General features: G+C 40.2%; 2 protein-coding genes across 9 annotated transcripts; one reads left to right on the forward strand and one right to left on the reverse strand.

Annotated features, from left to right (window-relative positions):
• The first annotated feature begins 6,144 nt into the window (after nt 1-6,144).
• On the forward strand, nt 6,145-34,159 carry atl2 (atlastin GTPase 2). 5 transcript variants are annotated; one of them, XM_036125880.1, is made up of 16 exons: nt 6,186-6,274; nt 7,981-8,102; nt 16,626-16,768; nt 17,014-17,226; nt 19,729-19,863; nt 19,947-20,051; nt 20,140-20,190; nt 20,280-20,336; nt 22,800-22,892; nt 25,002-25,140; nt 25,234-25,361; nt 25,595-25,651; nt 26,821-26,892; nt 28,051-28,482; nt 31,547-31,561; nt 31,783-32,406. In XM_036125880.1, the coding sequence occupies exons 3-16, from the start codon at nt 16,637-16,639 to the stop codon at nt 31,918-31,920; spliced, it is 1,767 nt and encodes a 588-aa protein (XP_035981773.1). In that variant the 5' UTR covers nt 6,186-6,274; nt 7,981-8,102; nt 16,626-16,636; the 3' UTR covers nt 31,921-32,406. The 5 variants fall into 5 exon arrangements, with proteins under 5 accessions (XP_021173410.2, XP_021173411.2, XP_012720441.2 ...); XM_021317735.2 differs by lacking the exon at nt 7,981-8,102 and having other exon boundaries at nt 6,145-6,274; XM_021317736.2 differs by lacking the exon at nt 7,981-8,102 and having other exon boundaries at nt 6,145-6,274; nt 19,732-19,863.
• Nucleotides 34,160-35,770: 1,611 nt separating this feature from the next.
• Nucleotides 35,771-101,609, reverse strand: LOC105927950 (equilibrative nucleoside transporter 1). 4 transcript variants are annotated; one of them, XM_036126827.1, is made up of 13 exons: nt 101,473-101,609; nt 52,663-52,743; nt 52,407-52,488; nt 51,103-51,257; nt 50,323-50,462; nt 48,704-48,838; nt 47,729-47,826; nt 47,530-47,611; nt 45,456-45,541; nt 45,123-45,231; nt 42,489-42,574; nt 37,476-37,675; nt 35,771-37,174 (listed from the first exon to the last, which is right to left on the reverse strand). In XM_036126827.1, the coding sequence occupies exons 2-13, from the start codon at nt 52,689-52,691 to the stop codon at nt 37,063-37,065; spliced, it is 1,314 nt and encodes a 437-aa protein (XP_035982720.1). In that variant the 5' UTR covers nt 52,692-52,743; nt 101,473-101,609; the 3' UTR covers nt 35,771-37,062. The 4 variants fall into 4 exon arrangements, with proteins under 4 accessions (XP_035982720.1, XP_035982721.1, XP_035982718.1 ...); XM_036126828.1 differs by lacking the exon at nt 101,473-101,609 and adding an exon at nt 95,113-95,167; XM_036126825.1 differs by lacking the exon at nt 101,473-101,609 and adding an exon at nt 67,071-67,230.
• Nucleotides 101,610-109,710: the final 8,101 nt, after the last annotated feature.

Genomic DNA, 109,710 nt, shown 5'->3' on the forward strand with positions numbered 1-109,710 from the left:
TCAGTCTTACAACCTGCTCTCACTTTCGTGCAAATGGGACGCTTCCATTTTAGTTTCAATTCATTTCAAAAACACTTAAATAATCCTAAAGGAAAAAAAAAAGCTGTAACTCAGATTGTGCAAATCACATCATATTTATCAGACCACAGGACATAAGGTCTGGACATAAGCCAAGGCAAGTTTATTTGTAAAGCACATTTCAGTAACAAGACAATTCAAAGAGCTCCGCATGAACATAAGAATAGAAAAAATCACAGAGCATCGGTATTATCCTTAAAGATGCGTTTTCTTATAATTTCCCTTTGACTAACTGAGTCAATGGAAATTAGGCTTTCAAAGACAACAGAAAAGTGATCAGATAGGGCAACATCAGGTACATTGACCGTGGAAATGTTTAGACCCTTAGTGATGATTAAGTCTAAAATATGTCCTTGTTTGTGAGTGGGCTGTTTAACATGTTGAGTTAAACCAAAGTTTCTAAGTGTATCACACAGTTCTTTTATACCTCTGTCTTCAGGGTTGTCAACGTCAATTTTAAAAATCTCCCACAATAATTAAACAGTTGCAATCAACACACATCACAGTTAGGAGGTCATTAAAATCACTTAAAATGTTTGATGTGGACTTAGAAGGCCTCTAAACATCCAAGAACATAGTTTGTACCGGGCCCTTTACCTGGACATCCAAATAAACAGAAGAGTCACGTTTTTCCACAAACACCTTTTTACACTTTAGTGAATCATTAAACAACGTTGCCACTCCTCCACCTTTCCTTTGCTGTCTGCTCTCACTCAGAAAATTGGGGTTTGGAGGCATTGACTCTATCAGAATAGGTGCCTCATTGGATTCATGTAACCATGTTTCTGTTAAAAACATCACATCAAGATTATTGTCAGTAATGAAGTCACTGATTAACAGTGATTTTCCTGAGAGAAATCTAATGTTTATTAAAGCCAGTTTATATGATTTAGTGGTTGTTATTGTCTCTGTTGCTGGTTGTAGCTGACATTTTATGGCTTTTAAGTATGATTGTTTATTGCTGTTTGTTATCCTTTTAGCTTTGTTCTTTCTGCCTCATATCATCAGATATATTTTACAGCTTTCTCCCATCAAGGGTCCAAGCTTGTTCTGGAAACCATCACATCTGACAAAGTTACCACTGGGGTCCAGTGTATATCAAAGTGAGGTGATTATAGGGTCATAGGGTCTTTGTCCTTGAGTGCATGGGCATTTTCAAACTGCAGTTTGTTTTTTATGTTGCTTTTAGAGCAATGGCTCCCTCCTCTCTGTGTGAGCTGTCATCCCATCAGTCAGTACACTACATGTTTCTCTGGGGGTAATGACCCTCTCTGACCATTTTAAGCCACCATCTTCACAGGGTCTTCTGATTTTGTTATGGGATTCATATGTATATGTTGCACCAAATACATTGATCTATCAATCTCCTTCCTGAAAAGCATGATGGTTTTACATTCTCCTGTTGTTTATACTTACACATCATTGTTTCACAGATGAATGTGACCCCTTCAGGCATTTAGAAATGGTACCAAAGGATGAACCAGACTCACAGGATTCCATAAGTCTCTTCAATGCACCTTGCTTCATTTCTTTAGTTTTTTTTTTTTTTCATAATGTCATACAAGGAAGCAGTCTTTGAGGTGTGTTTTAAAGTGTTGGTTTGGATTTTCTGACATGTGGTTAGGGAATTTGTTGTTGGTAATTGTTTCCTTGTCTGTAGTAGAAACATCTCATATCCCTATTGTAAGTAAATAAGCCATGTGAGTGGTGGAAAGGTAATGAGCCAACCAGGCATACTTGTATTAATCAGCTGATTGGCCCATCAGGCGATTGAGACAATCTAAAAATTAAAAATAAACCTATGAGATGAGGAAAGCACATGACAATACCATCTTTAATTCTGTTGTACATGCATTTAATGCTAAATCTAAAAGTTTGCTAAATTTTTGTTGAAGCAAATAAAGCCAGAAGATTCAACTAACGTTAACCCAACATAGGAAAACAGCTTGACAAAATGGCACTAAATGTTACAGCTGTATCCTGTGAAATGATTATCTTGTGAGACAGTTAATATCCTCTAGCACAGCATTCTGTACCACTGATATGACTGTTTTCATGCTAAGTTGTTGTTTTTAAATGAAATTTACCTAAACCATCCAGCATACATCTGACTAGCTTTTTAACCCTTCATTGCTCCAAGGATCTATTTACTTTACACTTTTAAGTCATCCATGTCTATAAGAACATGTTTTTCAGTGCTTTGAACACTTTTTACCCATAATGACTTGTACGAGTGCAAAAGGGAGTAAGTAGGAGCTTATTCAGGAAAAAATAAAATAAAAGTCAACTTGTGAACAAAATAACTTAATGCAACAAATTAAATAGACAAGGAACAGCGTGCCTTTTACCAGAGTTCTGAACTCTTGCAAAAGCATTTTGATCTCAAAACAGTGCTCTAAATCTACACTTCACGATCACTAACTAACTGCAACATGATTAATGGCTTTCTAAATGAACTTAACGTTCCCTATATTTCACCAGAACTGATAAGGTAAGATGAACCAATCTCTCTGTCAGAGATCTCCTTAGCTAAAGCTTCAAAACGCAATCTGGCAAGTGCCCAGGTCTGGATGGTCTCCCCAAAGAAAAGTTCAAACATTTTTCTACCTTACTCTCTGCGCAACCTGCTACAACCCTTCCTGAATCAGTAAATAAGATGCATCTCCAAGAACCCAAAATAAAAAGGGGTATGCCCTTCTCATTTTTGAATTTTATTATTGGCCATGTAACCAACGATGTGTTGTGTCCTGGTGTTTTTACCACCCCCTGATTGACTGCCCTGAATGGGTTACAGTGAATCATACTTAAACAATTATATATCTATATCTGTGTTAGTTCCCTACTTTCATTCTCCTCATTTAACTCTCTTTCAAAGCATATAGAGAAACACTGATTCAAAATATGGGGCCAGTTTACTTTAAGCTCCATGATTTTATTTCCTCTAAGCCTCATTGCATCCAGTCGTTTCTCTAAACCATCTATCCAGTATAGTGTGTTTATGTGGCGGCACAAAGGTGAATTTACTCACTTTCACTGCCCTTTTCATAGGCAATAAATTTGCATCATTTGAACAATTTAGCAATAAATAAAGTCTACCACCTTCCCATTTTTTCAGATATTTGCAAGCCACAAATGTCATCCCATTTTTCAGGTTCAGTTTCTCTACCAAATTCTATACTGTAAGAAACCATCCTACTGAATCCTACACATAGAGAGATGATTTCACTGAGTCACAATAAAAAAGTAATAGGTAATTAATTGGTGGAGGAATAATCTGTAAATAATAAAAGTTTGGATGTAGATGTGCTAAAGCATATGTGAATGTATATATGTATGGTTAAATGCACAGTATATTGATTTGTTTGTTTACTTAATTGACTTTGGAGTAATACGAACTCCAAATTAAAGTAGGTTTCAGGAAGATTATTGGTGTTAACTATAGGAGTGAGAAGGGGTATTATTAAATACGTCTCACTTCTTCTTACCCCTTTTCAGACATAATCACTAAATTATACATATAATTAAGCTATGTATTGTTGTTATTATTATTATTGTAGATAATGTTTGTATGTGTTAAATTTCATCTTTTTGCTGTATTGTGTGAAATCAATTATTCATTCATCCATTTAAATTGTTAAACCTGACACAGACACCTCTTCCAAGCTTAAGACATTCTGGAAGGAGATGTTGAACTTGACCATCTCAGATAAAAAAACTCTATTAATAAACTTACCCAAAAAATAAAATAATAAAATGAAAAATCATTGTGTGCCTATCACTGTCTAATTCAGTTTAATTTAGTACAAACCACTTCTTCAAAACCAAATTGCGTCATATTTATTCGGAAATGACGCCATACTGTGACAAATGCCAAACTGCTGAGGCCTCACCCATTCATATGTACTGGTTTTGTCTCAACCCTTGTGAATTTTGCACTGAGGTCTTTTTTTTTTACACCATATCCAAGAAAAGTCTACATATTTATGGTTGTGATAGTAGGATATAAATACTTTTTAATGCCATCTATACATCTTAATGTGGAAAGTCTTGCACTGCTCAATCAGTGTACTCAAATTAAATGCAGGATTTTTTCAAACTATGGTCCTATGGCACTGCAATAAAAGATCAAACAATTTTAAGACAGAGTGGCAAAGAAAACTGAGGCTAGTGCTACAACTACATCATTCAAGCAAATAAGAAAGTGACCTGCTGTAACAGAAAGGTTCAGTCTACAGTCTTGAATAGATACCTAGACTGACGACTTTTTTTTGTTTCACATCATGATCAACAGTCAAGTATGGAAGCATGCAAGCAAAAAAGGAACTAAAAGAGAACGGACTGGCTGCCAGGACCCACTGAGGAAATGGTGTTTGTTTCCTTAGTGGTAACAGCTCAGTTATCTCAGTGGAATGTTGTTGGAGATAAAAAGAACTGGATGGGATCCTGTGAAGACAAACATGAACATGACCAAAGCTTAGTTAAAAGCAGTGAAATGAAATTATGAAATGTTAACATCAAATAAAATAAAGAAAGACATTACTTTTTTTATATAGTTAATAGAACATCATTAGCTTTCTGCTGTTTTATTTTTGGTCCACATCAAACACACCGACAGCCCTACAGATATCCTATCTCTGGTCAAACTGTGATGTAATCCATTAATCAATGTTGGGTTCTCATACAGTTCATGACTTGAAGGATATACTTTTACTACCTGAATTGTAAACAGTAAGTCACTCATGGCAACAATGTTCTGTAGCTCAATTCTGACAAGACTGAAGACCAGTTTGGTAAATGACGCCAACCTTCAGAGAGGAAATCTTACCATGAAACCCTGAACACTGGCAATGAACACTTCAGATAAAGTTAGAAATCTAGTCGTAGCCAACTTAAATTTTAGTTTTAGTGTATTGCACAGACATTGATACAGTATTGACTTTTATCATTAATTAATGCAAATAGTATGCATGTTATTTTTTTTATGTTATTAATGTCAATGGTATAATTGGTGGTTACAGAATTTTACTTTTTTTTTTACTGTTTTAAAAGTTTCCAACATTTTCTCACTTCATTTACTATCATATTTCCTTAAATCTTTAACATCAGCACTTATTTTGATTTGTTTGTCTGATAATAATTGATTTTTCTTTTGATTTATTTGAAATATATTTAGATTTTCAATAATACGTTCCAGTATATTAGCAAAATAATATATACCATGTGAAACTAAATAGTCTAGTGTACTCCCAAGGCATTTTAAGTATGCTTTAAGCAAGTGTACACTCTTTTATTTAGAATATAATAATGGAAAATATACTATAACTGAGATCTATACTAGTAACTTTCTATAACATATATCTGTAATGATTAAAAATCTGTTGCAGTAACTACTGATTTAACCACTTACTAAAAGTCAATTTATGAAATATAGAAATGTGCTAAAGTTTCAGTAGATTCTATATGTAACTTAAGGTCTTCTTTATTTAAGCATTGTGTTTATATCTGTTTTGTGACTGATTATATATATTTAATTCTTAAAACGAATAAGTAATTTTGATAGTTCAGAACATATGGACAACCTTAACAAACATCATAATCTGGTATTCATACTCTTGTACATAAAGAACAACAAGGATCCTCTGTCTCAGTGCCAGATCCTGCTCTGTCCAAGCCCTGATGTGTAAACATGTAGGGCGGCAGAAGGAGCAGCTAAATGTAGGAGGCTCTATTCCTGCATCGTGCATCGTGCAAGTCTTTCCAACCAGAATTTATGTTTTTGCTTCCTGTAGACAGGAACATCTATAGTGACAATAGCACATTTATTTTTCTGGGTGCAATACATAACTCAGATTTTACTTTCGTTTAAGAAACATTCTTTCAAGTAAATAAAAAAAAAAAAAAAATATATATATATATATATATATATATATATATATATATATATATATATATATATATATATATATATATATAAATAATTTTTTTTTTATTATTATCATCTTATTTATTTTTTTCATGCATGCAGACAGACGAAGCAGCCTGGGGGCGGAGCGTCCTCCGGCAGGCAGCGCGAGAAGACTAAAAAGTGTTTGACGTCAGCGACGTCACACTTCAGTTAGCAAGATGGCGAAAGAGAGCGGGCCGAGGAATAGAAATCACTTCGGTTCCAGCTCCAAAAGCCGACTCGAAGACGAAGGTAAGTAGTCGCTGCGTTGCTTAGTCGAAAACGTCGGAAAAAAATCGGTACAAAGTTGACACGGGACTGTAAGAGAACGCGCCTCGTTCCTGTGCTCTTTGTTTCTCTCGCTTTTCCGTTAAGTCGGACGGTGCTGTTTTCAGTTGGGGACCCGCGGTGTTGTGCTTAATGTTAGCTCCCCCCACGGCTAGAATACGTCCTCTGTCACTGAGTGGCAAGCAATAGCGTCAGGCTGATGGGGGGGAGAGGGGCTCCGGTGTGACATTCTAAGTGTTCCCGTGTTTCGGGCTGAGCATGTGTTGTTTGAATCTGAAACTGACCCGGATACAAAATTCAAGCCGCGACACCTGTCGCCTGATTGAACCTGGCCGCTCCCCGATAACCGCCGGCTTTAGCCTGGTTTTGCTCTCTGAATTAGCCTGTTGTCCCCCTGGGGCGCCCAAATATGCTTAAGTCATTTGCATTCCGTGGGGTGTATGTGCTAATCTTATCCCAGTAATTACTCGGGTATTTTTAAATACGCTATAAGCGGGCTGGTCAGTTCGCCAGCAAGTTTATCCCCTTAACTGTGAAGGTGCTCGGCACCGTCTTTACTGTCATCAGGAAGAAAATAAGTCAGATAAATGGATAAATAACTACCCAGGCTTGTTTTATATTCATCTGGTGCGGGGATCTGGACTATCAAAATCACAGATATCCCCTATTTTCTGCCTAAGTGGGTGTGAGAGTACAGCTGAGTCTCGCCTCAGAGGACGATCGGCTCATCAGTCCAGTCAGTCCAGTTCATTTTGTGGCACTCCTGTCATTTCTGAATACACTTTGACTATTTCATGTCGACTCTTTCCCTTGGCCACGTTATGTTTTACCTGATGTTACTGTCAAGTGAATCCATTATGTCTCTGCTCCAACACACTAGGTCCAGCCAGCTGAATTGCCTCCTCAGCATGTCATATTCTGCTGTCGCTTGATTGAGTTTTGCTGAACTGAGAGAGCACTATAAAACCTTTGGGATATCGGCTTCCGAAGGCCGACGTTGGACACCGCTGTTTTTTTGTTTTTTTTTTGTCCTGATAGTCGCTGAATCTGACTTCATTGCACTGTCACAGAATTAAAACGTCTTTATTGTCCCACAATGGGGAAGTCCGGGCGTGACAGTGGCAAAAAAAAAAAAGCATAGTTACACCCTAGATTATTAAAATGAATAACGCGAAATAGAATGAACTTATCAGAAAGCAGGGGGGAAAAAATACTTCACAATTATTGATAGGATGGCATATTCAGTTAAAAAAAGCAATGTTCAAGTTAAATAGAGGAAAGACGGCAGCCGATTTACAGCACCATGTGAGAAAAACGATGCCATATGTAGCTGAAGCGTATGCAAGTGGACATTAGCATCTAAGAGGCAGTGTAAATGATTCTTGATCAGATCAAGAACAAGTGCAAACGCTTATTGAGTCTGTTGTGAGCAGCAGAGATTATAGAATCTAACAGCAGCTGGGATCAAGGACTCGTGGAAACGCTCCCTTAAGCATCTAGGAGCTCTCCTGCTCCGCAGCAGCTCCATTCATGGGGTGGGAGACGTTGTCCATCAATGATGTTGTTTTTCTTACAGTCCTTCTGTCTCCCACCACCTGCACTGGGTCCAGGGGGGCATCCTAGGACAGGGGTGGCCCTCCTAAAGAGTTTATCCAACCCTTTCTTCTCAGCTACAGATAAGCTGCTGCTCCAACAAACCACACCATAGAAGATTGGCTGATGCCACCCCAGAGTTAAAGAAGGTCTTCAGGAGCGCCCCTTGCACTCCAAAAGACCTCAACCTCCTCAGCAGGTAGAGTCTGTTCTGACCCTTCCTGTAAAGAGCATCGGTGTTATGAGTCCAGTTTATTGTTAACGTGAACATCCAGGTACTTATAAGAGTCCATGATCTCCACATGAGTTCCCTGGATGTTAACCGGGACCTATTGGTCCTATTGGTCTGAATTAGAATCTGATCCGACTGGAATAAATCAGTTCAACTGACTCAGTTGTGTGTGTGTGTATGTGCAGGACAATTAAAAAAATGACTGAAAGTTAAATCTATTTCAGTAAAAGGTAAACAAAGTGAATAGATCCACTACACACAGTAATACATTTCAAGTATTCTATTTATTTTTTTGTTTGTGGTTTGTGTATAGTGAAACCGAAAATGTATTTTTTTTCCCAACAAATTAAAGCATAACAATAAAAATGGATTTTTATACAGAAATATTGTTGCACCAAATTATATGACACTATACTACAAAATGCATGAAATTCTTGGCCGGAAGTACATTTTACATAATTTTAGTGTTTATACCAGGAAAGTCTTTTGGTTTGCTTGTTCGTTATGGACCAAGAGTGTTTTTTTAGGAGGAGCACGGCTCCACGGTTGGGCGCCATAGTGTTAGCATTAGCTTATGTTGACTGGGACGTTTTCTCTCAGACGAGAGCTTTAAAGCGCAGTTCCACCGGCATTCCTCGTTTTCTCCTCCCTGCTCGGATTATCTTCGCCTGTTTTGTGATTCGACCGGCCTAGAAAGGCCCGGAAGAGGGGAACGCCTCCTGGGTCTTGCTTTAGCTCCCTGTCCCCCCCGCCTCACTTCCGGTTTGTCGCATTGACACTTTAAAGAAATCTGTGAGAAATTATAAACAATGAAAAAATACACCATTATAAATAAAACAAATACAAGAAAAAAATTACAAATAATGTTTCTATAACCGTATGTGCAAGATCGTCTTGGGTTTTATTAAGGAGTAGCTGGATAAATATCTGGATCACACATCTAGTAATAAAATGAGGCAGAGCTCCACTCCTCGATCTGCTTTGAAAGTGTATTTGAGAATGAGAGAAGGAACCAGCGAGGTGGCACCCTTTAGCCTACAAGCTTCAGACCCCTCAGCGGACTGCCAGGCTGTATCAGCGGTGAGAGAGTCAGGCATTGGTCGAACTCCTTCATTGCTGCCAGGGGCAGGCAGCTACATAGCTCTGCTTATTTCAGTCAGAGTTTAAATTAGCACCTTTAGATCAGATCTTTTGCCTCAGCCATGGCGGGAGCGCTAATACACAATATTTTAACCGCTGTGAAATTATTTTTATCGGTTTGATTTCGAGCTGATTCTCTGGTTGTCCCAGGGGAGCGAGGTTCAGACCTTGACCAGTTCGAGCTCCGCTAGAGAGGCCAGCGGAGCCGAAGGAAACCGCTGCCTCGCCCGGGGGATTTCAGACACAGAGGTCAAGTTTAAACCTTCATATTAGATCTTTAACCTCAGCCATGGTGGGAGTGAGGAGAACACGTTAATAGCTAAAAAGATTTTTAACTGCAGTGGAATCATTTTTATTAATCGCTCTGAGTCTTACTACATAAAAACGGCCCGGCTTTATACGTTAGAACTTTAAATTCTGTTCTTGATTTAACTGGGCGCCAATGAAGGGAAGCTGAAAAGGGAGAAATATGATTTTCATCAGAAATTGTGCTGCAGTGTAGGGCTGGACGATATAGGAAAAAAAAAAAGCATATCGATAAAATATTAATCATATTGATCGATATCGATAATTATCAACAAATTCAAAACATATATTTTGAGGGCAGCCATGGCCATTTTATGCTGTTGCTTATTGACGTATTTATAGACACAGAACACACAAACGCTGAATTAAAACTAAACCTTTTATTCAACCTTTTACCAAAACTGCAAGTATTTAAAAGAGAAAAAGAACATGTGTTCTCTGAACTCTTTGAAGAGGGCGGAGCGTTCCTGGGTCTACATTTATGATTGGTTGGGAGGATGTAGTGACTGTAATATTAACTAAGATGGCTAGAATGCAAAAGGAAGGAAAACTGTTATTCTATTGAACTTTTTATTGACCCATCTGTCGATCGATATATATTGTTATTGAATTATTGTCCAGCCCAACTGCTGTAAACTAGTTTTTAAGCTTCATTCCTGGAGAGGATATTTCTCATTTTGGCAATGTTGTGGAGGTGAAAGAATGAAATCTTAGAAACCTGTTTTTAATATGCCCTTTAAATTATATGTCCTGGTCCAAAAGAAACACCCCAATGTTTTTTTTACTGTATTATTGGAGGCCAGTTTTAATTTTTTTTTTTTTTTTTTTTTTTTTTTTTCTTTTCCCCAGTGTCCTGTCTAGCAATATGGCAATAGGAATTGATGTCTCAATGCCAGATAGAGCTCGACAGATTTTGCTTTTACAAGTGGAGCGAACAGCTTTCGCCATAGTGCTCCACTTGATTTATGCTTGTAAATAGCTTTATTATGATTCCTGCAAGGAGAATTTCAAATTATATGGACATGACAATGGGAGAGTAAAGGAAGAACAAAAAGTGAAAGAAAAGAAAAAAAAGAGTAGAGGTGAAAGAAAGAGGAGATAAAAGGGAGAGAATGATAAAACCTTCTTTGTCTGCTCCATCACCTGGAAAGAGACACAAAAAGAACAGCACAACCAACAGACATAAAGCAACAGATACACTCGAATAACACCTAGATGTCATTGCTAAATCATATATATTATTATGTAAGCTGACATGTGTAATGTGATATTTGAAAAAAGAAAGTGAAAGAACATAAATAAATAAATTATAAGATTAGAAGATAAATATAATTATAAGAGAGGCCAGTTTTAATTTAATGAAAAGTTCTGGTTTGTCTTAATTGAAAAGTTGCCTAGGTTTTTATCTTTTCAGGACAAGTATCTAGCAGGACAAGTACAAACATTAATCTATTATCTGAGGCCATGAACATACTTTTTTTTCAATTATAATATAGTATCATTTGTATTTGGATATTAAATGGACATGTCTGTCTTGTTGGCAACCTTGAGTTGGCATTTACTCAAGGTTGGCATGGTACAAAAAAATTAAATTTTATTTGAAACATGTTTTAATAGGCTCTTATTTGAAGATTTGTATATGCACTGCTCTTTAGTTGAAAACATCTTATGTAGAGAGGGGATATTAATTTAAATTGAGAGGTTTTCAGAAGCTCATCTCTGGCATACAGTATGCTTAGGAATCTGTTATCTCCTTGACCTTTATGTCTGCTTTTATACAGGCTGGCTCCCTCTTAATCTGCACTTTGTCCTTGTTGGTTTGCCTGCAGCAACTGAATGTTTGTCCTTCCTTTGGTTAAGTGAGGATACAACCTGGTTTCAGTAGTGGAATTTAAACATTTGAAACTATATCAGATTTATTTCTCCCCCTGCATCATCATGCCACTCTCAGTTGATGTTTTACAGTAGTTAAAAATAGTTTTTGATTACTCAGATGTATGATCTGAGTAATCAAGTTTAGCTGTAAATATCACTCTATTACCTAATATTTGCCTCTAAGCTGTTTTTTAGAATTTTTATTGTTAGATGCAATTTTGTAGGCACAATATATCTACAAAATACATTTAGCATCAGTACTGGCCAATGTCAGTATTGGTACCAAAAGTAAACCTTGGCTGATATAATAAGCAATATTTATTTTCCATTTTGGTGTTTGTGGTATTTTGTCTGGACATGTGATGGTAATGCAGCTCAACATTGTGGGATGACTAACTGAAGCAAAGAAGCAATGTCAGCAGTGTGGTGTGTTTTTCCAGTGTCAAGTGTAAGGAACTTCAACACTTCATCTGCCATACCAACAATATTGATTTCTGATCAAAACTTTCTTAGCTGTACTTCCCCGTTATTCTGCATGTCTCTATGTAGTGCCATTAATGGGCCAAGTAAAACAAACATGGTGGCTCACCAGGCCTACAATGCAGTGGAGAAAACCTTGCACTTGTTCTTCATTAGAGCTGCACAATTAGTGTTGAACCAATACCAGCATTTTGGTACCGGTACCAGCATGTATGTTGATACTTTTGATACATTTTCAATTAAAAAGAAGACAGAAAAAATATCATTACTGACTTTGTTTGTAAAAAATCTTAGAACAATAACATATCAATCAGTTAATAAAATAAAATGCCACAAAGACGAGCTTTTCTAATGCACACAATTTTAAAATGAATAAAATAAACAATTCAGAACACTAACATTTTCTTATTGCACTCAACACTTTTAGAACAATGAGAACAGTTATTTGCAATTAAGCTAGCAACTGTAGCAGCAAGATCTTTTTTTTTTTCCCCAAATCCAAGCAAAATAAATTCTTGTTGTGCCGACCAAAAGTGCCTGAATCAGGCTATACTTAGACAATTTTTAATTAAGAGATCAAAGTCATATTGCCAGAATAAAGCGGTTATGATATGAGAATAAAGTTGTGATATTACCAGAAGAAAAAGCTTCTATAATGAGAAGAAAGCGTCGATCGTCCTGGCGCCTACGGCAGGCAGCAGCAGGACGAAGCGCTGACTTCAGGGCTTGGAAGGTGGGAGGGGCGGGGCACGCAGACGCACTTGCTGCTCGCTAAAAACAGTAAACTGCACACCGATCAATGCTTTTACGTGTTGTTGCCAACAATACAGAGAAAAGTCGCTGGATTTGTTGCTAGTCGCTCTTCTGAAGAAAACAAAAACATCCCTAAAGGGGTCTGAAAACTCGCTAAAACTAGCAACAACGTCACTGTTTTGGCAACAGTGTCTCTCTTTCCCCGACTAGCTCCTATTTCCTCTCATGGATGCCACTGCGCTGTCTGCAGCGCTGCAAGTATCAGTCCCATTCAAATTAGGGCTGCACAATTAATCGCATTTGCAATATAATCACAATTTAAAAAAAACGTAATTTCCAAATCGCAGAGGTCTGCAATTCTTGGCTATGTAACAATTGGTGAATCAGACGCATCCTTTAGTTGTCGGTAACATGTTTAAAGTGGGTTTGCCTCCAGAACAGTTTCAGTAGTGAGATAATCTAATTTTATAACTTGTTTTAGAGTTTATATAATCATACTGTTTTACCAGAAACTTTTAGGAATCTCACCATAGCATTAAGTTCTGCTCAATCAGTTTAATACATAGACTTGTTTGTTGGTTGCTCTTTATGATCAACAAGGTTTGATGTCCAAATCAATTAAAAGCTGTTCCCTTTAATAATATTCTGTTTAATAAAAACATTAAAAGTTCTTGTTTTAAATAGTCCTTTTGGTGAGGTGTTTACAAACATCTTTATCTAGAGGCCTTTTTGTTGCTTGTAGTTAATGCAGAGAAAACTCTAAATCAAATCGCAATTATGGTTGAAATATATCGTAGTCAGAACGCAATCATTTCTGCTCCGAGTTGAGACGCTGCAGCTCTTTTAGCACCTAGTCTGCACAGCAACGACACAGATTGATTTGTTCAAGTATATGTTTAAAAAGACATGACAAATTAAACTGAAAAAAAAAAACAATAATCGCATTAAATCGCAATATATATAAAAAAATCACCGTTGGATTATTTTCCAAAATCATTCAGCCCTAATCCAAATGCAGTATAGGACTGTTTTAAATGCCGCAGTACCGTGGTACCAGATCAGTACCTGTGTACCGAACAACCCTACGCACAATAATAGGAAAAGTGGCGATATGCCGTAATGTTAGTAAATGTTGCGATAAATACAGAAAAAAAATAGTGTCGATGTCTTTTTGCTTTAGGATCATGGCAAACATTGACCCCAGATAATTAGTAGTACTAAAAAGTTCAACATTTCCATCTAAGAACACGAGGTTTTAATAGAAAGGTTGCCTTTGTTTGATGTGTGGTGTTTTGGTAATGAAACAACTTAGCTGTAGTTTCTCATCAACTTTACCTTCTCATCCTTTTTATGTTGCATTAAACAGATGAGAGCCTGAATGCAGGGTGCATAAATAATTGGCTGACGATTACACTCCAGGCGATTCCTTGTGACATGCATATTTAGATATGTGATGTTGCGATCACAATATATTTGTAGTTATATTGTGCAGCCCTAATCAAATCTCTATCTTCATTGCAGCTGGTAACAGCTAGCGCGTTAGCTTATTTTGACCAGGAGGTTTTCTCCCAGACGGGAACTTTACTCACCTTTTTATGTCGCACTCCAACATGGAGGTATTTAAAATAAACAAACAACGCTTAGCCTGGTGGGGGGGAATAAAACCTGGCCTGGCTTATTATACAGTGGGGGAGACCCTGGCAGTATTACAGCTAGTTTGGGTAGGCTTTATGTCCACAAGGGTTATAGCTCTGTGATTGAAACGGCAAACCTCAGGGAGAAACTGAGTCATAGACAAAATGCAGGTTAAGTACATTTGATGTCAATATTTAACATGAATATTGCAATTTCTTGTTTTACTGTTATTGCACAACCATGTTTTAATTAAGAATACTAATTGCTGGATAATAAAGTGAGTTTGCAGACTTGGTTGTTGACTGGTTGGTTTGAGACCAGGCTGTCGGACCATAAGCTAAATGTAAAAATATCATTGAATAAATTAAATGCACATTCAGATTTCACTTTGCTATAATTAGAAAACGGTTCAGAATCATGTTTAACATTTTTCAATTAATTTATTACTACTTTTGATATGCAACTTATTACATATCAAAAGTTGTAATATATTGCACCTATATAGTCATTGCAGCATCAGTGTGTGCAACATTAATATGACAAAGGACTGCGTGGTGTGCAATAATTGTTTAATATATTCCAAGTGTTAGAAACTTGTATTTTTCATGCTAATGTGACGTTTAGCCATTTGGACAGAGTCAAACCGGAGCAGATGCTCACACCGGGCACAGAGGACAAAATGACATTGCTCAACATGCTAAAGGTCATAAAGTGCAGGAAGCACGGACAAGAAATGGAGAACAGAAGATAGACACACATTGCTGCTGATATCATTATTCAATGTTTATGTAGACTATTGCTGTGGCAAGATGTTCTAATATGGAGCAGCCCTTTAGTCTGAAATTATCAGATATTTTTTCATGCAGTCTATACAAGCCAGTTATGCTACACAGTCCCTTTAAGTGCTTTCAATTATGGTGGCTGATTTTAGGTTAGTTTGTGCTTTCTGACGAGCAGGACCGTACTTTGACCACTTTACCAGGAAGTTTCATACATGTATTTACCCAAGCTGTTATTGCCTGGGTACGTTGCCCCCCCCCCCTCTCCTTCATAGACTCTGCTGCAAAGCAACGTGGACTCCTGCGGTCCAAGCAGAATGCCGTCTTTGTGTCAGTCCGCTTCCCTCCATGGCTCCAGTCTGCTCCACTTTATTTAGCTAAGTGCTGCTCTAGGCTGGATAAGAACCTGCAGTGCCACAAACGGAGGAAGTGTTCAGGGCTCATTTGTGTGCAGAACAGATTACACTAACTGACTTGTGCTATGCGCTTGCAGCAGGTGGATCATCGATGTGCTCTTTACTTTTGTTCTCCTGAACAAGAGTTTTGCTTAATATTTTTTCAAATATGCCCCTCAACCAGCTTTCAGATTGGACAAAGTGGATATTTTTAGTACAGGATTAATTATCTTCTGGTCTTCCACAATATCAGCGAATGGTGAGATCAATCAAAATTAAACTTTCAAATTCTTCTTTTTTTTTTCTAAATCAGCAGCTTTCACTTTGAGGAAGCTTGTCCCTTGTAAACAGAATTTTTATTTGACACACTTAATAGCTCGGGTAACCTGGAGCACCGAGCCAATCGTATGAGTAACGTTGAGAACTTGTCGTTTAACCTGTTTGATGTTTTTGAGTCCGTCGGTTCAGGAAATGTACTTAAAATGCCTAATCTGGAAAAGAGGAATGCTTTGTTTTTCTCCCAAGGCTTAACTTGGGGAATAGCATCAACTGCCCACAGATTTACAGAAAGAAACGCGCTCAACTTCTTCAATATGTACATTTAGGTTACACTTTAGTAAAAAGATGACCTTGTTACAGTGCGTGAATAACTGCCACCAAGATGAATTGAATGACAGTAAAAAGTTTTTACCTTTTTTTCCACTTTAGAGATTGACACATTAGAGGAAATCAGAAACGGTTTTAACAGAAACCTGATTCACATTTAGTGGGAATGTTATCCCTGAAAACTCGGTGTGATAGACAGAGAACGTGTAAAAATACAGCCCTGGTGACATACTTAACTCATGTCCTTTTTTTTCCAGCCCTTTGTGTATTTCACCACCGGGCTATTTTCAGTTTGACCTAGTTGGGAAGTCCAGAGTGAAACATGGTATTCGGTCTAGCACAGAAAGTGGGAAGAAAGATTCCCATCTTCAGTTTAATCTAGGACATTTTTTTCCCATCGTCACAGAACAGCAGAGCTTCTTAAAAAGTGGCGTCTCAGTTCAGTTCTGCTTGTTTGACTCCCACTTTGACCTGATGCAAGGTGGTTTATGTTTGTAACCTGTGCTTTATCCTTCCTAAAGGTTTTAAAGACATGGACGATGGCTCCATTTCCCGGCCTAAAAAACTGATTAATAACAGTTCAGATATCAAAGACATTTCTTTTGGGACCTATCCGGATGACGGCGTCAGTCCTTCACCAGATGAAGGCATTGAGGAGGAAAAGGTACATTTATTTAGTTTAAACCATGCACACTCTTTAAAGTCACTTAGGTTTTTTTCTCTTGTTGAATACACACTTCTTGAAGGTAGAAACAGCTTTTGAAACAGAAAAACATGATTATTAAAAAATTTATGTGAGACAGTTATTCTAATTTTCGCCTTCTTTCTTGAGTCGGCTCCATCAGCAGTGCCGTCACGTGAACTTGTCCGGGTGTCGGTAAAACCTCTCACTGGAACTTGTGTCTTCAGGCTCCTTTCGAGGAGGAGAGGCCGGGGCCCGTCCAGATCGTCCGAGCCAGGGAGAGTGATTGCATCTTTGACCTCGACATCGCTGCGCTGGAGAAGATCCTGCTGCAGGATCATTTGAAGGACTTGAATGTGGTGGTTGTGTCTGTGGCGGGGGCTTTTCGAAAGGGCAAGTCCTTCATCCTGGACTTCATGCTGCGCTACATGTACAACCAGGTACAGTGGAAGGTGTTCTCGAGTCAGTAATATGCATGCAAGCTTAATTTTATACATGCAACCGCACCAATATTTGGTAAAACGTTCCTAACAACATAGAAGCCCTTTCTCCAAAATACTTTTAAGCATGATTGAAATCTGCAGTGGTCCACAAAAATAACATGAGTGCCATGTGTGGAAAGCTTTAAAGTCAGACGTGACAAAGGTTGAGCTGATGACCCATAAAGACGCATGTCTGGAGAAATCAAAGCAATGCTTTCAGACCTGAGAACACCAGCTATAGAGTATGAGTGATGTGAATATCATGCTGAGCGAGTGTTCAGGTATTAAAGGTGCTGCTGAGGGGCACAAAGTCGATGAAACGATGAAGATGGACAACTTCCACAAATTCTTTAACTTCAATTACAATGAGTTGTGCCTTTATTTAAAATTCAAGGCCAACACCAAGCTTTCCAAGATGTCTGTAGTAGTAGGTCAAAATCCAGGTCAGCGAAAGTACATCAAATGGTTTAAATTAACTACCAGTTCTGATGAGAAAAAGAGAACTGAGTTTCGTCAAATTAAAACGGGCCGGCAATAATTCACTTTGTTCTGATGAACTTAATGATGGGGAACTTGATTTATTCAGAAACCTGAGTATTTTCTGAGGCTGTGCTTTTCTCCGCATCATTTCCTCTGCGTCTTTTTCATTTTACCACCCTGGCAGTAGGAAACGTTGCCTGGTTTACACAAATGGCTCTGTGTCAGACCCCGTGCTGGACATGTGCGCATCAAAAGGCCAAATTAAATTAAAAGGTTCTGGGGGGAACATTTCCCATTTAATAGAAGAAATGTGTCTTAGATACACAACACTGCTTCTTCTTTGACCGATGAAAGAAAATAAGAAACGTTGCAGCTTTTGAATGGAAAGTTTTCAGTTTGTCAGAATGCAAACAGTGTAATTTAGCAGCTGACAGTGAGGTTATGGATGAGATGTGCCTTTACTCTGCTGCATGGGACTGACTGGCTTTAGTATGATGGTATTCCTTTGCATATGTTGAGCTAATTTCAGATTTCTATTTTTTTCAGTGCAAAGAATAACAAATCTTTTTTTTTTTTTAAGTTGCTGACAGTCTTCTTAAAACTGCCTTTTGTGTAATACTTTTATCGCACGTTTTGCAGATACCCTTGTCATCCACAGAAAATTCAAACCACAGATTTCTGAATAGCGTCTCTTCTTTTAGAACGTTCTACTTTTTAACGTTCTTCTACTTTGTTCTTTCTGCGTTCTCCATGCACTGGTTCTGTTGTGCAGCTGTCAAAACATGCATCTGCTGTAGGTGGAGAATTAGAAGATTGATTTTAAACTGAACATGCAAACTCCACCATAACAATAGATACAGGGGTTTGTGAGATTTGCATTTGAGACGTCTTCACACTGAAGGGCTGAGGATGCATTAAATCAAAACAGTAACCAGGGTAGTTTTTTTGGGGACAAACGAATCAAAACAATTCCAGCTTCTCAGAAATCTGTCGCTACAAATTTTTAATTAGAAAATAAAAAGCAGACATGCTCTTACTGCGTGTGTGGTTTATGTCCCTGTGGGACACGTCACATAGGGTTTAATTCCATAAAATCTATGCTTTATTTCAGATTTTATTAAAAAAAAATCCGAGTGGGAAATGATTTTATTTTCGGTTTCACAGCGTTGTCTGTATGAAACAATCACATGTTGCGGCTTTAGAGCAGCGGGTTGTAATCTTGACAGAAGCACCTTCTCTCCCTTCCTCTTGCTCGAAAAGTCAGGAAATGGAAGTCGGTCAGCAAAATTCCCCAATAGTTTGTTACAGTTGTGCTTTTCTGTGAGGCCTGCAGTGACTCTGCACAAGTTATAAAGTGTAACCAATGTGAGAGAATCATCAGATGTAGTATTTCCTGAATTCAAAGCTTTTCTATTAGTGTGACAGGAACTCCTTTCCTCACTTCCCCTCAGGATCAGCACAGGTAATTTAAAAATGCGCTTGGAGCGATTTTTACTTCTTTTCAACCATAGCTGGTATAAAACGATGGGATTCTAAAGGGTTAATGGTGTGACGTCACTCTTTGTAATCACACCGTGGACTCTTGTGGATGACTATCTGACCCCAGGTTACTGAAAGTTAAGCAGCAGCATTCCTACAGGAGGAGGACGCTCCCGCATTCAGCAGATGTAATTTAAGTAAATGCCTTTTCAACCCCACAGTGGAAACCTACACAAGTGAAGACCAGGGTAAAATAAGAGTCTGTGGAGGGAGAAACATTCTGGGTTGTTCTTTATCTCTAGAATTTAGTGAAAAGGTTGTTTTGCTGTAGCTTTACCTGGGTGCATGCAGAGGGAGGGATGATAAAGCTCTACAACTTAGAGGATTTAAAAAAAAAATGGTGCACGTCAGTGCCAAGTTCTGTTGGGTTTGGGTCCTTTAAGTATTTCCTTTTTTGTCTCTTTTTGCCCCCATGTTTTTTTTCCACCCCTTGCTCTGCAGCAGAGCGACTCGTGGATAGGAGGAGAAGATGAGCCCCTGACAGGGTTCAAATGGAGGGGAGGCTGTGAGAGGGAGACCACAGGAATTCAGGTGTGGAGCGACGTGTTTGTGGTTGAAAAGCCAGATGGCAGCAAGGTAGGTTTTTTTCTTTTTCCAGATGCACTTACTTGCAAAGTCACTTCCTTATTTAGTAGGAATTTTATCTCGCTGCTTTGTAGGTCGCCGTGCTCCTCGTTGACACTCAGGGGGCATTTGACAGCCAGTCCACCATAAAAGACTCAGCTACTGTATTCGCTCTCAGCACCATGACCAGCTCTGTCCAGGTAACGTGGAAAACAAACGTTGTTGACATTTACTTTTTGTTTTCATAAAAGCATCAATGTGTAAATTTACACACTTGCCTGTTTTTAGGTGTACAACCTCTCTCATAACATCCAGGAGGATGATCTGCAGCATCTGCAGGTTTGTTTTGCTGCTTCACCTCAAAACTAAACGTAGCATCTGTTATACTGTCTCTTTATTATTATATTCTTCTTTCATCTTTCGTTAAGCTCTTCACTGAATACGGACGGCTGGCGATGGAAGAAACTGATTCCAAACCTTTCCAGGTGCTGACTGATGTCTGAATGCATAAGTATTTAAAACTGACCCTAGCCCACTGGTTCTCATTAGTTCATAATCCTCAATAAACACAAATACAAACCACAAATTTAGACCTTCACAGTAAATCATATGAACACATAACCAAAGTTATACTGGATTTAAATCAGACATTGTCACCATAAGTGGTTTGTCTTGAATAGTATATAACACATCAGTTTCAAACCATACTGTTAAACAAAGCTAGCAGAGTGCCAACTAGGTGCGAATGTGCAGAGTAACAATGACACCACAGAACATTTTGCAAAACCAACATGTTTCTAAGCTGTTAAAAATGTTCAAAATCAACTCGCCATGTTGGGCAATGTATCAGATGTTAGAAGTAATTTGATAGATTTAGTTGGATTTGTATGGGGATGGGTATTGTTAAGGATTTACCAATAATGGGCTACTTTTAATGATACTCCTTATCGATCCGGTATTTTATCGATACCATTATCAATACATTTTTAATCAAACCAAAGGGTAGAAAAACAAACCATGATCACTGACTGGTTTATTTTTTGACTCATTTGCAACAAAAACAAACTAATAAAAGTACAAAATGTTTTTTATATATAGAAATAGAGCAACAAAAAACATTATATAAATAACTACATATAAAGGCATTTTGTAGGCGAGAAATATCTACATTGACAACACAAAAAATAATTAAAAACACTAATTATGCTCAAAACAAACTATAAAATAATTTCCAAGTATTAAACAATATTTTCACTTGAATACAAACTACATTTATACAATTTTTAAAATATCAATTTCAACCAAAAGATAGCTGAGGCACCCATTAATAAATGAGGCTGTGTGTGAATCAGTTACAGGAGGGACAGTTTCAGAGAAAAAAAACACCATTACTCATTAAATATTTATATATTTACATCCCACTTTGTAATCTAGTGGATGCTTTGCTCATGCGTGACTCATTTTCAATGGGAAACAGACTTCAGCTGAGTTTGCTGCAGCCGCACGTCGACGCTCACTGACTGACTGACTGACTGACCGCCTGTCAGAGCTCTCAAAGCGGGAGGGGCTCACAGCTGATGGTTTGCTGAAGAGATGGTAAACTCTGGCAACAAGTAAAAGCACCGACTGCTCTAAGTGTCAACCAACACAGGAAGAATAGCTAGATCCCTTGTTTGTCACTTTTGAATAAAAAAAGCGGTCTGCGAGCGGTCTGAAAAGTTGCTGAACAGTTGACAACAGTCAGTGTAAGCGAGTTGAACATGTGAGAGCAGAACCTTAGCCCCTCCCATCAGTCCCCTTGCCGTGTTTAAGTTGGAAAAGATTGGCAACAATCTTCCCCCCCCCCCCCCCCCCTCTGTCATTCCTTCTGTGTGGGCCCCTCTATTTGAGAACTACTGCTCTAGCCCACCTAGTGACTGTCATAAAACCTACCCACATTATCCTTAGCAAAAACAAAATGATACCTCATAGTAAAATGTTTTTCCCACCACGTGAAAATGTTGGCCCCAAAGCCACTTCCTCACTGGTAATTGTTAAGAAAGATTTTTATGAAGCACTTTGGCTTATTTTGGTTCACAAAGTATTTGCGTCACATTTATAGCGTAGCAGAGTGGTGTATAGAAACATCATGTGGGGGACCATTGCTGCTAGGCATTGGCTAGTATGAAAGAAAATGTCAAACGTAATCTCATAATTTTTATTGAAACAGAAAAACAAATGATTTCATCTTACTGTGGTAGTGGCTATTATACAAATGTCTCTGCTATATCAAAGGTGGATCTCAGTAAATGAAATGATCAGTAAAAGGTTTATTTCAGTTGTTAAATTGGGGGGGGGGGGGGGGGGGTTAGGGGACAAAAAACTGAATACAGAAAATGTTTAACCATGTTGTTGCCTGTACACTCATGGGCGAAGCTACTGACTGGACAGTTGTCCAGCAGATGGTCAGGGAAGGAGACTAAAGCTCTTTTTCAATGACCTTTTGTGACTTCAAATACATCATGCTGTCCTCTGCTGACCAGGTTTATAGAGATACTGATTTCATTTTCCAGCAGAACTTAAGCACCTTCCTAACTTAACTTTTTGATCTTCTTATCTGTTAAGATCCACCTGTATGTATTTTATTACATTGGTTTCGATAAAAGGCAATTGAGCTTATTAACTTATTAAACTGTAGCTTACATACTACTGACTAAAACTCAGCGCACCAAATGACTGGAGAGGATGGCAGTCGCTCCAGAACTAAACTTTTATTAACAATTGTTTGTTGTGGTTATACCAGAAACCAACTTATGCTTAATTTCAACTCTTCAAGCCATATTCATAATCAAAATTGTTTCAGCACACCACCATAGATGAACAAATATATAAATCTGACTTGTTTTTTATTTTATGATGAACTAAAGAGGTTTTTTCTCAATAGTGCCTTTATATCTTGTCTATTTTAGACCTTAATGTTCCTGATCCGGGATTGGAGTTCTCCTTATGAATACAACTATGGACTGGAGGGCGGACGTGCTTTTCTACTAAAAAGGCTGGAGGTGAGAATCCTTTCAAATCTGATTGAAAATGCTTAATGTTCCTTTAATTCTCTGGGTCTGTATAAGAGACTTGCTTCCAGACCTTCATCCCCAGTTTCCTTTAGAAAAAGAATTGGTGAAGAAAGGTTTGTGCTGTGTATAAACGACGATCATGGTCACCATGCTTCCACATTTGGAGCCACAGGCCACGTCAGGATCAGTTGTAACTCACCTGCTATCTTTGTTTTTGTGTAGCGGACACTGAACCGTCACACAGGCAGGTGTCTTGGCATACTTGTGAAAACTGGTTACAACTAATGTCCAAGTTTGTAATTCAGTCCACAGCCTCTCTACCTGTTGTCTTTGCACAGACGGTATACCAGCACCATGTGGCCCCTAGCAGAACCCTTTCTGTGTTGATGTTTACACCTGGTAGTGAAATCTGCCCCAAGGGATCAGATTTTCTCTGCCTACTCCACGTGCAAATTGTTGTCATCACATCAGACACATCAGCCGTCTTAACACTAAAATCCCACGTTGTGATTTCTCCCCACATGGTGTTGGCACAAAGACACCGTAAGCGCTGCATAAAACTTTATATCATATATAATGGACGGTTAAGATTCAAACTGGTTCTGTTTGGGTTGAGTTTTTATTTATTTAGTTTTTTAGTCAGTGAGGACAGTAGGGTACAGTCAATTCGAGCAACCCTCAAAACAAATCTTACATAATTTGGATAACAATCCTCATCAATAACAGGCTTTAATTGGAGGCAACTGGACTCACCTCAGTTTTCCTGAAAACGTTTCGACACCTATCCAGAAGTCTTACTCAGTTCTGGCTCGCACATGAGCAACCTGCAGTTGGAGCGCTGCTGTTTTTAGGCACATGGAGGCCCATCCTCCTGAGTGCATTCCTAGTCAGACTGACGTAGCACGATCATGTTGGGATCTTAATGCAGAGCGTGATTTCATCAGAAGTTGACGTTACGCATGGCTGTAATAAACAGGAAGTAGAGGTTGCAAACTAGCATGGACTTAAAGTCTGAGATAAATGGATGGAGGTTTTCAGAAATGTGTTGCTATCGAGCAAATTGTGATGGTCCTGTCATGTCAACTAGTATTGGTGATGTTACTCACAGTGCAGAGATGTTGAGAAAGAAAGGCAACTGTGTGCATTACGGGAATATCCGGGAGGAGTCCGACAGTGGAAACAGCTGATCAGTCATGTGAGTCTTCTGTCTCTGTTGGCAGATTAGCAGTTAAATGACTTGAAGGCCACAGGCCAGGATGAGGTTTGTCAGGAAATAAAGTTGTTGCCTTTATATTTTAGGCATTCCTGGAGTCTTCACTTTACCAGATATTCAATCCTCTTATGCAGATTGGGATTCAGTGAAGATGTGTCAGTAACTTTTGATACATTTTTTTTACTTTACAGAACCTAATAAAATCTCCATACCATACAGGATTGCTGCGCAGGCCATAGTACCTGGGTAATCGCTGTTTTAGCTGAGGTTCTTTGAAAAGAGATTAGCATCTAACGTTGTTTTTTTTTTTTACCAGCAGAGGAATATAAAGCCACTAAGAGATCAATAATTAGTTTAACATTGATAGAAACAATTAGAAATGTCTTACTTTTATGCCCTTATTGTCTTTACCTTCCGTCTTATTCTCTCATAGTTTTGTAAAGAGAAAACATTTAACTGCCACCTAGTGGTACTTTCTGGCTAATGACTGATATTCTCCAGCTACTAATGTTGGTACAGAGGGTACATGGTAATGTAGGAGATGATTAATTATCTTTAAGGATATTTAATTTGTTGACCATGTGAGAGCAGAACGTTAGCTCCTCCCACCAGTCCCCCTCGACGTGTTTCATAAGGAGGAGATCAGCAAAGCAATGTAGTTTGGAGTCTCCCTGAAAAAATGAACGCGACCCTAAAAATACGGTTAAGGGAACCGATGAGGCTGAAGCTTGTCAGTCCGTGAGGACCGACAAATGTGTTTTGAGACCGGGTTTTTGTCCATCCCTATTGGCAATTTGGCCTTCCAAAATTGCCTTGAAAGCTAGTAGTAAATCTGTAAAAATGTTCAATGTTTACCTGCAGTAACTATTGTTTAACAATTACAGGTTAAAAACAACCAACATGCAGAATTGCAGAATGTAAGGAAGCACATCGACTCCTGCTTCAGCAACACCAGCTGCTTCCTGCTGCCACATCCAGGCCTCAAGGTGTCCACAAACAAAGACTTTGATGGAAGGCTAAAAGGTGCCACTGAAACAACTTTAACTGTACTTTAAATGCAGACTAATATCTATTTCTTGCTTTGCTAAACAATGATTGTATGTCTGTATATTTCAGACATTGAAGATGATTTTAAAACCCAGCTGACTGAGCTGGTGCCTCATCTCCTGGCCCCAGATCGGTTGATGGAAAAGAAGATCGGTGGGAGCAAAATCACATGCAGAGATCTGGTGGAGTACTTCAAGGTGCTGCAGTAATCTGAAGTTTTAGTGGTTTGAAGGCTGCTTTTAGGTCATTTTGCATAAACAGACTGAAATTATGTATATTTTATTAATAAGCAGACAGATTTATGATTGAGAAAACAGATTTCAAGAAGCATTTCTGTTACCGCCAAAGATGGTTTTAAACCTACTGCTTATTAACAACGTTGATATTCAAGTGAAAAATAGTTTATTTGCATGTTTTCTCATTTGTGCAGGCCTACATAAAGATTTACCAAGGTGACGAACTTCCTCACCCAAAGTCCATGCTACAGGTCAGTTGTCACGACATCTTGTAAAGTTTTCCAAAATAAAATAATAAATCTGTAGTGTTTGTCAGAGTGAACATGAAGGAAAATGGTCTGTTTAGGGTTCTGATAAAGGAATGTTTGTTTTTAGTCTCTTTTTTTAGCTCTTCATGCAAGTCAGTTATTGCTAGGGCTGCATGGTTTTAGAAAATCTTGTGACAATCTCGGTTTTGATATATGCCCATCTTCCTCTTTACTCTCTTTTTTGTCTGTTCTTCCATCTGTGCCCAAAAAGCTGCAGATCACAATGTGATTTATGTCCAGTGTGAGCATCTGCTGCCATGAGGCTCTGTCCAACAGGCTAAACATTATATTTGCTTGTAAAATACAAGTTTATAAAGCATAATTTAGCCAACAATTGTGCTCCAAACGGACCTTTGAGACGTCAAAACTGCACACACTCATATTCCAATGATGATTTTAGGGCTATAGTCCTTCATAGATGTTTAACTTTAAGTTAATGATTCATGAAAATATTTCACAACTAACTTTCAGTAAGCCTTTTAAAATCTGCAGAATATCTTATTGTGCAAATCTTAAGGTATCCCTTGAGTGTAAAGTAGGGCTGCTCCAGTGAATTGATAAAATCAATAAAAATATCGATTCATTGTGTAGTGCGTTTAATGCGTCACTCGGCGTGTCGCGGTGCGATTGGTCACAGACTGAGCGCTGTCGGTGCTGCCTGGCTGCAGAGAGCTGGGCAGAGTGCAGACCGGATGTTCAAAGGAAATTTAGTACCTTCTACAAATGACAAAACTCAAAAGACAGCAAGCACTTTGCGCTTCATAAAATAAAAAAATAATATGCAAGCTTTGCAGAAGTGATTTGGCACGAGAGCACCATGGTGATGATACAGGACCCGAGCCAACCTGGAATGTAAATTTGTTTATCAATGAGGGTGAAGGGAGCTCAGCAGCAGAGTAGGTCATTACAGTGGCTGCAGTCCGACGCTCCCTTCCTCCCCATCATGGAGTTCTGACTGCTGGCCTCATGAAAGGTTGAGGAACAGGAGCTAGAAACTACTGGATGGATTCAGAACGGTTTCTGTTCAGTCTGAAACACAGACCTAAACGGACCAGCAAGTTCTCACACTTTCTGATTTTAGTTGTAACGTGATTTCCTTCCTTGGTTGTCAGGCTACAGCAGAGGCCAACAATCTGACTGCCGTGGCAGGAGCCAAAGACTTGTACAGCAAGAACATGGAACAGGTAGGTACAGCTCTCTTGTGAATATGATGTAAAATAAACCCCCAAAGCCAAAAACCATGTGACAGAGAGAGGGTTGACGTGATACACTGAAGACTTCATCAGACCGTTAAACTTCTAATTCACACATTGTTCACATCAGAGTTCTTCAGGCTTCGTTAAGGCGCGGCTCTAAAAGTGACAAAATGTGCTATATTTGCCATTTGAGCTTCAGCAGTCGAGCTGAAAACTACAGAAGTCCTCCATAGTGTGTCTGTAGATAATGACACACTTTAATAAAATGGTTCTTCCAGCTGCTTCCAAGATGATCTTGAAATGCAAAACACTTAAAGTGTGGAATTTAAATCCACACGTGGAGCAGTAAAATTTGTTTTGTTTCTACATCACTTTTTTTAACAAGTGTTCGCTTATAAAAAGATATCGGACATTGCAAACCGGCTGCTCGTACGGAGAACTTGCCCTGCTTGACAATAAGAAGATGAGGTCCCCATCAGTCCCACAGTACCCAAGTGGGGTTAGGCGCCATTAGCTTGATGTCTTCTGTTTCATTAGCCGCACTGGCTAATGGTGCCAGTTTGTGAAGATGTGGCGTCAAAGATCCAAGTTGAGCATTGCTACTTGTTTCTGTGGATGTTGTTTTAAGGAAGCAACGATGAAAGGGGGAAAATAATGGTGGGTTATAGATGCAGCTGAGAGAGGGCCTCATCCAGGGCGCTCTTTATACTAGAACTGCTGCTAACTGGACAGGATGGAGGGGTATCTCCATAACTTGACTGTTCTCCCTATAACCTTTTAGCGTGACAGTCCTAACCCATGATCAGAACAGTGGAAAGCTTTTGGTTGAGACGGAAAAGGTCTTCAGTAACAGGAGAAGTCCGGATGCCTTCTATTTACTTCATAGTTAAGCACCTAGAATTGTAAAGTCTGGCTGATCCACACCAATATATGTTTCCTAAGATCCCTGCAGTGGGACCAGCTTTTAGATTTTTGCACATTTCTAATTTTGGCCTTTTTGATCTTCTAAGATGTAGGAAGTATCTATGAGCACATGGGTAGAACACGTTGCTGTGTTTGTGTGAAGGGATTTCACTGAATGAAGCTCAGTGGATGACCTCTGGAGTCTCTGCTACCACAAACTAGCTGTTTTGTTTTTCCTCTCAGGTCTGCGGAGGGGACAAGCCTTACATGGCCCCGGCCGATCTGGAGCGCTGCCATGCAGCTTACTGTGAGGACTCAGTGAGGTTTTTCTGCTCCATAAAGAAAATGGGTGGTAAGGAGTTCTGTCAGCGCTACCAGAACCAGCTGGAGACGGAGCTGGAGGAGGCCTACAACGCCTTCTCCAAGCACAACGAGGGCAAAAACATCTTCTATGCAGCTCGCACTCCCGCCACGCTTTTTGTGGTCATGTTTTTCACCTACGTGGTGTCCGGCGTGACGGGATTCATCGGCCTGAGCTTTTTTGCTGCGCTGGCAAACCTGATCTTGGGAGTGGCCCTGTTTGTCCTCTGCATCTGGGCTTACGTGAAGTATTCAGGAGAGTTTCGGGAGGCAGGAATGTTGATAGACCAGCTGGCTGAACTTCTCTGGGAACAGGTGAGTAATCAGAAAGAAGCTGGGAGGGGATGTATTTATTTTTGTCTATTATAGAAAAATTCCTTTATGCTGTTATTGAACATAACCGGCTTGTCTGCGTCACAAGTCTCTAACTGAGACGTCAGAGATGCAACAGGAACCCCAGAAAGATGAACTATGTGATGGGCCGGCACACGGTTTTCAGTACCTGCCTCAAAGACCCAGTTTGTTTATGTTGAATTCAGTTTAGACTCTTAGTTCTCAGGTCATTTCCAGCAGGGTAAATGTCTGGTGATGGGTATGAATTTTGTGTCATTTTTGCTTCCTCAGAGACTTCATTTTGTGTTTTTGTGCTTTTTAAGTGTTTTTATAAGCTATTAGTCTTTGTGCTTATTGGGAGCTAGTTTTTCCTCTAAGATAATACAAAATAGCACAGTGTATTTTATACCGATAAATAGAACACACATGAGAAAAATGTCTTAAAGGAGCAATAAGTTAGAAATTTACTGTAAAATGAGCCTAAATCATTCTAATTTCTCACCTGGAATGGAAGTAACATTCCCTACAATCGCTCCTCTCCATCAACAATGTCTTAGTCAAGTTTCCTCCTTTCAAACCTAGAGGTACAGTCCGGAACTACTTGGGTTCAGTGCCGCCTGTGTTTACTTCCTGGTTCCTGAGCCAATCGTGTGAGAGTTCCCAGGGTTCCCTTAACAGAGCCCTGCATTTGGTGTTTTATTTTGGCAAAAGAGCAGCAGCCTGTTAACATGTAAGCTAGTGAGAGACGCGGACCACAAACAGAACAGAATACATCACATAGACCTGTCCTGTGGAAGTAAAAGTATAGTGGGGTCGGTGGGAAGTGTATCTGATGCGTGTTTCACAGCATCAATGCCGTTTCCTCAGCAGGACTGTGGGCAAACAGTTTTTACACTATAATAACTTACTCTGGCTGAATAATCTTCAGTCTTTATCTTGAATTCAGCTGCGCAACGTCCTCGTCTCTTGACTTGGCAACACTGTCTGGGGGGGGGTGTTCCGATTCAAAACACTAGGTGTCTTTATTACTTATTGCTGCTTTTAAATGTTAACTTTTAAAATGTATTCAAAATTGTACTGCTTTAGTATTACTTAATTCTAAACATTTTCTCAGACCATATAAGGACATGCACTCTGAGACTCTTGTCTGCAGTGATGGTTTAATGTCAAATGGTGGTCTAGAAGAATATTCTAAAATTATGTTCTTCAGGGATAATTATTTTAGGTCGACTAATCTATTGATTCATTTTTCAACTAGTTGACAAATCACGATTATTTTTTTGATCTCCATCACATTCTCTTATTAGAAATTAAACTTCAGTTGCTTGTAAAAATATTTTGACTCGTTCCAGTTTACACACCTTTGAATGTCCCTTTATTGCCTATTGTTGCCACTATCCTTTACTTTTTTTTACCATAAAATACAAATTTTAAATGTATTCATAATCTATCATTTATTTATTTTATTTTATTTATCCTTTATTTAATGAGGTTATACCCATTGAGATTAAAAATCTCTTTTGCAAGGGAGACCTGGCCAAGATAGGCATCAAAATTACATCACATCATTATCAAAAATGTTAGAACATCAAATAAAAATCCAAATGTATTAGACAGCAGGATCTTTTGCGTTCCAGCTCTTAAAGTGTAGTGTAAAAAGGTGAGCATATATTTGCATATATGGTTGCAGTCAGGCTTGTTCACTTCAATGAGGTCCAGCGTCAACGTTAAAGAATGACCAAATTATTCATTGTCAGACATACTCTCCATCATTCCAGTTGGACTTTAAAAATAAATGTAGCTTCAAATTAATTTCAACCATTAATCTAATTAGCAAGTGAAACGGTGAAATAAGCCGAGCAATAAGCACAGGTATAAAGAGTTAAACAGCTCATCCTCCACCTTGGTGTGGCGGACTGCTCAGCTGACAGCAGCCAGGTAACATGCAGAGTAAACACCTGAGTACTTTAACAATGAAGCTATATCTTGATATTTCTGCTTTCCGTGGCTATATTCTCGCCTAAAATCAATTTAAAAGTTCTTTCTGTGCCTAAGGAAGAAGTTTCTGAAACGTGCCCCACTTTATTCCCTTGTTCTTCTGGCTGTTACTGCCCTCTGAGCCGCAGTGAATCACGTGACCAGGTGCATACAGGGAACTGACGCTATACCGCCCCCTGCAGCTACCCAAGTGAACTGCAGGGGATTTAAACTGCACTACGGAGACTGGTACATTGAGAGACGCATTAATGTTTATATTTTAGACGATGCTTCGAGGCATTAAATTTGTTCATGTTTTCATAATAATCATTACAGCCCTAATGTTTAACAGCTTAATAGACTCCATGTTGGAGGTCTCTTCAACGGAGAAAAGCCACAGCTGAGAGATTATTGGTGTGGATTTTCCGAGCAGTGGGAATTTGGTTTTTGCTGTGGTTTTGTTGTAGAAAGGCCTTTGTTAATCACATAAGAATTTGAGTAATTTTGTGATTTTTTTTTTTTTTAATATTTAATTAAAAGTATTTTAAAGTAAATGCTGTTGGTTGATGTGCATTAGCAGTGCACTGAAAATGGTGGGAAAACTTAGATTTTGTAGTATTTATCTTGCCCATTATTGAGGAGAAAATGGTCAGATTCTGATCCCTAGCTGATTTAATAATCCATTTCGACCCAGGACACGTGCTAACAGGCCTGAACAGCAGCTTTGCTAACCAGAGCCACAGATGCTCTTTGCTAAATTTGGCCAAACTGCAGTCGGCAGCAGCTTCAGACTCTGCACTGGTGTCATTATCTGTGCCTATACAGCTCCACATGAAGGACATTGCCTAACATTTATGTTTTTATGCAGGAGCACAGGATTAAACGGGATGTCTAGAGCACAGTTAGCATTCAGAGGTCGTTTCTTTGCTCCCCCAGTTCTTCCTCCACCCTGCTGTTAGCCAGGGGAGCCAAAACAAAGCCGGTGTTCTGTTTTCCGACGCGTCCCTCATGTCTTCTGTTGCTTCTCCTTCCTTCCTGTCTGTCTCTTCTTGCCTCCCCTGCTTTTCAGAGGACGGTCAGAAAGGTGAGATGTGTCGGTATCTTCCGCCTGCCCACCTTTCAAAGCTTTCCTGCCTGATTTCCTTTCCTCCTCCTCCTCTCTTCTTTTTTTCATTTGTATGCTCGAGTCCTACACACCACCCCCTTCCCCACAGTGCCATGCCACGCTTTCCTCCCATTCGTCCCTGCCATCCATCAGTCCTTCCCGTTGTTTAACTCTGCTGTTCCTCCATGCTCTCCTCACAGGTGATTTCCAAACTTTTGGAGCCCGTCAGGAGCCACCTGGCGTGGCCCCTCTCTCTGCTCCCTTCCCTCCCATCAGGAGCAACACTTGGACTCAAAGCTGTGGATCCTCTCAACAACAACTACAAGAAGACCAACTAGCTGCTGGCCAGCTGCTGGATTTACAGACTTCTAACTTTGCTTGTCATGTAGAAATTCCCTCTGTTTGCCGCTTTTCTCTTTTAATCATTTTTTCAGTTCTTTCGTACCGGATTCTTTCTTTTTTTTTTTATTAGCTCAGTGTGGACAACTGCAGAGCTGCAGCCATCTGGGGATCTTAAAAAGGCAAATAGTTCATGATAATCTCATTCAGATTAACGTAGAAAATATTGATGGATTTTATTCTACCTAAATGTTGAACTTTAAGCATCTTTGGATCTTTTGGTGTTCAGCATGTTGGAGACCGCTTTTTGTTCCTTGAATGTTTTTTCTTCTTTCGGTTTCTGAAGGAACGCTAATTGGTTGTTTTTTGTCTCTTCTAGGTTTTGAAGCCGCTAGTTGAAAATTATATGGAGGACAATGTCAGACAGACGGTCTTTAACTCCATCAGAGCCAGCTTGGCGGAACAGGGCTCCCGGCCCACCAGGTTAAAGACTGACTGACGCTCTTCCTCTTCGTCTCCCTCATCGTGCTCGTTGTCCACCCGCTGTCCACTGCTAGAACTGTGGGACTAGTTCAACACCAAAGCTGACCCTCTTTTTACGTTGATTTCTGTTTTTGTGTTTTTTGGGGGGGGCAGTTGTCTCGTCTCCGCCCCGTTTGTCTTTGTCTGTCTGTGGACCTGTAGCCTTGCAGTCTGACCTGCTCATCAGCGCCCCCCAGTGCCTCACACGACATGCTGCACAATCAAAGGATGGAGCAGAGAAGCCAGTGACGCCATCCCATCGACTCTGCCGTGCTCCACGTTTTGTTCTTTGCGTCCATTTTTGCTGGAAGCTGACTGCGCTGAGGTGAAGACGAGGAACGCTGACACCGCCGGGGGGGGGAAGCTGCTGACAACGATGGACGCTCACTGGAACCCTCCAGAGCGCAACTTTTCCTCTCCCCTCAGACACTGACCTGTCTGTCCACTCAGAAAACCAGTAACGCATTGATTCCTGGACTTGACTGTAGACATGCAAACGCTAGCACGTTTAGCCACAGCGCTAACTAGAAAGGCAGAAATTAAGCCAAGCTGTATTTCTGGGGGGTTTTATTTTTAATTTTTTTTTTTTTTAATTTTAGTTTTAATTTTTGTCAGATTGGAAACACCGAGGTGACGTTATGATCGATCTCTGGGGTCAGACTGCCTTCACACGAGAGGTTAGCACCTTCCCCTGTGTCCCTTTAATACTTCTAGATAACCGAAGAGCTGCAGGTAGCGCCACGTTTTTTTTTCTTCTGTCAGGGGGTCTGCTGTTTGATTTTTTTAGATTGTGAAGTGTGCTTTGAAACGGCCTTTGGTGTCTCATAGCGAACGTGCCAGTATTCAGCCCCGTGCATGCTGTAAAGAGCTTTTAGAGGCCAGCCATGGATAAGAGGTTCATTTCAAAGCGTTTTTTTTCATCCAAGCCTTCCATGAAAGCTGCACCGGGTGCAGCTTCTCAAGCTCTGCGCTTCTTCATCCTCCGGGAGCTCCGGCCCAGACGGTCAGTCTCATTCACCGTTAAATCAAGGAGAAGACTCTGGCTCGTGTTCTGGCTTCTGAAGCGACGTTTTCTTTGTGTTGAATGGAAACGAGTTTATCCGTCATAGCCGGCAGGGAGCTGTAGCTGTATGACCTGAGGAGGAGAGCTCCCGTCATTCAGACGTTGCTGGATTGTTCCTTTAAGACGAGCTGGACTTCAAGCTGCTGCTGCTGCATGTTTCTCCGTCAGTGCTGGACCTCCCAGATGTGGAAGAAGGAAAAAGTATTTTATTGCACAACATGAACCTCCCTGAGGAACTCTGCCATGTTTGTTTTTTAGCTTCTCACCAACGGCTGCATGTGTCTTTTACACTGAATCCATCCTCAGTTTCTCCCCACGAACACCGGTCTCATTATGTACAGTTTCCCTCTCTGTGTTCCTACTCTAAATCCGGCATGTATGTTGATTATTTAAATAAACGATGTACACATTTTATAGCGAATCAGCTTAGCGTGACTGTTTTCTTCTCTGGACTGAGTTTCCAGTCCCTGCTGTAGGTTTACTTCAGCTTCTCATCTTCACCAGAGTGGAGCGGACCGCTGCATGTCGGGGGTACTTGTATCCAGACTGGGTGTTTGCTGGGCCGGAGACATTAGCCTGTCTTCTAAAGATATCTCTGGTCATTTATTTTTGATCAAAAATATTCATTTTAAGAATAAATCACATACACAGTCCTGTTGGCTGTTTCTTTTTTCTTGACTTTATGTTAAGTCCTAACATTTAAAAGCTGCCAGCGTTGCTCACCCACATGTATTTTCACACCTGTCGGCAAGGGGGTGGTTTAAAGCAATCCATTTTTAGAGCATCACTTCTTCTGAGTAGGTTTTAAGCTCTTGATAAAATGTATATTCTAAATCAAATCAATCTTTGAGGAGTTTTTATACAATCAGGAGTAAAAATGAATGTTGCTGCGCAGGACTCCATCTGAGGTGGTTTTGCAATGTAAAGTTTAATTTGGTGCTACCGTTTGAGAAGAAACCACTGGTAAAGTAAACCTGTTAGAATAAACTACTACATAGTCTTTAATTTTAAAAGTAATTACCATCTGCAGATGTTCCTATTAGTTCTGGGACTAAATTACCAATTCTGAAACAAGCGGGAAAACAAATACTTTAGCACATTTTTACATGTTTAGGAAACGTAAGCGAAAAAAAACGATACTAAAAGCTTGCAGTCTTTCTACTTTACAGGGTTATTATTTACACTTCATTGCAAATGCAAAAAAATTACACTTAAACCAAGTGTTTGTACATTTAGTGGTTTGGTTGGAGTGTTGGATAAAATGGGTTCAGCATATTTAGAAGCTGATCATTTCAAGAATTTGATTCATAAAATAAGACTTGTGTAATTAATTACACAGGGTGAAATATGAAATACTAGTCTAATGGAAAGCACCCTCATGTGCTGTACATATCAGTACTGGGTCAGGGCAGTTTTTGGGTGAATTACTGCATCAATCCATCATAGCGTGCAGGTGATCAGAAAGTCCAGCTAGCTTTAATATTGGCCTTTACTCAGCCGTATTGTTGATCTGCTGCCTCAGCTTCGTCTCGACAGTCCAGACTCTCCAGCTTTGGTACCTTTGGCGGTGTGGGCCGGTGACAAGTCCTGCTGGAAAAAGGAACTTAGCTTCTCCATAAAGCTGTTCAGCAGAGGGAAGCCTGGCATGCTCTAGTTTCCTGGTAGATGGTTGTGTTGACTGGACTCAACACTGGATGATTCAAGTCAGCACAAAGGCCTAACTAGGATCCCACTGAAAATATGTGGGGTGCACTGAAGACTAGGGTCCATGCTAGAAGACCATCAAATCTGGAGAAGTTTTAAAGATTCACAAAAGAATAGGCTGGAAAAGGCTGGCTACAAACGACTACGGGCTGTAATTCAGCAAAAGGGGGATGCAGATGACTATTGGTAAGGGGGTGGGGGATTAAAAGTTAACTGATCTATTTCACTTCACTTGGGACATTTAAAAAAAAAAAAAAAAGTCAGAGGTGGAATAATTTCAAACCCAACTACACCAGCTGTGCCTGCTGAGTCTCTCCATGCACCTTTTTCTGCCACATTTTAACTCCCTTCAACATTTGATTACAGGTTTCTGTAAAATGAAAACGGTCAAAGTTGTGGCTTTTCATTAGCTGTATTTCACACAAGTTTATGTAAAACTATAAATACCACTTTTTGAACTGAATTACTGAAGTAAGCTTTCAAAGCTCTAATAAGTGGAGATTCACCTTCAGAGGAGAAAGGTGATCTGTTCCAGGAATGACCAGCAGGGGGAGCCAACGTTTTTGAAAAAGTACATTTATTTCTCTCACGTGAAGCAATACTGTAAAGAAGCCTATAGCTATGAAACACAGACACCTACACCGCGCTTTTAAAGCTGGTTGTTGAAATGTGTACAACCGGTGGTCTATACCTGGTCACTACTGTACAATTAAAGCCGACTTAAAAAAAAAAGACCAGTAGATTCTAACAAAAATAACACTGACCGGCCTATTATTTGGAAGACAAAGTATTGCTTGTATAAAAACCTAATTTTAAATGAAGCATAACATATGGCACACTTCCCAACTTTTTTTTAAGTTTGATCGCTTTTTTAAATCTTTTAAGTTTTCATGTCACAAATAGCTGCATGGTATTTTGCATTCATTCGTTGTCATGTTGCATTGACCATAAAAACAATATATGATTTGTGTAACGATACAAAATAAAATACATTGCGGGCTTAAGATTTGAATGAAAAACAATTCCCATTTAAGTCAAAAATGATGTCAGATCCAAACAGGTGCAACTGTGATCTAAACCTAACACTGAACCCACAACACTGCTTACTGGGGGGAGGGGAAGCACAATCTTGAGGATGAAATGAATCTACATGGTTTTTGCTGCTCTTATTTGTTACAAGGAAGCCTAAATGGAGACGAGCGTGATGGAGCTGAGTGGTGCCGAAGCTTCCCTTCAGAGTTCATCGTGTTCCCGTGCTGTCTTTGTGTATTTGGCTTACTCTTAATGAGCCAACGCTCCAGCATCAAGTGAAACATCTGTCAGACCATCATTTAGCTTAAAAATTATATATACTGGTTATAAATATCGAAGTTGAAGAGCACCGACTCTCAGCATTATACAACATTTATACAGCCGTGATCAGACGCTATCTGAATGCCTTAAATGAGGTTTCTGTCATACTTGAAAGTTCAATATGAAGGATTTTAAAAGGTTATAAAAGCATTATTGCTCTGTAGCATTTGCATGATCCCCCCCCACTTCCACGTTGTCATGAACAGGATGGCACATGCTGCATCAGGGGAACTACTCGAAACATCCGTCCGTATCCTCTAGAACTTTTGTGACACATTTGGTTTAGATGAAATGAATTTCCTGAATATAGAGTAAAAAAAATAAAATAAAAACATTAAATTGACCCATTTTAGTTCTTGTTGGCAGGATGAGTCCCTGCTAAAACCCGTGGAAGACCGAGCGGCTCTAGTCTTCTCCGGTTTTATCTCCACGCGGACGAGCTGGGGATAAGTCGTGGGGACGAGGGGGGAGGCGGTCTGACGGACATCAATTTCAGGGTTTAGATCATGGCCCGGAACGCAAAGGAGATAGCAGCGCCCAGCGCCAAGCCGAGGGACAGGAAGAAGGCCATGATGGCGCCTGCCGTCTCCGCCTGATGCTGTGGCACCTTCCTGCAGAAACACAGAGAAAGGGGCAGAGCTGTGAGGAATGAGCTCTTTACCAGGAGGGCACCTTGAAAAAAGTTTACTTCTAAGCTTCGGAGGGATAACAGCGATACACAACCTTGCTCTTTTTCCTCATTTTGTCATGTGGAACCCACAAGCCACCGTTATTTAGTGTTATTTTATGTCACAGACCAACATAAAGTACTGCACAGTTGGGAAAACGGTCCCAACAATTAAGCTGGACATTAAATCCATCGGCTTCTACTTAAGCCACACCCGACCCCGAGAGCGTGTCTGCAACCCTTACTTGGGTCCGTAGCACATGCAGAGGCTGGCCAGGTATCCGTTGGAGAAGGAGAACAGGATCATGAAGATGATGTACCAAGCGTCGTGAGAAAACACCACGGCGAAGTTGTACCGAGGCTGGACGTTGCAGAGCATGAAGAGCGGGATGAAGATCACCCTGAGGCCACACAGGACAGGAAGACCGATGCTGTTCTTACCCGGCTGGAAACACAGAGGGAGAGAGTCAGCAGGGGACACGAGAAGAAAAAGACTCGTTTTTATGGCATTAGCTTATCTAATTCTAGCATTAGCAAAAATTAAAGGAACATTTTTCAATCATAGTATAACACCAAGTCAGTTAAACCAGACTACCGATCAGGTCAGTCAGTAGCCCTGGTCAGGATCAAGGAGGAGACACCCCAGGACTCCATCCTTCATCAAGGTCCATGTTCATCATCATCATCAGGCGTGCCTACGTACAACTATGTGGGAGGCCAAAGCAACTAACGAGACATTTTGCGTTGCTTCAACGAATTTTCAGCAAATTGGACCAGACCGCCACATCAATTCTTCAGTGAGTTTGGATTAAGCCCTCTGTGGGATGAAGATCACCATGTGGCACCCTTTGGTTCCTGCAGGATATATTTATTTGGTCCGAGGGGGTTTCAAAGTGTTTCTTTAAGTTTTTAGCAGTGTACATAGGGAGATGTAGTAGATTTTGGGGCTTTTTCAAAGCATCATGCTGATTTCAAAAAGATTTCCACTGAACATTTTTTTTTATATTTCCTGTGGTGGTCAGATAACATTTGGAGGAAATAAATAAAGTGCAAAGGAAACCATTTTATCAGGCCAAGGTTTGATAATGCCTTTCGTATCCCTGCAGTTAGCCTTGAGCTGCAAACCGTCGTGGAAACATTATTAGGATCGTCTCCACATTTACTCAGTTCACCGACCACAAGCGTTGTCAACAGGCTTCATAAAGTGTTAATACCGGGGAGAGAAGAAGACTTGATGATGCGCTCAACTACAGAGTCAGGAAAATGCAATCGGCCCAGACCTTCATCTGATAATGATGATGATGATAAATAAGCTCACATGCTACTGCAGCAGCTGACCAGCACCAAGCTGCATTCCTCCGCAGGACGCCGGGTTTCACCGTGACTGTACTCAGTTTATCCAGACTTCATTTCATCAAATCCGGTCCTCTTTCTCACAGGAAATTAAGACTTTCCGTTTTTTTTGCATTTTATTTTCCCAACACCGTCCATTTTGTCCCAGGAGAGAAGCCAACATTTTTGGTATCATTTCCATGAATATGCCAAAGGTCTTCCCATGGCAGTACAAATATAAATAAATACAAACCTGAGACATAACACAGAACTATTTTAATTAACAGCCGCACAATCCGGCTTTGGAAAGCATGCCTGTAAAATTAGATCAGACTAAGCAAAACCAAAATGTGTCCATACTTTGTTGCTGCTCCTGTGCAGTTGCTGCCAGCCTGAACCTTTAAATGAGCGTACCTCACAAATCAAACAATATTCCTATATAACAGCAGGCTGGGTCTTCATAAGGAAACTATTGTTTTTTTAATTGTTTCCACTATAAGCTTTCAGGTGAATTAGGACCTGGAATAGTTGTCACTGGGTTGACCTGCCTGTATTGATTTGGACCGGGAGGGAAATGGGGGGAAATGTCTAGAAAAATTACTTCATCATTACCAAACCTACTGTTGATTTAATAATGAGAAATATGCTTGTTTTCTTTAGTCAGTGATCGTTCCAGTGAGGCCCAGAATTATTCATACCCATAGCAGATTTGCGTTTAAAAATCACAGTTGAATTTTACTGATGTTAACGTTTTGAAACAGAACGGCCAGAGTCCGTTACTCTAATCTGAGAATCAGTGCACGGAGCAAAAGATTAGGGTGATGGGAAGGAGGCCCTCCAACTTCAGAAAAGGACTTCATCCCCAAAGACAAATGAGGACAACACTAGTTTAAACATAAAAAGCTGCTTAGCAAGAGTTTGACCGCTATGATGACTATTAAGATTACTGGAGAGAGGGGATTAAATATTTCCAACATGCCTTTTTATTGAAATGTGTAAAGAAAAAAAAAATCAACAGTAACATTTCTTTCAGCATGGATACTCCTGTTAGGTTTAATAAGTTTTGAGATTTTATTTTATTGATAGCCCCATTAGCTCCTGACTGGACACAGGAGCTATTCTGTGTCCAGTCAGGAGCACATTACAAGTATTATTTTATTACAAGTATTATTTTATAAAATTACATGTACAGCTGCACACACACACACACACACGGACGGACCTACATACACAAACTGTGAAAGCACAGTGTGAAACAGAAAACAAATAAATGAAAATAAAATACAAAATTATAATTATTAATTCAAACAAATAAGGTCTAATGTTCCAACTCAAACCCATTTTTTTATTGATCTAAATAGCCACAATCTTAAAACATACTTTTAAAAAAAATCATGTTGCTCACAACAGCACTAGAGAAATGAACTTAATAATATGCATCACACACTAAAATCTCCATCCTAATCGCAATTAGCACCGCCTTATTTTGAGCAACTTGTGTAAATTAGCTTTGCTTGTGTTTGACCAAACAACGGATGAATAATTTAAATAAGAAAGTACAAGTGATTGAACTAATTGCTTGGTCAATAAATTTCCTACAATGTTTAATAGTGTCCATACTGTTTTACTGGTCCACAATAGTTTAGAGTCCACTATTACTCCTAACAACTTTGCTTGTTCTACTTGTTCAATTGCAGTATTTCCTAAAGTCAGGTTAAAGATAGGTTTCATTTGTAGAAAATCCTTTGAACTACCATGCATTTTGTTTTTGTTTTTCAGGATAAATAACTAACTACTTTGTGGGATCCAATCCATTGTATTACTGGGGCCAATTACTTGTTAAAAGATTGATTCAGTTGACATGCTGTTGGTGCAGATGCAAATAATGTTGGTGTCATCTGCATATATGGCCATAGTTGTGTGTTTTAACATGAGAGGCATAACATTAGTGAAAACAGAAAACAACAGAGGTCCCAAAAATCTGTCCTGGGGCACTCCACAATGTACCCATCCAGCCTCAGAATAATTACCAATAAAATAAACTTTATACTCTCAATTATTGAGATAACTCTCGGGCCACTTCTCCATGATTTTACTTGATGCAGGTAACGAGCTTATTGGTCGGCTATTTTCACTTGACAATGGTTCTTTTTTGTTTTTAGTCAAAGGGATAATTTTTGCTTTCTTCCATTGTGACCCGAAAGATGCTTTTCCTAAAACTTGTACGGATTATATGAGAAACAGTGAGATGAAATCTACCACCAACTTTTCGAATTGAATTGATATCTTTATTTCGAACATGCAGGAGAAAGTATATACAAATAGAAAAAAAATAAAAATAAAACAATGCTTAAAAACATTGGCGAGAAAACAATAAACAAGGTACCCTTCTTTCCTGAGTTAATATACCTCTATTACATGTGCGAAAAGGAGTAGGAAGAAGTAAAACTTATGTACTCCTACCCCTTTAATTTTTTTATTTCTTCAATTAACAAAATTTATAATTATGTTGCTATATATATATATATATATATATATATATATATATATATATATATATATATATATATATATATATATATATAACTTTAACAATTTGATTTCAATATTGTCAGTACCAGGAGGCTTATGGATGATTTTGTTTGTTGTGCAGATTCCATTTCAAAAAGATGTTGCTTTGAATTTTCTTGCCTTACATTATTATTAGCAATATTAATATTAAGCCTTTATTTAAACAAGTACTCATTGAGACTTGAGTTCTCATTTACCAGAGAGGCGTGTTGAGGTCTCCCTTGGTTCCAGATCTGAGACGCTGCTGATGGAGAAGGACCAGCATCTTGTGCCAAACTAAAGTCGTATAATATTTTCCATTGTTTCAGCTGACAGCTTCCTTGACGACGCCCTGTGAAGACTCCTTTGCTAAACTGCACTTGTGCAGGGACTTGTTTTAGAAAAACAAACATTAAGCCTAATTAGCTTTTAAGTTACTTCATAAGGAGTGTTTAGTTGTTAAATAAAATGTTTTTTTTTGTTTGTTTTAAATCAGCTGAGAGAACGTCCCCCATGTAGCCTACTGGGGATCGATGGGTTGAATCGTTTTGGGAAGTTGTGAGCTCGATGCCAGATTCCTCATGCCGTGTGTTGATGTGCCCCTAGGCAAGGCACTTAATCCCAACGCCCCTGCTGATCCGTGTATTGGTGTGAGAATGTGTGTGCGACTGGCTGAAAGTGGTATGAGTTGCCAGTACGACGCCAAAAGCGACATTAAATTCCCCCATTTAGCAAAACTTGTAATTCCATATTTTCTGCCAGGAACTGCACAGTAAATCTTTTTTAAAAGTGTTGGAACATGTTGCAAAGGAGAACGGATCCAGAAATGCCTCCGTGACTAAGATGAGCAGCAGGACTTGGCCCGTCTGTGACCGCTCTGCCATCGCTCTTGCAGATAACAAGGAAGCGAGAGCAGACCTTTAACATCCCCATTGTCCCTTTTCTTTGACCCTTATGGAGACTTCCTTCACTTTCAATAAAACAACACCCTGCTCTCCAAAACAAACCTCTGATCTTGGCAAATAAACTCTCCTCCGTGACTTTTGACAGCAAACAACTTTTGTTTTTCCCAATGTTCCTGACGTGGAGCATAGATTAACTCCCGGGTAAACATCTAACGCAGCCAAAACCTTCATTAAACTGTCAGCGTATGTTTTTGTTCCTCCCATGCCTGCAGGGGAACAGCAGCTCCGACAAAACGCAGTGATGTGGTCGTTTTTAATGGACTCGATAGAAAACAATATTGAGCGAACCTCACATGTTGGTCTCTGCTGTTTGAGCTCATGGAGATAAACAGTCTGCTAGGTCAGAAGAGGTTAAATGTGATTGTGTTTGTCTGCTAAACGTTGTATTATTGCGTAGGTGTTGTTACTGACCCACATGCAGACGGCCGTCAGACTCCTGCCAGCCCAGTCCATCACGTTGAAGAGGAGGAAACACGACACGGGGATGAAGTACGTTTCTGGATGCAGATCAAAACAAAGAGGCTTTTTAAAACTCAAACAAGATTTGTACTACGCTGGTAATCAAGCATCCATGGATCGGAGGGGGAGGTCAATTCTCACACTGAAAAATCTGCCAAGTTATAAACCTAATTTGAGTAGCACTTAATCCGCTGAGATTAAACATGACGAAATGATCCGCTTTATTTTTTTTTACAATATTACTGGAGGAACAATTGCTGGCAAAGCTCACACTGATTTAGAGTAAATGTAACTGACGTACACCTAAAAGGTCCATATTATTAACTTAGCACATAATTTAAAAGTTCATTTGTTTTAGTAATTCAATTAAAAAAGTTAAACCCATGTAGAATTATTACACAGGGAGATATACACTCCTGATCAAAATCTTAAGACCAGTCAAAAAATTGCAAGAATTTGCATTTTGCACTATTGGATCTTAAGAAGGTTCTAAGTAGAGCTTCACAATGTTAAAAGGACAAATCAGTGCAAGAGACAAGAACATTTGAGCAGGGAATTGTCTGAAAACTGCATTTACACTCAAACATGATTTTTTCAGCTGATCAAAAGTTTAAGACCATAGTCTTTAAAAGCCAAAAGCTGTGCAAACATCTGGATTCCATGTCATTTTCTGTGAAGTCTTTACACTGTCAAGACCTCCTGATGGCAAAAGCAAAAAAGCTCACTGACTTTGAACGTGGTAGGATTGTTGAGCTGCATAAGCAAGGCCTCTCACAACGTGCCATCGCTGCTGAGGTTGGACGCAGTAAGACAGTCATTTTGCATTTTTTAAATGATCCTGAGGGTTATGGAACAAAAAAGTCAAGTGGCAGACCCCAAAAAATTTCACCAGCTCTGAGCCGCAGGATCCGATTGGCTGTCCGTCAAGACACGGGACGATCCTCTACCCAAATTAAGGCCATTACTGGTGCTCACTGCAGCCCAATAACCATCAGACGGCATCTGCGAGAGAAGGGCTTCAGAAACAAAAAACGTCTTCAAAGGCCACGTCTTCTTTAACGCCACAGAATTGCCCGTTTGGACTTTGCAAGGATGCACCAAACATGGGACATTGAAAGGTGGAAGAAAGTTGTCTTCTCTGATGAGAAAAAATTTAACCTTGATGGTCCTGATGGCTTCCAACGTTACTGGCATGACAGGGAGATCCCACCTGAGATGTTTTCTACACGGCACAGTGGTGGGGGCGCCATCATGATTTGGGTTGCGTTTTCCTTCAATGGAACAATGGAGCTTCAGGTTGTGCAGGGGCGTCAAACAGCAGCTGGCTATGTGGAGATGTTGCAGCGGGCATCCCTCATGACTGAGGGCCCTCGTCTGTGTGGTAATGATTGGGTTTTTCAACAGGACAATGCTGCAGTTCACAATGCCCGCCTGACAAAGGAGTTCTTCCAAGAGAATAACATCACTCTTTTGGACCATCCTGCATGTTCCCCGGATCTAAACCCAATTGAGAACATTTGGGGATGGATGGCAAGGGAAGTTTACAAAAATGGACATCAGTTCCAGACAATGGATGCCCTTCGTGAAGCCATCTTCAACACTTGGAGCAACGTTCCCACTAGCCTCCTGGAAACACTGGCATCGAGCATGCCTAAACGATTGTTTGAAGTCATCAACAAGAATGGTGGAGCTACTCATTACTGAGTCCTTTTTTTTGACATTTTGATTTCTGTTTTGGGGGGTTTTTGGGTTTTTTTGAGCAATGGTCTTAAACTTTTGATCAGCTGAAAAAATCATGTTTGAGTGTAAATGCAGTTTTCAGACAATTCCCTGCTCAAATGTTCTTGTCTCTTGCACTGATTTGTCCTTTTAACATTGTGAAGCTCTACTTAGAACCTTCTTAAGATCCAATAGTGCAAAATGCAAATTCTTGCAATTTTTTGACTGGTCTTAAGATTTTGATCAGGAGTGTACAGTATTTTATGTTTTTATGTGTGTTTATTGGTAGAAAGTTGAGTGGAAGGAAGAATGGGGGTAGAAAAAGATGCCTTAAGAGGATTGTGAGGCTATTGCCATTCCAGTTTTTAAACTGTTGCTGAAGTCGAGTTTCAAGGTCCGCTACAAAGACGTATCCACTGCATGGACTACAGCCCCTTCATTCCTGGTGTTAAGGCCTCTCCTCAACCAAAGACAATGTCAGAAGCGCCTTAACCAAGGCTAAGGAGTGAAGGATAGACTGTTGCTCAGTGGTCCAAAGTCCTCTACTTGGATGAGGACTTTCTGTAGAGAGGCACAGAAACCAAGGTAATTCAAGTCCAGTTTGAAGTTTCCACAGTCAGTGGATGAGACCCACAGGTTAATCTACCCAAACCCAGGGTGCACAAGATGACGTAAGAGGCGCATGAAAACAGTCCCCAAAGCTCCCAGTCAGAGAATTGCAGCTTTGGTTTAAATATAAAGAGCTGTTCTCTCTCCCCAAATCCCTTAATATTACAGGAACTTTATAAGAACCGAGCGCTTCATTTTCTCTCATCTGAGATTATTGGTCCAAATCCCGCCTCCTTCATAGAGCAAATCCACACTCACCCCAGCTGCCGCCGTTGGCTACCGTGGACTTGACATCGACGGTCACGGCTGGGAACGTTCCAATGGTGACGGTGAAGATGAAGCAGACGGACAGAGCCGTCACCCAGATCTGATTAGAGAGCACAGGGATTACGTTATCGATATTATGCTCCATCTCTGTGCATGTGTGACCGGTGCGTCTACAGGTCACCTGTCTGCTGGAGGGAATGATGCTGCAGGCTCGCCTCCAACAAATGTTACCATACCGTCACGTTTTACTGCAGTCATGGATAGATCGACCTTAAGGCAGTTTCTCTCGTGACTAATAAAACCTGAGCAGCTGATTATTCGGACCTGTTTGAAGATGTTGAAGACAGAACGGCCGGCACTGGTCTCCTCCTCCGTCAGATTCATGCCCGACGGGTTCGCCTCTTGGTTTTCTAGGAAACGAAACAAACAAAGGGCTCTTCCTTATTTCACTTATCTTTCCAGATGGGCAAAGAGGACAGACCGTTGCCCTAAGTCAGTCATACAGACAAGCCTTTGGTTTAACAGTGACTCCATTGTAACCATGACCAACCAAAACAGCAACCCTGAGACACACACACACACACACACACACACACACACACACACACACACACACACACACACACACACACACACACACACACACACAGAGTCAAGGTCGGTTAAAATCAAACATGATTGCATTTTTCCATTGCATAATTCTTTTGCCCAGACAAGTCACAAGAGTTTGCTATCCCTAAACAAAAAGAGCAGGAGCAGGATCTAGTCTTTGCTGAATCAAAGTGATTTCAGAAGGTTCCAGTCCTCCTGAAGAGGCGCAGTGGTCGTTTTAATACAACAATATAGATTAATCGGACCGTCGTTCAGTTCTGAATACACAAAGACTGCTGGATAGGTGTTGAAACGTTTTCAGAAAGAACTGAACAAAAGTCCGATTGACCCCGATTTAAGCCTGTCTGCTGCTGCGATGAGCCGGATAACTGAGAATCTGCACAGGCAATATAGATTATGGCATACTTTTTATATGGATGTCACAGAAATGCACACTTGTTTTGTTGGAGGAGGAAAACGAAGCACCAGGCTCCCCGCTGAGACAGGCGGTGACAAGTTGTAGATGCAAATTATTTTTGTAGCTGAACAGGCTCGAATGAGCAGCAGAGAAGCGAAGCTTGAAAATTACACTCTAGATGCCAAAAAGAGCTGAAAAAAAGAAAGCTAACATTGATAAACCTGTTGGAAGGTTGTTGTTGTTTTTTTTCCCCCCAGGTAAGATAAGGACATGCAAAATTCCTGGCATTTCTCAGGCAAAACGATCAAATCTATTACAGGCCACACGTAACATTAAACCTTTTAACGTTTAAATGTTGTTAAAAGGGTAAATCACCCTGATGTAAAGGCAAAACTCTATCACCACACGGTGGGCAGAGTTATGCCTTTATGTTTTTCGAACCAATAGCAATACTGATTTGAAACTCAATGCAAGACACTCGATAAACCTCAGGAGGGCACCACACACACGCTTTTTAGACACAAAAGCAGAATTTCAACAAATATGCAGCAAGATGTCAAAATAATGACCAGGGGCCTCATTTATAAAGACACTGCATAGAATCCATACTAAAAGTGTACGTACGGCAAAAAAAAATAAATTTAACAAAATTTAATTAAACAAAAACAAATTCAGATTTATATGCACGCACACCAGCTCACAATTTGCCTCTATAGATCACCCCCCACCCCCCACACACACAATGATGAAGAGTTCCCCCTAGCATCAAACATTGCCATCAACCATCGTCCCCTGTAGGTTGTAGCAGAATGCAATGCTCCAGTATGAAGGCCGAGTTATACTGGCGCATTGAGTTGTTGCTCAGGTTTAAGCAGTCTGTGCAGTGAGCCCATAGAAGTGCTGTAGACTCCACATAGGTGCAGTATTCTCCAAAAACACAGGGGGGCAGTACTTAACATAACCAGTGGAAATGCAGAAACAAGCATAGAAACCATCGACATAATATAAGAGTAGACCCCGCATTGACCGTCACGGTGCAGGAATTACGGCCGCCATCTTGGCGCGGTCGACCTGCTACCCTAACCTGCTGATTCAAGCTGAACAGACGAATGATGCCTCAGCACTGTGCGGCTTATTTTAGTTTGAATCGACGGACTATTGACGTCAGGGCTCCAGGGATAACATATACAAGTAAGATGAGCAGATATCGTTTATATTTTTGATTAGAACGTGATTTTTCTAATATTAGGTAGAGAGATACAGGTCTACTCATGGATGCTATAAACAGAGTTTGTGTCTCTAGATACAGCAGCATATTTCTGCTCTTTGCGACGCTCAGTTTAAACAGAGATCACAAACAACCACTAAGGCCACAGATCCTTCCTGTACCTTTCTTCAGTAGATCCATCTTGTTCTCCTCATCAGCAGATGGACCCGATCTATTACTCTCCATGTAGTACTGGAAGAACTCCTGGTGATAGAAACAACCATAATCATGAAACAGATGAAGTTTTTTTTCCCCCCCAAGTTAAGAAGGATGACAAGAAAAACTGAGTTAAAACTAAAACAAGAGAAGACAAAATTGTACCATCTTGGGCAGCATGAAGTACGAAGCTATGGCCAGAAGAATAACAACACAGGCTGTGATGAAGTAACCAAAAGCACTGTCCTGCAGTTCTGATCCAGCTGGAGGCAGAAAAACAACAAATTATCATAAATGAAAACTACGGAAATTATAAACGTCACATTGATGGATTTGGATTTTTGATGCTTAATTGTGCATCCCAGCATGCTTCCCTCATGTGTGTAACATCAGCTTTTAGTCTTGTGATGCTAAGGTTAATGTTGGGGGAGCCAGGCTCATTCAATGAAAGGAATAAATAAATGAAATATTGCTCGTATGAAGCAGAATAAAAGCAGCAATCGATTAGAAATCAGGGCTCTTATTTCAAATGGTGGTTCAGTGAGAACCAAAGTGGAAATCTCTGTTAACCTGGAGTAGTAATGTGATGGTGAGTGATTCCTAAAGCTGGGCTTAACAACTAAACTAACTAAACAAAGTCGCAGACTAATTTCCAACAACCTTTTCCGAAGATAAATAACTTCCAAAAGAAAATCTCTCATTTATTTGTTGAGGAAGATCCATTCATTGAAGAGTTTATTTATAATCCCCCAACAACTAACAGATTGTTTAAACAAAGCTCATTACTGAGCAGTTTTCATGATAAAACACAACTGTGTAAGGAAGTACCTTTTAAAGAAATTTCATTTCAGACATTTTTTTAATAACCAGACTTGAAGTGGGATCGCTAAATGCTGCTCGTTTCACTTCCTTCACTACCTTCTGAAACGATTAAACTCTATATAAAAGATTGTCCATCAGCTGTGAGTTAAAGCTGCAGCGTTGTGTATAAACCAGCACTTGTGTGTGTGTGTGTGTGTGTGTGTGTGTGCGCCTGTCCTACAACTGGACCTGAGCTTTGCAGAAAGTGATGTGTGAGGCAAACAGGAGTAAATAGTCAGTAAATATGGCCTGGTCCTGTGGTTTCTGAGCGATACATACTGGCCAGGGCGCAGATCATGGAGAAGGCAGCGAAGGTGCCAGCCAGCCCCTGTCCGCTCATAATGGGCGTGGTGTAGGAGGCGGGCAGAATCCCTGTGAGCCCAAACAGGCTGCTCTGAAGAATGGCTCCGAACGCTGGCAAGAGACACAAAAATCAGACAACGAGCTTTAGAGATGAGAAATGGACCGAATGCATTTGGTGCTTTTCTAGTCATGCTGACCACACAAAGCAGTTTACCAAGGGCCCCATTCACCTAATCTCTAACTCACTAACACACGTTCACACACCGATGCGCAGACTGGTAGGCAACTTGGTGCTAAGTGCCTTGCTCATGTGACAAGGGGGAAGCAGGAACTCACAACCTTCTGATTGCAAGACGACTAGCCCACCAACTGAGTCGCAGTCGTCCTTATATACAGGAACAATTACAAGCACAGAAACCCATACAACACCCCACAAAAACAAGTTAAGCCAATCCTCCTCTAAAAGGATTTCCTTGAACAATATTTTAGCAAACATCTGCTAAGTGGGACGCTTCATTCAAGAGCTGCATGCAGACATCTTGAACCAGTCAAGAGCAGGAATGTGCGGAAATAGACATCAAAGCTTTAAAAAGGTCACCATGGTCCCCTTCAAAAAAACACTTTGGGCTCTTCGTGCATGAGAACATGTGGGTCAGAAGCCGCCCAATGGGGGGAAGAAAGAGGATGAGCTTATCCCTGCTGTGCTGTGACTTGTTGCAAATAAACAAACACAGCGAGAATAAAGACTGTGTTGAGAACCTCGGCGTGACACTGTGAGATGTGCTTGCATGGGCATGTGCGTTTTTCCCATCGCCGTTTAATCCCCGACGTGAGATGTTAGGAATTAAATTGTATTTTAATTCAGTCCAACAGAGGAAATTCACAATTCATACAATGATAGAGCTTGTTCTTTGTTTTAACTGGGTGTGGATTTAATGCTGCGCTCCATGAACTGACTGATGACATACCCAGATTAACAGGTTTGTGTATTCCTGTACGTACCACTGTGCTAATAAAACACAAATAAGAAGAATTATTAGTTAATACAGAAGCTTTACTGAGTTTCTTATGAGCAGAAGCCATTTTGGATTTGAAGATATCTCAAACTTTCTCAACAGAGATGTAATGTGCAGAATGATGGCAAAAAAAAAAAAAAAACTTTGATAGATCCTATTTATCTATTTTGGTCTTTGAAGGAAAAGACAGCTCCAAAATAATGTGTATACCTGAAACTGGGTCATTCAGGTAGTCAGGTAGTATCTCCCTGCTTGGTTTTACCTACAACCCAATAACAGAGCTCCAACAGCGTGTTCTGCTTTTGCAGCCATTAGCATTACTTTTAATAATATATGAGGTGGTGACTCTGTCAGAGCTACTTTTCCTCTCAGTGGTTTACGAAGACATGACGGTATTTGGTCCTAAAATAATAAAATAAAGGCAAGATGGCGCCAATACCACAAAAGTAACTAGCCTCGCCCAGATGCAGCAGAACTCATACCAATTATCCTAGTGTACATGCAATATTTAGATGCTTTAAAGACATTCAGATCTACATAATGTCTCCATGTTTAGACACAGGTAACGTAAAAACTTACAGTTGATGCAGACAATTTTAATCATAGTGAGGGTGAAGAAGGGCAGCGGTTCCATCTCCACTTTGACCAGGATAGCTGTCAGCATGAAAACTACGAAGATGGCGGTCAAGCTGCCTGAGATACGCAGCTTCTGAGGGATCCTAACACCAACACAGACAGGGAGAGAGAAATATGCTTCATTGTGGGTTATAATCAATTCACTAGTTTTCTGACAGGTTCTATGAAATGAGGGTTAAGAATAAATGGGGAGTGCACCAAAGGAGGCGCTAGAGAAAGAGGTCATAAGGTCCAAGCTGCCGTTCTGTGGCGGTGACAGGAAGGAAATGAGAGTAAAGCGGGTATAAAAACAGACAGGAGAAAAAGCCAAGGTGAAAAGAGGGAAGTGGGGAACGTAAATAGCATTCCTGGTGCTGGTTTTTGCACGGAGAGCATTTACTGAGGTCTAAATAAAGCAAACGTATCACAAAGAAACACATCCTTATGATAAGCTTTGCATCCAGCAGAAAGGAGTGAGCAGAGGGTACAACAATAGTCAAGACAGAACTAATGAAAACCGAGGCTTTGCAGGATCTGGTGTAGCATCAAATCTTCAGGTATAAATATGGCAACACAGCAGCTACTTTAAAACGTTGCCTAAGGCCAACCACAGTTATCGCAGGTATTTCCTACCAGACCAAACCAATACTGAACATGTTTGCACTCTGTTCTTATTTAGCTCGGTTCTTCTATATTCTATATTCTTCTATGTTCATTCTATATTCTCGGATATAGAATGCGTACCTTTGGTGTAGGAAGGAGTTGAGGCAGGTGAAAATGAGCAGAGGCACCATGGCACACAGCGTCATGACGTTGTTGAACTTTGATTCCAGCAGAGTTCGCTCTGAGGTGCCGTTGGTGTGGTTGGCCGAGGGCTCCTTCAGCCGGCTTGTGAAGTACTGGAGAAAAGCAGCGAGGAATGCAAATTCATTAAGACAGTTCCCTCACTCAGCCGCAGCTTGGTGCCGTGTGGAGGGAAATGGCAGAGACGTTTTGTATTTACTCAAGCACATGAATAGCAGCAATGTAAAAAAGTCCCTTTGCAAATAAGCCCTAAATAAACAAATCTACAGTGTCTTGCAAAAATATTTATACCACTCTGAACTTCTTCAACAAAAAAGTACCAAAATGGGGCTTTTGGGGTATGTCTCTACCAGCTCTGCTCACCTACAGACAGAAAAAAAAAACATTTCTTGCAAAATATTGCAGTCCAAGCTCAGCCCAAGTGAACTAAGAGTATGTTGTTTAGGGTGAGGCTCAGTGGTACTTCTTTACTGCTGGATAAAGCTTTTGCAAACAGCTAAAAAAAAAAAAAAAAAAAAAAAAAAAATTGGTCTCAGAGACACATAAATGACGCGGCTCGACAAAAGCAACAAACTGGTCTTGTTACATCATTCTCAGATTTGCAGAGTACGCAGCTAGAGGTTGTCCAGTCAGCAGATTCTTCCACCTGAGCTGGAGCTCTCTACAGCTCCTCCAGAGGTACCATGGACCTCCTGTCAGCTTCTCGTATTACCATCCCGGTTAGTTTAGGGTGCACGGCCATGTTTTGATAGTTTTGTAGTTATGTCACAAATTTATACTGAAACATTTTGATATTTGTGGTTTAAATATGACAAATGTCAAACCCTTCAACTGGTATGAGTATTTTTACAAAGCACTGAAAAAATAAATTGATGCAGTCAGACAGCCATATGGACTTGTCATCTTAAGATAAAATTCCAGTTTTTGTCTTTTTTTTTTTAAACTAGTCTTATTTTAAACTGCATTTGCCAAAATTTCTTATTCCATATAAAAAATTACACCTTTAAAGACTCGACATTGATGGTGCTGACTGGATTATTTCAAATATGCCGATACCAAACAGTTGTCTAATTATTCTTTTCTTTTTTTTTGTAAATATTTTTTTGAATATAATATTGTCTAATTATTCTGTGCATCTAAAGTTAGTTTGACAAGTCGAGCCGGGCCCTTTCAGCTGTCAGAACAACTATGGGTCCCAACGCCTGTTCATTGGATCGTTTGCTCTACCTGAAGGAACATCTTACCACTGTTGCCGTCATGAAGAAATTCCATGGTAGGAGGGTTCCCAAACCCAGGATGAAGAAAATAATCCATACTGCGTGGTATCTGGGGAAGCAGCAAAAGCAAATCCACACATCAGAAATTCATTTTTCTATCAACAAAACTATTCACCCGCTTCATCCAGGCCTAGTTTTCAACATGCGGACGTTAAACTCAGAAGCTAACAACAGCCTGTTGAACACAAAGATATCATCTCTTCCTTGCAGTAACTCGTCTTACTTGTCCTGAGGTGCATTGATGGCCGTCATGGTTTTCAGTCTGTCACTGGTTTGGGTTCAGTCTTGGATTAGGCCACCAGGTCTGCAACGGACAAGGAAAAAAAAACGTTAGTGGGCCAGAATGACTATTTTCCCCAATCAGCAGCATCTATTGCTTCTTTAAGTGATTAGATGTTCTAACATATGGAGAAAATAAAACACTAATGCAGTATCTGTCTGGTTCAAGTCAGAGATATCTAATGTTGTTGTCTTATAGACAAAAATAATCATATTCCGATCTCTGTGCGCTTCTTACAGATCCACTTGTTTGCGTCTGGCAGAGAGGAGAGGCGTTCAAGAAGCGATGCAGTTTATGATAAGTGTTCAGACCTGCTTTTTCCCCCCGCTGGTAACTAATTATATTTACACACTGGCTCCCAAACTCTGCTGTCAGTTAATTAATTCACAAATTGTTATTTTCCAGGCTGGGTTGAGACATCATTTATGAAACTAGGCTGATTACTCAGTTAGCCATCAGGAGGGGGAGCAAGAGCTGCTTTCAGTCTAAAACTCCTTCATGGAATCTTGTTTAGGGGGGAAAAAAGAAAAAAAAAAGACATTTTGATGAAACCGACAGATGAACATTAAAGTGAAGAGGAAATACTGCAGCTTCTTGCCAAAGTTGCACAAATCTTAACAGATGTTGCAACAACTCTGTTTGCTAATTAGGAACATTTAAGCTATTAGAGGGTGAAATTAAAGCAAATAAAAGGAGCAGGAGGTGGTAAAACACACGAACGTTCAAAGAAATCTTCCTGCTCGTTGGTAAAGTTAGAAAACTGTTGTAAAATTCACAAGTCAGAATTACATCTAATATCAAACAGAACATTTCTATAAACTCTGAGAAACCAAAGAGACTTACTGTTCAAAGGCATTTAAGCACAGACTAGAGGCTCCAGCTTCCTCGCACTAACTAATCCCGAGGCTGTGTGCCTTTACGAACTTTCGTATGGTTCATCTGAGTCATAGAGTTAACACCCATCCAGCTACAAGTTACTGGACCGGCCCAACTTTGGGGCTGGAGGAGGAGGGGTAGACACTCTGATGCAGAGACCCTGGTCTCTTCAACCCAGCCCTTCTCCTGCAGCTTTACATTCACATTCCACCCATGCACATGTGATCATCTCTGGCATGGAAATGCAACCTCCTGATTCAACATATTCTACAGCAAAGACTCAATTACAGAGCCACGTTTTATGTTGCATGTGATTTCTGTGTCCTACTATTGCTCATCAGAGGTATAACCATGAACTCCCTCATAAAGCACCCCACCCTATCTGCTTTTTATTGTTTTTATCTTGCTTGCGCCGTCCTATCTGAAAGAACCCATCGATCTGATGGGGCTCACGCAATCAGGCGGTTCTTTGAACGCTTTAACTTGACTTGACGACTATCATCTTGACATCAAAAGCACAAAACCACTTGACATCAAATACCACAAAACCTAAAAAAGAAAACACATAAACGTGAACCTGACCTAAAACATTTTAAAAGTGTCCTAATAAGTGGGCTTTTTAGCTTATTTCCAACAGCTAATGAAACACGACATTGGTGGTTTTAAGAAGCACCTGTCTGTATGTATTTTTAGAAGTGCTAAGAATTTTTTTCTCCTAATTTTTTCATATTTATACTCAGTTTCTGGAGATTAAATTGTCAGTTAAGTGCCATTTCCTAATGCTCTATAGGGGGCAGTAGTGAGTCAAATATTGCTCTGGACTGGTCAATGATGTCAAGGAAGGAAGCTTAAAAATTTCAAATAAATAACTGGTGTGTAAAGCGAAACCTTGAATTACATATATAATTAGTAGGGCTGTACACTATGAGGAAAATATATACGTGCAAATGCTAATACTGACAATTGTAATGATGATATTTTGATTAACGCGTATTATATTCTCATTGGTTTCTTTCCTTAACATCACAAACAGCCTCCGTTAGCCCTAGCATCCCAGCTATTACACGTAGCTCGGGTGCGGGACATTGAAGGAAGAGTCAGTTTAGCTGGTCACAGATATTGTTAATATACCGAACAAGACTTTATGACAACAGAAATATAGTATTCAACTAAACATTTCATCCACGTAGTCTTCTGCGATCTAGCAATGACTGATATCGCGATGACAATTGTAATTCAAAGCAGTCGAAACAGTCCTTTAGGATATCAATTATTAAATTTAGAGCAGCCCAGTCACCCTCCCCATTGTCAATTGTGTGCAATTTTGCAATCGTAAAGAAAGGACTATATGGATGCAATATTTGTTTGCCTACTATATTTCAGGTGATGTGCGTTAGCACTGCATGCACAAAATATACTAGGTCAAGTAAATGCACTTCTTCTGCTACTAATTCCCAAATAGTACTGAAATGATGAAATTGTGCATTAATCAATACAATTCCAGGTTTAAAGACCATTATTGCGATCAATGCACCAGTCTTCAAGGCACTTGGAACACACACCCCATGAACTTAGGCAAGAGTAAACCTCCGTATTTTTCACGTCAACTGTCCTCGTACTTTATTAGTATGACAAATCATAGCACAACTGGCTGGTCCTGACTATACCATGACTTAGAACAGAGGGTCCTATATATATATATGAAGGCAGCTAGTGCACGATTAACCCATTAGGGATCATGCATCTCAGCAACAAGGGACTGAGGAATCACTGTCTGGAAAACATATACACAGAATGTGGGATTGGAAAATTGTTCCTTTTTTGCAACAGAGACATTTCTAAACAACCCTGGAGCTACCCTCGCCTCTTATCCAAACTGTTTTAACAGAACTGAATGCTTGTTTGTGCTCAGTTTTAAATCCAAAGCATCTTTAAATGATTTTGTCCACAGAATTAGAAAAACTCTCAGCAGAGGTGAAAGGGATGCTTTGGCCGACATTGTGTAATGGCTAATTATAGAACTGCTTCTGTAATGTTTCCTGGTAATTGAATGGTACCAAGGGGAGGCTGGGAGGCTGAAAACCTAAACATCTATTATCAAATTTACCAATAATTACATGTCTTCCCAACAACAACTGTTGTTATGCGAGGTAATTTGGAAGATAGACACTTGCATTTCTGACATGATGAGAGTACAGACCAGAAAGATTGACACAACACACCACATTTGAACAAATTGTTATTTCTTTACCCTATCAAATTCGTCAATTTAAATTCCTCATTAAATCAATTTAATAATTTTGTATGCTCTAAATCAGAGACACAGTAAGAATCCCATTAAATTCAGCTTCACCTTAACTAGAACTACAGCCGTCATTCAAAAATGCTTAAACAGTCCTTCAGCACAAACTTTGTGGTTCACAAGAATCCTATCCAGTCTGAGGAAATCTGGAAAAATGTGAACTCTGATTCAAATATATTTCAGGTCCAAATAAAGAGTATAAAGAAAATTGTGTTCCCAGTATTTCCAGGTTTATTCTTGGTTCTGCTACCAATATGACTAGCGTAATATCAAATACAATAAATACAGCATCAGTAAACCCACCTGGTTGCCCAGTCCAACAGTCTGACCATCCATCCATCCATCAGGCCGTTCACCTTATTATCCAACCACCCATATCTTTACCTGAACCCTAATCATCAATCCCTCCATCAGTCAATCCAAATCTCCATCCATCGCTCATTTCATTCATTAATCCCTCAGTCAGTAAGTGAACATGCACCAACCCAATCTTCCATCTGTCATTCTTTGCCATCTTAAATTTCTCCAGGTTCTGTGCTTAAACCCTTTGTGACCTTCTAAACTTCATGGTGAAGTAATTTTGTTTTACTTCAATATTAGTTCTGATTTTGGCTGAGAACTCCAAGAATTTAAACTTAGGAAAGGATTGAACTGTCTCCAGGGAAACCTTTAGGGACCCTTATAAGTAAGATTTATAAAACAAATATTTCCCAACTTTCTATAATCTCTCTGGTTGTCATGACAAATGTCTAATCTCTGCTGGGGTCAGTCGGCCAAACCTCATCATAGCCAGCAGCATTATAGACAACAACAACAGGGCCCTCTTTAAAACATACCGCCAAGGCCATGTTCCTGCAAAGTAATCCTCTCCCCCAGAGCACCGTCGTCATGAGCCAACTGGCAAAAGCTGCCCAGACCTGGACCAGGGCCACCAGAAACACACACGGTGGGCAGTCTGCGAGTGGCGCACCTTCTCATATTAACCGGCTGTCCTCTCTGTGACATTCAAAAGTCCCACTGAAATGCACCAAGTTCTAGCAAACGTTCTGTTCTTATTGTCCATTTTAAATTTCTGTTACATCACGCTGATAAATAGGGCGGTGGATGGGAAACACAATCCTCGAATTTAGGATCCGTAGACGCTGAAGGGGTTTAAAAGGACAACAGTTCATGTTCCTGACTGTACCATCTCTAACAGAGTCCCCTTTATTTTCAGGCTAAGCAATAGTTTGATGCTGGTCATATGATGAAGGGAATAGAACGTCCCTCTCGAGGTCATTTCCTTGTGCTTATGGAAGCTAAACATACTAAAACACACACACACACACAAAGTCATGCCGTTTCATCTGGACAGAATTAAACTGGAACGCTTTTCTCAGAAGTAAGAGGAAGAAATTAATCTCAGACTATTGCTGTTTGGTCATGATTCATATATTTAGGGATGACAAGGGATTTTCTTTCCCTCTCTTCTTCTTCTGGTACATGCAAATATCCAATCCATTCAAAGGTTTTATGTATCACAACAATAAAGAAAAGGAAAGCCTTGTCTTCCATATCAGGACAAAACAAATTATAGCCTCAAAAGCCTCGAATCAACGACATGTGATATTTGTACACTGTTACAATTTAAATAATGCAGGGTTTATACAGAAATGAGTAACTAATTTAATGCCTCCTAAAGCCATTAACAAGTACCCATGACTTCTGCGTTTGTGATTGGCTGGGAGGATGTAATGGCTGTAATATTAACTTTCGTGGCTAGAAGGCAAAAGGTAGAAAACCGTGTGTGTGTGTGTGTGTGTGTGTGTGTGTGTGTGTGTGTGTGTGTGTGTATGTATGTATGTATGTATGTATGTATATATATATATATATATATATATATATATATATATATATATATATATATATATATATATATATATATACCCAGAAATGTTCAGTCACCAAGCTATGTCCCCTTCAAAGAGTATAGAGAGCACACGTTCTTTTTCTTTCTTTTTTTTTTAAACTTGCAGTTTTGATAAAAAGTTGGTTGAATAAAAGGGTTGAGTTTGAATTCAGTGTTTGTGTGTTCTGTATCTAAATATAGGTCATTAAGCAACAGCATAGATATATAGACAAACTCTAGAAACTCAATGTGCCTTGAGAAGATTTTTAGATATAGCACTACAAATGAAAAGGAACTTAACTGAATATATTTAAAAACAGTGGATACAAAAATTACATTGAATGTCAAATGCTACAGAACATTTCTTTAGAAAAGAGGATTAATGCATGCATCTTATTTGGTTCGCTTTCGATTCGAGTTCTGACTCAACATTTTTCAGTTCACTGCATTTGTCCTTGTACCTCTTAAGCGTATTAGATTTTGATATCATCTGAGGCATAAGTGAGCTACATTTGTTTTCCACCTGCTCAGTTAGTTAATCAGCATCCTTCTGAAGGCTGACACACATCCCCGCCAACATTTCTGTCTTCTTTTTCAGTTCTTCAAGCTCATTTTTTAAAGCTTATTTCTCTTGAGTCCATGAACTGCACCCTCTCCTTTCTGTCTTTCTTCATGAAGGTAGAACCTACACCTGGTCCTGGCTGAAGCTACAGATGTCAGTAGTTGTTTTGTAAGAGGCACCATGAGAACCCTGCCAGAAGCTCTAACAGACAGACTATTCTCTGGGCCACAACAGTTTCTTTTATGTTGCCAGTTTGGTCCTTTCCACAGGTGAAAGATTTGGCCATTTCTGAATCCAGAAACATTGCCTGGAACAATTTGAATACACCTTCCTTAAAAGTGTATGAGTGGTGTTGCACGACTGTGTTCACACACCAGACCCCCTCCGCATGCAGCGTTGCATTGGATCCAAATATTGCTCAAAGACCGTTGGATTTTCTGACGTCAGTGGTGGTGGTGCTTGCTCCAGCTGCTGCTGTGCCGTTTGTGGTGGTTGAGGTAGCTACTGCGGACGTGACTGCGTTGGCGACAGAAAAGTAACTTGACATTGTTAGCTGTTGTCTGCCCCTTGCAGCTGATCTGTGGCTGTCCAACTGCATGCGAGGCCGTAAAGCATTGACACCCATTGTGCCAAGCTTAAGCTTAAAAAAAATAAAATAAAAAAATTAACAAACACGGCAAAAACCTTCGTCATCTTTACCGTCGATGGGCTGCAGCCATGCCCTGAATTCCTCAGTTTCCAGACACTTTTTGAAATTAGCAATTTCCCCATTCTCTAGCTCTTTCTCTGCACCAGCCGCCATGCTTATTTTCCAACATGCAGCTTTACGACCAACCAAAAGCAGTTCCACGTGACTGGTTCCCCGCAAACACACAGAACCAATTCTATCTAATATATCTGACAAAACTGTTTTTATAAACGTATTTTTCATAAAAAAAAATAAAAAAAAAAAATGCTAAAGACAATCACATTTAATGAATTTTAATGCCATTTAAGGCTTTAACTTAAAAAAAATGTTTGATTTAATGACAATGCTTTTTAATGACCCGCGGAAACCCTGTAATGATTAACACAGTACGTCTATGGAAGGATTAAAACGTTTTCATGCATTATGCACCAAAACAGGATTATAATTAGGGATGCACAATTAATCACATTTGCAATATAATCGCAATTTAAAAAAAAAAAAAAAAAACTTAATTTCCAAAAAAGCCGAGGTCTGCAATTTTTGGCTATGTAATAATTAGTGAGTCACACGCGTCCTTTAGGTGTCAGAAATATGTTTAAAGTGGGTTTACCTCCACATGGAAGGGAAGACAGTTGCAGCAGTGAGATAATCTAATTTTATTAATTGTTTTAGAGTTTATATAATCAATCTGTTTTACCAGAAACTTTCAGGAATCTCACCACAGCATTAAGTTCCGGTCAATCAGTTTAATACATAGACTTGCTTGTTGGTTGCACTTTGCACTTCATGTTAAACAAGGATTGATGTCCAAATCAATTAAAAGCTGTTCTCTTGAATAATATTCTGATTAATAAAAACAGTTCTTGTTTTAAATTGTCCTTGTTTACAAACATCTTTATCTAGAGGCTATTTTTGTTGATTGTAGTTAATGCAGAGAAAACTCTAAATTAAATCGCAGTTATGGTTGAAATATATCGTAGTCAGAACGCAATCATTTCTGCTCTGAGTTGAGACGCATTGGCTCTTTTAGCACCTAATCTGCACAGCGATGAAACAGATTGATTTGTTGTTTGTATATGTTTAAAAAGACATGATAAATTAAGCAGAAAATAAATCTCAATAAATCGCGATATTGAAAATAGAAAACTTTTAAAATTTGTCTTTGCGATGTTAATTCTACCGAAGCAGAAAGTGCCTTGAGATGACATGTGTAGTGAATTGCCGCTATTCAAGTAAACTGAATTGAAATAACCTCTCACAGCAGGAAGACTTACAAATATATTCTGAATCCCATCCTGATGTCTTCTCATAATATGGCTCTTGTTATGGTTTGTATGGCTTTGTATGTCAAAGCTTTAAAAATCAAAATGGGAGTATGAACTCCCAATTTAAGCTTATTAAAACTATAAGTATTACAATCTCATGTTAAAAACTAATTGTATTTTACAAAAAAAAATAATTTACGCCACTCGAAACAATTCCCATAACAATTGCCGTTTTGAAATATATGTCTATAGTAAAGAAACCCTGTAATATTTGGGTTGATTGATCTCAGGTACTTTTAATTGATAACCTATGACTTCCTGTTTCCCTGGTGTATGCGTAAATTTAAAGTGGTACAGAAGCCCTTTCTCTGAACCACTCTTCAAAACAGGAAAGACAAACGAACATGCTCTTCAAATAACTCGAGTGGGTTGATTTGTTGAGGTCAAGAATGTACCACAGATATATCTACTTGCCAACACTTGCCCATATCGACAATCAGAAGCAGTTGGGAAGTTTAAGACAACTGGAATTTTGACGAGATTGGACAAGAATCATGTTTATTATGTTACTTCTCACAGAGATGTGGATCTCTAGAGATCACTTTTCAGGAAGCAGCAGCAGATTGTGTCATCTGGAGAAAATCTGATCTCTCAGCATCTACATTTCAGCTGGTGGATATGGAGGTAATGTCAAAACAAAAGTTATTCATACAGTTACCAAAGAGCTGAACAAAATAAAAAAAAAAAACGATTAGATATAAAAAACACATGAGCGCAACATCAGGAGAGAACGCAAACGTTAAACAGAGCAACAGAATAGTGGCAACAAGTCACAATGAGTCTAACGCCAAGACTAACATATGTGTTTTTAAAAGAGACTTGATGGAGGAAGTGGCTGGGGAGAGGGAAGTACTGAGGCTGCTACCCCCGCGACCCGACGCCGGATCAGCGGAAGAAGATGGATGGATGGATTGATGGAGGAAACCCCGTCTTTTGTTCTGCCATCCTAAATAGTAATCAGACCCTGGAATTGTGAGGAGATGAGATTAAGACTGAGCTTTCAGGAACACACTGATGAATATGCGGAAAGAACCTCCTGCCTGCTGTTTAGTATGGTGGATGATTTGCAATGTTGTGGGTCTGTCGCCGACATGAAAATTTGCCAAGGTGTGGTTGAAGGTTACCCAACATTACAAAACTGAGATAAGCCTGAGAAACAACACTATTTTTGACCACTCTGGTTCCTGTTTTGAACAAGGATAAGAAGCAAAATGTTTTAAGATATAGCACTACAAATGAAAAGGAATTTAACTGGATACAAAAATGCCTGCTACAAAAATGTCATTGAATGTAAAATGCTACAGAACATGGTACATCAATAACAAATTATATATATATTTTTTTTTTTTAGAAAGGCGGATTCATGTATGTCTCTTAATTGGTTCGCTTTCGATTTTAGTTCTGATTCAACATTTTTCAGTTCACTGCATTTCTCCTTGTACTTCTTTCTAGAATAGTCAATGTTGTCTAAATGAACAGATATTAACGCAACAGAAGTGAAGCTGTAAAACTGGGGTGTCAGCAGCCCTGCAGGACAGATTTGTTCTATTCTGAATAAAGCCAGGTGCATATACATGTATATTATGATCGGATTAATTGATCATGTGCCCATATAAAATGGCCCATATAAAATCTTGTGCCCATATAAAATTTTGTGCATGTAAACATAGCTACTATTACTTATAGCTTCGTTAAGCAGAAACAATAAATTTTTCATAAACCTAGAGGCAAAAAGCTGTTTATGGTTGTAGTAAGAGATGGTTATGTAATTTTTGCAGATAGGCATATTTATTAGTACAGGTTTGTTTAAAAGAAGGAAACCTCCAAAATGCAAAAAAAACTATTTGAAATGTATTGATGTACCTTTTGTGGTCAAGTGCAGATTATGTTCCTGCAACATTTTGAGATAACTTAACCATAACATTAGCTGCTTTGCATGCAGATGCCTGCGTGCCTGATGCAGAGATATCAGTCAGAATTCTGACTAATTCAGCAATTAACCAAAGTCATCTTTTGGGACTGAGAAAAGACGCTGGGGTACAGAGCTCATGCAAACTCCAGACTAGAGTTCAAATCCAGGACCTTCTTGCTGCAAGGCACACATGATTCACACTTGTGTCTCAGCAAGTAGTTGATATGTAGCTGAGAGGAAGCTGCTGGATAAACTCTTTAGGAGGGCCAGCTCTGTCCTGGGATGCCCTCTGGACCCAGTGCAGGTGGTGGGGGACAAAAGGACAGTAAGAAAAATCCCATCACTGATGGACAATGTCTCCCACCCCATGCATGGAGCTGCTGCAGAGTTGGAGAGCTCTTTCAGTGACTGGAGAGCTCCTTCAGTGACTGCTGCATCCCAGATGCTCAAAGGAGCGCTTCTGCAGGTCCTTCCTCCGAGCTGTTGTTAGACTTTACAATCTGCTGCTCCCAACAGACTAAATAAAGTGTCTACAACATGCTAATGGCTGCATGGGTTCTGATCTGATCAGGAATCATTTAAACTCTCTCCCTCAGATGCTAATGTCCATTTGCACACGCTTTAGCTACTCCAAGGTGTTGCTGTACAATCATGCACATTGCATATTTTTCCCATACCGATGTGTAATTTGGCTGATGTATTTCTTCTCTTTAACTTAACTTATTGCATTTTGTCAAAATGTCATATTCAATAATTGTGCAATACTTATGCCATTTTTATATTATTTATTATTTTTGCCTTTCTGGTAAATTAATTATCTGTTACTTTACAAATGAACTTTGCATTAGCTTGTTTTTCCTTAATGGTTTCTTGTACAGCTCTGTTTATGTGTTTTTTTGCCAATGTCACACCTGAATTTCCATATTGTGGGACAATAATGGTATTTCTTATCTTAGTCAAAATGCAAAATATATGAAATCACAGTCATCACTGCAGTAACAATGTGGTCAAAATCATAACAGCAAAGGACTGCTTGGATGCAATATTTGGGAGGATATTAAATATCAAACACCATGCATGCAAATTATTTACTGATTTTAGTGCTTTTGGCAAGTAGGTCAGACTTTTACTCCCTTTTGTACACACGGTTAATTTATATTTTAGTAGCTCCCCTGATCACAGAGTGAGCATACAAAAAGTGGGGGGAACAATGTTATAAAGGGGAAGAAAGAATAGGGCCAAGTATATCCATCAGAATCAATATTGGGGTTAATATTTAGCACGATTGCAATTAAAACATGTAATTGCAATCATGCTTTAAAACGTGCAGTTCTAGTAGATCTGCAACAACCACTTAACCAGATAATAAAATTGACCAATTTTCCATTATTTGCTATTAGATAAACACCAGCAGATCAAATACTGAGGGAAAAAATATGTTTGTTTAAGTGCATCACAAATAAGAAGTTTTATAAAAATCAGATAACATTTTTGGGAAACATGCTTTGAAGCATAACATGGGATAAAAGTAAACCTTTGTTTTGGGTATAAAATCAAAATCATTATATTAAAAAAATATATATCTGCAGCACACTTTATGGACAATGACTATTATTTCTATAAAACAAACCTTTACACGGATGAATTTGTACCAATAAAATAATAAACCGAACCACCACTTTAAATAAAAGTGGTCATCACTAAAAGACAGATAGCTGCATTTCTCAGAAAAAGTAAAAGGAAACAACCAGTGAACCACAGATTTTTTTTTAATCTTTTTTGACACAAATCCAATTGAGAAAGGGAATCAATAACAGCCAGATAGGAAACAACAATTTACAAGATACCAGTGAGTGGTGTAAAACATCCATCCCTAAGAGATTTAAATAAAAATAAATAAATAAATAATAAAACTGTGGAAAGTAAAAAGATTTTAATCCCTGCCAAAGGATAAAGATCTCATCTCTATTGTCTGTACCACAGCTCGCCTACTCTCCGCCTCCACCCCCAAATTATTTCCCGCCACTCAGAGAGAACAACAAAGAAAGCAGATCTCCAGCTGCCAGCCTCCGCCGTTTGTATAAGTGCCTGATGATGTGACACACCGTGAACAGCTCCAGGATAATAACAAGGCTGCGGTCGCCATGCTTCCTTTGAATATATGCTGAAGACCAGAAAAAAAACGATGACTACTGACACCAACTCATGCAACAGGTGTGGAAAAGGAACTTCCACTCCCACTGAAACGCAGACGCGGTCGCCGAGCTGGTCCCTGAAAAACAAAGCGCCCTCTCTTCTCTCCTTGCCTCAGGGTCAGCGGAGTTGTAAAAAGCACAAACACGTGCAACACGGAGTCAAGACAGGGAATACATAACGCTTCAGTCAGTCCGAAGCAAACAGAGACGGGCCGTCCTTCTGATGAGCAACCATGCAGATTTTATAAAGGAATTTAGCTAGACTATGCCCTACAGTACCCTTCACGCATTGTTCAACCCAAAGTGCCACTGACTAAATATTAGTCTTCTTAAAATTAACAAAAAAAAGTGTACACAGCCTGTTAAAAGTTACAGATTTTTAAAAATTATGACCCGGGAATTAGACTAAAAAAAAAAAAAGATGCGTTAAAAACATGTTCCATACAAAAAGAAAATAAAAACCCACTCAGTTTAATCTTTCATTAAAGGAAATATATGCTTTTTAATGCCTTCCTTTTTAAATCATTCAGTTGTGGTCTATATGAAGTGAAACTGCAATGCTTTGATCTGAATACCTCGTGATAGTTGCCCCTCTTTTGCCTCTGTTCTGAGGTTCGCTCCAGAGCAACTCGTTTTGGTGCCGTCTCTTTAAATCTAAAGGAGGCAACCCCTCCAGGTCACAGAGCACTCCACCCCGTTTGTCCATTTTTGTAGTATGCTGGTGTAGGGTGTAATGAATTGTGTGGGTTAATATACACCCAACGATGAACATTTTCATTTATCCTCTTGTAGCTTCAGCATGCTTGAGCTTAAACTACAAAATCATGGCAAGACAAAAAAAAAAAAAAATTATTTAAATGGCGGATTTGCAAAATTGGTTAGCCAGCAGTACATGACCTTGTTAAGCATCTGCACAACAAATACTGTAGCTTTTAGAGTTTAAAAAAACGTAACGGAGAATCAAGAAAACGAAACGACTTGGAAAAAAATGCAGACACGGCTACTGATATCTTGATATTCTGTTTGGGTCATCATTTTCAAGTAAACTGCAAAACTGAAATAACTTCCTCAATTTCGTAAGAAAAGGTTTTACGCTCGCTTGAGGTGGCTTTTGGATGACTGTGAAAGAGAGTTAATGCGCAAAATGAGATACGGAAACGCGTTTGCTGAACAAGGTCTGATGTAGCGAACATTTACCTACTTGACTGGCAGCTGTTTCCGCTTTCTGCGTCCTCCCTCATATTCCCATAACACGCAAAACAACAAATCGGTATTACTGGTTGACATGACAGAACAATTACAAGTTGCCCAATAGAAACCCTCTCCTTCTTCTTAGATGTGTGGTCCATGCTCCAACCTGTACTTCCTGTTTATTATAACCATGTGCGATCAGCTTCTGACGAGATTACGCTTTGCGTAGCCTGATTAATTCGCTCCAGACCGGTGGATGGAAAAAGCGTGATTCGCATTTGCTTTTTTGCACCACTTTAAAATTTTGTTCAAAATTCACATACCTGGATGAAAAGACTACATTAAATGTTTCTGCACTCCTAGACATTCTGGTATGCCACACAAAGTATTTAAAGGCTACAAAAAAGCAGATTTTGCATGATAAGCCCCCTTTAAATTATTACTTCACAAAACAGCACCTTTTAGCTATGTGAAAAAAATAGGAAGCAATCAGCATGCCTTCTCCTCATTTTCCCACTCTGCCTTTCAAAGGTGGTCAACATCTCAAAAGGTATTTGTCTAAATCCTGCACGCTTCAGGTTATTGCAGCTTTCTTTGACAGATCCATTTATTTATCTATTTTTTCACTTGGATATCATCAGCATCAAACAGTTTTTACCTTAATTTGCCATGATGTTTGTTTATTTTCATATCACAAAAAGGCGGCGGCGTTCTGACAGGGGTGTGTAGACTTTTTCCGCCATCCACTAAAGACACAGGACCTGCTGGTGAGCTTCGTGCTGATAAAAAGCTTCAGAGACACTCGTATCTAATCTTTGCTGCTGTCCTCTGTGATGCAGCAGCGACTAAAAGCACGTGTTGCTCATCCGTGGCGTCAGCCCGCGTGCTTCACAGACATACACGCAGTCCACGCGGCCGCCTCGATCACAAGCTAACAGATTTAAAACCTCGGGCGAAATACACCCGACCACGCTGCTGACACGCAGTACAAAGACGCCGCTTTTGAACCGTGTCGCCGCCGCAGGACAGGCTGCGAGTTTGAATCCGCGCCGTCCTAAAGCCCCGCCGCGAGAAGCACAGCGCTGCTTCTCTTAACCTTTTGAGATTTTAACCTAACGGAGTCAGAGAGCGGCTCCCCGGCTAAACAACGGGGTGACAAAGAAACGTGGTCGAAAGCCGTAGTTTCAAACAAATACATTCCGTCTTCATTCATTACGTCTGCGGGGTTTTTTTTTTTTTAAGCTAGACTTTATAAGGAGTCTTACAGCGACTCAATTATACCCAATCGGCGTTATTTCTAAAACAAATGGCTGTGCGCTATTTTCAGTTTTTGAAGTTGAAAACAAACAAAGCCAGGCAGACAGCAGCGTGTTTAATCCTACGCGGAGTAGAAGCAGCGAGGAACATCTTACCTGGTAGTCCGCCCGAGTCTGCTGGTGCTTGCGCCCCCCCCGGACCGAAAGCTGCGGCTCGGGTGTCTTGCTCTGAATTATCAGTTTCCCATCGCTCTTCTCTCAGTCACTGTGACAAAAGAGATGGGCGGGCACCACCAGAAGGAGTTAGTCAGAGCAAAAACCCCAGCGTATCTGCCCACCTCCATGCTGGCACATCAGTAGATGGAGGGTGTGTGTGTGTGTGTGTTGGGCAGGACGCAGGAGAGGACTGTCTGGACCAGGGACCCCCAGCCACATACTTTATTAACTGAGAACCTTACATTTTATGGTTTTAATTCCTCAGCATTAAAGTGGATTGAAAGCTACCCGTCTTTTTAGATCACAGAAGGTTTATCTGAATGGCAGCCTCTCCAGTAGAAGAAGTTTGGAGTGTGGAGTTCCACAGGGCAGCTGTTTGGGTCCTTTACTTTTCTCAGTCTTTACTAATGATCTGGCTTGGGCTACAAAAAGTGCCAGAACTGTCCTGTACGCAGATGATACCACTTTGTATTATGCTGCATCTTCATGCGGTGAATCAAATCAGGTTTTGAGCAGAGAACTGTTGTATATGATCGGGTGGTGAGTAACAAATTCGCCCTCAACATCTCTAAGACTAAGTGCATGGTGATTGGTTCAAGACACAAGCTGTCCGCCAGCCCAAAGCTTGACTTAAATGTTTGTGACTTGATGGTTCAACAAGATGAAATAATAATAATAATAATAATAATAATAATAATAATAATAATATAATAATAATTATTATTATTATTATTATTAGTAATAATAATAATAATAATAATTAATAATAATAATTGAACTTTATTGATCTCACAATGAAGAAATTCACTTCTGCATCTTAACCCATCCCCTTGGGGAGCAGCCAAAACTCCTTAGTGTGATGGTAGACTGTTCTCTGTCTTGGTCTCACCACATTAATTATATTATTGTGAAAATGGGAAGAGCAATTAGTTCCGCAAGGAAATGTTGCTCTTTTGTGGTCCGTCCACTTTTATGTCAAATAGTTAAGAGTCTAGTGTGATGTCATCTTGTCTATTGCTCTACAGTGTGGACCTCTGCTGCCAGGCGTGAACTCAAAAAGCTCCAGGTTGTTAAGAACAAGGCAGCACGGTTGGTACTGGGCTGCCACATTAGATCTAATGTCAACCAGATGCATGCCCGCCTTTCCTGGCTTACGGTTGAGAACAAGTTGCTTTTTAATACACTTATCCTGTTTAAGTCAGTCATGAGCAGTAATGTTCCTGCTTTTATACATTCACAAATTGTTTTTAGTCATTCTGTTCATGATTATTACAAAACCAGAGGTTCCTGTAATGGGCAGCTTGTTTTACCAGGTCCAAAAACCAATGCTCTAAAGAGATCCCTTATATATAGATCATTGTATCTTTGAAATAATCTACCTCAGTACATCTGATGCACTCATAGTAAATTATGTTTTAAAAAGAATCTGAGACTCCTTTTTTAACTTTATTGATCTCACAATGGAGAAATTCACTTCTGCATCTTAACCCATCCCCTTGGGGAGCAGTGGGCTGCCATGTGCAGCGCCTGGGGAGCAATCTGGGGTTAAGGGTCTTGCTCAGGGACCCAGAGTGCAGGCTGTGGGGACTGAACCGGGTACTTGCAAGCTTCTCTGAGTGCAAGTGCACTGCTCTAACCACTAAACCAACACCTCCTCCCATTTGATGCCCTGAAGTGTTTTTGTTTTATTGGCTGTTTTATCATATTTGTTCTTGTTTTATTGGCTGTTTCATTGTACTTGTTATTTTGTGCATTCTCTGATAATTTTTGAGAAATTACATTTTTGGAAATTTTATACGGTATTTGTGACTGTGCTTTTTATTGTGTGTTTTTAAAGTGGACCCCAGGAAGACTAGCTGTTTGCCATGGCAACAGCTAATGGGGATCCTTAATAAAAATTACAAATTACAATTACAAACCTGACATACCAAGGGCTACCTGTACTGACCTTTGAACTACAGGAGTCCAAGCTCACCTTTATGCAATATATTTTTAATGCTTTTGTCATTTTAAAATATATGTAAATGCAAGTATGATTAAAAAAGGAAGAGCAACTGAATAAAATAAAATTTTAAATGCAGGCTCACTATTTTTTGAACAGGCACCTGGGCACCACATATGGTCCTTGTGGGCCACCTTGTGCCTACGGGCACCATGTTGGTGTCCCCTGGTCTGGACCCTTCAACCACCACCATGTGCACAAGAATTTTTAACATGTATCCGTCTCTTGTTTATTTTTACCCCGTTCTTCTTGCAGCAGTGGAGTAGAACCACATGGCTACACCATCCCAAACACACAGATGGGTTTGGTCATGGACGCAACTTCGAATTTCTGACTTTATTGATCCAGATTGTTGGTGTTACCACCAACAGACGCGTCCTCACCTCTGGAGGTGAGCGGCTGTGCATGAAACAAAGATGCCGCTGTAGAACCTTAAAAAAAGCTAAAGGAAGGTTCCATGGCCTTTGAAGCAGAAGCAGATGATATGGAGCGCACAATGTGTATGAAAAACCAAAAGTGCCACAAATTTAACAGATGAAAAAGTTCAATTAAAAAGATACTTAGGCTCAAATAGATAACACATTCATTTGTTTTGTAATTTAGTAACAATTTCTTAAATACTTTTACTTCATGGTCTTGAACGGAATTACAGAATCTCTCTACTTTACAAATCAAAATCACTAAACCAGGTTAACATTAAAAATTGTTTGGTCTGCAGCTTTGTTGTTGTGTTGGACATGACGGTGGAGTGGTGGCCTCTAGTGGTCAGAGCAGGGTGCTTGTCTCTTGGGAAGGCACGAGTTCCCTGGTTTGAATTCCACAGACTGCCACTCTGGGTCCATGAGCAAGACTGTTATGTTGCATTCCATTTGCCTCGGAAACCAGAAATAGGGGCCGGCAATGGGGTAAACTCGTGGAAAAAGCGTTCCTGTTAACACAATCGAAGAAGTCACGATTCCAAAATAAAAAAATAAAAATTAAAAAAAGGCAGTGTGAGGGGTGTTCTTCAGAACTCCACCATCATCTCCACTGTTTTGAGCGGATTAAGTTCCCGATGGCTCTGACTGCACCGATGGACCAGCTGATCCACCTCCTGTCTGCATGCAGACTCATCACCATCCTGGATCAGATCAATGACAGTGGCATCATCTGCAAACCTCAGGAGTTTCAGACCTGTGGACCTCTGGACTACAGGTCTGTATTTATTTAACACCGTGATGGTGCATTTCTCGGGGATCAGTATTATGGTGGAGCATCTGAAGCACAAGGGAACATCTCACAGCTCCAAAGACTTGTTAAAGATCTGAATGGTGATGAAGGCCAGTTGGTCAGGGCAGGCTCTCAGGTATAAGGGGGACACATTGTGATGTCCTGGAACCTCTCTGGTCTTCCAAAGTTGAAACAGCCCATTTGCATCTTAAATCTAGATAGGGGGCCTGAGGGGAGGATGGTTGTTGGAACACAGGAAGCTTTTTGCCTCTTTTCCATTAGTACCAACTCAAGGCGTTTTGGTTCAGTACACGTTGCTCCTCAGGCCTTTCCCTGGGTGACCGATTCGTAAAACTGTTACCATTTTTAGTATCTGCTTCGATGTGGATCCAAGTATGAGTCGCCCAAAGACGCCACGTCAGAAGGCTGTTGGTGTCTGATTGACTAGAGTTGACTAGAGTCACCGTTTGCATAACCAGAGCAACTCCAGAGCTAGAATCAAGCCATTATTTTAAAACACACACAATAGCGGATAGTTGAACGATGATGGAAGCACCCAATGGTCCAATGCAGAGGTCCACAAAAATGTATTCCAAACAAACATTTCGTCACATCGCATTTCTGTCTCACATCACCACCTTGTGGTGACGACATCGCCCACATTGGCGCCGTATTCAGTTGTAATGGAAAACCACCCGTTCTGAATTGAATCAAGCAGACCCATAGCAAAATGAACTGAAGTGTCACTATGGGGTGAGATGTGGACGGGTTGGTGGGAGGTGTGAACAACTAACTTTCAAATCTGCTGTAGAACCTGCAGGTCGTCTACCAGACAAGGATTCTGCTCGGGGTGATGGGCCCCTGCAGGCAACCATCGGTTTCAAACCATTCCAAGCTCCAGATGGGTCATCAGCTGAGATGTTTTTTAGCTTTTCACTGCAGCTTCTCTTAGCTGCCTTGATCTCCTTGGTAAGCTTGTTCCTGGCCTTGTTCCTGGCCTGCTTTTAACCTCTTTATTGTTCCAACGCAGCTGCCTCAGAAGTGCAGAGAGCCATGGGTTGTCATTGTTGTATGTGCCAAAGGTCTTGGTCTTCCCCACAAAAAAAAATTCCATAACAGTGGTCCATGTTTTTATTTCCTGTGGAATACTTGAAATGTGGTCTGTATACAGGAAGTTCACTGGAGAGGGGTGCGCTTTTAAATTCCTAAGAACAACGATGACACAGTCTGAGTATTTCTTTCTCAATGTCTATCATCATCCTCTGCTGTGCAGGGTTGTGGTGGGATGTAAACACAAATACAAGTCATATGGAAGCTACCCGACACTTAGGATAGTTTTTTCATTCTGTGATTTCTCTAAAACAACATCTACAACACAGAAACAATAGGCAAATAAAAAATATCCCCAGCTGCCTTTCTTGATAAAGACTTTCCAAGTCACCATCTGTATATATTTTTTCTTACATCCTTGCAGGAGTTTCTGCATACACAGAACATGTATTTGCTGCTTTTTCACCACTCTCGGGTCATATTTTTCCCCATCTGATTTGTGTTTAGTTTGGGCGTGGAGGTCAGGGGTGTGTTGTGGCAGACCGATCTGCTGAAAAACAACTGATGCGCACTAGATCTATATGGGACGGTGGTACTGTTTGTAGATAATATTTGTGTCCTCTGCGTCTCTTAAAGACGTTACCTTTTTCCAAATCTAACCAAGTTGTCGTGGTGTCTAGCATTACATGAATTAAATCCTGGTTACGCTTTATTTTTGTTTATCTGGATAGTGACAGAAAAGATGACTGTTGCTCTGCGTTTCCTGCTGTAAGCTGAATTTCACAATAAATTAGTTGCTAAAGCACAAGTTAAATGTTAAGATGCAAGATAAAAACCCAAAAACCACAAATGCAAAACCCAACAGCAGGTCGCATTTAAGAGGCCTAAACACACAGATCTCAGGCACATTTCAAATCCAGACGTCTAAAAAGCTCCATGGGACTATACTTGATGGGTAGATGATCGATTTGAGGCAAAAATGAGCCAAAATCTCTTGGTTGTGCGAAAGTATTTAAAAAAAAAGGAAGGAAAAAGAGCAAGGCGTGTGAACAGCCTTTGAGGGAGTGAATAATGCAACATTTCCTTTGTTCAGGAAACACAGTGTTTGAAGAAACGCATGTGAATCCAGGCTGAAGGTTGAGGCTGACTTCAGACTGATGTAAATGAGAACAAAATAATCAAAAACAGACGATAGTGTATCTGGGAGGAGAGCATGTGACTGTGTCAGTACAGAAGCATAATACCCAATCATTGTTCTTTATATAACAGAGAACAAATTACTTTAGAAAGGAAAAATAACACAAAGTCAGTTGATACTACTAAGTAAGACACCAAGGAACAACTTGTTTTCTTTAGCATCTATATTTTCATGTATCTGAACCAGTGTGCAGAGGCATTTTCTCCCAAATGTGACACATTGAGACACATTGAGAGCTGGTGTCGGCTGTTTACCACTGCGGATCCACAGTTATCCACACCCTGTCCCTACCTCCGTCTAAAAAAAGCTCCCCGTGGTTGGAAACCATCTGTGACGAAGAGCTTGAGTTGTTTTGCCGTTTATTCCTCACCCAGAAAACCCCGGTGTGGAGGAGTTTGAGCTGCACAGAACTGAGCCACTTATGTCTGGTATGAAACCCCCAAATCACCCCCCATTTCCGTAAGGATAGCATTTAAATATGTTCATGCCACCCAGTTGAAAACGATTGTGTTCTTCTAAGCCTTGTTTACTTTTCGAGTCGGTAAGCAGATACTATGAGCACTGCAGAGCCCAACCTCGACAGTTTTTTCCACCGAGAGAAAAGACTGAGGAGAACAGAAAGGGGTAACATAAAACAAATGCAACAGCAGATGTGTGACACAATCAGATAAAAAGGGAGAATGCATAAAAGAAATGCAAAACATGTGAGGAAATATAAAACCGTATTTAGAAAAAGGTTGCAATGATGCGCCACCTTGTGTTGGTCTATAACATTAAAACCCCAATAAAACACGCATACGTTTGTGGTTAGGATCTGACAAGGTTTGTAAAAGCTTAAGTGGCATCAATACTTTTGCAAGGTCCTGTATTTAGAATAAAACACAATGTGCCTTATTGTTATTATTAACTCCCATCAGATTCAGGTCGGGACTTTGGCCTAACCATCATTAATATCACTTCCAGTTAGAAGAGACATGTTGGTCAAATTAAATTAGCCCTTTAAAACTAAATAATCCAGAGACATGAATAGTTTTGAGCTTAACTGCAAGTACCTTTTGAGACTTTGTTTTGGCAATCTGCCAGGTAGCCACTCCCCTCTGCTGCACCTTTCTGTGGCTTCTGCTGGTTGGTGGAGAGAACCAGGTGGACCCAATCTCCTAGCAATCAGGGAGGGCAGGTACTCTTGGTGTGACTCTGACTAGTCACTCTTTTTTGAAGAAGTGCCACAGTAGGAGAGGCAAACAGTGCTGGTAGCATCTAAATTCAGAACTGTGCAAAAGGTCTACAAACTGAACGACAGCCGGTAAGCTTCAAAGTGCTATTGCTTATTTCCTGAATCTCATTTGAGCAGCATATGAACTCTGATTGATTGATGTACTTAACATGTTTAATATTCAACTCAAATCATGCCAGTAAAGCTAAGAAGAGGGGAGTAAAAAAAAAAAACTTGGTGTTTAATCTTTATGATGGAAAGTGGAAAAGAAAGAAATGTTGATAAATATGCTAATTTATCTATTTGTGTTGAATTGTACTATAGAATATTGGCTATTTATTATAATGTTGAAATAATTGGTTTAAAGGGATAGAAATGTGTTTGTTTCACAATGTATTTATCTTGTTAACTTAAAATGTAATGCATGTTTCTGTTTCTTTTTGAAGTTTTTCACCTATATCACTGGCTATATGACTGGAAGGCTAAAAAACTATGGGGACCATCATATGAAAATAAAGATGGATCAACTAAACTGAAGGCTCTTTGAGTGAAATCCAGTTGTTTCACAGTAGACACCATCCCTTTCAAGTGGGGAAACGCACAGTGAACCAAAACTGACAAGACTTGACAGTGGAACACCGCAGTCTAAAGATTGGAGGGACATTAAGAGTTTGTTGGCTGGACCAAATGTGTCCACAAAGAAACAAGTCAAGATAGTTATTTTGCCTGCTGCTAAAATCAAAATGGCTGAATCAGTGTTGGAGCAGCTGAAAAGTGCTAGAACAAAAGTAAAGCGTCAATTCTCCCGTTTAGCCAATAATGTTCTACGAATGCACACAATGTCTGAGGAAGAGCTCAGGGACAACTTTGCAAAGCTCACAGCAGAAGCTAGTAAAGTTTTTGAAGCCAATGATGAGGATGTTGCAGAACAATATTCTGCTGAAAATTCAAATCCAGAGGTGTTCAGTGAACAACAAAAGGCTATGGATAAAACAACCACAGAGAGTGAGGAAAAAATGCAAGAGCTAAAAAATCTAATACAAAAGACGTTGTGGGAAAATTTTGGGGAATATGAATTGACACAAGCCATTACAACTGCAGAGTCACATGCAGATTATGTGGATGCTGTGAATCCAAGTAAAGGCATAGAGGCATATGAGTTCATGATAGAACATCTGCAAAACCTTGTAAAGAAAGCAAAGGCGGTGCATAAACATTGGAAGTGCTGGGCTCCTCATGCAGAACATCAGTTTCAGAGTCGTATCAGAGCCCTTGAGACCATTTTACCAAAACTAACATTAAGAAAAGCAGAATTTATTGCAGAGCAAACCAGGGAAGTGACTAAAAGGTTAAGCACTTCTATTAGTTTTCCTGTGGCACTGGCCATTAAACTAAAGCCTACTGCTCTACCAAAGTTCACTGGAGCTCATAGAGAGTTCTATCAGTGGAAAAAAGATTGGGAAGCACTCCAGATGCAGAGAGAACCTACTGGATCCAAAGAGATTAAAAAATATCATCTGCTTGACAGCGTGGATAAGAAAATAGTACGAGACCATCGTCTCACAACTTGTACAACAGCTGATGAGATATTCCGGGTTCTAGAGAATCGCTTTGGAAATAAAACTATTGCCCTTGAAATAGTGAAGGAGCTTCAAAAGACTCCACCAGTTAAAGGCAACCAGCCCAAGAGGATTGTTGAGCTAATTCGAACTGTAGAAAAAGCTCTGATAGATCTTGAAGAACTTGGTGTAGCTGGTGCTATAAAGAACCCCCTTATAACAAAAGCAATAGAAAGTATACTTCCAGACAGCTTGAAGAAGGAATGACTACTCCAAATAAACAGCAAAGGGACTGAGGCTGACCAAGACAAACGATTTGACTACCTCCTGAATTTTCTTCAAGGTCAAGAAGCAATTTATGAAAAGCTGGATCAATTGAAGGAGGAAGAGTCAAAACCAAGGTCTGAAGTACGGCAAGCACGGACCAGAACTTCTATTCAGCCAGCAAACATGTCTCAAGAATGTGTGGATTGTGGAGAGGGAAAGCATAAGAAAAGGTTGTATTTCTGTAAAAAGTTTTGTATGCTTAAGCTGTCAGAAAAGAAGGAAGCTGTTAAAAAACTGGGGGCCTGCAAAAAATGTCTGGAGATTCACAACGAGTATGAGAACTGTAAAACTGAATTCCTATGCAGAAGGCCAGACTGCAAGGAGCAACACGCTTGCAGAGCACCATTATTATCTCTGTCCAAAAGCTGATATATCCAGAGAGCATTCTATCCAGAGGGGCAAAGACACTGCAGTGGGAGGTGATGTAGCAGGCCGCTACACCCAAGCCCAAGAAGATTTCATTAAAGGCCTCTCACCTGAACAGGCGGAAAAGTGTCACGTCTTCTGTAATGCAGTGGCTAAATCTAAATCTGTGTCCAATCAGCCCAACCTTCTAGCAAAGAACGGTGTGGTGGAGTGGCCTGTTATCATGATGCCATTAGAGGTCACAGCTAACGCAGGACAAAGGATTGGGACTCTAATTGATCTAGCATCAGATACCAACTATATAACACATGATGCAGCTGATCGATTAAACCTGAGGAGCGAAGCCATAACTCTGGTTGTCCACGGTGTCGGAGGAATGAAAGTTCAAGTTACAAGACGGTACGTCCTAAAGATCCGGATCGTAACAGAAAGGGGGAACTTCAAGTCCCACCAACTCCTTTGCTATGGTTTGGACAGCATTGCAGACATTCATCAACATGTAACTGAGAAAGCCCTTCAAAAGTTCTTCCCAGACGTCCCCCTCAGTGAACTTGTGAGACCAAAAGAAATACATCTGTTAATAAGTCACAAAGAAGGTCGGCTGGTTCCACAGAAGATACGTGCTGTTGGAGATCTTGTATTGTGGGAGGACCATTGGGAAAGACAGTTGCAGGAACACACCCTGAGCTGTTTGAAGAGGCTACATTCACAGCGCACCAATCCAGAACCCACTTTGCCAGGTCAATGAGAACCGCTGCAGTGATGTATAAAGAGCATGTATGCCCTTCATCTACCGTCAAGCATTTGACTTTAGGGGCTACCACTCGTGATTTCCTTCAATGGTGGAAGTGGGATAGCATTGGTGCTGCTTGCACTCCAAAATGTGGAGGCTGCTGCTGTGGCAACTGCCAGCCCGGTGGCAAAGAAATTACCTTGGCTGAAGAAAGAGAATTAGAAGTGGTGAAGAGTGGTCCGACATATGCAAGTTATCCATGGCTCGAGGATCCCTCCACATTGCCAAACAACAAAAAAACAGTGGCGGCCACCTTTCTGAGAATGGAGAGACAACTGGCCAAGGAACCACTGTGGAAAAAGGCTTACAGTGCTGAAGTTCATGAAATGGTTGATCGGCAGGCTGCAAAAAAGCTGACTGAAGAGGATTTAAATACTTGGAAAGGACCAGTCTGGTACATAAGCCATCATATCGCTCCCAACCCGCACTCCGTCACAACCCCTGTGAGACTCGTCTGGAACAGCAGTCAAAAGTATAAAGGCCAAAGTCTAAGTGATCTGCTGTTGAAAGGTCCTGATGTTCTCAATTCCATCCGAGCAGTCCTCCTCAAGTTTCGCCAGGGCTCTTTTGCTGCTCTGGGAGACATCAAAAAAATGTACAATTCTGTCTGGCTTGAGGAGCAAGAGGTCCATCTGCACCGCTTCTTGTGGCGTGATTCAGAGGCTGATGAGCTGGAAGAGTACGCAATTACACGGGTAAACCTTGGGGACAAACCAGCAGGTTGTATAGTGCAACTTGCCATGAGAGAGACTGCTAACCTTCCTCAATTTAGCCACATCAAAGATGAGTGTCAAGTATTACATGAGCACAGCTATGTTGATGACATAATAACATCTCACAACTGTCGGCAAAGACTTAAGGTCATCACAAAGAATGTAGAGTTGATTCTAAAAGCAGGAGGATTTGAATTGAAGCCATGGGTCTTCTCTGGCCAAAATAAGGAAGAGAAACTAGAGACATCACCACAGATGATTGTCCTGCCAAATCAACTGAAGGAGGAAAACGATAAGGCACTTGGCCTCGGTTACATCGCAAATGAAGACAAGTTGCACGTCATGGTGAGAATTAACTTCTCAAAGCAAAAGACTTGGCCAAGATTTGCTGCTAGAAGAGGTACGGATAAAAACACCACACCCATTGACACGGCGTGAGCTATTGAGTCCAGTAGCTGGTTTATATGACCCAATTGGCCTGACTACACCAGCAAAGCAAAAAGGGGCCATTTTGGTCCGAAGAGCATTCCAGGAGGCAAAACCAAAGCGTAACATTGTCAAAGACACATGGGACCTTGCCTTATCTGATGAGCTCCACAGAGATGCGGTTGATCTGTTTGAGGAGGATGTGCAGTTAAGTAAAATTGCATTTCCAAGAGCTCTTACTCCTCCAGATGTGACTACTGAACCCATTGCAATTACCTTTTCAGATGGCAGTGAAAACCCATGGTGCTGTTCTCTACCTATGGTGGAACTGCTGCAAACAAATAACAGTTCGACTGGTGGAGTCAAAAGCAAAGTTGTCACCTCTAGACCAGAAAGGAGATGCAGTCAAAGCAGAGCTTTGTGGTGCGGTCTTTGCAAGTCGTCTTAAAAAATACTTTGAGCAGCATGCCAAGATCAAGAGCAGCCAGTGGTACCATTTATTGGACAGTCAAACAATTCTTGGAGCCATTCAGCGTGAGAGTTATGGATTTCGAACTTTCTTCGCTAATAGGAGAAATTCAAAGCAGTACATGGGACAAGACTGGTGGTGGATCCCTGGACAACTCAACATAGCCGACATAATCACTCGAGGAGCTGGGCCAAAAGAACTTGGATGTTAATTCAGAGTGGCAAGAAGGACCAAAGTTCCTATACCTCCCCAAGTGTGAGTGGCCTATTATGTCTGCGAGAGAGGTGTCTACTGCAGCTCAAGAAAGCATTATTAATATGCAAAAGAAGATGTTTGTAGCAGCACTCACCAGAGCCAAAGTAAAGAATCAAAGCTCTGGGCAAAGTTCTGAGCGGAGACCTCCTGCTGGGGTAGCTGTCAAAAACTTGGTGGATGAAAGGCGCTTCAGCAGCCTAATGTGTCTGCTCAAGACTGTTTCTTTGATATGGAGAGCTGCCAGAAAATGTATATCTGGAAACAAGTCCATAAAGACACCAAAGTGGGAGGCGGTGCCAACGAGTGGGGTCATTACTGCTTACGAACATCAGGACACCTTTAGAGACATCTGTCTTGCTGCTCAAGCGGGGGTGACCTTTCCAGCTACCACTACAGACCGCTTGGTGGTGTACCAAGAATTGGAGACTGGTTTACTAGTCTGTGGTGGGAGAATCCATGGTTTCAGAGAAGACGGCATGGCAGTCCCCCTTCTACCATTCAATGTGTGGGTCTCTAATTTGTTGGCTCGAGAGGCACACAATGAGGGTCATGAAGGTGTGGCTGCAACTGTGCTAAAAATGAGAAGGAAAGGCTGGGTCATTCAAGGCAGGCGAATTGCTAAAAAAGTAGTGGAAAACTGTCTTATCTGCAAGAAGTACAAAGCAAAAAGATGACCTCTTTGGACCATACCTCGTCAAAGATGTTAAGAAAAGAGTCTCCATGAAAGTGTGGGGTGTAATTTTCAGCTGCATGGCCAGCAGGGCTGTTCATGTAGACCCGGTTGACACAATGTCAACAGAGAGCTTTTTGATGACTTACCAACAATTCACTGCAAATAGAGGACATCCAAGGAAGATCTGGTCCGACCCAGGTACAAATTTCATCGGTGGCAAGTCTGTACTAAGAGAGCTGTTCCAGTTCCTGGATTCTCAAGACAAAGGTGCAATAGAGGCACCCAATGGGAGTGGATAATTAATCCAGCTGAGTCACCTCATCGCAATGGAGCTGCTGAAGCTGCCGTCTGCATCATTAAGAAGGCACTCCAGAGTTTGGGTACCAATACCGCCCTAAATTACAATGAGCTTCAGACAACTTTCCAACTTGCTGCTAATCTTGCAAATGAGTGTCCTATTGATGCCCTGGTGCAGAGTTGTGAAGATCGTATCCTGTATGTATCACCAAACACACTCCTCTTGGGACAGGCCTCTCCAAGTGGTGACGTCAGAACATTTGACTTTGCAAGCTATCCTTATAAAAGACTCAGAGATGCAGCAACATGTCAGCAGATTCTGGAGATCATGGAGCCAGCTTTCCAGCCCAAACTTATTTGTGAGAAGCAAATGGCACACGTTACATCGGAATGTCGCAGCTGGCGATATTGTTTGACTATCTGACCAAAATGCGATGCAGGGCCAATTCAAGTTAGGACGGGTCGTGAGTGTTAACCCAGATGCAAAGGGCATTGTGCGGGATGTGAACGTCAAAGTCGTCCAAAGCTCTTGCTTTCCTGTAAAAAGACTCATACCAAGCCAGCCTTTGCCTGGGGTCCTGAAAGAACCAGCACAAACTACTGTCCTGTACAGAGATGTTCGGCGCCTGGTGGTTTTTATTGCGGATGGAAGAACAAGTATAAAATGAAAGGCAGTTTGCAGGTATTTATTCTGCGATCTATCCATCGATTCTGTGGAAAGATCGAGTGGGAGGTGTTCTGGCAAACTGCCAGGTAGCCACTCACCTCTGCTGCACTTTCTGTGGCTTCTGCTGCTTAGTGGAGAGAACCAGGTGAACCCAATCTCCTAGCAATCAGGGAGGACAGGTACTCTTGGTGTGACTCTGACTAGTCACTCTTTTTTTTGAAGAAGTGCCACAGTAGGAGAGGCAAACAGTGCTGGTAGCATCTAAATTCAGAACTGTGCAAAAGTTCTACAAACTGAACGACAGCCGGTAAGCTCCAAAGTGCTATTGCTTATTTCCTGAATCTCATTTGAGCAGCATATGAACTCTGATTGATTGATGTACTTAACATGTTTAATATTCAACTCAAATCATGCCAGTAAAGCTAAGAAGGGGGGAAGAGAGAAAAAGCGGAAAAGAAAGAAATGTTGATAAATATGCTAATTTATCTATTGGTGTTGAATTGTACTATAGAATATTGGCTATTTATTATACTGTTGAAATAATTGGTTTAAAGGGATAGAAATGTGTTTGTTTCACAATGTATTTATCTTGTTAACTTAAAATGTAATGCATGTTTCTGTTTCTTTTGAGGTTTTTCACCTATATCACTGGCTATATGACTGGAAGGCTAAAAAACTATGGGGACCATCATATGAAAATAAGGATGGATCAACTAAACTGAAGGCTCTTTGAGTGAAATCCAGTTGTTTCACAGTAGATGCCATCCCTTTCAAGTGGGGGAAACGTACAGTGAACCAAAACTGACAAGACTTGACAGACTTTAATAGATTTTTTTATCATAGATTTTGTAGTTGCATTTAAGTTGATCAACATTAAAAATGTGAATAAACTGATGCATTGCTGTTGCATAATGTTTAAACATTAGAAGCAAGTATTTTTAAATAGTTTTCCTTTTATTCTGTTTTATTTTCTTATGTTTTAATCATGTAAAGCACTATGCATTGTCTTTGTACTGAAATGTGCTATACAAATAAATTTGCCTTGTCTTGCCTAGAAGAAAGTTTACCAAGTATTTGTTGTGTTACCATAGTATATATTATATAATTTATTCATATAAAGCCTTCCCGCCATTCTTCCCGCCATTTGACGAACAGTTGTTCGTCAAAACGAACAACTGTTGCGAAAACAGTTTCGGCCACAACTCCACAGATACACTGGATTGAGGTTGCTGCCGCTAACGGATCGCAGCCAGGCACCTGCACAACAATAGCACAGGAGTGATGAGATAACCGCGTGTTCAACCTGCAGAGGATCAACAAGCCACCGTTAGGAAACCGTCGCATATTGTCAGGAGGAACCCTTTTAAACAATCGGAGGGCCTCCTTTTTGATGCACAACTGTGTACATTTCCATTGTTGGGAGAAAATCTTTACCCCTTCGCTTCCTGCTGACCCAGACGGTTCTTCAACATGTCATTTTTAGAACAGAAGATGGACAAATAAACACCACACGAGTCTAATTCAGGAACATCCTGAGAGGTTTGCACCATCACAGCCGTGCTTGAGGGGAAGAAGAGGGCATGACATGAAAAAAAGTGAGAATGGCTTTCTGACCACATACTGAGATTTTAAGAGGGCCATGATGGGAGAGGCATTCCAGAGGACCACCACTTTAACCCCAAAAATTACTCCGTTTTTAAATGCATTCTTGCACAAATGCCCTTTGCACAATCAAATTCTGTACATACAAATGTTGTTGTTTTTTTAAATACTCACCTGTACACTGTGACTTTCTCCTGCATTGTTTACATTTCCATTGCTTTACTTTTAAATTCGGTGCTGCACCTTATACTGTATTTTAAATCTACTGTAAATTACAAGCTGTATTCTTGCACAAATGCCCTTGCACAATCAATTCTGCACATAAAAATGTTTTTAAAAAAAATACTCACCTGTAAACTGTGACTTCTCTTGCATTGTCTGCATTTAAATTGTTTACTTTTAAATCGATGCTGCACCTTATACTGTAATTTAATTTTACTGCAATTTACAAGCTGTATGCAACAAAATTTCGTACTGTACGCACTCTGTGCATACAAAATGACAAAGTTGTCTAAGTCTAAGTCTAAATTAAACCCTGCTGGGATTAAGAATTATGGCCTTTGGTGGATTATTGTTTAAACCAGGGGTGTCCAAAGTGAAGCCAGGGGGCCGTTTGCAGTCCCTGGATTGATTTAGCAAATAAGGAATGATTTGGCCCACCAGCACAGGCGGTTCATGCAGATAGAGACTTTTTATTTTTAATTAGAAAAGAAGAAAGGAGACAAGAAAGAACTGGGGAACAAGATCAGAGAAGGAAAAAAAAAACTTCTTTCAACAGTAAAAAAGCTGCAGGATAATCATGTTTGTAAAAGCCTGAAAACAATTTCAGGTCACAAACAGAATACCCAGGCTGTAGAGGATTTGAGAGGGGTGAATAAACCGAATGAGCCTCCCCAAAAACATTCAACCGCTGCAGTCTACTTACAGAAATGACTAAAACTAGATAAAAAAAAAATCTATCATCAGTTCCACATCTTCAGCACAGCTTCAGGAACTTAACAATCATCACTCTGTTCTGCTTAAAGCTGACTCAGATTGTGGGCGTAGGCTACTCTCAAAACGAAACCTTCCTGCCAGAAACATTTCATCTTTGTGTTAGTGGCCGACAGAAAACCCAAAACATGCATTGCTCTTTTTTATCGTACCTATTTGCACAGTATTTCCTGATAACATTTATTGACTGTATCCTTTTTTTCATTATATGAAATGTTTTACTTGCATATAAATAAGAGCTAAAAAGCAAACAGATTCTTGGCTGATTCTTGAAGATCTGCTGTTGACCATCTGTTTGTTACATGAACAATATCTTTGATTTCTGCTCATGTGCTGTTACTATTTAAGCTAACATGCAATAATGTTCCAGGGACCAAATACTGCAAAACATTCAAAACAGGTAAATAAAAACCAGGACTAAACAACAGGGTTAGTAAAGCCAACAGAAAGATTTAACTTTGAAAATACTTGTATAAAGAAAAGTTTTTTTTTTTTTTTTAGTAAAAGGTCAACCTCAGTCTGAGTAAAGCTTTGGAAAGTCATCTCTGGAAAGTCTGAGGAACAGGGAGGAGTGTTACAAGTCCAGTTGTGCAACATTTCAGGGTTTTTATTCCACATTCGAAATCCAGTTTGAGAGAGCAAGAAAACCAAAAGTAAAAATATAATGTAAAAACCAGCTGTGCAACAAACTTTATATATTTTTCAAAAAAACAGTAGCTGCCTCTAATATTCCAGTTTTGTGAAATGTAATATTTGGGTTTTCATTATGTGTAAGCAATGCAAATCCAAAATACAAGAAATTAAGGCTAAAACTATTTCACTCTCTGTATAACGAATCTATAGAATATATGAGTTTCACTCTCTGTAACAAGTAACACATTATTGAGTTTTTTCCTAATATTAAAAAGATGTACCTGCATATCAAGAAGAGTTGCTGAAGTCTGAGCACTGCACTGACTGGCTGGTACCAGGATAGAAGTCTATCAGGACAAAAATAAACTAAAAACAAAAAATGCATGCAGATGCCATCATAAAAAATAAAATAAAAACACTCTACTGTGGCCAATGAACTATTTGATGATGCCATTTTATATTTTATTCTCAATTAATACAGTTAATAATATTATCATATATATTATAATATATTATAATATTATACAATATAAAATATTAATATATAATATTACATATACATATTAAGCTGCATAAAAAATGTCTGCATAGTTCTACTAAACATGCTAAATTGTGTTATCCTGGCTGCTAACACCAGCAGACCATGAGATCTCCTGTGTTTACAACAATGCCTTGATGGGCATTAGCGATGATCCAAAATGTTATTGATTTCCAATGCAGCAGATTGTATGCTCCAAACCTTCATTTTACTTTTTTTATTTCCCCTTTCTGCTTTGCATTGAGAACCGGTGGTTTGAACACGCAGCAACTGTTGTCCATTACTAGCTTTCAGAGCTACTTTGGACTCTCTGCCCCATTTGCTTAACACAAACCTTGGTTTGTAAATATACTTAATCACACTGAACTGTGATCGCACTGCATCATTTATTTGGCTATTGGCGTTTCAGTTTCCCCCCTTTTTGATCCTTTTTCCACAGTAATTTAGTTTTGCTCATTCTTTTCATCTTTACTTAGTAGTTTAGTTCAATATCATCAGTCTAGTTAAATGATCTCTTGACTAAAGTATTTTACCTGGAAGTTGAGATATGCTGTTAATAAATTATTTATTCTGGATATGTGTGCAGGGGTTGCTGAGAACACCAGCACACAAATTCACTCCTAATCTATTGTTCTTTATAACCCTCACCTGACTAGGCAGGTATTCATAAAACAATAATTGACAGAGACTGTTTAGCTGTTATTTCCTGATAATCAGATTGTCTCCCATGTTGTACATTTGATTAAAAACACCAACTTTACAAATGCTAAGGGAAATTATTAATAAACGCATAGTCACTGCCAAACCAAACATATTGTTCCACACAAAGACACACTATAGGTCATTTATTTAAACTAAAAATACATAAATATAGTTAGATTACATTCACTAGATCTTTTTATGCATAGTTACTTACAAGTAAGCCATTCAGTGTAAGTTACAGCTACAGAAGCGTGAAGTGCATGCAGGTCAGGAAGAAAGGGGGTTCTCCTGTTGTGCAACCATAAATGAAAACAGATTGGGCTAAACTTGCAATCGTTAAAATGCCACGACTGGACAACATTCCCAAGAGGAAAAAAAAAAAAAACACATCAAAGGGAAAATAAATCTTTGTGACCGACTTTCAGTAATTAAGTGCTGACCTCTTGTTTCCCCTAGGTAGCCATTAGGATTTCAATCTTGAGTATAGAGCCGAGGCAAACAAGTGGAGTCATTTTTCCACTGCCCTGCAGCTCTTCTGACTTCACAAAAATAATCAATTTTGCTTAATACACTGAATTGCAGATCCAAAGCTCCTCGAGTCATGTTTTAATGCACATGATGCTCCTTTAATAACAATAATCACAATCTTTTATTTATCGACTTTTATTTTCTGTCATTGCAAAACATATATCAATGAAATGTGTCTTCCGTATTTAACCCATCCCCTAGCGGGAAGCAGTGGGCCGCCACTACGCGCCGCCCTGGGAGCTTTTATGGGGTTAAACGTCTTGCTTAGGGACCCAGAGTGACAGTCTCCGGGATTCAAACTCAGGGAACTTGCACCCCGCTGTACCCTCCGATTCTCCCCTCCACCGACCTGTTTCAGACAAGCACAAATATAAATCTACTTGAACCACATGATGATAAATACTGTAACATCATGCGACAAAATAAAACTGCGGTATTATCTGCTGTTTAGGTTGAACATTTAAAAAGTTTTTCTGATGCCCGTTGAAGGAACATCTGGGGATGTAAAGGCAAACAAAGTGAGGGGTCCCAAACATGTGTCTGTGTGTGATAAGGGATCTGGGTTGTTCGGCTGTTTATCATGCTAAGAGCATGCGTGTTGCAGAGGGTTTCAAGTGTTTCAGCTCAGTCCTTTACGGTACACGTGATGTGTTCACTGCACCCAGGTACGTCAGTACTCTGTGCCGCTGCTTCCAAAACATCACCTGTTAAGATTAATCAAGAAAACCTAAAAACCCTCCAGCCACTCCCAGCTGGTTGGATGTGAGCCTTTTCAATTTCAGCTCATGACCATCTTTAGATTTAACCTCAGTGATGCGAGTCTGCTGGACGCTTTAAACTGGATCCTTATTGGCCGTTGACCCTGTCAGTCCTTTTTATCATATCAGCGGCTGACAGCCATGCTGTTGGCCTGATTGAGGAAAGCACTCAACCAGAGGTGATAGAGGGCAAGGTTGTATTTTTAAGAACCTGGGGCCCCATGTACGAAGCATGCGTACGCACACAAAACGTGCGGCGCAATGTACGCCGCACAACTCGGCATGTAGGGAGTGGCCCCTCGGCGGTTCAGTTCTATGTAACTCACGGAGCATCAAACCCAATGTTTTTTCACAAGTCTGAGCTGTTATGGGTTAAAGCCGTACAACCAAATAGAATCTTATATAGGACATATATAGGTGTGTCCTTATATAGGACATTTTTGACCAATCTGTATAATCTGACCCAATCTGTATAATATGATTGATTTTGACTTTGTAAAGTGCCTTGAGATGACATGTTTCATGATTTGGCGCTATATAAATAAAATTGAATTGAATTGAATCTTATTTAGCCTCAATACAATAACGTAACATACCGCAAAAATAATGGACACAACCTCAATCAGAGGGAAGCTGTAAATATTCCTCTGTTTTGTCACTTAGATGTAAATGTGTGTCGGTCTGCGCGCCAATGAGCATGTAATGCATGTGAATCACCTAAGAGGTTATTTCGTTCAGGTCACTCAGATCAGCAGATGCAAGTAGTTGTGGAAAGACGGTAGCGCTGTCCCTGCATGGGGACATGGTCGACGTAAGAATTAGAGCTGTACAATTTCACCAAAAATAAATATTGGTGATATATTTCAGTCTCATTTGCGATTTCATTTTGACTTTTCTCTGCATTAACCACAAGCAACAAAAATGGTCTGTAGATAAAGTCATTTGTGAACAAGGACTATTTAAAACAAGAAATGTAACTTTTTAATTAATCAGAATATTATTATTCAGTGGTACAGCTTGTCCAGTTGGACATCAGTCCTTGTTGCACATAAAATGGTTTGACCGCTACTTAATGCTCTGGTGAGATTCCAGAAAGTTTCTGGTAAAGTATTAATTGTTACATAGTCAAAAACTGCAGACCTCTGTGATTTGGAAATTGCCTTTTTTTATTAAGATTACATTGCAAATGTGATTAATTGTGCAGCCCTAGCAGAGGTTAGCATAAGCTATTCGCATGAGGATGAGTGCTGACGTTAAAAGGAAATTTTAAAAGTAGCTCCTCTTTATCGCTTGACCTGACAAAAGTATTCACTCCCGTGCTGCAGCTGCAGAGGTTAGTTTTATGTGAGAGCCCATTGTGTCTCATTTTGCTGGGAGGTGGGGAGTGTTTAAAGAGTTGCCTGATACAGTTAAGGATGGAACTCTCCCCTAGGTTGAAGGTCTCATTTTGTCTGGTTTTGGAGTTAACATTCTTTTCATTAGAGTTACAAAAGCGCTCACTGGTGCCAACTTGAAGTTTCAAAAGACATTCCTGTGAGAAACTGTGTTGTGGCATCTGGCATTGATAACACTGGAATATAAAGGAGGTTTTTCCTCTTCATTTTGTCTAGTTAGAACAGATTTTTCTAGATTGTCCGGGGCATTTATGTTTGAACTGGCCCCAGTGTTACAGAGGGAGAATTGAAAGAGAAGTGTGTCGTTGGTGCCGTTTCAAGTTCTAATTCCCGGCGGATGTGGGTGGGTCAGGCTCACCCTTTAAGGTTTCCAGGCCCGCCCAAGATAGATTACAACCACCCGTGTATATTGAGTTGCAGCTATGCAATGCATTGATCCAAGACAACCAGCAGTTGGGTGCTGTGGGATATTAAATTTGACTTTTGGAGGCAGTAGAAAGAGACACTTTGCTATGGTATTACGCCAAAATGCACATTAGAATTTAACAAAAACGCATGACAAAGTGGAAAGATATTTCATTCGTGTGGCAAATGCAAACTGCAGCTGTATTAGACCTAAACAGCCCAGGGTAGCCAGAGGAATTCCTTACTGATGAGCCTGAAAAGATGCTGCAAATCAACCTGTTCAATGCATTTTCACCACAGGAAGGCAGAAAATCCAATATTTAAGTTTTATAATTTCTATAATTCATCAAGAATTCATCTTGTACCACTCAAGATTTAACCGGTTGCATCTGAACCAAAAACGGTTCAGCCCAATCACATTGCAGTAGTGCGGGACATGCGATGAAACGCGTAGCTGCTGCTATCACATCTGTTTTATAAGAATTCACGATTCCATCTTTGAAAGAAGAACAGCAAGCATTGCCTTCACAAGCTTACCTTGCTGTGGTTTCTTATGATTTATGCTGCTTATGTTTTTAATTTGCTACCATGATTGGCTAAAACCAACCTTTGGTAGGCGGGCACTAGGTGTCGCTTCACTCAATCAGCTTGGAGAGTTCTGCTCCTTTCCCCCGACAGAATTGATAGGAGCAGAACGGAAAGTGCTACACATTATCAACCTGGCTGTCCAGATTAGGTTTTCAGTCTTGATCTAGAGGAACTCTGTTTCTGCTCATTTGCAGTTTTCTGAAAGTTTGTTCCAGATTTGAGGAGCATAGAAGCTGAAAGCTGCTTCTCCATGTTTGGTTCTGGTTCTGGGCAGAGCAGACCAGGACCAGAAGATCTGAGTGATCTGAAGGGTTGATACAGCAACAACATGTCTTTAACAAAAGTATTTTAAAGTCTATTCTCTGTGCTACAGGGAGCCAATGTAAGGACTTTAGAACATGTGCGATGTGCTCTTATCTTCCTGGTTTTGGTGAGAACGTGAGCAGCAGCATTCTGGATAAGCTGCAGTTGTCTTATTGATTTTTTTTTTGGGTGGACCTGTGAAGACACCGTTTCAGTAATCAATGCAACTAAAAATAAACCACACTAAACTGAGGACGGGAAGGCAGGAAAATAAAGATTTAGCAGAAACAAAAATAACCTACTAAAATAATAATGAACAGAAAAATAACGACAGGAAACAAACCTAAAGATAAACAATACTAAAATGTGAAAACATGATTTCCAGGACCCTAAAAATAGTCAAAGACCCAGGGATCATGACAAAACCTGGCATTTTGAACATATTTATTAACCGTGGGTATATTACACACACACACACACACACACACACACATACGTGTATGTGCAAATGCATATGTAGATACATATTTATATAGACCATATCCTCTCCCGTTGGAATACATCTGCATAGCACAAACCAGGAATAAGGCAGATGTTACTATCTGCCATGTTGTTCTTCCTCTTCAAACAGATGCATTAGTCTTATCGATTCTATTACTCTCATACAACTTCCACATTTATGTATGCCAACTGTATGTTTGTCTATGTGTAGTGTCTCATCACAAAGGCAAATTCCTTGTATGTGTAAAATATTACTTGGCAATAAAGCTCATTCTGATTCTGGCTTCATTAACTAGGAACCTACGTATATATATTTAAAGCGGTGTTGTAAAAGTTTCACTGGAGGAGAACACTTGATCGACAGTGGAAAGCTGTTCCAAAGCTTTGAGGCTGGTACTGAAAGCCCCGCTCTCTCCTGCCGTCTCATTTAGAAATGGAAGCATCCAAAATATTTTGTGCAGATGATTTAGGATTACAATAATGACTGGGGAGAATTTGGCTATACATCAACCCATGCAATGCTTTAAAAGCAAACAAAATAATTTGAAGATTGGTTTTAAATGTTCTGGTAAATGCCAGCGGAGAGAGAAAGGAGCTAAGCCGTATTTCCTCAGGTTCAAGTTAGGAGTCTGGCTGCAGCGGCCTGATCCAGGAGCAGACAAGAAAACTGTCACTGGCTGATATTAAAGTAGAAAGTAATGCAGAAGTCTAATCATCAGGTGATTAAAACGCTTCCTCTATGCTGTCGTTATGTCAGTTTTAGAGAGGATGGGTTTGATCTCAGAAATATTTCTCATCTATAAAACATAATAACCTAAAGGGGCTTCTATTGTTTACAGTGGCATGAGTTTATCCAAAAAAATGAACCATGTGTGGGGCCTTGACAGAGTTCCTCTTGGACACATCTGGGTCTAAAGTGATTTCCAAGACAAAAGCAAATAAATTATTCTTTATGTTTGTCCCTAACGCCGCCTGATTTAATAAGAGAAAGAGATAAAGTAATTTCAGATGCAGAGAGCCAATCCATCTATAGCATATCAACCACATGGTAGCGTGCCACTCAAACGACTAGATCAGATGTGGCTGCCACATGCACCACCAACGCTGCACACAAGTGGACCACAATTAAACGGAAACACAGTGAAGAAAGAGTTTAGTTCCCCATTCGGACAAAGAAGAAGAAAAAAATAATGACTTTGTCACGGTATAATAGCCTGATAAAGAAACAACTTCACCTATTTGTCAAAGCACTGTTTCAGTTTTACACCAGTGTACTTTTACAACATGAATATTACAATTACCGGTAGTCATTTCCACTTATGGCTCCCCAAATCTGCAGTGGTTATGAAGGAAAAAAGTAATAAGTGTTCTTTGTAATAATACTATTGTACTATTGCCTTTAGGTGCGAGAGAGCAAGTGTGTGTGTATGTGTGTGTGTGTGTGTGTGTGTGTGTGTGTGTGTGTGTGTGTGTGTGTGTGTTTGTCCGGCGAGTTTCTATGTTGACCTGTGATGGACTGGCGACCGGTCCAGGGTGTTACCTCGCCTCTCGCCTAATGACCGCTGGAGATAGGCACCGGCCCCCACAACACACCCATCCCCATAGATACTATCCTCATTACATGTGTGCCTAATTTGGCAATAAGCGCGTCTACTTTTTAGCCGATTACGGCACGTTGCAATTATTTGATAACATGCTAAAGTTTTGGTTCTTTTGTGACACAACTGTCTGGTCATGCTGAGTAACGTCAAACATAAGGAAACCGCAAACTTATGAAAAGTCTGTGTGCGTAATTACATTTGTTGTTCCTCAAAACTCGTCTATTTTGCACCTCTTCCCTCAATGCATACTAATAAGCAAGGCTGAATATTATTACTGTGCTGTGAAAGTTTTATTTTAATTTAATTTAATTTCAACAGTGTTGGGGAAATTAAGCCAACTCTTCTTCGCATAATTGTTTTAATTTCGCCACATAGGAGGGTTTTCCAACATAACCAGCCCGTTTTGTCTTGCGATAAAACGGAAGCATGTTTGAGCTTAAGATCATGAACTGATCTTAAGCTCAAACACGGAACAACTGAACTGAGGCAAAAAAAAAAAAAAAACACAACAAAAAAATTCAATCTGAATGAGCTGACCCAGTTTAGTCCCTTGAAGGTAAGAATAGATACAACAGAAATAGACTGGCCAACTTTTCCTGTGCAACCAGATTGTTATTAAGCTTGTAAGAATCTAACGTTTTTGCCCCTGAAAGCAAACTTTGGGATCATTGTCTTGCCTAAAAACGTAACCGGTTTTCTGTTCAGCTACCAGCTCAAGCTACCAGGCCCAACCACCAGCCAAGGCCTCCAGGACCCGCCAGCGGGATAGGTCTGACAATCTGCCACCAAGGCAGGATTCTAGTATCCACTACCAGCCAGTGAGATAAGTCTCACATGCAGCTCAGAGGTAGGCCTCCAGGACCCTCCACCATCCACCAAGGAAAGCATCAAGTTAATTCTATCAGTCAATGTGCCAGGCTCTCTATTGAGGCTATTGCATTACCACAACAATGCCACCAAAAAAAGTCTGAGCTACGGAACAGGTAGATGACATTTAAACGTCACCTGACATGGTGACAGAGGAGGTATATCTTATTAAAAGCGGACATATGTAAAATGCACTTTTTAAGCCCCTAAATACATTTTGTTGTGTACTTGGGAGAGTCTAGGAGTGCAGAAGATTTGAATGTACTCAACAAACAGGCTTAGATCAGAGGCAACCGCACTGTCACTCAGTTTTCCGCTTCTCAGTCTACCAGAGAGGATGCGAAAAACATGTTGCCCCTTTCTGGGGCATATTGAAGGAGACGGGAGTTTCAATGCTGAGGTTTACCGGAAACCTACAGACACACAGATTAATATTAATATCTGCATTTTGATTCACCCGCTGAAACACAGACTCTCCATTATCAGAAGTCTGAGTTAAAAAGGCAGACAACATTCCCTCTGCCACGGAGGAGAAACAAGAAAAACACAAGCTCCTCAGGAAATCACTTCAAGCATGTGGTTATCACTCCTGGACCAGAGACAATGTCACAAGGCCAATTGTTGAAAAGTAAGCAAGCCAAGTCAATTGCACTGAGCTGCTAAAGGCAACAACCCTCCTGAGAGGGATTGTGAAAACTAATAGACATCCTGAAGAAAACACAAAAATGTGCAGAGGGAAGATGGAAACTTCACACAGGAAGGTAATCAGAGGCTCTTCTTAACGTCAGCATAAACTCCAACCAGTGCGAGTGCCGACCTCACGTTGCCAAAACGTACAAAATAGACAGAGCTGTATTCATGTGCAACAGCTGCGGCTCCTCCAGACCAAGCACTCAAGTTGTGTTAAAATGAGGAGAGGAATATTCCACTTTATCCCCCGGTTTCACTTCTTCTAACAGCTTTTTAGAAACTATGAGATTTCTTTTGCATTTTCATTTTTAACAAGACCAAAAGTCAAATTCTTGTTCAAAAAAACTAAACAAAAGTGTTCCTCCTTATTCTCAGCACTGAAGAAATAATGTTTTCCAGTGTATTTTGTTTCTAATGGCAAACACATGTTATGATTATTTCTAGGAGTTTCCCTCCAGGCATGGTGGACGAAGTTATGTCCCCATAACTTTAGACTTTTGATAAAATTAATGGATTCCTTACTGTCTTCATACACAAACATTATGAGAAATTTTTTTTTGTTGCATAACAAACTATGTTTAAGTGAGATTATTAAAAATCTGTGTGGATATTTGTTGATAAAAGTCAGCCTGAACCCAATTCTCCTCCCTCTAAACTCAACATCCTCATCAATGTTTGTGTACGACATGCTTCAGTCAAGATTTAAAAACAAATCTGAGATTATCTACTAATGAAAACTGATGAAACCACATTCCTGTGGGTCTAAACCAATCTGACTTGTTTTTTGAAGAAATATTGTGGAGCATTTGAACAAGACATTTTTCCCAGCTATCACTTTCTTGCAGATGAATACAGAAGCGATTTTGTTCAGATTTCTTTGTTTTCGTCATTTAATCTTTGAGGTGAATATAGACCACCCACCCACACACACACACACACACACACACACACACACACATACACACACATATGGAAATACACAAATTACAACGTTTAAACATGTTACCACTCATCTGAGGAACACTGTTTTTTTTTTAATATTTCTTTTCCATATCCATCCTTTTGGGTTTTGCCTTTTGTGTCAGCATTTAGATTTCCATATTGACAGAAAATGTAAAAGAACAGCAGAAGTTGATTAAAAAAAGAAGGGGATTATACGAGTTTGAAAGTTTTGACTGAGATAGCAAAACTTAACCTAAATTTAGGAATATCACATATTTTATCACATTACAACCACACACTCCAGTCTATTCAATTGCATGATTACAAGTAAAAATCCAAAAAGTCTGATTAGCATTTGCATTCAGCCCCCTTCAGTCAATACTTTGAATAACCGCCTTTCACTGCAACCACAGCTGCAGGTCTTCTGGAGTTTCTCTCTTATAGCTTTGTATATCTAGGCACAATAACGTTTGCCCATTCTTCTGTGCTAAATAGCTCCAGCTCAGTCAGATTGGATGGAGAGCATCTATGAACCTCATAGTGTATCTCTAAGTCTTGCCGCACAGTTTCTTTGTTGGATTTAGGTCTTTATTTTGCCATGGGATAGATAAATCAGAGCATATTCATGCGTTAAAAGGAACCAGTCATCCTATCTGGCTACATGTTTTAGGCTTGTTGCCCTGCTGGACGGTGAACCTCCGGCCCATTATCAAGTCAGTATGCAGCCAGTTTTCTGGTGAAGTGAAGACTTCAGCAGCTAATGAAGAACAAGGAATCATATTTTCTTCACATTATGAAGCCATCACTGCTATATTTCACAGGTTTATAGTTGAATGCAGTGACATGCAGTGATAGTGTTTTGCCAAAAACGTAACTTCTGTATGCAAGACAAAAAAAAAAAAGTTAACTTTTGATCTCATGTGACCCGAGTATTTTCTTTCGCACGTTTGCTTTGTCAGGTGCATTGCTTTGGCAAAGTTCTTTCAATTATGTCCTAATTCTTGCCACTTTTGCATAAAGGCCAGATTTGTTGAGCGCATGGCTAATAATTCTTTCCACTTATCAATTATGCACTACTGAGTGTTGGCCAATCACATAGAAACCCAATAAAAATGCGATAAAGTTCAGGGGTTATAAATATATCTTTGCAAGGTTGTGGAGATGTCTCCACTACATGCTTTCTGAATGTTAGGAATCTTGACTATCTGCACAACATTTGGTACCAATTGGCAGGGATGTTGTCCAACACTCAAGATGTGAAATAGGAACCAGCTTGAACCACATGGGGAAATATCAGGATATCAGCAAAGATACAGGACTGTCCATCTATCTTCAAGGGCTAATAAAAGTCGCTGAAAATAAATTTACCTCAAGGATAAATCATTCAGTTCAGCACCAGCTTAGGTATGAACAGACCTATCAAAGAACACGGAAGAAAAAAAATCAGAGCTCCAGCAAAAAGCATTACAAGAGGGAAAACACATCTAAAACCAAAGTCACAAATATTCAAATACCACATGGTCCTAAAAGTGCTACAGAGCAGCTTTGAGTTAAACAGGGTTTAGCTGTATCTGCCAAACACATCAAGACAATGGATATGCAGGCAGCCTTTCTAATTAAATAACTAATCTAAGCAATGGTGCTGGCTGATATTTTTTACACAAATAAAAATACAAATAAACTGATAAGTGCAACCTTTTGATATTAAATCTGCACTTACGTTTCCCAGCTTTTGGGAATCCTGCAGTATCAACGACTTTATGCACCAGCAGACATCTGGATTTCACCACAGGGACAATGACCCCGTCCAGATCAGCTGACGTCTCTTCCCCCTGCATCATATTACTCTGGTGCATTGCACCGCATGCTGCGTACTTTTGTCCTTGCCTGGGTTTCAGACCAGAGTGTCTCAGTCATGTATCATTTACCTTGCGCTATGAGAATATAAACTTCTTTATGTTGGCCTGTGAACATAGTAAGGTACATCGAGATATGTTAACGTTTTGGTTGTAACACCATAACCCACCATGAAAAAGTTCAGTTATGAACGTTTAAGCGAGGAACAGTATATGACGACTTTTCTGTTTCTGTGGAGTATCTAAAATTAGAAACAAGAATTTGGAAGAAAAAAAAATTCATATTAACAAATGTCTCGTTTTAACCTAATAATCTTGTGAATTTAAGAGTGCTTCAATGTCAAATTCACATTATTAAAGGATCAGCTACTTTTTGTTTATCAAATTGTGAAAAAGATAAAATAGCATCAATGCTAACAGATCCTAGACATATTTCTGGCATTTTGTTTGCTACAGGATCGTATACGGAAAACAACATTTCACAATAGCCTGACTAGACCTCTCAGGAAGGTTTATATGAAATACCTTGTGTACATTGAAAAAAAACAAAAAAAAAAACATAAGATGTTCTATGATAAACTCTACTGTGAGTTTGGTGCATGAAAGCAGAAGCCAGGGAGCTCACGTTCCTCATAAAACGTGTCTGCACTATCCTTAGTTCTCTATAGTACTGCTGACGCAACGTCTACAAAGACTTTGACAAAAAACTTCCAACAAAGCAGGGATTTGGACATAAACCTCTGGAAAGAAAACAAACACAAAACGGTTTTATCTAGAATCTGTAAAAACCTGTATTGACGTGAATAGAGCAGCTGCAGTCAATCAAGTCAGCGGCGATAAGAAAGAAACCCACGCAAAAACAAAGCTACGCGGAAAACAAGAAGACTTTAAAAGAAAAAGTACAAATTATCCGCGTGTGGCGTCATCACAGGAACGTTGGAAGGGAATACAGCTCAGGGTAATTTGGGCCCGTAGAGTCAACTTTAAGTCAGAATATCTTGATGCTGAACATTCATTTATTCCAAGACAATTTCCCTTTCCATTATTTTTTTTTCAATAAAATCCCATCAACAACAGCTAAAACAAGTTTTCAAAAGCCCCAGAGTGTGGTAATCCTGTCCAAACAGCAGTTCATATCCAGAATGATAAAATGCATCACACATAAAATCACGACGGGATTTCAATACTTTCAGTTATATCTATAAATAGTTCAATCATCTCCTCACCCTGTCACTATATTCTGCAGTTGTCAGAAAAACTATATTTTCCCTCCTGCTGCTCTCCATTTGTGCATTATTTGCAATTATTGTTGCCATTTATGTCATATCATTTTGTCCCCGTTTTTCTTTTTCTTTCGTCCAGCATTTTCTGCTTAGCCGTGTCCCTTTGCTGAATGTAGCCACTGATGCCATTGCATTTTCCTTTTATTGTGCTTCTGTATTTTAGCTGCGTCTTCTTCATGCACAGAGCCATTCATAGAACAACTGCTCACCTTGGTGAACTCTTTGTTTTTCTTATCTATAGAAAGAGCTCCTGAGTTTTTTTGATGTTGTTTTTTGTCATTCTGGTTCTTTCAGTCTTTCTGCCAACTGATATTTTATGATCAAGTAAATATGACAGTATTGTATTATTTTTGGACTGAATTGGACTATTTGTAAATTGGATGTCAGTCTGACCTTAATGCCTGGATAGTGTTTAAATGCATTGAGCTGATTAGTACAAACTTGGATCCTATATAACTGGACAGGAGTTTGAGCAGTCTGTCTTGTAAAGCCCCTCGAGTTGCTATTTGTTGTAACTTCCCTCTGTATGAATAAACTAAACCAAACTGTCTGTATGTCCAAACTTGTGAAAGTGCAAAGCTGAAGGTGAAAACTGACTCCCACTACAACAACTTATCCCCACTGAGAATAACAGCTTTCTCTAGGCCCTAGGAGGAACTTCAAAAGTTATCGTACTCCACCAGCACTGCATAAAGTCCGCTGAGGTAAGAGTTGTTTTAAACAGTATGCAAGTGACAACATGCGGTCCAGTATTTATATGGTACAGGAGTAGTTTTTAGCTCAGTGGGGTCTATTCTTGGAGCTCTTTCATGTTATCTGCTGCTGTGGAGAGCCGTGTGCAAGGGTCCACATTCTCACACAGACACCTGCTGTGAAGGCTCAAAAAGCAACTGTGTTCAAGTCCCAACCTTTGCTCTAATGATTCAGAAGTACTCTTTCAACTGCCTCTGCAGCTATCACAACACTCATATCGATACAGGGGATATTATTGTTAACATAGGAAATCAAAGATGTTCTAAGCATTCAAACCGTCTCATATCACATATCGGGTTTCAGCCCTCAGCTGATGGTAATCCTGGCATGAATGGGGCCCTGGATGAACCCCTCCTTCCCCCCGACCCTACACAACTGAACACAGAATAAGCCAACGTTTTTTGAGTCGGTCAGACAGACAGACAGACAGACAGACAGACAGACAGACAGACAGATCTTTTGGGTGTAGAAGTGAGGTTTCACTGACTTTTAAAGAATCTGGAATCCCCTTGAAAATACTTCCACCGAGGTTTGACAGTCTAATTACTGTGCTTTTCAGGCACGTCTCGATCTAAAGTAGTCCTAATGCCACAAAACATGAAAATATCCTCTTTTTTTTCTTAGAAATAAAATAAAAGTTCTGCAAATCTCAAGCAGCCTTTTTTTTTTAAATCATTTTACTCTCAGTCTCAGACAGTCTCTCAGTTTTTCCATTTAAGATTTTGAACTAGAGGTTGTCATAAATTGGCACTGATGAGGACCCAAGGTCTGGCAGCGACAACACAGAGCCTTAACAGCATGGGGAAAAAACAGGAGCCAGGAAAAGCAGAAATCAAGAGAGAAGCCAGCAACTGAGAAACGGAAACTGGGTACTTAAAGAGTAACTAAACCCCAGATGAACCTTTTTTTTTTTTTTGCAGATAAACTGTTTTACCTCAGCCTTAATAAGGGTAATATCTTTATGTTACTGTGCAAATCTTAACATTTTTGTGTAAAGTTGAACGTCTTCAGTCCCCGCAGGACGTAAATCCTCTGCTGGACCTTCTTGGCAATAGAGGTGCTGTTCAGGTCCCTGTTGAGGTCCTGAGAGATGATGGCACCCAGGAAGCAGAAGGAGTCCATGGTGGCGACTGGGGAGTCACACAGGATGATGGGGGAGGGGGAGGCTGTGCTCTTTCTAAGATCCTCCACCATCTCCATTGTCTTCATAGCACTGAGGTGTGCTTGTTCAAAGTTTCAAGCCAAGTCCACGGCTTTCTCAAAACTCCCTACTGTAGCTTTAATTCTACCATTTTTGGCCTGAAACTGTCTTAGTGCCTTAGAACCTCTGTGGGTTGAAAGGTGGCCGATGCAGTTGAATTTTCCCATTGGTTAAAACGGTACAACATGGTACATGTCTATGTAACAGCCTCGCGTTTGGGTATAAACTCATCTCACTCGGACAAACGCCCCCATGGCGAGTCGGGAGTTGGAATCGCGAGCGTTGCGAACATTGACCGATAGCGTCCAGTGTTTGTTACTGCTTTGAATGTTAGCCCATTATAGCATTGATATTGTTAACATCACTTTTTCACTCAGAAGTAGCACCCATTCTGTCCTCCACTGTCTCGGCAGCGCCAACTTCAAGCATCGCTGTGTCAGCGCTAGTGTTGCACCAATACCGATACTAGTATCGGACGGGGCCCCGATACCAGCACTAAAATGGTGGTATCGGTATCGGCGAGTACCAACAAATAGGGCACGATACCATTTTGATGTTTGTATGTCACTTGAACGCAGCCTTCTTATGAAGTTTATTTAGTTCCAGAAGTATTTGTGCTTTGTAAGCATGAATTTGAAGTTGTAGAGAGAGTTTCATTCCAAGTTTTGTATTTGTAGAATAAAAAAAAAAAAAAAAAAATCACAAGTACAATTTTTTTTTACACCTGTTCAAAATATTTTTTTTCCTCAACACAAATACAAATCAATAAATACCACTGCACGAATCTGCTGCTGTGAGTCACAAATTCAATGTTACAAGTTACGCCTTCATTTTCACTTTTGACACAAACGTCTCACCGGTAAAAATGATCTGTAACTTGTGGGTAGTACCCTTGATTGGACAGCAGGGGGCGCTGCCTGCTCCGTCAGTCTGTACCAACCGGAAATACATAAATGGCTACTGCCTTGTTGCCTTTTAAGGAACCTGCCCGCATATGCCTTCGAAGGACGCAGCTGTCACTGTCACTACCCGATCTACGGATCGGGTAGTGACAGTGACTACCCACAAGTCACCGATCATTTTTACCGGTGAGACGTTTGTGTCAAAAGTGAAAATGAAGGCGTAACTTGTAACGTTGAATTTGTGACTCACAGCAGCAGATTTGTACTTTTTTTTGTATTTTTTTTAAATATTTTTTATTATTATTCTACAAATACAAAACTTGGAATGAAACTTTCTCTACAACTTCAAATTCATGCTTACAAGACACAAATACTTCTGGAAAAAAATAAACTTCATACCTTCTCTTTCCCGACTAGTAGTATACATGTTATATAAGTTCATGAATGTTGCACTATTTTGGCATTTGAGAGCCAAAAGTTTATTAAACTATTGTCACCCATTCCAGGTAGGCAATAAAAAGTTCTACTACCCTAAGTAGTATGCAGTTCTTCATATATACACACACATCAATTCCAAACAGATGGTTTCGGTATCAGCCATACTGCACAGCCAGGTATCGTATCGGGGCCAAAAAATGGCATCGCCGCAACACTAGTCAGCGCACTGAGCCAGCGGCTCAAACCCTGCTCGGCTGGGACTTTGGTGGAAATTTCTCAAATTTGTCTGGAGACCGGGTTAAGTTTTAAATCCAACCGGGAAATCTCAACTATATGACAAACAGGTAAAAACAATCAACAACAACAATATATGGAAACAGAATATAGCTACACACAAGCGAGAACAGACAAACCCTCATCCAGTCCAGATTCCTTACAAAACATAAGCAGCCCTTAAATTTACAATCGAATCATAGTCTGCATATAACTAAACATTTTAAAGGAACAATAAGTAATAATGACAACTAGTGGGTAAAATCGGAACAACACATAAACAATGCCTTTCACAGAGACCCGCCATTTACCCCAAGGTCCTGCTGCTGTGAAACGCCACTGAATTTTCACTTCAACAGGATAAATACATGATGTTGTATTCCCTTCTATTTCTCGTCAACTTCTCTTGCTGGCTTCCATGTTTGCAGGCTGCTGCTCTTTTGCCAAGATAAAACACGAAATGCTGCGCTCTGTTCAGGGAACCCTGGGAACTCTCATATGATTGACTCAGGAACCAGGCAGTAAACACAGGCTACACACTGAACTGGGCCCTGTTTCAGAAAGCTGGGTTAGTGGATATCCATTGTAAGTTCGGGGGTAAATTCCTGCATGCCCTGGCTTTTCCGTTTCAGAAAGCTCAGAAGCCTTTACTCTGAGTCAAGTTATGACAACAAATTACTCCATGAAACAACCCTGCTACCGAGCAGAGTTGTTTGAGCTAACCTTGAGTTTTTCCTACTTTTAAGATGATATCTGCACAAGAGTCGTAAAAAAGGCCTGTCTTTTTCTGCAGGGGCCTGTATGCTGGAGCGTAAATACATCACAGAAATCTCTGTCGGGAGAGGCTGATCAGACCACGATTAAATGTCTCATCATTTCTGGATTGATATAGGCTATTTTCAAGCATTCAACCGTTTCCCCTTGCTGTCAATGATTTATCTCAATATTCTCAGGCGTACCAGAAATAACCAATGGAAAACTGTATTAACTTTTTTTTTTTTTTTTTTGCGCCTCTTCCCTCCCTCCTAGCCATACCGCCCTGGGCTGAGAGCCATGTCGCCCCCAACAGACCCACCGCTCTCAGCCTTTCCTCACAGCTCATTGGCTGACTCCGATGCGCCACTATCGTCCGACTTGACCTTGTCAGCGTTTTCTTGCTTGCAGCAGGAGCTCCGCTGTACGAGGCTCCTCTAAACCAAACATTAGGCGTTGGTAAATTTGAGGACCAAGGAATCACGCCGTTCACTTTGTTGGCACCCCGTGCGCACCCCCCCACGCCCCCTCCCCCCGGTGACTCCATTTGGCCGCCTGTGTCAGCGGTTTCCACGCCGCGCCGGCGGTCGCCTGACAAACGCACACATATCAATGACTTACCGTCACGGAGATGCCGTCACACGCGCACGGAGCGTCAGGGCCGGGGGGAGAAACGTGGGTGCATGCGGTGGCCCGCTCCTCCGTCCCTTCGATCAGCTGCGGAAACTCAGCGCTCCGCTGTCCCGCTGCTGGCACGCATGCAGGCTGCAGGGGGCTGACGCAATTAAGGGGGCGAGTTCTGGAGAAACTAACCTCACGGGTTGTTGTTTTTTTTATTCCGCTTCCAGGGAAAATCAAACACTCTAATCCCATCCATTTAAAGAGAACAGTGGCCACTCTTTCGTGCATTGATTTAATTGATCAGCTGTCGAGAACTAAAGCCCTCTAATAGGGTCCTGTCCCAAACACTTGCCACAGTGTTTTAAAAGGGGGGTGGGGTGCTGTTGAAGTGCAAAAACTCTGAAATAGCAAATTAAGTGCTCAATTTAAGACAACCGGATGAGATTAGATTAAGTAGCAATTGCACAACTGAGAACTGATATCATCCTGGCCTCTTGGTGCGATTAAAAAACTGAGTGAGATGTACGTGTCAGATGGGTCTTTTCCGCTGTGGCTGACGTGTGATGTATTAGGCATGTGTCAACAGCTGAAACACATCTAGACAGAAGGAGATCTGACAGACTCAGTAACTTCTGGGTTCATGGAACTGAACTCAAGCAGAAACAGCATTACCAACCTCTTCTTAATAACTTGCATACCTGAATGTAGTCAGTTGGGTTGTCCCTGTAAACATGACACATGGGGTCTCTTGCTCTGCGAACTTGCCAAATATGCTCAGTAATTTTAAGATGCTCAAAGGCCTTGCAAGTTGCCAAGAAGTTGTAGTCATTTGGGGTCAACGCTGAACTTTTTGGTCCAACACTGACTGATGGATACTGCGCATCGCTCTGAGCTCACCATGGCGGTGGCAGTGTTTTTGCTGAGTGGATGTTTTTCTTCAGCAAGGGCAGGGAAGACGGTCATTGATTGGAAGATGGACGGAGACATCCTGCTGCAAGCTGCAAAATACATGATACTTTTGGCATTACGTTTTATCGCAGGTCTGGGAGTCCTTACTCATCACTGTCTTCTGTATTCCCATGAATAGATTTTCTTATCCTCCTGCAGACTCTGTCACTGGTATAATTTCATTTATAAAGCTATCTTGGGTTTACTTCCCCCTCATCCCCTCTCCCTTGTTGATAGAAATATTCAGGAGGTTCCTCCCTGTGTCCGGATGAATTTATATTACTAAATGCACCTAAGGTTCTAAGAAAACTTTGCAGCTCCCTCAGACTGGAATCAATGGCAGAAGAACTTGAAGTTTGAAGGGTTTGGTCTCATTTGAAAGCACTTTGTAAACAAGGATTCTGTTTCAAAATGTTGTAACTAATTTCAAATCCTATTTAGGTTGTTAGTTTTATTTTTATTCACCAAAATTGTGTCTTAAATGTATTTTCATGTCTGCAGTTTTTTTTATTTGGAATTGTCTGTGTGCTGCTGCCATTCTTAGCCAGGTCTCTCTTTAAAATGAGATTTTTAATCTCAGTGAGATCTACCTGGATAAATAAAGGTTACATGAGTAGGTTCACCTGCCTGGCTTTAGACCAAAGCACATGTATGTGTTAGAATGGCCGAGTTAAAGGTCCAGACCAGAATGTAATACAGAATCGCTGGCAAGCCTTGAAGGTGGTGGGGGTAGAAACAAACGAACGCTACAATTTTTTTTTATTTTGATGTTACTGAGCACATGTCGTTTGCTAACCTTGTGTACTATTTTGTGACTTAAACCCACAACTAAACAGATTTCACAGAAGAGATTTAGCCCCGATGCATCCCTATGAGGCTGTTCATTATGGCGCTTGGACTTCTACAATTTTCCACCTCTTTGTATGTGTCTGAGCTGATTTGGTTTGAGACAGGAAACAGGTCAGCAGTGAATCTTTGCTTGATACAGTCATCAGATCTGTAGCGTTGAGCCAAAGTTACTTATACTCCGCATCTATTAGCCTTGACCCATGAAAGGTTCAGCATGTGACTTATGCATGACTGGATCAGCTACGGAGCGTATATCGTCAAAGTTTTCTGACGAAACAAACGACCTTTAAGCCAACGCGCTGCGCTGTATTTGTCGGGGTAGAAAACAAAAGCAGAGGTCTTCGGCCCTGTTTGTGCACTGGCACCTCCTCTCATTCACTCCCACTTTCCAACAGATGTGCGAGACTAACAGCTTTTCCATTGCTCAACTCCTCAGCGTGTTTGTTGGCTATGTCCACCAGATGTTTGTTGTCCTCCTCCACATTCAAAATCTCTGAGACAGATCCTGATAGGAAGCAGAGTCCCGTCTCCATCCCAAATGTCCTTCGGTCCCGGGCAGCAGAGGCCGTAATGGGTGGGTTGGTGAATACCTCAGTTATGCAACCCGAGGGATTGTGGTATTCCTGATGTCAGCCAAGTTCCCGCTGAATTCTCAGCGGGGGGTAAAAATGTAACTTTTCACACATCCTGCACACATGGATGCGCAAAGAAAAGCTGCCAACCCAAATCTTTTCTCCCCCCTGATGTGTTTAACTGTGACACACAGCCTGACCCACTTAAAGGAAATCCATTCAGTGATTTTCACATAGTTTAAATCACAGCAGATTAACCTCTTGACCTGCTTTCTCTTTTATTCAGAAAGGTAGAGGTTCCCTCCAGCAGATCTAATCAAGGGGAAAATAATGCTCCACACAGAGGAGCGTGAAGCGATTAAACCTGTAAACAGATCACCTGATCAAGTCTGAGTAACTCCTGAAAATGAAGCACCATGGGGGGAAGTTTACCCCAGAATTAAGGCCTGTTTCCTAGTAATTTTGTGTCTGGGTGGGAGCTTGCGTAACCAGATTAGGGGCGGTAAATTTTAGGCCTCAGGGTCATACAGGGCCAGCAAGCTTTTAAGCTCCCCTTTCTGAAAATCTGACCCGCTTGAAGCAGTTTGCCAAAAACACAAGTTTCTAATTCAGCTGAGTGGGATGCCGAGAGCACATGGAAGCAGCCCGAGTTGTTTCAGTGACTAGAGCCGTGAGCGGGTCTTCAAAAACCTGATTACTATTGATGTGTGATTAAAAACATGACAATTGTCTACACACACACACACACACACACACACACACACACACACACACACACACACACACACACACATATATATATATATATATATATATATATATATATATATATATATATATATAGCTAAGGTAAGACATTTAAGATCAGGAAGGAGTGACGGCGCCTCAAATGTTGCTTTTGCAGCTTCAGTAATGAAACATTTGAGGCGCTATGAGCGTTATAGCAACAAGTTGACAAATATAGTTAAACTAGAAAACAAAGCAACTTTATCTTAAATAAATCTGAAGTCATCAACGTTGTAATCTAAAGTTATTCTGACAGATCTGCAAAAAACATAAAGGTCGCTCCATTGCCCCCTAGCGGTGATGTCCAGCCATTACCAAGCAGGGGAAAAAACAAGTATTTAATTTATAAACGTCATCAACACTTGGAGGCATTATCATGTAAGATGGTCTGTCTGCCTATATATTAGTTTCCCTTTTATTGTGTGTAAAATGATTTTGAATCACATTTTTCACTTTTAAAAATATAAGTTAATACAGAAGACAACTATCAAAAATAAGATATTGCAAATAAACAACAGAATTCAAAATGGAAAAAAAATTTAACTGAAAGTGTCAACTAAAGAATTTACTTGTTTTTTAAATAAATTATGAGAGGATTGAAACGCAACTCTTAAAAAAAATATTGGGTTTAATGAAAGCAAATAGTCAGTTTATGCAGTTGTTGATCGAGTACCAAAAAGATAGCGCTGATTCCCTGCAATACGTTGTTTTTGAGAATAAAGTTTTTCTCCATTACTTAGGGCCAGTCACATTTGTGTCTGCTCCTAGTAAAGATGGACAAATAAGGTTTAGAGAAATCCAGCTTTTAATTTGAGTACAGTTACCCAGGCTGAAAAATTTACAAGTAAATAAACAAACAACTGTTTTACCAATAATTGAAAATGGACTGACTACTTGTACCTCATCCATCCCTTTAAAATAAGTGTAACTAAGGAACTTTTATAATAAAAGAAAAATGTTCACTGTTTAAAAGGGGTCAAAGAGTCTCCATTACGGACAATAGATTCTGTCTGCCTGCCAAACCGTTGCTCACGCCCACAACCTTGCAGGGTTGTGGGCGTGGAGGCTAGGTACGCCCTGGACAGGTCACCGGTCAAGACTATTTGTAGTTTCTTAATGATTTTACCAGAACAATTTATTGCTTTTCTGCTGCATTAAACAAAAACATCCACACATATATTACTGGCACCGAGAACATAAATGCAGGCTCATTGCAATGATTTGCAATAACAACAAAGCTGCGGTATGTTGTGTAGCGGTATCCCCAAACGTAGGACAAAATAAAGAATAAAAAATAAACAATGGTCATCTCAGTCCCTAGAGCTGAATCATATAGAAAGCCAAGGCATTAGGGGTGTGACTAAATGTGAAACCACCTTTAGACTGCTGTTTAGAAAATATGCTCTAAGGAAAATCTAAATGTGCAAACCTGTTACTTTTAGCTACAGTAAAAATATTTTTTAAACTTACTTTTGTTGTTATTCCTCAAAACTATACCAGAAACCAGGACACAAGAGAGGTAAAAAAAAAAAGGAACAGAGTGTAGGTTATGAGTCAAAACCCGAATGAAACCGATGAATGTTAAAAGTTTTTACTTTGACAGGTGCTTGACCCGATAAAACTGCCCACTGTTCTCTCTTAAGCAGGAAAATTATCAGTAAACATTATTAGAAAACATGCGACGATGCTGCTGAATTTGAAGATGCAAATTTGTCTGCCGATAAATTAACAACTACCTAACTAAATAGTAGTAATGATTCTCTACTTTGAGATTATTGCAAACATTCTGTTCAAATATGTACCAAGTAGACAAAAAGAAATCTACCTCATATACAGTGGGGCAGAACAGTATTTAGTCAGCCACTGATTGTGCAAATTCTCCTACTAAGAAGGATGAGGGAGGTCTGTAATTTTCATCATAGGTAAACTTCAACGACGAAAGACTAAATGAGAAAAAAAGAAAATACAGGAAAGTGCATTGTATGATTTTTAAATAATCTATTTGTAAATTATGGTGGAAAATAAGCATTTGGTCAATTAAAAAAAGTTACATGGTGCCGTTCATTCTTCCCTAACACTGATCAGTGGTCCTGTCCCCGTTGCAGAAAAACAGCCCTAAATCATGACGTTTCCACCCCCATAGTGTTCTTTTGCAACCTCACATTCTTCTTCCTCCAAACATGATGAGTTAAGTTTGTGCCAAAAAAGTTCTATTTTGGTTTTACCTGACCACATTATATTCTCCCAATCCTCTTCTGGACCATCCATATGCTCTCTGGCAAACTTCAGACAGGCCCTGACATCTACTGGCTTAAGCAGGATCTGATTCCCTCTCGCTGTAGCATTACTGATGGTAGTCTTTGTTACTTTGGTCGCAGATCTCTGCAGGTTATTCATCAGGTTCTCCCTGGTGTCCTTCAACAGCTCTTTGGTCCTGGCCATGGTTGAGTTTGGAGTCTGACTGTTTGAGGCTGTGGACAGGTGTCTTTTCTGCAGATGAGTTCAAACAGGAGCCATTGATACAGGTAAGGAGGGGAGGATAGAAGAGCTTCTAAAAGAAGAAGTTACAGGTCTGTGAGGGCCAGACATCTTGTTTGTTTGTGGGGGACCAAATACTTATTTTCCACCATAATTTAAAAATAAATTCTTTGAAAAGCCTACAGTGTGAGTTACTGTTTTTCCCCTCATTTGGCCTCATAGTTGCCTATGATGAAAACTACAGACCTCCCTCGTCTTTCTAAGTAGGAGAACTGGCACAATCAGTGGCTGACTGGATACTTTTTTGCCTCACTGTACCAGTGTTATCTATGCAAGATGTCAGATTTTCTCACGGGAAGGTCCTCGGAAACCTCAAGTTGGCTATAATGAGCGCTGTTGTGTGACCCGTAGGATAAAAATGTTAATGCCAAAACTAGACCTTCAGCCTAGGGGAGAGCGCTCTTCCTCATCTGTATCTCAAATGCTCTCCAGCAGAGTGAATACTTCAGTCAGGTCATACAGAGAGATGAAGAGAAGCTTTTTTTGAATTTTCATTTAACATCTCTTACCACCCCCAAATACATTTAGAACATAAATACAGACTACTGCAGTAATTTGCAATAACAACAAAGTTGCAACATATTGTGCAGCCCAATTCCCAACATAAGAAAAATACTTTACTAGTGGTAATCTCAGTTCTTAGAGCTGAATCCTATAGAAAACAAGGTTATTACAGGCATCATTAAAAGGTGCTACACCGATACCTTTAGATTTAATCTGAATCTGTAATTTACTGTTTATTATTATATAGAGCCTATAGGGAATGTAAAATAACAACAGCACTTTAACTCCCAGTCTCCAGAACCATCACTATAGCTGGAAAGGGAGCTGAAATATTCCTAAAATAAGAGGAACATTGAGAAAGAAAAGTTCAGTTCTGTAGACGTTTCTGCTTAAAGACTTGTATATTGTGGCTCGGGTGTTAACAGCTTGATCAGCATGCTGGGCTGGTGGATCACTGCCCCTTCCTGTTTCAGGTCTGTGATACACTGAAAACTGCTGTTTAGAAAATGTGGTTGAAGCAAAATATAAATGTGCAAACCCGTAACTTTTGGCTGCAGCTTTCTACATCTGGCAGAATATGTATTTTTATTTCTCTGAAGTGAATACTTGAAGCTGTAGCAGAGCACATCCACTGCTAATCTGCTTAGTGTAAAAAAACTACGATAAAAAACAAAAGAAACTTTGGTCTTTATGAAAAATAAAAGTTTATTTTTGTTACTCCTCAAAACCGGATCAGAAAACGGGACAGAAGAGAAGTTAAAGAGAACACAATGTAGATTATGAGTCAAAACCCAAACCAGTCAAACTGCTGAACGTTAAACTTTTTACTTTAAAACTCGCTCAACACAGTAAAAGTTCTTCTTGTTCTCTGTGAATATGTTAACTTTAGGAGAACACAGCAGAACGTGGAACATTTTTTGGCAGTCATCCTGCAGTGCCGCGAAATATTATTTGTATTTAAAGATTCCTTTTAGGGTGCTTTTGTCACTTGTAAAGTGTTTAAAGCAAAGATAACCCGAGTAAACACAAAATGCCACTTTCCAGAAATGAAAAAAGGTATCCAGACCAAACTGGCCCTGTGAAAGTCACTGAACAGGGCCGTTCTGACAACACGAAGTAGGCTAATAGATCTGAAAAAGCAGACATTTTATTTATACATATAGAGCAGTGACGAACCTTCGCAGGAGGCGTCTTTCTGCCAAAAACCTCCTCCAGAGCGTGTTAGACGCTCATCTAGGAGGTGACAAAAGAGCCCAGAACATCTAAAGCGCTGCGGGCCTCATTCCCCCAGATCAGGTCAGTGAAATCCCCTGCTGACCAAAAACAACGCAAAGGCCCGTCTCACGTCAACCAAAACAAATCTAGATAATCCCCAATATTGTTAGGAGAATATTCTGGGAATTGGTGAGACAAAAGAGGAAGATCTTGGAACGTGCGCATCCTGTTGGATCGGTCCTAAAAACAAACACTGCATCTCGGATAAAGAACGTTTTACTGACAGCGAACCATGGTGATCTGATGGTCTGCTTCTCTCCTCCACGATCTAGACAGCCTCCATAGCTGGTACAACCATGAGTCCTGCTGTCCGGACCACCAGCTTGTGACCTTAAGCTCAAACAAACTTGGTTCCAGGACAGGACAGTGATTTGAAGCACATCAGAAAGTCCACCTCTAGGAGGCTCCAAAAAAGATGCCTAGTCAAAGTCTAGACATATGTTAGACTGAGATGCTGTGACATGACCTCAAACGACTTTTTAATGGAAAAATCCCTCCAAAGGGGCCAGGTAGCTTTGAATAGCAGTTTTCCCTTAATAAACAAAATAATCACATGAAAGCAGCAATTTGTGTTTATCTTTCTCTGGTATAAAATCAGGCTGATGATCTGAAACATACACCGTAGCCTTGCAGCAATGAAGGTCCAGGGTTCGTCCTGAGCTCTTTCTGCATGGAGTTCTCCCAGCGCATGCGTGGGTTATCTCCGGGTACTCCGGCTTCCTCCCATAGTCCCAAAACATGACTGTTCGGTTAATCGCTCTCTCTA

The sequence above is a fragment of the Fundulus heteroclitus genome, chromosome 22, assembly GCF_011125445.2.
Source record: "Fundulus heteroclitus isolate FHET01 chromosome 22, MU-UCD_Fhet_4.1, whole genome shotgun sequence".
NCBI classification, from domain to species: Eukaryota; Metazoa; Chordata; class Actinopteri; order Cyprinodontiformes; family Fundulidae; genus Fundulus; species Fundulus heteroclitus.

What these genes read in the sequence shown, in the direction of transcription:
- LOC105927950 (XM_036126827.1), bottom strand. Translation starts at nt 52,691, where the DNA reads ATGACGGCCATCAATGCACCTCAGGACAA. An exon ending in CATGATCTGCGCCCTGGCCA is followed by an intron (nt 47,827 to 48,703) that starts GTATGTATCGCT and finishes TTCTGCCTCCAG; the next exon opens with CTGGATCAGAACTGCAGGAC. An exon ending in TCTTCAACATCTTCAAACAG is followed by an intron (nt 45,232 to 45,455) that starts GTCCGAATAATC and finishes CTCTCTAATCAG; the next exon opens with ATCTGGGTGACGGCTCTGTC.
- atl2 (XM_021317735.2), top strand. Translation starts at nt 6,202, where the DNA reads ATGGCGAAAGAGAGCGGGCCGAGGAATAGAAATCACTTCGGTTCCAGC. An exon ending in AAAAGCCAGATGGCAGCAAG is followed by an intron (nt 19,864 to 19,946) that starts GTAGGTTTTTTT and finishes GCTGCTTTGTAG; the next exon opens with GTCGCCGTGCTCCTCGTTGA. An exon ending in ACAGCAAGAACATGGAACAG is followed by an intron (nt 26,893 to 28,050) that starts GTAGGTACAGCT and finishes TTTTCCTCTCAG; the next exon opens with GTCTGCGGAGGGGACAAGCC.